Source organism: Talpa occidentalis, unplaced genomic scaffold (assembly GCF_014898055.3).
Source record: "Talpa occidentalis isolate TD23 unplaced genomic scaffold, MPIMG_talOcc4v2.1 talOcc4.8, whole genome shotgun sequence".
NCBI classification, from domain to species: domain Eukaryota; kingdom Metazoa; phylum Chordata; class Mammalia; order Eulipotyphla; family Talpidae; genus Talpa; species Talpa occidentalis.
Genome location: NW_023605194.1, coordinates 62,706,184 through 62,850,362, shown reverse-complemented (window position 1 = coordinate 62,850,362; position 144,179 = coordinate 62,706,184). Strand labels below are relative to the sequence as shown.

At 41.0% G+C, this 144,179-nt stretch overlaps 2 protein-coding genes and 1 pseudogene across 5 annotated transcripts; 1 reads left to right on the top strand and 2 right to left on the bottom strand.

The window, feature by feature from the left end:
• Window positions 1-6,948: 6,948 nt before the first annotated feature.
• Window positions 6,949-12,112, bottom strand: LOC119234660 (protein SET-like; annotated as a pseudogene).
• Window positions 12,113-26,536: 14,424 nt separating this feature from the next.
• On the top strand, window positions 26,537-108,361 carry SLC16A12 (solute carrier family 16 member 12). Of its 4 annotated transcripts, none has more exons than XM_037496626.2 (8): window positions 26,537-26,655; window positions 80,701-80,781; window positions 85,488-85,736; window positions 95,309-95,412; window positions 97,800-97,943; window positions 101,031-101,610; window positions 103,472-103,731; window positions 106,370-108,361. In XM_037496626.2, exons 3-8 carry the CDS (start codon window positions 85,627-85,629, stop codon window positions 106,630-106,632), a joined length of 1,461 nt encoding a protein of 486 aa, XP_037352523.1. In that variant the 5' UTR covers window positions 26,537-26,655; window positions 80,701-80,781; window positions 85,488-85,626; the 3' UTR covers window positions 106,633-108,361. The 4 variants fall into 4 exon arrangements, with proteins under 4 accessions (XP_037352523.1, XP_037352521.1, XP_054546261.1 ...); XM_054690287.1 differs by lacking the exon at window positions 26,537-26,655 and adding an exon at window positions 78,768-78,799; XM_037496624.2 differs by lacking the exon at window positions 80,701-80,781 and having other exon boundaries at window positions 26,537-26,611.
• Window positions 108,362-124,230: 15,869 nt separating this feature from the next.
• On the bottom strand, window positions 124,231-139,029 carry LOC119233458 (interferon-induced protein with tetratricopeptide repeats 5). The gene is made up of 2 exons (XM_037495833.1): window positions 138,953-139,029; window positions 124,231-125,829 (listed from the first exon to the last, which is right to left on the bottom strand). The coding sequence occupies exons 1-2, from the start codon at window positions 138,955-138,957 to the stop codon at window positions 124,386-124,388; spliced, it is 1,449 nt and encodes a 482-aa protein (XP_037351730.1). The 5' UTR covers window positions 138,958-139,029; the 3' UTR covers window positions 124,231-124,385.
• Window positions 139,030-144,179: the final 5,150 nt, after the last annotated feature.

Here is a 144,179-nt window from a genome sequence, read left to right as displayed (position 1 = left end):
CTGGTTCACAGCACCTTTGTTCTGGTTAGGTAAAGACCTGTTGGGACAGATGGAGTCCTGTGGGCCTGTAATTTGGCAAACTGAGTGGTGACTGGATTTCTGTCCTTAAGCTCCTTTGGGCAGCAAACTTATACAATGACACACAGCAGAATTAATTTTGGAGGCCCTGGGGCTAGCTATTGTCACTAAGAGATGACATGGCAGAGTCTGATGGCCTTCCAGGTTACCATTAACAATGACTTTCTCTACCTTGGTTCCTTGCTTATAAAATGAGACAATATTATTACTCACCTCCCTGGGCTGTTATACAGGCTAAATGAGTGGTTGCATGTAGAACAGTGCATAGCAGATATTTCCCATAAAATGTTAGATATTATTATCAACATTACCCAGTTAATCTATTTCTCAATAACAGACAAGGCAAAATCAGATGTACTAACCCTTTAACAGTCTTGAGGCATGGGACTTAGGATGGTGAGACTTTGAAGGAAAGTTCATCCTCTGAACAAGGCTTCTGAATGAGAACACTATGGCCTAGTGGTCTTGGCTATAGAGAACCATCCAAATTTAGGGGAGTATGGAAGCCCTCCTTATAACTCCATGGTTTTATTCACCATCTCTATTTTAGTGATTTCCACCTAAATGTTCAATACATTTTTATTTGGTGAGTTTATGAAGTAACTGGATATGTCTACAAATCTGCTTTCCATCATACCTGCTGCTGATTTGTTAGGATTGCTGATTTATTCTGAAGTCAAGTGAGGTAGTTTTCTCTCTTCTTCTGGTTATGAGTACATTTTCAAATGCTGCAGCATTCTGAATCATATTCTTTTTTTTTTTCAGTTGAAGATAGAGATTCCTGCACTTTATTATCATCATTGTTATTGTATTTTATTTTTTTAATTTAAATTTTATTTTTATATTCCCCATACAATTACAACCCCCTTGTTTTGACCCCAATCCCTCCTTTCCCGGCCCCCCTCCCCCCATATAGTGTCTCTTGTTCATAGTTGTTTATTTTGATATTTTCTTTCTTATAGTCATTCTTTTTCCTGGTCCCTTATTTAAGTTTTCTAGATTCCTGCTATGAGTGAGACCATCTGGTATTTTTCTTTTTCTTTCTGGCTTATTTCGCTGAGCATGATCCCTTCCAGCTCCATCCATGTTGCTGCAACATGGAATATTACTCAGCAGTGAATCATATTCTTTTTTATAATACATTTTATTTGTTATTAGTAACATTGGTTCATAACATTATTTAAGCTTTAGATATACGGCATTATAATTCAACATCTGTATACTTTATAGATCAAAAGTCTAGGTTCCATCCATCTTTGTACAGCCACATGAAAACTGTTCTGTTCACCCCTTTCACCTATTTTGCCCATCCTGATCTCCTGTTATCTCTTGGATTTACCGGCATGGACACTTTTTGAAAAAATTGGATATATATCTGTTCCCAGAATTACAAGGAATAAAAACAAACATGAATTTTAAGATTTTATCTATTTTGATGGCTGAGTAATATTCCACTGTATAAATATACCACAACTTTTTGATCTATTTGTCTATTTTGGGCATTTGTGTTGTTTCCATATCTTGGCTATTATAGTGTTGCAATAAACATAGGAATGCAGGTTTCCTTTCGAATTAATTTTTTTGTGTCCTTTGAGAAGGTTCCTAAGAGTGAAATTGCTGGGTCATGTAGTAGAACCATCTTTAGTGTTCTGAGGAAACTCCACCAGGTTTCCATAGTGACTGGACCAGTTTACATTCCCACTGTCAATGTAAGAGGGTTCCTTTATTGCCACATCCTCTCCAGCATTTGTTGTTTCTGTTTTTTTTTTTTTTAATGTGGGTCACGCTTACTGGAGTGAGGTGGTATCTCATTGTGGTTTTGATTTACACTCCCCTGATAACTAATGAAGCTGAATACTTTTTTATATGCCTGTTGGCCATTTGCCTTTCTTCTTTGGAGAAATGTCTTTTCATATGCTTATTTGTAATCTGTATATTATCTTTGATGAGGTTCTTTTCAGGTCTTTTTCCATTTAAATATTGGATTCATTTTCTTATTGTTGAATTTCATTTTGATATATTTTTTAAAGATTTATTTATTTATGAATACAAGAACTGGGGTACAGGCCAGTGGTGTGGGGGTGATGGTGAGAGGATCCACCAGAGACAGAATGGGGAGCAGAACAGGTGGATCAACTGAAATACACTGCTGAGGGGAGCAGCGGGTGAGACAGGAGAGGTCTGCTAAGCCATGTGGGTAGCTCCCTGGCTAGGGATCCAACTCATGCTGCAGTGGCTGTGGACAGCCTCATAGGTTGCATCTTAACCCCTTGTGCCACCAGGGAGGCCCAATATTATGATACTTTTAAAGTTGTAGGGATGTTAGTAAATGCAGACAAGCACAAAGGAAGAATTTTAGAACTTCTATAAATACATAGAATAATAAAAACACATTATTTTATACCCATTGGACCTGTTTTCTGTATGTGTATGTTTATATGTATCGTGTATATATGTATATGTATAGTAGTTCTATACAGTATATTTAAAAATCAGGATAACACTCAACAACCACAGAAATGCCAGTGGGTCCTCATGTTCCCTGTAGAGTAAACATTTCTACAAGATCTGTGGGTTTCATTTTCTCATCATCATTTCACTTCACTTCCAGATATTTCCCTGTATTCCTTGTTTCAAGCTATGCCAGCCTTGTCACTATGACTGAATTATTGACAGGCTGACTTCAATCTTTCTTTCTTAAAAACCACAGTGATGTCAAATAATGCAAATATGATACAGAAAGATTTTCTGTATATATCTTACAGATGTTAGTTATTTTTTATTCATTATTCTTTTATTTTATTTTTTCCTTTTGTATATTTTTTACATCATTTTTCATTTTTGCACAATGTATGCATTTTCATCTTAGTTATAGTCCCCATACAATTCCCACCCCCCTTGTTTTCAACCTACTCCCTTCTCCATGCCCCCCCACCCCACCCCATAGTGTGTCTCTGGTTTACAGTTGCTTCTTGATTTTGATTTTTACTTTATTATAATTAGTCTTTTTTCCTGGTCCCTTATTTACGTTTTCTGAATTCCTGCTATGAGTGAGAACATCCAGTATTTTCCTTTTTCTTTCTAGCTTATTTCACTGAGCATGATCCTTTCCAGCTCCATCCATGTTGCTGCAAATGGCATGAGTTTATCTTTTTTGATTGCTGAGTAATATTCCATGGTGTATATGTACCACATCTTCTTGATGCAGTCATCTATTTTGGAGCATTTGAGTTGTTTCCATAGCTTAGCTATTGTAAATAGTGCTGCTATAAACATAGGGGTACAGGTGCCCTTTTGAATAATGTTTCTGTGTCCTTTGGGTAAATACCTAGGAGTGGAATTGCTGGATCATATGGAAGCTCCATCTTTAGCAGGCTGAGGAATCGCCACACAGCTTTCTATAGTGATAGGACCAGATTTGAACTCCCACCAGCAGTGCAGGAGAGTTCCTTTTTCTCCACATCCTCACCAACATTTGTTGTTGCTAGGTTTTTTAATATGTGCCATTCTCACTGGTGTAAGATGGTATCTCATGGTAGTTTTGATTTGCATTTCCCTGATTACAAGTGATGTTGAACATTTTTTCATATGCCTGTTGGCCATTTGCATTTCATCTTTGGAGAAGTTTCTTTTTAGCTCTTCTGCCCATTTTTTTGACTGGATTATTTACTTTGTTTTTATTGAGTCTCATCAGCTCTTTGTAGATTTTTGTGATCAGTCCTTTATCATTAGTGTTGTGTGCAAAACTTTCTCCCAATCCATGGGGTGTCTCTTTGTTTTGGTTACTGTCTCTTTTGCTGTATGGAAGCTCTTTAATTTGATGTAGTCCCAGCTGTTTATCCTTGCCTTCACTATCACTGCTTTGGGTGATGTGTCTTCAAAGACGTTTTTGAGGTGTATGTCATGTAGTGTTTCGCCTATATTTCCTTATATATTTTATGATTTCAGGTCTTATGTCTAGTTCTTTAATCCATTTTGAGTTGGTTTTGTGCATGGTTTAAGGTAGTAGTTAGGCTTCATTTTTTGCATGTAGCGACCAGTTTTCCCAGCACCATTTATTGAACAAACTTTCTTTGCTCCATTGCATATTCTTTGCTCTTGTGTCAGAGATTAGTTGACTGTAATTATCAAAGAATATGGAAAAATGTACAAAAAGCAGTTCCTAACTTACACATGTCTGATTAAAGTTGATGTAGTTTTGGATTAAGATGAATATGAATTCAAATCCTAACTCTGGGTGGTGAAGGGCAATATAATTTTATCATTCTTATATTTAAAGAAGGGAATAATAATATATTATTTGTAGAGTTATTGGTAGACAATGAATAAGGACCAGTGAGGCTAATCTAACCCAGAGCCAGGCACTTAGTAACCTTTCATGGTTGGTAGGAAGTATATTTTATCAGCACACAAGCAAACCCTCCCATCTGGCTTGGCTTTAGTATGAGTGATTACTAATATTATTTATTCATTTGACAAATATTATTGCTCTTGTTTTATTTTATGTCCATACAGGCGTTTTAAACAAACATCTCAAACCCACTCTTTGCTGACCTCCCATAACCCCATTTTTTAAAGTTTATTTTTCTTTTTTGAACAAGATTAGGTAGACATAGACATGTTGGTAAATGCTTTTTTATTTTACTGAGGGTAAAATAAAAAGCTTCTTGTCCTTATAGGGGTATAAGGGAAATGCTCCCATTCCTCTGGGTTCTTCTTGGCTGGTCAAACAAATTATCATCAAACAGATTAGTAGGACAAAAAGGCCAAATTTAATTACCATGCATGGAGGATTTGTATGATTGCAAATTCTGGAATAAACAAGCCGTACTGAGGGTTTATATCCTGTGGTAAGGAGTGGTATGCCTGGGGCATCAAGGAGGGGGGTGCGGGTGTCCCACATGGCCAGGGAAGGGTGGCTTCATATGACAAAACTCTGCCTGTAGATGTTTGCCCTGTATTAAGGTAGGTTTTTTTGATAAAAGGATTATTTCTGGAGATGATCCTAGTTCTGGGTAATCTTCATTCTTTAAGGTTATGGTTCATCCAAGGTCCTCTATTGACTTAAGCTCCAAATGCGAAAGGGACATGTATTGGAAAATGCCCGCCCTGGACATCTTGGAATGTGTTTGTGCATATCTGAATATGTTTGTGGAGGCCAATCCTTTTATCCTCAAGAAGCTTGTTGTCTAGTGGGCAAAGATAAATAAATCACCAGTCAGAATGTAGTGATAGACACTAGACTAGAGTTGTTCATAAGATGTCAAGGTGTTCTAAGGGGATGCTTTCTAATCGGAGTGGGCAGTTTTCCTGAGGAAACCTTGATTAAGCACCACTTAGAGTATTGAGAAGTCAGCTAGATAAACAGAAGAGGGATGGGGGTTGGGGGTGAATGGCTGTACTCTATTTAGAGAAGTGTAAATGTTTATGCTGCCTTGGGCAGTCATGGGAGATGAATCCAAGGGGTGGTTTTAGCAGACATCATCATCTAGAATACAATTTGTCCTTGCTTTGAACTCATCTTATTTTCTGCTGCAATCTCATTGGTCTCCTTGTTTTTCCTCAAATATACCCAACTCACTCCAAACTCAAGGTCTTTTTCTTTGATCCAGATTCACCGAGACTGTTCTCTCCGCAGAGAGCCACAGGCCTCTCCCTTGCCTCCTTAAGTTCCTGCTTAAATGCCACTTCCCAGACCACCCAACTAGTTATTATCACAGAATTTGGAAAAGTGTATCAAAAGCTGCTCCTGGCTTACACTCATCTAATTACAGTTGCTGTAGTTTTGGATTAAGATAAAACTGTTTTTCTCTCCACAGCACTGATCGCAGCTGACACACTGTATTTCACCAGTTTTTCAGTTGCTTATCTTTGTTGCTCTTCCCTGAATGCTGGGGACAGAGCTTGAACTCAGAGTAGGCAACTCACACATGTTTATTTTTAAATTAATGCCCGCATCATTGCTGTTAATTTGAAGTTAATACAACTCACTTTGTTAAATTCTACTTTTGTTTATATTAAATTGTACATTTGTTTTATTTTATACTTGTGTAAGACCTAAGGACATACAGTGTTTATAGCTAACCTTTTTATATGTACTAAAGTAGCAAGAATTTTGATCAAAATAATTTAAGCAGATTCGGAGAGACAGTCATGGAGAAATCTATTAAAATTAAAATTTTTAAATTTATTTTATTTTTTAAAGATTTATTTATTTATACAAGAACTGGGGTACAGGCCAGATTTGCGGGAGGGTGATTGGATTCACCAGAGACAGAGCAGGGAACAGAACAGGCAGACTGACGAAATACACTGCTGAGGGGAGCAGTGGGCGAGACAGGAGAGGTCTGCCGCGCCATGTGGGTATCTCCCTGGCCAGCCGGGAATTGAACCCGCACCGCAGAGGCTGAGGACAGCTCCACAGTGCTGTTCTCAACCCACTCTGCCACCGGGGAGGCCCCCATAGCCCCATTTTTTAAAAAAAATGCAGTAGACATAGACATAGACAATATATATAGAGAGGAGGGAAAGTCTAGTATTCTGTGCATTACCTCATGGGCCAGCACCCTCCAGCTCCCAGCAGAGCTAAGGAAGCACCAGGCTTTTCTTATTTTCCGCAGGGTGTGATTGTTTTGATTCCATAAAGTTTTTGTTGAGACAGGAAGGGAAAGAAATGAATTGGGAACTGAAAGTGTTAAAGATTCTTTTCCACTGCATTCTCCCCCTCCCAATTACATGAGAATCATGGTATAAAGGAGAGAAAAGAGACCTCAAAAACAGGACAACTGAGTGCAAGAAGGGGGAAAAAGACTGCAACTTGTTCCCAGGGATTGGAGGAAATTAAAATGTTTGGAATCCATCAGTCTTGCATTAGTCATCTCCTCCATGCTCATTTCCTCCCGCATTCTCCACCTCTTCATTTTCACATTCATCCTCATCCTCTTCATCATCAACATCTTCCAATCCTTTTCATCACCATCATCATCCACTTTTTCATCATCCATATCAGGAAGCAAGCAGCTCTGTCATGGATGTGGCCAGATACCATCTTTGATCTCACCTAACTCACCTGCACCTGCATCAGGATGGTGTCGACCAGGTAAAGAAGCTGTCTGGGTCCTCATGCTGTCTCTTCCTGCTGGCTTTATGCTGTGTTTCACTTGAATGTTTTGTCAAATCCTTTCCAGATTTCCATTTGGCTTCACTGGACTTCAAAGGTGCAATTGATGAAATTCTTTGTCGAGAACTTTATTTTCAAAGGGTTTTCATCAAAATACTACTGTGTAATACTACCCTGACTTAGCCTCTTCACATTCTGTCACTGCCACCCTTGTCAAATAACATGGCACCTCTTCATCTTCATCCCTTAGCAGTGCAGACACTTGTAGTTGGCTGACAAATGTTGTTACCCCAGAGTTTGGGATTTGAGGGACAAATTCTGACTGCTTATGAAAAAAGTTTGTGGACTTTGTTATGTTTCTCTTCTACTTTAGAAATCTCCTCAGTGGCTTGTCTATTAATTCTATTTAATGACTTAATTATCTATCAAGTCTATTTCATTTTGTACTTAATATGTTCAATTGCTTCTTGCTGTTCTTTTCTCCCTTTAGCTCAACCTGGCAGTTCCATGCCTCCTCTGATCTGGGAGGAGCATGAAGTGTGCACTTCTTCTCTTGAGGCTGGAGTTGAGACTGACATTTGGGAATCATCCTGTGAGGAAAGTCCTAGAATCAGACCCAAGGGAAGATGTACATCTGGAAGAGGCTGAGAACCCAAAAATGTTTTTATTCCTTTCTTTTTTTTTTAAGAAGTGGGGTACAGGCCAAAGTCACTGGGATGTGAGAAGATTCACCAGAGAGAGCGGGGAGCAGAACAGGCAGATGTACCAAAATACACTGCTGAGGGGAGCAGCAGGCGAGACAGGAGAGGTCTGCTGTGCCATGTGGGTAGCTTGCCAGCTGGCCGGGGATCGAACTCGCACTGCAAAGGCCACAGATAGCCTCACAGTGCTGCGCTCAACCTCCTGTGCCACCAGGAAGGCCCATATTCCTTTAAAAGATTCATATATTCCTTATATTTAAATATCAGTTGTAGTATCTTGGGTTGTTTTATCTTTTTTTCCACTTAGTAAAGAATATGGGAATTAAACATTAATTGAACATTTAATTCCACTACTTACTAGCTGTGTGATCTTGTGCAAAATATTTATTTATGCATTACCCCACTGTAGTTTTTGAGAGGATTAAAGGAAATAACTAATGCATGGAAAATGTTTAACAGGGCACCTGGGCGTACATTACCTTGTATGGCAGGAATAAAGCTGAGTCATTCTCAAAGCACCAAATCCTTTCTTCCAAAACTATGACCGCAGTTTGAAATTCTGTATGTACTTGAGTGTTGACTCAGGCTGTGTGCATAGAAAAGTAATGTAAATTCCAATAGTATACACTAGGGGGCAGTATTCTGTCGCCTATCCCCACCTTGGCTCAACCATGACATTTGATCCTTTAGAATGCGTTTTAAAAGCCCAGTCTTCGTCAAGAAAGCGAGTTCTGTATTCCTGTGGGACTCAGGCTTACAGTTTTTGTTTCACCTCTGCCTGGAATATATACCTATTCTTCCTGTAATAAATAAAAATGACGTCTAAAAGCCTGATTTGTATTTCCACCCAGGACATGTTAATAGCGAGTTTAAACAACAGAATATTCAAACCAAAGGAATTTATGCTGGCTATCCCTCTCTAATGGGTAACGTAAAGTATAATGATATTGCAATTAAGATGATTATCCATGCCCTCTTAAACATTCATTTGCTCTGTTAATCATCATGGTCTCTTTCCAAAGGTAATTGCTAACCCTGAATATTTCACTACACAAATATTTACTTAGTGCTTTCTAGGTGCTAGGGACTTTTCTGGGCACTGGGGATTTCAGTGGGAAAGACTTTTGAACCAGTAGAGTCTCTGTCAGGAGAACGGGGGAGGGGTACATCTGCTTGTAAAGGCTCACAGCTTTGAAATATCTTAGAACTATTTAGATTTATTAAGCTAGAAGATTATCTTGTGAAAACTCAAGTGCCTAGAGGGGCCAGAGAGATAATATAAACAAAATAAAATTGGCCAGGAGAGGGCTGCCATTAAATGAAGAGCTAGTGTCCCTCCCAATCAACTCAGGCTAGAATTTTCTTTTTTTTAAATAACAGAAACCAAGACCTGCCCTCCCCTCTCTTTTCCCTCGCTGTGACCCCTTAAACCTCCCCCTACCTCCCCCCCCCCACCCTTCTCCTAAGGTCACCAAAGAAAGAACTGCTCTAAGAACCATGCATTCAGAGAAACAGAAGCGGGTAAGGGGGGAATCTTTTCCTCCACCCCATTCTTTCCCAATCATTAAAAAAAGATCCTCTTCAACCCAAACTGTGATAAATAATGAACAGTGCCCATGAGCATTGACCAAAGGCTATGGCGTAGATGAACTTGCTGCTTTCCTCTTTCCTCAGAGGGTGTTCTAGACCATTAAGAGAGCTTCCCTTTTCCCATCAGGTTCTTCCAAGTCCCCTGTCAGATTTCTTTGGGCACAGGGCATGGGCATAACCACCTTCAGGTGCTATCAGGGGAAAAGTGAGGATGGTCATTTGTGCCTTTCTCCTTGTCATTTGTGAATGTGCGACTGAGGCAGGGAGTGTGAGGCCAAATTTTTCAAGGGAATTAAGACTGATTTCTCTCTCTTTTTTTTTTGAAGATTTATTTATTTATGCATACAAGAACTGAGGTACATGCCAGAGGTGTGTGGTGGGGGGTGGTGGTGAGAGGATTCCCCAGAGACAGAATGGGGAACAGAACAGGCAGATCTACTGAAATACACTGCTGAGGGGAGCAGCGGACGAAGCAGGAGAGGTCTGGTGTGCCATGTGGGTATCTCCCTGGCCGGGGATTGAACTCACACTGCAGTGGCTGCGGATGGCTTCACAGATTGTATCTTAACCCCTTGCCCAAGACTTTGATGTCTTTTTAAAAAAATTTTTAATTTTTAAAGATTTATTTATTTTTATACAAGAGCTGGGGTACAGGCCAGAGGCACCGAAGGGTGAGAGGATTCACCAGAGACAAAGTGGGGAGCAGAACAGGCAGACGACTGAAATACACCGCTGAGGGGAGCGGCGGGCGGAACAGGAGAGGTCTGCCGTGCCATGTGGGATTCTCCTTGGCCGGCCAGAGGTTGCGTGCAGACAGCTTCACAGTGCTGCGCTCAACATGCTGCACCACCAGGGAGGCCCCCAAGACTTTGATTTCTAAAGAGAAGCTGGAAATGTAGGGTTTCATGGGAAATCTCCCAATTTTAGAAGGTTACCAACAAATGAGAATTTAGACAATGTTGTAAGCACCAAGTTTTTCTGAAAGCTGACTTTGTCCCATTTTCCAGCAGTATAACCTCTAACCTAATTTAATTCTCTAATTTTACAAAGGAAATAATAGCTTCGAGAAGCTAATAACTTGCTCAGCATTACCACATAATCAGTATTCTTTCCATTACTCATAGGATAACAGAAGAAAGTGGAGGAAATGCCTGACAGCCAGTGATACAGTTATTGTCAACTTTAGTGAAATGAGGATTGAAATGAGCCCTTCTACTTGGCAGTGTTGGTGCTGATATTATTTGAAGTGTGATTTATAATGACAGTGAATGCCTAATGTAGAAAACGATGATTCTAACAGAGGGGCTACTGGGAAACAAAATATGCACTACTCTGGCTGTCTTGGGCTACAAATAGGCACCATCATGGTGCTATCAAATGTGAAGCTGGAACACAGCAATGTATTGGAAAACAGTTGCAGGATAACATATTAAGAAATTATAGGCAAGTCAGACATACTATTGTATTGTAAATCTAATAAAGAAAGTGCATATGGCTTTTACAATTAAATTTAGAAAAAAATGACTTGGTATCATACAGGAAGCACAATAAATACATGGACACAGTGGTGGAACTCCAATGAGGGGAGGATAAAGGAGCATTTAACTGAAGGGAGTAGGGCTTCCGTTTCTGGGGCCTTTCCAAATGCATCCGACAGTCATTTCAGAGAACTAAATATATTTTGGTAACATTCAAGAAAGTGCAATTTCTTTGATCACTTCATGTGGCCAATTCTTGTGTCAAGCTCATATTCTGAGAAGAGAGCCAAGTGCTGACGTCACCAGCTGGTTTTGCGAAGCCTTGTTCACCTTCCATTTACTAGATTACTAGATTCTGGTAGGATAGAGTGAGTGTCTGAATTGTTAACTGCCAAGTTCCCAGTGCAGTCCTTGGAACTGAGAAGGTGCTCGATAATAATTTGGTTGGGTTGAATTGGATTAGCTGGAAGGGGCCTGAGAGCTGGTTCTCATCATCCACACCCATTTCCACCCCTGCTAATGTGACACCTCCCCTTCCGTCATGTGTTGACTTTCATGAGAGATGGGAAATACCACACACTGTTTTGCTATAGTTGGCAAGTGGCTAAATCTAATTCAGTAGCTCCTAGACCTTCTCCAGACGATCCTTAACATTGTCATAATGTTCTTGATCAAAGCCTAAACTTTTAAGATGAGGTTACATGGGGGTCATATGAGTTTTAATATAACATAATTAAGTTAATAATGCATGCTTGGCATTTCCTCCCAAAGAGCTCACACTCTTTTCTTACTTTTTGCTGTGGTATCTTTGTGCTTATAGGTGAACAGGAACAAAGCAACTGTTAGCTTCATAAAAGTTTCTCAACAACAATGTGATCTGTTTACACTAGTTGGGAGAATAATGGGTTTAGGAATTTTAGATCATCTTATCAATATAACTCTAGAATGGAATTTAATTTTAGAATGCACAACCTCACCTCATTCTAAATGGCAGATTTGAACTTGTATATATCAGCAACTTCCACACCTTGACAACTTTGGATCTTTCATTCATTTACCCAATAATTGAGTTCCTGATATATGCCAGGCACTGAATTTGTCAAGTATCTATTGGTGCAGGGGACAATGGTGAACACACTGGACATGGTTCCTATTCTCATTGTGCTTTTTGGTTTAGAGTCAAACAAAATGAAAGCAAACAGAAACTTCTAGTTGCAATGAAGACTATGAAGGAAACGAAAGGTGATAAGATGGAGAATAATGGAGAGAGGGACAATGAGTTTAAATGGAATGGTCTTGGAAGACCTCTGGGGAGCAGACACTTAAGCTGAGGTTTTTGCAAAAAAGATGAAAAGCTATCTTGGCAGGAGGAAGAGCAAATGCAAAGATCTTTTCCTCTTCCACTTGACGCTGATAAAAACCTCTAGAGTATTACAGTTATAGCAAGACATGAGGCATGAGCAAGAAATGATGGGCGATGGGCGGGGCATGGCATACTTATAGACCATAATCAGGGGAGCCTGGATTTTAGTGCTTTGGGAGCCACTGAAAAATTTTAAGCTGAGAGACAATGTGATCTAATATAAGTTTTGAGAAAAAACATTCTTGGTTTTCTAATGAGGATGGATTGGAGGAGGCAAAGAACAGAAATAAAGAGATGCATTAGGAAGATATTGCAGGAAGAGGCAAGAGAAGATGGCAGAGTATCAGGGCACTGGCAGTGCAGATGGGAAAAAAGGAGGCAGATTTTGAAACATGTTTTGATGAGATAACTGACAGGACTTGCTGGTGGATTGATGTGGGAGGTAAAGGATGTCTCCTATATTTCTGACTTGATGACTGGAATGGATGGAGGCCCAATTTAAGAAACCCTCTGCATAGGCGCTGCTCTACTGAAAGTAATAAAGAGAAAGGGGTGGGGGAAGGTCTGAGTTGTCTCTGGACACTTTCCTCCTTCCCAGTTGACCTTGGGTCTCTCTAGAATACCTAGGTCATGGTTCTCAAAGTTTAGGATTTTGAGACCCTGGGAAAACTTGTTAAAATACTGGTTCTTCTGCATAGTATCTGGAGCAGAGCACTGGGAGTAGATACACACCAGAATGGTAAATGTCGATATGGCTGGTGACTGTTGAACTATATAGATCCAGAGCTTTCATTTAACCTGCAAATTGGTTGGAAATATCCTAAATTAATTGGCAAGTAGTTAGCTGTCAGACTTATGACTTATACACTTAAAGATAACAAGGTAGCTTTTGTATTTAACTTTATGCTTTTCCATTGTTTATACCCCATTGAAAAAAAATAACCAATGGCTATTATTTTTATTGCTAGGAACTCTTTAATTGGTTCTTCCTGTGACTGAGATTAATTGTACTTTCTTAATGATGTTATCATGGCATCATCTATAACCAGGAGAACTAATTAACATGGGTGAGTATGTCTTTAAAAGATACAATTAAAACAGTGCCTTGTATGTGCAATTGGTGTAACACATAAGATGCACTTACAGTGTAGCAACTAAAAGGGGATTTGGCCAACATTTGTTTATTTACCTTCATGCTTTATTTATTTGGATTGGCTTTACCCTCAAATACTATCTTTAATTTGCACTTCCTGACTTTATCAACATGAATAAAGTTGAGGTAGAAACTTGCTAATTAATTCATTAAGAAGACCAACACAGAGAGTTAAAAAGGGTGAATCAGTCCCAGAGAAAGCTGGCACATTTCTTTTTCCAAATAATCAGCCTTGGGTTTCTGTTACTGGCAGCTGAGTTGTCCAGTAAGAACCACCCATCGCTTCCAAAGTCTTACAAGAACCATCTACTCCTGCTGTGAGCTCATTATCACTTATTTCTTGAAAGGGAATGTTTCCGCTCTGCCAGTGCACACCTCTCTCCCTTCTCTGAATGATTAACACACTTAAGTGGTGTTAGCTACATCCTGCTAAGCCGTCAGCTGGGCATCTTTTTTTATCTCCCCTACTAGACATTGCCGGCATTCTCCAGAGTCCAGTCCTTGCCTTCTGCTCTGGCTTCGTCTCTCTTGCATGGGAGATTTTCAAACCATATCTCTAGTTTTGACTTTTCCTGTAAACCCTGACCTGAATTTCCAATACCCTGCTGGGAATTTCATGCCCACCTCAAACTCCACGTGTTCAATATTGAATAGTTCACCAGCTTCTTCCTCTTAACTTCTCTCTCTGTTAATGATCTCCCTGGCTGGTGACACACGTTTCTCCTGTCTCTTAAACTCCATTTGCCAGTCACTTTGTCTAATTGATTTTCCTCTGTTCTTATCAAAACGAGCTATTTACTCACTGCCAGAGACATCTTGCATTTTCCCACCACTAATATTATTACTTGCAGTTTCTCCTATCAAGAGTGCCTTCCTACCAGCTTACTGAAATGTTCCAAGAAGGCATTCCAGACTCACCTATAAAGTAGATCTTTGATTTGGCAGCTTCTCCCTCAATCATTTTACTTGTCTGAATTCTGTGAGCAAGTTTTGACCCTTTAACTAAAAGGATCATGCCCATTATTTTTTTAAATGTAAGGTTGTAGTGAAAGTGTTTGTAAGGGCAGGATGGGCACGGAGCAGGTTTTCTGATTCTATGCAGATGGGGTAAAGGAGGAGAGCGTTCTAGAACCCTTGGTGGCTTTTGCAGGCTTTTATTGGGATTACCAGGTACGTGGCAGGCAGGGATGCTGGGGGACCGGGAGGCTGACAGGCCTCCCAGCGCCCCCTCTGTCTGGGTTTTCTGGCCTTCTCTGGTGGTCTCTGCTTCTCTTCTCTTCCATTTGTTCTGCTTCTCTGCTTCTGCTGGCGTCCCCGTGACGCTGCTCTTAAAAGCCCAGTCTTAGCCCAGGTGAATCCCATCTACCTATGCCCACACCCCACTCCAGGTGCCCGCCATCAGGCATGCATTCAGGACAAGGATCCATCATCTATCCTGATGGCGGAAGGGCAGAAAAGCCTGACATTTTCTTTACCCTACACTCTGTATACAGTGCCTCTTAGACTAGACATTCCCAAATACTGGTAGATTTGTTTGTGCTGGATTTGTTTGATGATAGAAACTAAGGAGAGATGTGTACTGCAGTTCCGCTTACAATTTAGTCACACATTAAATTGGCCCACTAACCTCAAATAATTTCTTTTCTAGTGCATTTTTCACAACATGTTCTTCTCTTTTGAGTACAGAAAAGAACATAACAGTGTGACTGTTATGGGGAAAAAAGACTTCTGATAACTGTGTTTGCAAAAACCTCTCTTTATGTGGTTGTAAGGTACATCCAAAATCTGCAGGGAGTGTGAACTTATGTTAGTTACCTCGTGGTTAAGTGATGCCTCATGGCAAACAACCACAACCCTGCAAATGTGCAGATAGGCTGGGCATGTCTGCAGATCCAAGCTGGTCTTGGGGGGCTCATTCCTACATCTGAGCCTGCTGTGTTGTTAGTAGACAGCTTGACTGATTATTTTCTTTTTTATATTTAAAATTTTTTATTTTTTTAATGAAGTACTATTGTTTTACATCCTTGTTATTCTTTCTTCACACTATAGGATTTCTCCCCTCTGGTGTGGTCATAGTAACTCTCCCACCAACAGAAGAACACTTAAAAATATAATTATAGCTTTTCTAGTTTTAAAAAGTCTGCTTTATTCCTTAAATCACTTAACTAGATAGCTCATAAAACACCTATGGTAAAAACACGAAGAGAAATCCAATTTTATACATTTCCAGGAATCCCTAGACAAGTGTGTCACAATGTAGAAATATGGCTATCACTGCTTATTTTACATAAAATTAAAGCAAAATATCAACAAACTCCAGAAAATAGTCAGTTCACCTACCCCTTAAAATATGCATAATTGCATAATTGTTGCAAAACCATAGTAAATGGTTCACAAAATGTATTTGTTTTATGCTACTCTGCTGTTACATAGGGTACAACAATTTCACAAGTCTTTTCTTTTTTTTAGCACTGCAGTCAATGATTACTAACCTACAATAGTTGTCTAACTCTAAAGAACATTCACTAGACAAAGTGGACACTCTCTTACATGAGCACAGATCTGCCTGGAAAATTACTACAGTTTCAGACTTGGACTTGCAGGTTTTAATTTAGTTTCCCCTTCTATTGTACTGAGAAATGACATATACTTTAGTTTTCCAAAAGCAGCGCTTGTATTCTGGCAACCACATGCTACTTCTGTTACACAATAACATGAATACCAGAACTACACAGGCAGGAGGTGGGATGTGTACATGCATTTTTATCAGCATGGGAAGTTGTCAACCAAAACAGTAGCAAAGGGTGAGTAGGAAACTCCCTGTTGTCAGAGAAACAAGACATCCATCATGTACGATACAGGGGGCATTTCAGTGTGTTATACCCAACCCAGAAATGTCAGTGCTTTTCCATTCAGTCTAATAATTCTGGATTCCTACTAAAAAAGAATACATTAAGAGCATGGAAAAGTTGCTTATTGAAAGAAAATCTCTGAAGAAGAGTTAACAAGGGAATTTAGAAATTAAGAAGTTCTACCTATGTAGAACATTCTTTAAGTGTAATAACTAGATTTTCATATCATTATAGTAATACAAAACACATTAACTTCCAGTTTTGCTTCTCTTGGCTGGGCTTCCTGGTGTCTGGGACCTTGGCTGGGGTCACTGGGTGATAGCTGACAGCACTCAGACCCCTGTGCTCTGTCATTTTCCAGTAGGTTAGCCCAGGCTTCTTCTCATAGTGATGCAAGTTTCTGTGAGACAGCCAGATGGGGGATGGCGCCTTCAGCTCTAGATTCAGAAAGAACTGACCCACCATTGTGTTTTTTCCCTACTGGCTAAGACAATCACTGGGCTAGCCCTTATCCAAAGGCGGGGGGCGGGGGGTGGGGGGCGGTGGGGGGTTGGGGGGGGATCAATCTCTTGATGGGAGGAGTTACAAAGTCACTTTGCAAAGCATGCAGAAACCTGGGGAGAGAACCCCAGTTGTTTTTGCAATCATTTCACTTCAGAATTACACCTTATTTTATATCCCTTGTACTTTCTCAACATTGGGCAGTTCATGTAATCACATTGAGCCTCTGTCCCTCAGTTGGAAAACAGATACAATGAGGATCAGATGAAATGTAATCACAAGCCTGGGCCATCATAGGGACTCAACAAATATCACTGAATTCCTCATAACTCTTCCTCCAGCAGTTCAGAGATGAGAAAGAGGGAGGCATACACCAGTTGTTAATGTTATGGAAATTGAGTTACTTGTGAAAGAAAACACGGATACAAGGCTTGGGCAAGAAAAGAGGCAGAGGCAACCAGGCAGATGAAACATCTGTTGTCAAGAACCCTGCCATCGCCCCATGGTCACCCTGCCACGTGACCTGCCCTTTGCAAGCCTGAAACCCCCCTCCCATACCCTCGGAGTGACCTGCAGACACTAGACCAAACAGGCATCTCCTTATGGTAAAGTCTTCTATCTCCTAAATTCTTGTCTTCAGCACACACAAATTGCATAGCAGAAACAATGAGTTTAAGGTATGGGTGTTACCCTATCTGGGAAGTTAACATATGCCTGCCAAAAATTAATTATTTTGTTTCTGCCAAGTGTTTGTCCCAGATGTAATCCCTTGTTTTGTTTTGTTTTGTTTTCTGAAGGAAACTCAGCCTATCTTAACATTTTATATAACTAAATCCTATCTGTTGGAGGGTGAAGAAGCCCCTGGCTGACCCCTCTTTCCCACCAGTCTCTTCTGATTTCAAATCCTCACTTTGATTAATAAACTTCTTAACTATCATTGAGACTTTTATACCAGTTAACATACTTTATTTCAATTGACTTTGGAGAAATAAAATGCTGAAACCAAGCATATTCTCCGGGGGGAAAAAATGACAAAAATGTTTGAGGAATAATTAGAAATATCTAAATAAATTAACAAGCAAATAAAGCCCACAGTTGTTAAAATCAGTAGAACTCTGCACTGATTTGGTGAAATCAAGAGAGAGTAAGTCAGACCATAGGGAATTTCTCGCCTCCTTTTCTTCATATTCCACAGCTAGTTGGGTGACGATACCAGGAGCTTCTCTCTCTTTCCTATCCTCCATGTAAACATGCATTTCTAGCCCACAAGTCTTCTCAGAAGCTTAGCTTGGTCAGTGCACTCTCAAACCGTACAGAGGCTCTGGCTAGGGAGACTGACTTCAGGGGTAAATTATGGGGAAGGTGGCAGCTCTAATGGTTCTGCCTGTGGTGGCTGATGGTTCAGAGTAGATGCTTCATAAATACTAAGTGAAGGAATCTACGAGAAAAGGAACAACAGAGGCAAAGAACAAAGATGATACGTAACTACAATGTATTCATTCGAAAAGATGTATTGAAGTCCCTCCTCTGTTGGCACCTGGGGAATAAAAAGACATCGCTGACATCAAAGAACTCATGTTCTCTGTGGTCAAGGGATTTCTGTTCTATTTTCAGTTAACTTTTATTTCTTTTTGCTCAAGATTTATTGAGGGATAATTAATAAAAATTGTATATACTATGTATATCTTATATGAATAAAAACTGTATGTTTTAGGTGTACAACGTAGTGATTTGATATACATTGTGAAATGAATACCACAATCAAGCTGATGAATACCTCCATCACCTCGCATATTTTTCTTTTGTGTGTGTGTGTGTGGTGAGAACACTTAAAATCTAGTCTCTTAACAATTTTCAGTATACAACACAGCATTATTAACTATAGTCTCCATGCTGTACATTAGATCCCCAGAACTCATTCATTTTGTGATGCAAAGTTTGTATCTTTTTACAAATATTCCCCATTTCCCTTACCCTATCCCCTGGCAACCACCACTCCATTATATAGTTCTGCTAATTGGACAAGTTTATTTATTTATTTAAAAATTTTATTTTTGTGTAGAAGAACTGGAGTGGAGGTCAGAAGTGCAGGGTTGGGGTGGGGAATGGTGGTGAAGGGAAGTGAGAGGATTCACCAGAGACAGAGTAGGGAGCCTAACAGTCAGATCTACTGAAATACAGTGCTGAGGGGAGCAGCGGGTGAGACAGGAGAGGTCTGCTGTACCATATGTGGGTTAGCTCCCTTGGCCAGGTATTGAACTTAGGCAGTAGGGGTGAAAGCACTGAGACTTAACCCCTAGGACACCAGGGAGGCCCTAATTCAACATTTTTAGATTCCATATATGAGCGAAATCATACAGTGTTTGTCTTTCTTTGTCTGATTTATTTCACTTAGGATAAGGTCTTCCAGGTTCATCCATCTTATTGCAAATGGTATGATTTCCTTCTCTATTTCATGGTTAAATAATATTCCACTGTGTGAATACACACACACACACACACACACACTCATACATATACATATAAATTTATAAGTATATATATTAAACATTGAAGGTATTTGTAAATATATATTATATTCAGTCCTGATGTAATTGCCATATGTTCTGAGAAATGTGTTATTAGATGATTTTGTTGTTGTGTGGATATCACAATGGAACTATACGAACCTATATTATATAGTCTACAGGGACCACTATCATATATGCAGTCTGTCATTAACAGAAACATCAATAAGACATGATTCACTGTATATGTTTAATAGGATCACACTTTCTTCACCCACTCATCCATTGACAGACACCTCATTTCCATGTCTTGACTACTGAGAATAATTTAACTAATATTTATTAAGCACTTACTATGAATTAACTACTGTGCTAAGCACTTTATATATCTCATTTAGCTCTCACAATAGTCCTACAAGGAAGGGGTTGTTATTATGCTCATTTCATAAATGAAGAAACTGAAGTTTTGAGTTGTTATGTAACTTGTGCAAGGTCACCTAACTAGCCAGCAAGGGAGGGTCCCACAGGGCGCGCAGACCTCTCCTGCCGCCCGCTGCTTCCCTCAGCAGTGTATTTTGTCAGTCTGCCTGTTCTGTTCCTGCTCTGGCTCTGGTGAATTCTCTCACCCTCCTGCGCTTCTGACTGTACCCAGTGCTTGTATAAATAAATAAATCTTAAAAAAAAATCAAAGATCGTAAAGCAAGGAGTGAAGTGATGAAAAGTAACCCAGGAAGACAATGGGGGAAAAAAAAGGGATCCAGAAGCTACCCAGAGGATGTGATCTTATGAAAATAGTTAGAACAGGAGTTTTAGAAGAAGATTATTTGGAAAGTTATGTTGTTTAATGTACAGGTAGGAGTTTCACCATCTATTATAAAGTTCCATCTGTATAACTGACAGCGTCATTTTTAGTCATGAAAATAAGCTTTCATTTTGACTTATCTTTTATCTTTTTTAATAACATTTGAAAATAAACTTTTAAATTCTATTTAGCAAAATCCTCAAGGTTCCATCCTCAACGCCCAATCTGCTGGCAGCTATCACACTCCAAATATTACTTATCTGGAGACAGTGTTCCTTTCTCTCTGCTGAGTGCACACATCCTTGTTTGACCAAATAACAGGAACAAACAATTCCTTCCATAGTGGATGTACACTAAGGTGTCATGCTTCTGAGAATTTGAAAATTGATACCCCTGAAGCATGGTGCAATAGGTTTTAGTTAACACGCTTGTTTTTTACTGGGTAGAAATGGTAGGAATTTAACCAAGTATGCTATGCCTCCAGGCCAGACTAGTACAGGTAGTGCCAGGCTCTGTGGGATTGGAAGATGCACTCCCTGGAAGAGGGAAGGGGTTGGGGCACAGCCATAAAAGGAAATTGAGGTCCCAGAGCAGCTGACCCCATCAGAGAAAGGTTATTTGACTAATAATGTTGCAAGTGTCTTGCTATGTTCTCCCAACTTTTTCAAAAATGTAAAATAGCTATTGATACTAAACAGTTAATTTTTGGGGTGCATTTATTATGTGCAAGGCACATATGGATGGTCTCATTTGGCTCTGACTAGAACTCAGTGAGTTAGATTTCACCATCATTCCTCCATCCCCCCTTAGGAAAGATGAAGTTCTGACTGGGATTTGGAAAAGCTGGAATATCTGGGCTTCCTCACCATGATTCTGGTCTGTAGGCACTGACCGCCGATAGAAATTTCTGTGATGAAGGAATATTTTATCAGCTATTCAGTATGGCAGATATTAGCCACTTGTTGCTATGGAGCACTTGAAATGCGGTGAGTGCAATAGCTCAGCAATAAAAAACAAATACACAAAAATGGGGGCTTACATTTTAATTGATATAAATGTAAGTCACCACATTTCATAGCAATGTTGGACTGCTCAAATAAAGAACATTCCTATTACTGCAGAAAATTCCATTGGATAAGTGCTGCATTTTTCCTTTTCTTCTTGGTTGGGTTTTAGGGCAAGAGGACTTTCTCCTCTTCCTCCTAGCTCCTCTAGCCCTCTAACCTCAGAGATAGGAAATTCCTTTCCTTTCCCCCCCTTCCCCTACTCCATCTCCATACTACCCGCCCCCCAGGATATCAGCATGGTGGAAGCCCCAAAGGGGAGGGCAGATAGAAACGACCTTCCTATGTCAAGCACTGCCTATGAACATTAGCTCATCATCATTATCGACAATCTGCAATTGCTCAGCTCTCAAAAGATGAAAATTATTTTGCCAGAGAGAGAATCAGGAGAATGAAATCAGAACATGCTAAGAATCAGAAAGCCAAACAAACAAATGCAAAACCCAAACACACAGCATTTAAGGAAATAAACAATATGATTGCCTTGGGACTTACCAGAGCTGGTAAAACTAGTGGCTTAGAAAGTAGCTTTTGAATTAACTTCCCTCCCTCCCTCCCTTTCTTCCTTTCTCCATCCCCCTGTAGGGTAAATGGTTTTCGGGGTTTTTCTGCCCTCCTACCATTAGGATTGCCCTGCCTGGTGGGGCACCTGCAGTTGTGTTGTTTTCTTCTGTAGGCCATGACTGCAGTATTGAGATATTCACCAAGAGAAGCAGAGGCAGGAGAGAGAAGGAGAGGAAAGAAGGCCAGAGAAGCCCAGAGGGAAGTCTTGCTGGGGGCGAGGAGGCCTGCTGGCCTCCTGGCCCCGGCACCCCTGCCTGCCATGTACCTGGTTGCTGTGCTACCTGTAAAAGCTCAATAAAAGAGCTCAATAAAAGCCCGAGAAAGCCACCCAGGGCTCCCGGACTCCTCCTTTACCCCTGTCTGCTTGAATCATAAAGAACCTGCTCAGTGCTTGGACCAGTTTGCACTCCCACCAACAGTGCAGGAGAGTTCCTTAAATAAGGGACCAGGACAAAGAATAACTATAAGAAAGAAAATATCAAAATCAACAAACAACTATGAACCAGAGACATTCTATGGGGAGGTGGTGGGGGGCGGGGAAGGGAGGGATTGGGTCAAAATAAGGGGTTGTAATTGTATGGGGAATATAAAAATAAAATTTATTTATTTATTTATTTATTATTATTATTATTTTAAGATTTATTTTATTTTATTTTATTTTATTTATTTATACAAGCACTGGGTACAGTCAGAAGCGTGGGAGGGTGAGAGAATTCACCAGAGCCAGAGTGGGGAGCAGAGCAGGCAGAAGGACCAAGTACACTGCTGAGGGGAGCAGCGGGCGGCAGGAGAGGTCTGCGCGCCATGTGGGACCCTCCTCTGGTGGCCGGGGAGCAGCCGGGGATCGAACTGGCACTGCAGAGGCTATGGGCAGCTTCGCAACCCTGCGCTCAACCGCTGCGCCACCGGGGAGGCCCCTAAAAATAAAATTTAAATAAATAAAAAAAAAAAAGAACATGCTCAGTGGCCCATCCTGCCCCAACACACCTCTTTTTCTTTCATTCTGAAATTTCTTTCTTTCAAGACCATGATTGTTTTAATTATGCATGCCTGGTGTCAGGATCAGACAACAGAGATAAAATACAAAGAAAGGAAAACACATCTCAGTTCCCAACACCCCACAGACAATCCCTGTTAAAAAGCTGATCTACATCTTTTAATGCACCTACTCCTAGAAACATTTATAAACTTTGGTAAATTGAATCATATCATCCAAGCTATTTTGCAACCTGCTTTTTCACTTATATCAAATACGTTTTGATAAAACAAATACAATCTCAAGCTCCTCAGGAAATGTATTATTCCATGGAATCTTCATACAAATCCTCTAAGTTGCTGAATGAAGCATTCTTTTATATAGTGAATTTTTGCCTCCTCCTCAGAAATCCACCAGGTTATAATTATTATTTTTTTTAGAGTGAGTGTATGTGTGTCGTGTTTTATTTACCAGGTTTGCTTTAAAAAGACTTCGTCTGTATGTAAGAACAAACCTTTGCCATTAGTCAGCATTCTGGGGCTAAGCAAGTGTTCACAGCACCGCTGGGCTGAAAAACCAGAGTATCCGGAGCTTTTGGTATAGATTCTGGATTTCTTCCTCCTGTCTGGGACCGAAGACCCTGACCTCTGATCTCAGTTGAATTTCACTAAGGAGTGAAGTGAGAATGAGTCACTGGCTAAAGGTTTCATAAGCAAATGGCAGACATGAGCAGAGCCGGAGGAAGCAAGGTGGGGAAAGGCCTTGCTAAGATGGGTGCAGCCAAGGGAGCACCCACATCCCACCCCTTTGCCAAATGCCTCCAGCAGATCCCAGCACCCCTGTGCATCTGCAGGATGTAGTTACACTTCTTGCTATGACACCCTTTGGATCTTGTGTCCTTGTTTTCAGATGAGGCTTGGTGTGGAGCTGCCGTGATCACACGTGAGTACAGTGGGTGTTCAATAGGCATCAGTGTAAGTATATTCAAGCTGTGGGTCTCCTTCCCTGTTCAGGGCACCCTTCTCTGAGCCACAAGGCTTTCATTCTGTAGATTATGATGAGATGGTCATTTCAGAACAAGAGACAGAGAGGGAGCAAAGATGAGAGTCCATGAGACAACACACAGTCCTTACCCCCAACAAATCTAAAGTCCAGTAAAAGCCAGATCTTAAGCCAGGGCCGCCAGCCCCCTACCTACAGAGGAAACATCAGCATCACCACAAACCCGAGCCTCAGAGCAGACACAGCTGACATGGTGATTGAGGGGGCAACAGATGAGCCTGGCCCACAGCATGTAACTGAACAAGCCACCCAGTGAGGGCTGGGAAGGTTTCAAACTTGTGTATCTTATTTCTCCAGGAGAAACTGGGGATCAAGATAAAGTCTAATTAGGGCCTCCTGGTGGTGCAGTAGGTTGAGCACAGCACTAGTGAAGCTGTCCGCAGCCTCTGCAGCGCAGGTTTGATTCCTGGCTGGCCAGGGAGAAACCCCCATGGTGTGGCAGACCTCTCCTGTCGCGTCTGCTGCTCTCCTCAGCAGTGCTTTTGGTCTGTCTGCCTGTTCCATTCCTCACTCTGTCTCTGGTGAATCCTCTCACCCTCCCGTGCTTCTGGCCTGTACCCCAGCTATTGTATAAATAAAAAAATAAATCTTTAAAAAAAAGAGAAAGTCTAACATTCTCATTTCGCCTGGTTTGGAATACAGACACCATGTAGCCCTGCATGTTTACAGAAGACAATGCAGTAGACCTTCAAATCAAGGGGGCGGGGGCTACAGGAGGGCCATAATGTACTTCTCACCTTTAGAAGAGGCCAGTAGTCTTGGATCCATGTGAACAAATGCTTGTTATATTCTGTTAATTCTGTCTGAGTCCACGAAGGGCAGAGCGGGGAACGCCTGCTGGCATCTCAAGTTTTATTAAAGTTATTTCCCCAGAAGTCTCCTCTAACCACATATAAAGCACTTAGTCCTGTTCTTGGGTGGTGGTAAGTGATCATTAAAAAAAAAAACAAAAACAAAAAACAAAACTAAGAGGTGCGGCAGCAGCAAGGATAACGATGAGCCAAGAACACTAATTTATTTTGCTGGAAACCGGGCTCAGCGCAGAACTGTGTTCTCTCAATTGAAGGAGTCTTTTCCCAGGAGCCCGCCCTCCCTATTCCTTCAGAGCCTGAGACTTCACCCTTCTGTTTCCAGGCTTCCCAGTTCTTCAGCTGAACTTGGACTGGCGCTCTTCAATGTCTCGTGTGCCCCGGGTAACAGAGCTATCCCCGCTGAAGTTTCTATTCTCCAAAATACTTTTAAAGAACTGGTGGTCCCACATTATTTAAACGGAGAATGGGCTTATTTGCCACCTCAAAGTTTGAATAAGAAGTATTTTTCTGAAATGCAAAGGAAAGCAAGCTTATAACCCAAAGACCTTCACAGATGAGGGCTCCAGGCTCTTCACTGCCTCTGTTTGTTAGTCCATTCTCAAGGATAATGAATTCTTTTACACCCTGTATTTGCTATTATGTGCATTTTAGACATAGATTCAATAACCTTTACGTACAAGTAACCTTGAGTTCTTTTGCAAGTGAAAATTGGACTTAAGTTCTGATTTATAGTTAAAGGGCAGAAAATAGGGGGAGGGGAAGAGACAAAATAACTAGAGGGCAAACTGAGAAAGGACTTTGTTAGCCTCTTTAAACACTACTCCAAGATAGTGTCTGGCTAGTATTTTCTCCTACTGCTCAGTAACTTCCTGATCCCTTCTCAAATTTTCCACAGTGGAACTCAATTTATAACTCTTCATAACTGATGTACAACAGACCAAATCACCTAAGGACTCCTGTTGGATGCAAATTATGATTTCAGGGGTTGGGCCTGAGATTCCCATTTCTAGCAAGTTCCCAGATGATGTGGTTGCTGTTGAGTGGCAAGGATATAACCCCAGGCAGCTGGAATCAGACCTGGAGACCTTGCTTCTGACAGAGAGTAATTTACAGAAAGGGCAGCTCTTTCTTCAGGCTAGCGAGCAGCAGACCTCCAGCCTGCTTGGAGAGTTAGGCAAACCTTAGCACCGTAACAGCGGTAATGCTTCCTGCTTCCTGCGGACCTGCTACCGACCCGGTGCCTACATCTTACTCATTTTGTCCTCTCAGCAACCAGATGGAGTGCTATTATTCTAGGTTTAGGGGTAAAGAAACGGAGGCTCAGAAAACTAAATAGCTAGCCCAAGGTCACTAGCTTTTCTGGGGAGTTGAATCCAGGTTCATTTGACTCCAAGAGACAATACTTTCAAATAACCCCTTGGGGCCTCAGTTTCCCTCGCTGTGAACTGGAAAGGACTGGTTGACAGAGAGCGACCCCTACCCATAAAAGAAGTCACTTACTCCTCCAGATCTGTTCTTTGACCCTGCAGGGAAAAAGTTCTTTTTAAGAACACCCAGGCCCCCTGCCTGCCTAGTTCAAGGGACACGCAAGCAAGGCTGTTCTCAAGGAGGGTCAGGCGGTCCTGGCGCGAGCTGGCTCGGACTCAGCGGGCCAATCCGTTACATAACCGCGAGGCGTCCCTGGTCTCTCGCGCCCCCCACCCCTCGCCAAGCCGCACAGGGTACAGCAGATCCAGTGACACCTTCCCTTTGCCCGCGGGGCAGAGAGTCCACAGCTGAGCTGACCGGGCTGAACTTGACAGTGCATTTCGGGGGCCTAGTCCTGGGCTTTCCCTCGCGACGCTCCCTTCCTCCGGTTTTGCGCGCGGGGGCCTGGCTAGCGCCTCCGCCGCGTCCGCTCCCCGCCCCTTGCAAGCGTGGATCGCTGCGCCTGCAGCCCGGGAAGGGGCCACCACTCCAGGACCCGGCACCTTGGGTGCGTCCCAGGGGTATGTCCACGCGCCGCCGCCGGGGTTGGAGCGGTCCCCATGAGGTGAGGACGCGGCGGGGCCGGGCATGGTAGGGATCAGGCGGAAAGAGCTGGGCGCCCCGGACCAGTCCTCAGCGGGCGGCTCCCGCTCCAGGATCGCCCCGCGAGGGCCGGGGAGTTCCCTTGGCTCACCCGCTTTCCACACCCGGCTCCGCAGTGCAGAGGGCTCGGTGGCTTGGACGACCCAGGAGCTCTCGGAAGCAGGGCTGCGGGGCGCTGGGTAGACTGGGTGGAAGTGGCGCAGGGCGCGCCGTGGGCGCTCCGCTTCCCCAGCGCCCGGCTGCGCGCCGTGGGCTCCAGCCGGGTGGCGCTGGACACCTGTGGGCTGGAGAGGGACACGTGCCGCTTGCCTTGTCGTCTTTAGACCAGCGCTCTGGCAGTTTCTGGGCAGATGGCTGGAGAAGCGGCCTTTTGCTCCATCTCCCACGGTTTCCAAATGCAATAGACACCGCTTTTCTTTTGGATTCTGTTTTCAGTGTGTATTTTTTTTTTCTTCCGTTTAAGTCTCCTCTCTGCTTCCGATAATAATATTTATTTCTCGTGTGTGGTCTTCTAAAGATATACCAACCTTCAAAACCTTTTGTTGATTGAACTCTTTCTCCTTCCTTGCTTCTTGTTCTAAAAGAAGAGCAGTGGTAAGGTCTGGGGTGGGAAGCCATGGGGGTGAGTGTTTGCAGCAAAATTGTTGAGCACAATTTCAGAAAGATTCTTGGGGCTAATAGGTTGGCATTCCGTTTCCAGAACTCAGCATTCTAAACCTCTTTTACTTTTTTTTTTCTTCAAATGTTGAGTCAGATGAGAGTTTCCTGGTCGCTGGTTAAACTTTTCCGTTTTGAAGGGACTTTAATTAGTTCTTCCAACTCGTTTCTTGCTGAGAGCTGCACGCACGTTACAGTGGCACAGCCAGGAGGAAAGTTCTAAGGTTGCCACATTCAGAAACACAGTCTCCACAGGTATCCCAGATGACTGACTTTCAAAACCCTCAATTGCTTCTGCTTTATGTGTCTCCTCTCTTCCCCCCTTGAAGTGTCTTGCCAAACTAGGCAAAAGGTGTCTGCCTCTCTGGAGGAATCCAGCAGACTATGGAAGAAATCAAGACCTTATGTAAAGATGTTAGTTTGAGTGACTTTAGAAGGCTCTTTAGAATCATAGGATCTAGGAAATTTTAAAATTGGAAAGGGTTTTAAAGATCATCTATTCAAACCCTTCCTTCCTTTTTGTTCATTTGATTTTTTTTTTTAAATTTTTGAGTTGCTAGATTTCTTCTATAGTCTGAATTATATTTCCTTATTAAGCCTTTTTGATAAATGATGCAATGATAACTGAATATTCATATACAAAAGAGAAAGGTTACATACCTACCTCACACCATATACAAAAATTAACTCAAAATGAACCAAAGGGCTAAATGTAATAACTATAACTGAAATCCTTCCTTTTAAAATGGTTGTGTGGAGACTTAGACCAGTTGGCAAGGATTGGCTGAGCTCAAGCCCAGAGTCCAGGCTTCTCCTTCCCATTTCCTCCAGGTTCAAGGCTGTTGCCTCCAGGTATTTTGAACAAAAATGAGGTGGCTGGAATCACCTAATCATGTCATTTTCCTGCTCTTATTTTTAATTTATCTATCTTGAAAAAAAAAACTGGTGAAATTCAGAAATAGAAGAGAGAGCTTGGTTTTTGGTTTTAAAACCAGCTTTGTGGCACAATTTAAAAAACAGAAACCTTTAAATACTATTTTCCATTGTTCTTATATGAAGATGAACATGCAGATATATCCCAGGTGAACCTCAGATGAAGAAATGTAATTTAAACAGATGGAGCTACCTCTACCTCTCCTTAGAGGATTTTCTGACTGGTGGTTGCCTATAGTGATGATTGGTTAGTTAGAGGCATGGTTTATGACTTTGGAGCCACCTTGAAAAAAGTGATTTTTATGATGATCATTTATTTGTTGTGAGTCATGCCATGCCCTGTGACAGAACTGAGGGAGGGATTTTAATCAGACTTATTTAGTGTTTTAGCATTGTCCATATCACCATGTTTTTCACTTTAATTAAATTAAACATATATTTATTGAGTGCTTACTAGGTGTCTGTAACTTTCTGGACATTTGGAGTATGTCAAAAACCAAACAAAACACTTTGGAGCTTAAATTACAATTCATGCATTAGAATTTTCCCAGGAGTTTGCTTGACAGATAGAAAAGAACATCAGTTTTGCAGAAAGCAGGGAAGTGAACATGTATGTTTGCAGCTATGTGCCTTCCAATCTCATGATTCTGCTGATTTTATAATCACAAAAAACAGCAGACAAGCAAATTCAGATGAAGTTATTTTGTCTTTCATGAATTGAACTTCTGCTGCATGTGAACGGTAGTTCCCACCTTTGGGTATTTTATGTATGTTTACTTGGAGTCCCTGAGATTGCATTTCCTTTAATTTTTTTTTTTAAAGATTTATTTTTTTTTTTTAATGCATCCAAGAACTGGATTACGGGCCAGAGGTGCGGGAGGTGAGAGGATTCACCGGAGATAGAGTGGGGAGCAGAACAGACGGAATGACTGAAATACACTGCTGAGGGGAGCAGTGGGCGAGGCAGGAGAGGTCTGCTGAGCCATGTGGGTTGCTCCCTGGCTGGTGGGGGATAGAAAACATGCTGAAGAGGCTGCTAGCTTCACAGTGCTGTGCTTAGCCCCTTGCACCACCAGGGAGGCGCAGATTGCATTTCCTTTAGTAAAGACACTTCATGAAGCAAGGGAAGGTTTGTTTCCTTAATAGTCCCAGCGCCCCCATGTTAGTATTGTGGACAGTGACTGTGTTTGTTTATGAGATGGGGCATCTTATTTATTTATGAAGATGATGTTGTGCTTTTACTTTGTCTCACTTTACATTTGTCACCCATTGTTCTCCCTAGTCATAGGTGACACAGTGTTGTAACTTGTTGGTAAATTCATTACCATGGAAGTTTTTCTATTTAATTAGACATTCTAGCGTGAAGCATTTTCTAATTCTCTGAAATGCTTTTTTCTTCAAAACAGCATGGATTGCAAGCTCAGGCATGTTTATTGTTTTTAACAAAAGCTTATCAAAATGAACTTGGCAGTTTTTCAGTCATATACAGCCAAAAACAGTATTCAGTGCAGCTTTTGGGTTGTTTATGCATTCCTTACTTAACCAATTGCTTTGTTTTTAAAAATTGCCAATTTGCAAGTAATTTCTTTATGAGTAGCTTTCTAGTATATCTAAAAACTCACCCATTAAAGTGATATAATAATTTAATTGAGAAAAAACAAATCCACCCTTGAAGACAGGGAGGTTTGAATACAAAGATTTTCTGGCTCTGTTTCTAATTTGTTCTACATCAAAGGACAACAAGAAGTGTCATTGTCTAACTGTGTCCTATTTGAAAGTGGTCTGTTAAATACAGGAGCGTCACCAGTTTTGATGGCTGCTAGGTACCCAGAATAGCTGATTTTCTTCACTTGCCACCATTTCTCCCATCAGATACTCACTTTCTTTCTTGATGAATGGGGTGAGTTGCTTGAGCCAGGTAGGAAGTTGTATGCCATTCATTACTTAATTAATGGTTCATTCATTGTTTACTTAATACATTTATTTTTTGACTTCTACTCCTTATTAGAGATTTGTGTAAAGACTGTGTTTTGGCCTCTCTTTTCCTGTGCGGGTGGCTGTGCCTCAGAGGCCACTTAGAGTCTGGTATGGAAGAAAAGATACTACACGGCCACCTATGGTGCCAGGTAGAACCACCACCACAGGAGATAGATAAGGACTTCAGAGACTAAATGGAAGGAGAGGGGGCATGCTGAGACTGTGACCTGTCAAGGCCTAGGAAGACCGTCTGGAGAGCTGCTCCTTGAAAGACGGGTAGGATGGTAAAGCTATTAATATATATATTTTTAGAGATTTATTTATTTATACAAGAACTGGGGTACAGGCCAGAGATGCAGGAGGGTGAGAGGATTCACCAGAGACAGAGCGGTGAGCAGAATAGGCAGACAGACTGAAAACACTACGAGACAGGAGAGGTCTGCCATGCCATGTAGGTTTCTCACTGGCTGGCTGGAAATTGAACCTGTGCTGCAGAAGCTTCGGACAGCTTCACAGCGCTGGGCTCAACCTGCTGTGCCACCGGGGAGACCCCGGGATGGTAAAGCTTTTATAGAAGAGAAATTTTATTTCTCTTTTGGGGACGCATGCTTCTTTTTGAAGACATAAAAGACTTCCTTTTGGGAACCAACTGAGGCTGGGTTGACTTGTATAACAGACACTTACCACCTGCATACTCCGCAAGCATCCACCTCCATTCTGGGTAGGGAATACTGATTAGCACAGAAATGACTCACTGAGGTCATAGTGCTGTTCTTTCCCTCCGAAACCCATGCTGGATGTTGCTTAGAGCACAGAGACCACTATGGAAAATGGCCAGCGCTCTTTACTTTCACTTGCCCAGTGCATGCTTACAGGGGTGTTTGGTCATAGTACTGCTTATCCCAGTAGTTTTTGCTATTTTCATTTTGCAATTTAATTAAACATTGCATAGACCGATGTATATGAACATTAAACAAAGATTGTTATTTCTGTGACAATTAAGCTGATTGCCATCTAGGCCTAGGAAAACCAGGCCTACACTGGTTTTCACTACAACGTGAACCATGAAACTAGGATGCTAAGTGAAAGAAGCCAGACATTAAAAGCAATGTGTTGTAAGCTTCCATTTATTTGAAATGTCCATAGTAGACAAATCCATAGAGACAAGAAGTAGATTAGTGGTTGCCTGGGTATGAGAGTAGTGGGATTTGATTGACAGTAGATACAGGATTTCTCTTTTGGTCCATGGCGATATTTTGAAATAGTGAGTTTTGTAGCAATGAAAAAAGGCATTAAAAAAGCAACATCTGACCTCCTTAGTGGCACAAGGGGTTAAGTACCACACTATGAAGCAACCTGTAGCCTCTGCAGCATGAGTTCGATTCCTGTCTGGCCGGGGAGCAACCCACATGGCGCAGCAGACCTCTCCTGTCTCACCTGCTGCTTCCCTCAGCAGTGTATGTCAGTCAGTCTGCCTGTCTGTTCTCCACTCTGTCTCTGGTGAATCCTTTCAACCCCCTCATCTCTGGCCTGTACCCTTGCTCTCCCCAGTCTGTCTCTGGTGAATCCTCTCACCCTCTGTATCTCTGGCCTACACTCCAGTTCTTGTATGCATAACTAAATAAAAATAAATCTTTAATAAAAGAAAAGTGGTTTGTTCAGGCTGATGTGATCAGTTGATTAAAGACTTTATCAGTGGTTCTCAACTCTGACTACACATTAGAGATATGAGAAAGGAAAAAAAAAATATTGGAGCCAGGACCCATCCTCAAAAATTTTGATTTAGTCGATCTGGGATAGGGTCAAGGCATCCTTAGTTTTTTTTTTTAAATAATAAATTTTATTTTTATATTCCCCATACAATTGCAACCCCCCCATTCTGACCCCAATCCTTCCCTTCCCACCCCCCAACCCCAAAAAGTGTCTCTGGTTCATAGTTTTTTGTTGATTTTGATTTTCACTTTCTTTCTTTCTTTCTTTATTTATTTATTTTTAAATAATAAATTTTATTTTTATATTCCCCATACAATTGCAACCCCCATTTTGACCCCAATCCCTCCCCTCCCACCCCCCACCCCCCAAAAAGTGTCTCTGGTTCATAGTTTTTTGTTGATTTTGATTTTCACTTTCTTATAGTTATTCATTTTCCTGGTCCCTTATTTAAGTTTTCTAGATTCCTGCTATGAGTGAGACCATCCGGTATTTTTCTTTTTCTTTCTGGCTTATTTCGCTGAGCATGATCCCTTCCAGCGCCATCCATGTTGCTGCAAATTGCGTGTGTTTATCTTTTTTGAATGCTAAATAATATTCCATGGTGTATTTGTACCACATCTTCTTGATCCAGTCATCTATTTTTGGGCATTTGGGCTGTTTCCAAAGCTTAGCTATTGTAAACAGTGCTGCTATAAACATAGGGGTGCAGGTGTTCTTTGGAATTGATGTTTCTGTGTCCTTTGGGTAAATACCTAGGAGTGGAATTGCTGGATCATATGGAAGCTCTATGTTTAGTAGGTCCAGAAATCTCCACACAGCTCTCCATAGTGGTTAGACCAGTTTGCACTCCCACCAGCAGTGCAGGAGAGTTCCTTTTTCTCCACAACCTCACCAACATTTGTTGTTGTCAGTTTTTTTAATATGTGCCATTCTCACTGGTGTAAGATGGTATCTCATTGTAGTTTTCATTTGCATCTCCCTGATTACAAGTGATGTTGAACATTTTTTCATATGCCTGTTGGCCATTTGCATTTCCTCTTCAGAGAAGTTTCTTTTTAGCTCTTCTGCCCATTTTTTGACTGGATTATTTTCTTTGTTTTTGTTGAGTCTCATCAGCTCTTTGCAGATTTTTGTGATCAGTCCTTTATCATTAGTGCTGTGTGCAAAAATGTTCTCCCAGTTGGTGGGGTTTCTCTTTGTGTTTGTTATTGTCTCCTTTGCTGTGCAGAAGCTTTTTAATTTGATGTAGTCCCAGCTGTTTATCTTTGCCTTCACTATCATTGCTTTGGGTGATGTGTCTGTAAAGATGTCGTGGATGTGAATATCACATAGTGTTTCACCTATATTTCCTTCTATGTATTTTATGGTTTCAGGTCTTATGTCTAGTTCTTTAATCATTTTGAGTTGATTTTTGTGTATGATGTGAGGTAGTGGTCAAGCTTCATTCTTTTGCATGTAGTGACCTAGTTTTCCCAGCACCATTTATTGAACAAACTTTCTTTGCTCCAATGCATAATCTTTGCTCCTTTGTCAAAGATTAGTTGACCATATATCTGCGGGTTTATTTCTGGATTTTCTATTCGATTCCATTGGTCTGTATGTCTGTTCTTGTTCCAATACCATGCAGTTTTGATGATTATGGCTTTGTAGTATAGTTTGAAGTCTGGGAGTGTGATAAGGCATCCTTAGTTTTTAAATCTCCTCTAGTGAATCAAGCCACAAATGTATATAAAACTTAATCACTTTATGCTTTTTCAGAACAAATTTTATTGAAACAAATAGTTGTTATATCATCTTCACATAGCCTGTGGCGGGGGTCGGGGGGGTGGAACACATGATATTTTTTTCTCCTTTTAATTGTTTTTACACATTCTCTAAACAGTGTCTACTTTTTATATGGGATGCTTTCCCAAAGGTTGAGAGAATAAATTGGAAAAATTTTTGGAGATTTGCAACAATTTGAAAAAACTCTCAGAGAGCCACACAGCCTGGAAATATAAAAAAATATTAGGTATATCATTATGCATAAAATATATGTAATCATCTATTTTATCATTTATGTCAAATCAACCAAATTAGTATCATTGTAGATAACTAAACAATTAGTTGGTCAATTTATTTCATGCATTTTGGTGATAATGGTGTCTTATTGGTATATTTCTTTTGGACAATAATTTGACCTTTTCCTCTACAGTGATCTGTTTTTTCTATACTAACTTGCGGACGGTGTCTTTACTATTATATATTTCTTTTTTTTTTTTTTTAAAGATTTATTTATTTATTTATACAAGCACTGGGTACAGTCAGAAGCGCGGGAGGGTGAGAGAATTCACCCGAGCCAGAGCGGGGAGGAGAACAGGCAGACTGATGAAGTACACTGCTGAGGGGAGCAGCTGGCGGCAGGAGAGGTCTGCGCGCCATGTGGGACCCTCGCCATTGGCCAGGGATGGAACCGGCGCTGCAGAGGCTGCGGGCAGCTTTGCAGCCCAGCGCTCAACCACTGCGCCACCAGGGAGCCCCTATATATTTCTTGAGGTGACTGAGTTGTCAATTTTAACATTCAAACATGTCCCTGGGTAGTTTTCCTTTTATTTAATTGTATCAAAATAGATTTTGAAAATATAGAACTTTTATATAAGAAATATATTACAGTTGACCCTTGAACAACATAAGGCTTAAGGGTCCGAACCCCCATGCAGTTCAAAATCTATACCTAACTTTTGACTTCTAAAACCATAACTACTATCGTTGGCTGTTGACTGGGGCCTTGCTGATAGCACAATAGTCAATTAACATTATTTTGTATGTTCTAATGGTCAGGTTTATATACTAAACATGATGAAAAATAACCAAAAACTTCTGCAGATCAGTTTTTACTGAAAACTGCTCACATGGAGATTATTGAATTCACTGTAATAGCAGCAGGCGGTGGCTGCAAAATTATCACAGAATGAGCTATAATTGATTTTATGCAATTATGATTTAAAGCTGCACCTTTCCATTTACTTACGTTTCTTTTGACTATCAATGGTACCATGTGTTTGTGTGCTTAAGTTTTGATAAATTTTAACTTTTATAGTAGATTTGTGTATATTTTATGGTCATAAATGATAAAATAGGCTATTATCCACATATATTTTATGTGTTAATGGAATACCTAATATTTTTGATATTTCTAGGCTAAGTGGAGTGGCTCTCAGAGAGTTTATTCAAATTGTTGCAAATCTCCAAATATTTTTTTTCCATTTATTTATTGAAAAAAAAATCCATGTATAAATGAACCCATGCAGTTCAAACCTGGCTTGTTCAAATGCTAACTATTTACAGTACTCAGATAAGAAAGCTAGAAGTTTAAACCTTGTCATATAGGATTTAAACAAAATATCACTAATTTGAGGTTTTCCCGTGTCATTGGGATTTACTGTCTTTGAGAAATTTTTGTAAGGTGAGTGACATGCGATTTCAAAACTGATTTGTTCTTATTTTATTTTCAGTACTCATGAAAATTCTTACCCATTGTTACCAGTTAGCTTCCCCCTCTTGTGTTTTGATTTTTGTGTTAAAAATAACCTCAGACTCTGTCATGGAAATTCAGGGAAGAGGGGGGTCATTGAAAAGAGAGCACCAGATGCTTGAGAGGACAGTTATTAAGGACAGCAAAGTCACCTCTGGGAATTAGGAAGCAGTCGTTTGTGATAATGTCCAAACAGCCGGGGTGGTGTATAAGGGAGGAAGTAGACAAATTCCATTCCATTGAGGTAGGAATGAGGAAAGGAATGAGGAGATAGTGTGGACAGATCCTTAAGAGGCTGAGTTTGTAAAGGGAAGAAAGTACTTGGTGACAGCTAGGAAGGGTGGTAAGGCTGGAGGAGTTTTCTCCTCTTTTCTTCCTTTCTCTTCTGTATTCTTCACTCTCATATTAAGTAAATTTATAGGTTAAAAAGGATATAATGTAAAGGTTGAGTTCAAAGTGTAGATAAGAGGAGAGAAAAGGGGATATGAAATGGAGAAATTAAGTCTATGAGGACCATCTGTCCTTGAGAAAGGAAGAGACCAGGGTGTTTGTGTATTGAAAACACTGAAAGCATTAGCTGAAGGAAAGGACTTAGAGAAAAATCTTATCCAGTGCCCCAAAGCTACTACTTAAAAAAGTAGTAGTAGTAGCTAATATGTTATGGACAGTTTATGTTCTAAGCTTTGTTAAAACATTTTACATGAATAAACTCCTTCATTTCTTGCTACAACTCTGGAAAAATGAATGCAATAGTTTTACAAATGACACATCTCAAGCATTGAGGGGTTGAAATTGTCTGAGGTTATGAAACTGCCAAGAGGCATAACCAAGACAAAAGGCTCCGTCATTCTCTACGGCTGGATCTGAGGGTACTTGGAATTCTTAAGATTTTGGCATGGCGCTAGAAGGAATTATGCTCAGTGAAATAAGTCAGAAGGAAAAAGAAAAATATCACATGGTTTCACTTATAGCAGGAATATAGGGGAACCAAATAAGACATCAGTGTAAAAAAATAAAAAACAGTACAAAACACAACAAGGCAAAAGCAGACGATTATAAATCAGAGACATCCTGCAGGGAGGTGGGAGAGGGATCAGAGGGAGGGAGGGAGGAGCACAGGGGACTGAGGTGATGGTGCACGGGTGCATTGGGGAAGGAAACTCTATGGGGACTACACCTGAGGGGGTGGGGGGGAGCAAATATTGTTTAAAAATGAACAATGATGTAAAAAATATATAAATAAAATGAAAATTTAAAAAAAAAGCATGCAAATACATTTTATTTTTTTTTTAATAACCCCAAGCAGGAGGAAGTAAAGCTACTCCTTCCATTTGCATAACTTCTTTTTTTTTTTTAAAAAAAATATTTTATTTTGCATAGAAGAGCTGGGGTATAGGCCAGAGGTGTGGGGGTGAAGGATTCACCAGAGACAGAGTGGGGAGCAGAACAGGTGGATCAATTGAAATACACTGCTGAGGGGAGCAGCAGGTGAGACAGGATAGGCCTGCTGCGCCATGTGGGTAGCCCTGGCCGGGGATCAAACTGAGGCCCTGGCAGTGATAGCACTGAGACTTAACCTCTAGGCCACCAGGGAGGCCCCTGTATAACTTGTAACTTATTTTTTCTTTTCATTGCATCTTTATGCGTGTGCTCTCTTTTGGTGCTATCAAGGTAGAAAGGCAAGAAATGTATAAATCCATGTGGAGGAGCTCCTGTATCTATGATAACAGGTCCCCTCCTAAAACTGCATTGGATAGCACAGAATAGTGTAGGTATTTTGACTTAAATGATCATTGCCTCTCTCCTAATTGATCTGTGCTATTTATTTCTATAGGGTTCATTTAAATTCATCCAATATTCTCAGTGAGTGTGCCCTGGCCTCACAGAAATGATAATCCAGGGTTGCTTCATACCCATGCGATAGGCACTGGGTCTGGAAGAAAGAAAGTGGTAAAAGATATTTTTTATTCTTTCTGTTTTTTTTTTTTAATATTTATTTATTTATTTATAAAAGAACTGGGGTACAGGCCAGATGTGCGGGATGGTGAGAGGATTCACCAGAGACAAAGCGGGGAGCAGAACAGGCAGACTGACGAAATACACTGCTGAGGGGAGCAGCGGGAGCGACAGGAGAGGTCTGCAGCACCATGTGGGACCCTTGCCCGCCGGCCAGCCAGGATCAAACTGGCGCTGAAGGGGCTGTGGGCAGCTTCACAGTACGGTGCTCAACCGCCTGCGCCACCAGGGGAGGCCCTCTTTTTGTTTTTTTATAAACTGGTACTAAAGGGTGAATCCCAGGCTCACCCTTACATGAAAAAACATGTAAGTAAGGAATTGGGTTATTGGTTACACTCTTTAGCCACTTTTCCAAAGTGCCATTTGTATGACTATAAAATAATTTCAATTCTAGAGGGGAAAAAAAGACTCCTCTTAATTTTGTGGTAAAATGAATGTATCTTGAGAAAGCTTCAAAAAAAATATTTTGAATAACCAATGTGCGTATGAAACAAGTAAAATATATTGTTGCTGAGTCATTCCAAGTGCTTAGTTTGTGTTGGAAATCCTAATTGTGTTGTGCCTTTCATCACAGGTTTGACAGAGTTCCTCTAGCAAAACTTGCCTTACCAGTTATATGAGTGGAAATGTTTAGACTGATGTGGGTAGGGGGGTTTGCTGGCTTTGAAGGAGATGGGGTGCCAGCAAGAGAGCAATTGAAGATGGATCATGTTCTCAAGCTCCTAAGGGGAAGGACAAGTTGATGGAATGAAAGAAAATGGAGAATCAAGAGACCTGAGGGCTCAGGAGGTTGAAAACCAGGAGCAAAGGGACTTGGATGATGGTGGAGGATAAAGAGTTAGAGTTAGAGAGGGATACTTAATTCTCACAACCTTAGATTTCAGCAGTAAGAGTTGGCACGGGTGGCTTTGGGGGTATGTGGCTGGAGTGGAATGGAATGGAGGTGAATCTTGTGGGACACGATGAGGTCAAGGTGAGATCAGCAGAGATGTTAGGTGGGGGTTGACGACCCTCCGTCTCTCATTGGAGGATGGTGCCCAGTGACCCTAAAAACCACTCTGAACTTTAGAAAGCTACAACACAGGAATGTTATGGTTAGAGGGAAAGAGCCAAAAGATTAGCTGGGATGTGGCATGTAATAAAAATCTCTTAATGGTCTCAATAGAACATTGTCAAAGAACAATTGATTAGCTTGTATTTTACACTATAGTTTTTGAAAAAATCTTGAAGTATCAGTTGACAAAACTACACATTTCACGAGTAACTTTAGCCAGAGTGTTGTTATTACCCATTACCATGGCAGGAGAGTGCTCTGATGAAGTCTCTTCCTCTTCCTTTCCCCTCCTCTTTCTCGTCTCCTGGTAGTACTCAGGACACCACTGTCTGGGCAGAGAAAGGCAGCTGAAGATCATTAAGCTTCCAGATATAGAGCCTGTTGTGATGTGTGGGGGTAGGGGCCAAGGGAGAGAGGCCGGAAACTTCAGTGGGAATCAGTATAGTGTCCCCTGCTTCTATAGTTAGCCCTGGGATGGGAACTGGCAATATCTGTTTCCTTTGTACAGCTGTGCATACTACAGTCTCCTCGTCTTTTCTGCCTATGAAGGATTTCCGGAAATCAAAATTAGGTCTGACGTAAGCTTAGAGAGCCTCATGAGTGAAGATCTGGAGCTACTGTATAGGGCTAGTGTGCACTGGGTCTGATATATAGGTGGTATGGATAGATAATGGCTCACGTGGCATGTTTTGGGATATAAGGCACAAAAACTCTAACTTGGACTGGCCTCATGAGAAAAGGACTCATGTGTGTTACAGAGAGTCCAGGAGCAGAAGGTCTGGGCTCTGGCTCTGCTTCTTTGCGAGTCTCTTGGCTCTGTCCTTGTCCTGTGTTGGTCTTATTCTCAACTCGATTCCCATCATGGTCCCAAGGGACCATGAAGGGTCCCAAGAAGGGTCACGTAGAGAGAGGAATCACCCAGTGGAAGGGGAGAAACCACGTCTTCACGTCTCCTCAGTAGTGAGGAAACCTGTCCCAGAGCTCTCAGCGACTTCCATGAGTCATTAGCTAGGACTGGGTCACTGCCCTTTCATGTTCATGACCGGCAGGGGTACAGGGCTGCCATAATTATTGATAAACTGTCTTGGGAGTGGACATGTTGGAAATCATGTCCATGGAAGGAGAAAGCTAAAGGCCATTATTATGAGATCCCAGCCTTGTCAAGGGGAAGAAACCTTGGATGGTGGTCAAGTCCCCAATGCCAGCATTTGCCACGGTATGAACTTGGACAAATCATCAGCTTCTGTGAGCTTCTGTGTAAGTTGAAACCACTTTATATAAACTTTAAGGAGCTCTACAAATGCTAATTGTTCATTTAATAATGATGATGATTTTTTTTTAAAGATTTATTTATTTATACAAGAACTGCGGTACAGGCCAGAGGTGTGGGAGGGTGAGAGGATTCACCAGAGACAGAGCGGGGAGCAGAACAGGCAGACAGATCGAAGATACTGCTGAGGGGAGCAGCAGGTGAGACAGGAGAGGTCTGCCAGGTCATGTGGATTTCTCCCTGGCAGGCCGGGAATTGAACCGGCGCTGCAGAGGATGCGGACAGCTTCACAGCGCTGCGCTCAACCCGCTGCGCCACCAGCAGAGGCCCATAATAATGATGATGAATTGATGGTGATGGTGACACCTACTAGCTTCTGCCTACTTACATGATCCAGGCACTTGCAACCACCTTAAATGCATTCTCTGCGTGACTCACTGACATATCAAGCAACCGTCAAAGTCAAGGCACAATCTACTAAACGCTTAATTTCTCAGTTAAGCTGAGATCTGGAACATTTGGGGCAGAGAACAGTTCCACTTTCACTGAGGCTTCACTATTTTTGGTGTGTGTGATGGAGGGGGGGCAGCTGGCTCTGGGACCCCTCGACCTGTGCCCAATTATCTGCCACTGATTGTTTTTAGATAAATAGTTCAGGGTTCACTGTGCAGGGGATTTGAAAAGACACTTTTAAAACATTTGATGCCTTTCTTTCTACTGTTACTTTACTTTCTACTGTTGAATTTCTCAAATTCAAGCTTTTATCTAATTATGCTTTTAAAATATAGTTGACATATGAATTGGCCCTTAGTCCACAGTTTTTTGAGTAATGAAAATGACTCATGTCTAATGTTCTTTGGGGAGCATGCATTTTCCCATTCTTTCATGTTTTATATGCATAGAATCATGAAATATTTCCGGAAGATCTGAACTGTTCCAAGATCATGCAACTTACTTTCTAACAGGCTGTCCTCATAATTATAACAAAAATGGCTGTTTTTGTGGCCTAGTTTATAGTAGATTCTGTAGAATTCAGTCATGCCCATTTCTCCCCATTAATTGCTCAAATCCTGGGGAGAAACTAAATTGGACATCTTAAGTCATCCATCCCTTCGTGTGAGTTTACTTCTCATATGGCTTCTTAGTCTATGGGCAAATGGACTCCCTGAGACCTATCTTTCAGACACATCTGCTTTTGATTCATGATTCTGGCCCTTGTGCTTCAACTTCTGTTATACTCTAAACAATCTGCAAGGTAAATTGGTTGGAAAAACAGATACTGTGCTTTTGCTGATACATTGTGAATACAAAATACTTGTTTGGGGATATTGTGGGGGGAGTAGAAAGACTTCCATTCATGTGACTCAACTTCCCATTTAAATCTTTCAGCAATTCCTGACATTCTTCCTAACTCTTCCTCTCTGTACATGACATGTGGATGAATGAAGCTACACAGTAATAGATTTGTAAGATGTCATAGTTCTGATGTGATATAAATCATATTTACCTTTTATTTTCTGCCTTTCCATTTCCCCAGGTCATTTTAAACATTAATGAGTCAGGTGTGATGATAGGAAAAAAACAAAAGTAGGACCAACCTTTACCTGGCGGGGCCTGACAAACTAATGATACAGTGTGACCAGGTTGGTGGTGGTGGGGGAAGAAGGGGTGCTGTGGAAGCAACTGAATTGTAAGGGGGCAGCAAGTATGGGGGTGGGGAAGAACATCTGGTGAAGTGATAGGAAATAGAGGCCCAGGAGGCCACTTGTAGCAGGCCGTGCAGCAAGTCAATGGCAAGGCCTGGATTTCAACCCAAATTTTTATAAATCCAAACCACGTATTCTTTTTTTAAAATTGCTTATTTTGGTTTCTTTTTTGAGATTTGAACCTCTAAAATTGCCCCTAAAATAATTCAGGCTTTACAGATGGAATTAGAGGCATATTGCTTCCCCCACACTTCACAACAGCTGGCAGTTAGGCAGGTGTGCTCGCAGGCCGCCTTCTCGCACACAAAAATCACCTCAGGAGACCAGGTACGCCTGACTCCAGCAAGCCAGAGTAACTGTGCATGCAACACTGGGGGTCAGAAATGTGCTGTCCTTTCTCTCTGGGAACTTCTTGAGTGAGGATGGTGGCAGCTGGGCTCTGAACCAGGACATTCCCAGGTTTAGTAGCAAAAGTGTCCCAGCAGCCAACACTTTTGGGGGAAGGGGAGCTGTTTGTGTGGCTTTGGCTTTCTGCCTTGCACTGTTCTGCTTGGCCCAAGCAGAGAGCAGAACCTGTAGCTCATGTTTTTCCAGTGCCTGCATCTGTTGGTGCTCAGGTCCTGCTGCACGAGGGCAATGGACATGCCCTAGCTCTAGGCCTGCAGGTCAATCATTTGGTGACTTTGGGTCAGTCCCTTCAAGATTAGAGGAGAGTAGTTTCAGTTTCTCCAAGTCTGAGGGGCACTATTTTTCCTCATCGATTTAAAAGTTTTTGAAATAAGACACGGTTGACATTAGATGTATATATTTAAAATAGTATTTTGTATTTTTTTCCCTCTTCTTGAAGCTGTTGATGATGTCAGTGGGGGTAACTTACAATTTATGTTATTTTAGGAATGTGGGAACATGGCAATCAGTCCCTTGAGTTGTTTGGAGAATGGATAATGCCTGATAACTCTCCTGGTGAACAGTAAAGTGCTAAAGAAATATAAAAGACCGGAAAATTGCCCAGATGCCTACGTGGTTATTTCTCAGAGATATACAGACAGGAAGTTCTTTTTTTTTTTTAAATATTTTATTTTTTTATAATTCTTACATCATTTTTCATCTTTGTACAATGTATGCATTTTCATTTTGGTTATGTTCCCCGTACAATTGCACCCCCCCTCTTATTTTGACTCTAGTTCTTCCTCTCCCCACCCCTACTTAATCCCCCCCTCACCCCCGTAGTGTGTCTCTGGTTTATAGTTGCTTGTTGATTTTGATTATTACTTTGCATTGATTAGTCTTTTTCCTGGTCTCTTATTTAGGTTTTCTAAATTCTTGCTATGAGTGAGACCATCCAGTATTTTTCTTTTTCTTTCTGACTTATTTCGCTGAGCATGATCCCTTCTAGCTCCATCCATGTTTCTGCAAACTGCATGTGTTTATCTTTTTTGATTGCTGAGTAATATTCCATTGTGTATATGTACCCCATCTTCTTGATCCAGTCATCTATTTTTGGGCATTCGGGTTGTTTCCATATCTTAGCTATTGTAAACAGTGCTGCTATAAACATAGGCATGCAGGTGCCCTTTGGAATTACTGTTTCTGTGTCATTTGGGTAAATACCTAGGAGTGGAATTGCTGCATCATATGGAAGCTCTACGTTTAGTAGGTCAAGAAATCTCCACACAGCTCTCCATAGTGGTTAGACCAGTTTGCACTCCCACCAGCAGTGCAGGAGAGTTCCTTTTTCTCCACAACCTCACCAACATTTGTTGTTGTCAGTTTTTTTAATATGTGCCATTCTCACTGGTGTAAGATGGTATCTCATTGTAGTTTTGATTTTCATCTCCCTGATTACAAGTGATGTTGAACATTTTTTCATATGCCTGTTGGCCATTTGCATTTCCTCTTCAGAGAAGGTTCTTTTTAGCTCTTCTGTCCATTTTTTGACTGGATTATTTTCTTTGTGTTTGTTGAGTCTCATCAGCTCTTTGTAGATTTTTGTGATCGGTCCTTTATCATTAGTGTTGTGTGCAAAAATGTTCTCCCAGTCGGTGGGGTTTCTCTTTGTGTTTGTTATTGTCTCTTTTGCTGTGCAGAAGCTCTTTAATTTGATGTAGTCCCAGCTGTTTATCTTTGCCTTCACTATCATTGCTTTGAGTGATGTGTCTGTAAAGATGTCTTTGATGTGCGTGTCATGTAGTGTTTCGCCTATATTTCCTTCTATGTATTTTATAGTTTCAGGTCTTATGTCTAGTTCTTTAATCCATTTTGAGTTGGTTTTTGTGCATGGTGTGAGGTAGTAGTCGAGCTTCATTCTTTTGCATGTAGCGACCCAGTTTTCCCAGCACCATTTATTGAAGAAACTTTCTTTGCTCCAGTGCATATTCTTTGCTCCTTTGTCAAAGACTAGTTGACCATAAATCTGTGGGTTTATTTCTGGATTTTCTATTCGATTCCATTGGTCTGTGTGTCTGTTCTTGTTCCAATACCAGGCAGTTTTGATGATTATGGCTTTGTAGTATAGTTTGAAGTCTGGGAGTGTGATGCCTCTATTCCCTTCTTTTTTTTTTCAGGAGCGCTTTGGCTATTCGGAGTTTTTGGTGATTCCCTATGAATTTCATCAATAATTGTTCTATTTCTTTGGAGAATGTCATTGAAATTTTTATTGGAATAGCATTGAATCTGTATATTGCTTTTGGTAGGATGGCCATTTTAATAATGTTAATTCTTCCAATCCATGAGCAGGGGATGTCTTTCCATTTCTTTGTATCTTCTTCTATTTCTTTTAACAGTGTTTTATAGGTTTTTTTTTTTTGTATAGATCCTTTACCTCTTTTGTTAGATTTATTCCCAAGTATTTGATTTTTTTCGTTTCGATAATAAAAGGGATGGTTTTTTTTTTAATTCTTCTTCTTTGGATTTATTGTTTGTGTATAGGAAGGCTACTGATTTTTGCATGTTGATTTTGTATCCTGCCACTTTACTAAACTGATTGATTAGTTGAATTAGTTTTTCTGTGGAGTTTTTGGGGTTCTCTATGTATGTTATCATATCATCTGCAAATAGTGATAGTTTGACTTCTTCCTTTCCTATTTGGATTTCTTATATGTCTTTTTCTTGTCTTATTGCTCTGGCTAGGACTGCCAGTATTACATTGAAAAGCAGTGGTGAGAGGGCCTCCCCTGGTGGCGTAATGGTTGAGCGCTGGGTTGCGAGGCTGCCCGCAGCCTCTGCAGCACCAGTTTGATCCCCGGCTACCAGCGAGGGTACCACAAAAAAAAAAAAAAAAAAAAAAAAAGAAAGAAAAAAAGCAGTGGTGCAGTGGTGAGAGTGGACATCCTAGACAGGAAGTTCTTGATTACAAAAGGATTGACAGGCTTCCACTCAATAAAATCAGTGTTCCAGGTTATAAGAACATACATTTCTAATCTGCCCTTGCCCCAATAGGACCTAATAAGCTATTTTTCTGTGATTAAAAAAAACAAAAAACAAAAAACAAAGCACAAACAACCACAACTCTTAAGCATTTGAGTTTTTCTTGAATAAGGCCTTGCAAGAACTATTTACCTTCCAAGAATATAGTGGATTCTTGGCCCTCACTGAAAATATCAGGTTAGCCACAAAACTCTTGTAACTTGAAAACAGAATATTAATTCGAATCAAATAGAAAATTAAAGTGCCACCAAATGCCTATGATATATCATGTAATATGTGGGATTAAAACAACTAGTCTGTTTCTGTCTAGGTGGTGTTCAGTTTGGAGAAAGCAAATGGCGAAAGCTATGCATTGAGCTAAAATTCCCTTTTCTAGCTCAGTTGAACCAGTTTGCCCTAACAAAGGTCTGACATTTACAGTCTAGTTTGAAGCAAGGTGGACATTTACTTGGCCAGGTGAAGACAAGGTACTACAAATAATCAGTGGAAACAAGATCACAGAAAGATATTCCTATAAGAAATGATGTCAGTAACTTAGAGATAAAAGTAAATGGTCTGTCCTAGTACTTAAACCAGGGCTTGCAAGACAAACAATTTTTTTGGAAAGTAGCCCAATTGTTAACAAAATAGGGACAGATGGGCAGTAGCCAAACTGAAAACACGTAAAGGTTCATTTTCTCATCATTAAGTTCTGGTTTTGGTGCCAGGGATTTAACAGTGAACAAAATTGGCAAAATCCCTGCCCTCCTGGAGTTTACATTCTAATTTGTTGCTGCCTAAAAACACTTAACTAAGCCAGTAAGAATGAACTCTAAAGAAAAAGTAAATGAGTCAGACACATTGGTGTTTTCTTGTGAATTAGTTGCTTAGATTTCAATTTTGTTAGCTTTTAGGTCATTGTTCACATAGCTGATATTTCTGGAGATGCAAGAGTACTGTAATTATAATGTGAGTAGAGGTATTTTTAGCATTCTGCTTGGTCTGTTTTCTTAATTTGCCAAATTACCATAAATATAAAATGTTATTTGACTCTACAGCACGATATTTAATTCACTTTTGCTGTTTAACTGAACACAAAACATTGTAAACAATCCCATCCATATTTGTACTGGTTGTGATGACAGTAAGGTAAATTAATGAGGGACAGTTGGAGGATTCCATGACTTGGGCCAGGGAGCTGTGACCTGACTGGAGCCCCCAGGGAACCCTCAGGAAAGGAGTGGGGCTCTTGAAGGCCTGGGTTTCTGCCTAGAGGCTGGAGCAAGGTTTCTGTGATATCGCTGATGACTCACTAGAGTAACAAGCCTAGGAGCTTGGACCTAGAAAACTTTGTGCCTTTTCTTTGAGCTTCCTGTGGAAAAATGGGCATAAGAACATTTGTGACTGTGCTTATCTTAATGTTGACAGGTGAACTTCTGGTGCCCAGCAAAGTGAGGCACAATTGATAGTTGTGGAGAGAGAAAAGGCAGGCACGTTGAAGTCTTCTTTGACCTTCTGATTCTGACTGTTCTGTTCAGTCTTGAATGACCTGGGTGGCTGTTTTAAACAAATTAACAGATATTAAAGATGTGAATGTTTTTGGCTCAGATTCCTGTTTTCAAAGCTTTTCTTCATATATGTCTAAGAGCTCCTGCTTCTTTTGGCTGGGGGAGTGGAGAAATTCTGCTAAGTCAGGGCCTCAGTAGTCCCAATTTATAGGATTTTCAGACGCAGGGAATAGAGTCCTACAGGCCTTAAGCTTTTCAGGAGTGGTGTAGGTTGTTATGTTGAATTTCGTATCCTCAAGTAATCACATCATACACTGAAGTTGCCACCAAGTACCTAATGGGCACCTTTACATCTATATGAAGTCTAATGAGTGCTATTAGGGACTGACTGTGTGTTGAAGCTATAGGAGTGGAGAGGAAATTTCCACCTACCTCCCTGTTTCTTCTATAACTGGTCAAACAATCAAGTTAATCTCAGACAGATTAAGAGGAAAAAAGAACAAATTTAATTATAGGGAGAATCTACGTGGATGCAGATTCTAAAGCCAATGTAGCAAAATGAATGTATTTTGAGTAAAATGAATTAAGGAATGGGGTAGGGGCCTGGAACTTCATGGAGGAGGAGGACTCACATGAAAGGGAAAGAGACGTACATGACAAAAACTAGATGCTCTGTGACTTGATATTTGTCTGCCTTATTGACAAATCTCTAGCTAGACTCACAAAGTGAAAATGGGAGAAAACGCTAATAAATAGAATCAGAAACAAAAGGAGAAGTTACAACAGACACCTCAGAAATACAGATGATCCTAAGAGACTACTGTGAACAGCTTTATTACAACAGATTGGAAAATCTGGAAGAAATGGACAAAATCTTAGAAACATACAGCATTCTAACACTGAATCAGGAAGAAACAGAAAACCTGAACAGACTAGTTTCAAGCAAGGAAATTGAAACAGTAATCAAAAGTCTCCCAAAACACAAAAGCCCACGATGATTTTACTAGTAAGTTCAAATGAAACCTTCAAAGAGGAATTAATACCTGTCCTCTCCAAACTCTTCCAAAAAGTTGAGAAAGAAAGAATGCTCCTAAGCACATTTTATGAGACCAATATTACTCTGATCCCAAAAGCAGACAAGGATATCACATACCCAGAAAAAAAAAATACTGTAGACCAATATACAAAACCAATTAAGCCAGATACAAAAATCCTTAACAATCCTTAACAAAATAATAGGAAATTAAATTCAAGAATACATTAAAAGGATCATACATCATGACCAAGTGGGATTTATTTTAGGGATTAAAGTGTACAGTTTAACATATGCAAATCAATGTATTTCACCATATCAGTAAAGGAAAGACAGAAATCATATGGTTATATCAATAGATGTAGAGAAAGCAATTGACCAGATTCACATTCCATTTATGATAAAACCTCTCAGTAACATAACTCATATAATAAAGGCCATATATGCCAAGCCCACAGCTATCATCATACTCTATGATGAGAAGCTGAAAGCTTTTCCTTTAAGATCAGGTACATGGCAGGGATGTCCACTCTCACCTGTTCAGCATAGTATTGAAAGTCCTAGCTATAACAATTAGTCAAAAGAAAGGTATAAAAGCAATCCAAATTGGAAAAAAGAGGTAAATTTATCACTATCTGCAGATAACATGATAATATACATAGGGAATCCTAAGGAATCCACTAAAAAACTATTAGAAACAGTAAGTCAGTAAGGTGGCACAGTACAAAATCAATATACAAAAGTCTGTTGTATTCCTAATATGCAAGTAATAAACTAAAATATAAATCAAGAAAACCAATCCCATGTACAGCAACATAAAATATTAAATACCTAGGAATAAACCTAATGAAGGAAGTAAAAGTCTTAGTCAACAAAAATTATAAGACATTGTTGAAAGAAGACAATGCAATATAGTATAATAGCAGATACAAGAAAATGGAAAGATATTCCATGCTTGTGGATTGGAAGAATTAATCTTGTTAAAATGTCCATCTTGCACATAGCAATATATAAATTCAATGCAATCCCTGTTAAGTTTTGATGGAATGCTTTAAAGAAATAGAGCAAACATTACTGAAATTTACATGAAATCACAAAAGGCCCTGAATAGCCAAAGCAATCTTGACAAAAAGAAGTAGAATGGAGGTGTTATGCTCTCAGATTTTAAACTATAGCGCAAAGCTGTAATAATAAAGATAGTATGGTATTGGACTAAAAATAGACACAAAGACCAGTGGAATATAATTGAGAGCCCAGAAATAAACCCACATTTATTTGTATAGTTAATCTACAACGAAGGAGCCAAAAGTATAGAACAGTGAAAGGAAAGTCTCTTCAACGAATAATGCTGAAAAGATTGGACAGTCACGTTCAGAAAAATGAAGCTAGACCATTATCACATACCATACACAAAAATTAACTCAAGATATATTAAGGAATTGGATGTAAGACTGGAAACCATAAAACACATTGAAGAAAATATAGACAAAGCACTCCAAAATATTGGCTGTAGTGGGCCTCCCTGGTGTCGCAGGCAGTTGAACGGAGTGCTGTGAAACTGTCCGCAGCCTCTGCAGTGCTGGTTCGATCCCTGCTGGCCTCGGAGCAACCAACATGGTGTTGCAGACCTCTCCTGTCTTACCTGCTGCTCCCCTCAGCAGTGTATTTCATCAGTCTGTCTTCTGTTTCCTGCTCTGTCTCTGGTGAATCTTCTTACCCTCCTGCGCATCTGGCCTGTACCCCGAATCTTGTATAAATAAAATAAATCTTAAAAAAAAATATTGGCTTCAGTGATGACTTTGGAGACTCAACTCCAACAGCAAGTAAAACAAAAACAAAAATAAACAAATACAATGACATCAAACTAAAAAGCCTTGGTCAGCAAAAGAAGCTATCATTAAAACAAATGACATCCTACTGAATGGAAGAAAATATTAGCACTTCATACATCTGATAAGGGACTAATATCCAAGATCTACAAAGAACTCATACAGCTCAACAAAAGGAAACAAAGAAACCCAATCAAAAAATGGGCAGAAGAGCTAACTAGATACTTCTCCATAAAAAACACACAGATGGCCAAGAGCCACATGAAAAAATGTTCAACATTACTTATCATCAGGGAAATAGAAATCCAAAACATTGTGATAATGGCCAATAGTGGGAAAAAAAACCCCCAAAACCAGAAACAACAAATATTTTTGAGGTTGTAGAGAAAAAGAAACTCTTTTATACCATTGGTGGGAGTATAGACTGATCCATCCCTATGAAAAACAGTGTGGATGCTCCTCAAAATAGATCCACCATATGCTCCAGCATACAGTCATAGGGATCTACCCCTCAAAATGCAAAAACAATAATTTGAAGGGATTGATGTCCTCTTGAGTCCATTGCAGCACTATTTACAATAGCCAAGTTATGGAAACAACCTAAGTTCCCAGTAACAGAGAGGTGGAGTAAGAAGATGTGGGGTGTGTGTGTGTGTGTGTGTGTGTGTGTGTGTGTGATGGAATACTACTCAAGCAAACAAAAAAGATTAATGCCTTCCATTTGTGACAAATTGGTGGAACCAGAGGGGATTATGCTAAATAAATCAGAAGGAAAATGAGACAAATAGTGGATGATTTCACTCATATGTGTAATACAGAGAAATGAAACAAAGGAAATGACAAAACTGAACCAAAACAAACCCTAGAAACACCACTGCAGAACTGAGGCTAGTGGAGGGAGCAGGGAAGGGAGAGGTGGGACCTATGGGAGAGAGGGCCCAGTGGTTGGTGTGTGCTTTGTGGTGGGTTTAGTGTGGTGACAAACATCTGAGGCAGTGTGAACCTTATATCCCTAGATCATATATAGTGTTGTAAACCAATGCTAACTCAATAAAAATAAATAAAAAGCAAAAATAAAAGTAAAAAAAAATCAAAAGAATGTAGTATGACCCAATATGTGACATGATTGAATCATATAATATCTTTTTGGGAGACAGGAATGAGAGGGAGCCTACCAACCCAACTGATGAAATGAGTTGGTGGCGCAGTGGTTAAAGACAGCATTGTGAAGCTCTCACCAGCCACTACAGCATGAGTTCAATCCCCCACTGGCCCTGGGAGCAACCCACTTGGTGCAGCAGACCTCTCCTGTCTCCTCACTGTTCCCCTCAGCAGTGTATTTCAGTTGATCCACCTGTTCTGCTCCCCACTCTGTCTCTGGTGAATCCTCTCACATCCCCATGCCTCTGGCCTATACCCCAGTTCTTGTATGCATAAATAAATAACATGTAAAAAAAAACTAAAAAACTTAAAAAAATCAATTACAGTACATTCATATAATCAAATACTTTGTACCCATTAGAATGATTAGAATATATTTATTATATTTATATTTTATTATATTTATTTATTATATTATTTATTATATTTATATTTATATTATATTTATAATATAATATATTTATTAGAATATATTTATTAGAATATATTTATTGACATTTATAGTATGAAGGGAAAAGAGAAAATTACAGATAGAATGATTGAGTTTTTTTTGTTCTGGTAAAACATATAATGTAAAATTTACTGCTTGACCATTTTTAATGGCATATTTCTCTGACATTAGCTACATTGACATTGTGCTGCAGCTATTACCACTATTCATCTCTATAACTTTCATACCTATTAAGTATTAATTTCCCATCCTCCCTTCCTGCAGCTATACCATTTTACATTCCTACCAATATTTCACAAGGGTTCTGATTTCTCCACATCCTTGCTAACACATGTTCTTTATTTTTTTTAAAAGATTTATTTATTTATGCATACAAGAACTGGGGTACAGGCCAGAGGTGTGTATGGGGTGAGAGGATTCACCAGAGACAGAGTGGGGAACAGAACAGGCAGATTGACTGAAATACACTGCTGAGGGGAGCAGTGGGCAAGTCAGGAGAGGTCTGCTGTGCCATGTGGGTCACCTCCCTGGCCAGGGATCGAACTCGTGCTGCAGTGGCTGTGGATAGCGTCACAGTGCTGCGTCTTAGCCCCTTGCACCACCAGGGAGGCCCCTGTTCTTTCTTTATTTTTTTTTATAATAACCATTGTAATAGGTATGAAGTCTCTGTATTGTTTTTTAAAGATGTATTCACATAATATATATTATATTGAAAAAAATCTCCAAAGAATTTACTCCAAATATAGACAGTACCTAGTGGGTGATAAGATGTAGACAATTTTTGTCAATGTCTTTTTGCTATAGTCTCTCTTTTTTTTTAATTGAGCACGTATAATGAGGAATTAAAAATGCTTAAAACTTAGTCAAGCTTTCTCAGTTCAGAGGTTGAGGGTGCCTCCCTGGCTGTGCAACCTTCATGTGGGTTCTCAGGCTTGTTGATTGTGGACGTGGTATGGCTCCTGTCATGTTGCCATACTCCAAGTTGAGGCTCCAGGACTGCAGGCCTGGCTGCCACACTTTCCCTCTGCCCAGTGAAGCAGAACCAGGGTTCTTGGCAGTGGATTAAACTACAGAAACCACAGAAACTAACCAGGTCTCAGCATGTGGCTCTCTGCTGCCCTGGTCCACTTTCCTCCCCTGTTTCATTTTTCAGCACACGGATATCTCCTTTTCAGGTTACGTTTATCCACGGAGGTTTTGACCAGTCGTCTTACTTGATTACAAAGAAAGAGAAGGGCATTTTCTTCCTCTTCTGTGAAATGATACATATGGCAATTTCCCAAAAGGTTTTAAGGCTCATAACAAGTGTCTATGCCTGTTTAGAAAGAAGTAGTGATTTTTTTTCTCAATTTTTATTTTATTTATGTATTTATTTATTTGATTTATCACTTTATTTTCTTACATTATTGTTCATTTTTGTACAATATTTGATTTCTCCACTCAGGTGTAGTCCCCATGGTTCTCCCACCACCACAGTATCTGTGATCCATCACCACAGTCCCCTGTGTTCTTCCTTGACCCCCCCTCCCCGCTTCTCCTCCCCTGCTCTGGCTTGTCTGCTAGTTTTTATGTCTATTGAAAAAGCAGTAATGATCCCATATGTACCCATTCAGAAAGAGCTGAAAGAAATCCTTTGGTCGACCAAGCTCTTACTATGAAAATAAGGGCTGTCCAGTTTACAATAATGTAAGTTATTCTTTTCATTTCTTAGTTACTATATAGGACCATGTGGAGGTGAAAGGGTGGGTTACAAAATATATTTGCTTTCATGGAGACAATGATGAACCGGCTGATAGGTGATGAGAAGAGATAATTAGTTAAATGCCCTTGCACATGATTGATTGATTTAATCAACTCTCTGTGACCTTTGGTTGGAGCATTTTTTGGCTTTGTTTTCTTTAAACATGATGATTCTGGCTAGTTTGAGGGCAAAGTCATAGAGACTTTTGGAACAGTTCAGTTTGGACATGATAAAGAGGGATAAGATCTGATGAGTTAAGTTTGGGCCCTCACAGACATAGGAGGTGAAGCTGAGCACAGCTGTGTCTTGGGGAGGCACAAGAATACTTGTTTCTTAATCATGTCAGGTCTGGAAAAGACATTGCCATTCATTTCCCTTGAACATTTCTTCCTGCTCATCACTTCCAGGCTTGATTATCCCACGGCCACTGCTGAGGTCTGCTGCTCCTTTCCATCACTGAAGACCCAACCTAGCACAGAACTTAGGGGCCCAGATTGGATTGGGGACAATTGCAAATTCCCACAAGCTGTTTTTCCCAGTCACTCAGTCTGACTGTGGGCTCTGTCTTCAGGTACTCTTAACACAATGGGGCCTCCGCACTTACCTGACCCCTGGTCTTCTCAAGCCTCTGCTTATGACTCTCCTGCTTGTGTTTCTTCTTTCTTTGGGCACATCTGGAAAGCTGGAAGTCCACTTTTTGGATTTTCTCTTCCCTGTCTGCCCCAAAGGTGTGAAATCATTTCATCTTTCTTATACTTTATCACTCTGCTCATCCTCTCAGGTGAGTAGGGTTTACAGGGACCTTCTGTAGTTCTAAGTGGGGCTGGGATAGCAACTGAGGACGAGAGGGCATTACATTAGGTGTTCTTTCTTTGCCAAAGTGACTCTCATCCTTGTTTTTCAGTAAGGTTATGTTCACAAAATGAGGTTGATCAAGGACCTATCACTTTTGTAAGGCATTTTTAATACCAAAGGAAAGCAATGTTAAAAAAAATGTAGAAGCCAGTTGAATGTGAAATAAATAATTTTGATATATTTATAACTGATAAGACTTGTTATGTAAAGAAGAGAGTGTTATTTTACCTTCTTTAATGCCTGTTGTTTTGAATGACATGGGGCTGCTTTAGAGAATATTCACTGAAGAAGCGTGAACTAAGTGCTTGTGTGTTTTGACAAGGTCCTTGTTACCAAACAGGAAGCCCCTGACCCTGACCCCAGACTGGTGTTTTGACTGTGCTTGGAGCACGCACATACCTAATGAGCTTCCCCTTCATTGTTCCCTCTATCTTTTCAGTCTTTGACGGAGAGATAAGAGAAAGCTAATTGCTGACTACTTCGGACAGAGGGAGACCTCATTCTTGTGCAGTTGGAGAATTTCTGATCTTCTACCAAGTTAAGATTTCTAAGTGCCGTGTCGTACCAGTGTGTGGCAGCCAATGTGGCTTGGCAGCTGGGAACTTAAGTGCATGCTCCTTATGGAAGGGATACTGACTCTATGGATGCCTGGCAAATGTACAATCAAGATGACTGATGTTTATTGGCTTCTCTAATCCCAAGAGCTCAAGGCACTTGACACATTTTTGGTAGCCCTCCAGTGCATGCCTCCAAAATGCTACAAACTCCTGGGCACATTGCTAATTTGCTCAGGGGCATTCATTGCCCAGCAGCTGGCGAGCACATGCAGGATCTAGTTCTCAGTTGTGCAGGAGTATTTCATGGCGTCACGGTTGCCTGAGTTCTAACATGCGCGGTGGTTATGTAGGCTGTCTGCTCCCTGCACTCCCCTGAGGGAGGTAAGGCTTTTCGCAGTTGTGAATTGGACTGTGTGAGTTCCAACTGAGACAGACGAAATTAAAAACGACACGGTAAGATCACTGTCATCAACTCATGAGGGAATTAATTTTTCAATTTTAATATATTCTTACTGGAGACTGCTATTGAACCAGTGATGTAGAGATGTGGGTGGTTGGGCCAAGCGGCTTTTATGTGGCTCTCTCTGTGCAGCTGTGAAAACAATTTTCTATTGATGGGGAAGGAGAGAAGTAAAATAGGCTCCTCAAAATGTCCTTAGCCGTGAGATTGTGTATTTACCATCACAGAGGTGAGACTCAATCAGAAATGTTCTTTAATGTTGTGGCAGTGATGGGGTTAACAGTTGAATTTTACATGATTTTGGTTTGAGAACCCTTTTTTCTTTGAATTGGACTGATCATACCCCAAGGTTCCGGCACACCATCAACAGGGCCTCTGCTCTGTTTTTTTATTGTGCTTTATTTTTTATCATTTCATTTCTTTTGCCCATTGACCCATCCTCATCTTTTCCCTGTATGTACATTTTTTCTTTCAAATATCTTAATACCACCATTCATGTTAAAGACAGTTCCTAAATTTTTTTCTTTTAATCCTATTAAAATTTTAAATCCTTACTGTCATATTTTTCATTCCAAGGGTTCTTTTTCAGTTCCTGAGTGTTTCTTTTTCATTCCTCTTTGTTTCAGTATGCACTGTCTTTCCTTATGTCTCTGAAGACACTGGCTACAGTGGGTCATTTTCTGAAAATTCTTTCGCCCTGACTTGTTTCTTTTCTCTGAGTTCCTTCTCCCTATGCCCGTATCCCAGCTTTTATACTAGAGGCTTTTTTTAAAAAAAGATTTTATTTTATTTTTATGCATACAAGATGGGGTACAGGCCAGAGGTGTGGGGGTGAGAGGATGCACCAGAGACAGAGTGGGGAACAGAACAGGCAGACTGACCAAAATGCACTGCTGAGGAGAGCAGAGGGCGAGCCAGGAGAGGTCTGCTGTGCTATGGTGGTTGCTCCCTGGCTGGAGAACGAACTTGTGCTGCAGTGGTTTCATAGGTTGTGTCTTGACCCCTTGCGCCACCAGAGAGGCCCTATACTAGTGGCTTTTAATGATCTGGTGATCTTTTGTTGTTCATTCTTTTAGAATGATTTGCTGCAAAGCTGATCACATGGAGGGGTTTGTGAATGGGCAGATTGCGATGTGAATCAGCAGCTCTGCAGCCTACAGTTTGGTGGGTTTAGTTCCCGTGACTTGAAAGCATCGGAGAATTTCCTCTCATTTTGGTCAGTTACCCCAAAGGTATAGCTCAGTCTTTTGCCTGAAGCTTAAAGCCTGGCAGCTGGTGTTCTGGGGATAAAATGCGGCTAGGGTTTGGGGACAAGGTGTTTTACCATTTGGTGTGATTTTCACTTAATCTTCCCCTTTCACCCCCTCCCCCCACCCAGTGTTCACCTGGTGTCTCACCTTACTCACCTTACCCCTGTTTTCCTCATTGTATGAACAATACAGTATATAGCCCACAGAGTAATAAGTTTTCTTCCAGAGAAGGAAAGATTAATTGGGAGGGGGTGGTGGTGTTGGCAAGAACAAGATCCTGGCCTTTTTATTTACAGAGAAAAGGGTGGGTCAAATTGAAAACTGAATTTAGGGCTTCAGGGAGGGGGAGTCTGCTGATATACTCCCGACCCCCACCCAAGGCGCTAGTCTTATTAACAAGGTGTGACAATGATCAGTCCTTGGGCGCAAAAGTACATCAGTCAATGGCCTCCTGTGCTCTCCCGGTCCTATCTCAAGATGTACACCCATTGCCCCAGGGCATCAGTGTCCTGCTCTCCTCTAACTTGAAAGGAACCTTTCAAGTTAGACAAGAGCATCTGTCCCCTGAGTATTGATTGATGAATTTCTTTGTGGAGATGAAAACACTCAGTCTAATAATCTCAGCTGACTTTTCTATGAGGTAACGGTGAAAACCTCAGTTCTAAACATGACTGTATTATAGTTCTTCATGGAAAAAATTAAGTGTGTGAGTGATTACATTAGTTTATCAACAGGGATGGAGCCAATGCAATGACTTGGGTATTCTTGATTTCTACTGTCTTCTTGTGGCTCATAATAATTTAGTTTCATAGACTTCCAGAACTTCTAGCATTTGAGGAAAGAGTGACTGATTTGGTCATAATCTCTTTGACAAATTAGTGAGAACCCTTCATTTATCTGCTTCATTTTACCAACTTACTTTCCTGACCACCACCTCCACCCCTGCCACCCCCGACCCCGGCCGTCTCTGATATGGCTCCTGGTCCACCTGATTATTTGAGTGTTTGTGTACTAAGAGGTAAAATAGGTTTGTTAGAGCCTGTAAGGTACTGATGGCAATACTATGAGGGACAGACAGCCAAGCTGAGGAACTGGGGAGAGCCACAGACGGGGAGCTTTACAAGTCGAGTTTGCCTGCTGGCTCAACCAATATTACTGCATGAACTTGGACTATCATATAAGCTCTGTGCCTTATTTAGAAGATAAGAATAACAATATTTAAAAAAAAAAAGTTAGGACTTTTGCAAGAGACAAACTAGTCTCAGCGTGACTCAAAACAAACTCATTTACTTAACAGAAACCCCCAGAGTAGAAGTTAGAGATAGCTGAATTCAGATGTTTAAACAATTTCAGAAATATATATTTCTCTACCCCTCACTCTCCTTTCCTGGGTTGACTTGGTTTTAGACAGGGCCTCTCCACGTGGAGGCAAATAAAGGTCACCAGCTAGCTGTACACTTCCATTCTCTAATGGAATCTCATGCAAAGAAAGCACATCTTCCCAGCTGTCCCAGCAAGCATCCCAGGACTGATGCTTGCTGGTCTAGTTTGATTCCTAAATCTCGGAATTGCAACAGGGTGGTCCCCAGGAAAAGGGGAAGTTCCAGGATCCCTGCCCCACCCAAAGGAGCTGAGCAGAGAAGAGAAGAAGTTGGAAAAGAGACTGAGGAAAGAAGGAAGCAGGATGGAGTCAGAAGGGACCTGGAGGAGGCACCTGGAGCAGAGAGACTGTGAAGAATCTGCACTTGCCTTTTGGTCGTAGACTGGGTAAAACAGATGTGGGTGAGAGACCGGCGGGGGGGGATGACAATGGCAACTTTTATCTTGATTTTGATTTTGCTCTTTTCATCCCAGACTTGTCTGGTTGTTTCTGATCCTTTTCTGTAGGTCCCTCCCCGAAGTTGCTTTAGACTTGTGGCAGGCTTTTGGGCCTTGCTCTGGGCCAATCCCATTTGGGTGGACTTTTACCCACGAGGGGATGGATAACTGTGGGTGCTTGGTTTAGAAACTATATTCTTTGTCTTTTCTTTATTGTTCCCTAATTGTATTAAAGTTCCTTTCCATTAAAGGTCTTATATGTTTTGTGTTGATGTGGCAGATGGCAGAACCTATTTAGAGCAGGCAGTTTTGGAGGCTGTGAGGTGTCCCTCTCCCTGCCCTGTAACAGAATGAGTCATTGTATTTTTCATTGGGCAGGGCTCTTTGGGAGAAAGTGTCAGTGGGCAGAATGAAGGGCACCCCAAGACCCCCTAAGCTTGCAACCTCTAAATGGGTTCTGCCATCCTCCACATACATAAAGAAAAAACAAACTCAGTGCATAATGCCTTCAATAGAAAAGAACTTTAATAGAATTAGTGTGCAATAGAAGGAAGAGAAGAAAATAGTTTCCAATGAAACACCCAAAGTTACCCATCCCCTTGTGGATAAATGTCCAGCCAAACAGGGTTGGCCCAAAGTGTGGCCCAAAAATGTGCTACAAGTCTAAGGCACCTTCTGGAGGGGAAAAGGCAGAAGGGGCCAGGCAATTCTGCAAATCAAGGTAATGGCTGCCATTTTCAGCTTCCTCATGGGTCTCTCATCCACATTTCTTTTCAAGTGTCTCCTGCTATGTCCCCTAAGTCCCTGGTGCAAGTCCAAGGCCTAGAAGCAGACACAGATTCTTCTTCATGTCTCCTTGTTCCATGTGTCTCCTCAAGTCTTCTCTCTGTACTCTTCCAAGAATCCTCTTTTGCTTCTTCTCACTGCTCAGCTCCACCCTTCATTAGGTGGGGCAGGGAACATGTAATCTCCCCTTATTTGTTACACTCTTGTAGTATCTTGACAAATGGTTAAGCCAGTTGGGATATGCGCAGCTTGAAAACATTGAACTTGATCTTTTGTTTGTGTGTAAGTATGACAGTTTAAACAAATGAAGCCAGTGGGTCCACATCTGTGTATCACAACCCCAGAGTGTGCCAGAGACTGGTATTATCTCTGGAGTGGAATGCCATCAACTGCAACTTTATTTTTCACCTCCTATTTTCCTTTTACCATTTGTTCATTGGAGAATAGCTTCCTCTCTGCCTGAAATATTGGGCAGGTCAGAAACTTTCTGTTCATTCTAGGGTAACAGACAATCCTATTGTTGCAAGTCACAAACCCGGTCTCAACTTAGAAATCAGAGTGTTTAATCCATACAAATAATGAAACTTAGATTTAATCTAAGTCAGTGCACACCTTCTCCCACAGGCAGAAGGAGGCATGAGCCTTATCTCTTTTCCAGTTTACTGTTTCTTCTTTCCCAGCTTGTTATCATTTCTTCAAACTCCTCTAGGATCTGGCTCAATGCAGGTGGGATGAGGAGAATAGGGCTCAATCTTAGGTGGGATGTACATTTGTTGAATCCTTGCTTAGTGAGTGACTTTGTTTTTTAATTTGTTTCTACTTTTTTGCTTGTCCCTTCTAAGCACACCCGTGAGGCGTAGATATTTCTCCACTGACTGGTTGCATCTCAGGTCTGGGTTCTCAGGGCTGATGGACTCTTGCTATTAGGAGGCCTTTTGGGGTGAGACTGTAAAGCCTTCAAGGAGCTCTTTCCTCAGCAAGGCCTGTAGCCTGTCCCTGGGAAACTCTTGAGTCACCGAGGAAAGGGGGTAGGGGTGCAGGGTTACTTTTCATGGGCAGATGCCTGGGTAACTGCCATTTTCCAGCCTCTCTTCTGATTTTTTTTTCCTTTCTTCCCTTTTGTCTTTTTTAAAATATTTTATTTTATGTATTTCTTACGTCATTTTTCATTTTTGCGCAATGTATGCATTTTCATCTTGGTTATATTCCCCATACAATTGCACCCCCCTTATTTTGACCCCAATCCCTCCACTCCCTGCCGGACTCGAAGGGATGCTCAGTGAAATAAGTCAGAAAAAAAAAAAAAAAGAAAAATACCGGATGGTCTCACTCATAGCAGGAATTTAGAAAACCTAAATGAGGGACCAGGAAAAAGACTAATTATAAGAAAGTAAAAATCAAAATCAACAAGCAACTCTCTTCTGATATTTAAGGCATCATTTGATGGGAGAACTGTCATGCTTGTCAGCTTCTGCTGCCCCTGCTATTGATGTCATTTTTTTGGAGTGCGGGGTCCTTGGGTTCACCCTGGGAAAGGTTTCACCAGAGCTCCCCTTTCAGTGGCACGTGGCGAGTTTCCCAGGCGAGTTTCTCCACGCGGCAGAGCTGTTAGTTATATTTAAAGAACAGGTTTATTAGGGAAAGGGATGGAGGCGTAAAAGACACAATGGACCATAAGTAGCCAGTAATCCATTCGGACTCCCTACCAGCAGACCAGATGTTTCCTGTCTGCGAGTCCTCTCTTACTCTCTTTCCCTCCCAACTGTATCCCCATCTTTTAAGTGCCTTCCTATGTCACTGGTACTTTTGATGGAGGATAAAAATAGAAAAACTGGAAAGGTGAGGGTGGAAGGGATTAGTGTAAGCCGTCAACCCAGTTATAGAAACCAAGACCCTTAGGCATCAATGCCCGGATCAGGAGGCGCAACACCCAGAAACTATCAGACTACTCTAGGGGCACAGACCATCCACCCACAAAGATGAGCCCCTCCCTGAAGATGATAAAACCTAACGCAGCCCCCACAACAGGACAACACTCTGCCCATCTGTGACTATGCAGGTGCTTCCTTTCACCAACTCTCTCCCTCTGCAGGGCAGCAGCTTCCTGCCTGCCTGTGACCTGTACCTGCCAGGACTTCTCTTCACTGACCTCCCTCAGCGGAGGCAGCTCTCCCAAGGCCACCCGCCTGCAACCATGCAGGCCTCTCTCAGCAAACCTGTCCCTTTCGGGGCAGCTCTTCCTGCCCGCTGGTGTCTATTTAAGTGTCTTTTGCTCTCCTGCCTCTTTCCCTAATAAATCTGTTCTTTAAATATAATTAACATCTCTGTCTTGTGGAGAAACTCACCTGGGAAACTCACTGTGTGCCGCTGAAAGGGGAGCTCTGGTGGAAACCTTTCTCAGAGTGAACCCAAGGACCCCGCACTCCAAACTCCAAAAACCCCATCATTATCATAGGCAGAGACGTTGCGGTAAGCCAACTAATGCAAACTATTTATTTATTCATTTTTTAAGTTTTTTTTTTTTTAATTTATTTTTGAGTAGGAGAACTGGGTGTAGGCCAGAGGTGCGGGGGTGAGAGGATTCATCAGAGACACAGTGGGTAGCAGAACAGGCAGATCCACTGCAATACACTGCTAAGGGAAGCAGCAGGTGAGACAGGAGAGATGTGCTGAGCCATGTGGGTAGCTCCCTGGTTGGGCTCGAACTTAGGTTGCTTTGTGGCAGGAGGGCCGTCATGGTGGTAGCGCTGAAACTTAACCCCTAGGCCACCAGGGAGACCCTAAACTAGTTTATTTATTTTTATTTTTTTAAATTTTCCTTTTATTTATATATTGTTTACATCATTGTTCATTTTTAAGCAACATTTGCTTCCCCCCCTCCTCAGGTGCAGTCCCCACAGAATTTCCTTCTAGTTTATTTTAAAGCCTCATTGAACCTCTTGCACATCCCATCCATTTAAGAGTCGAGGGGTGGGTTCTCAAGCATTAACACTTCTATAGGCATGGAATTAATTCAGAGAGGAATGTGAAATTCCGCTATGTAAAATGTGATCCCCTCCCCGATGATGAAGGGGATGTACCCAGATCTCCTGAGTGGCTGTAATGCACACAGGTGCCTGAGCACAGTGCCTGGCCTGCAGATGAGTGTTTAGAAAATAATAACTCCTGCTATTATGATGATATTGATCTATGAAATACAAATGTTGAGTTGTCTTTTTGACACACCATTCTTTGCGTTTCTTTCAAACACCCAATTTGCCAGTGAGATATTACTGCCCTTTAGAGAAGCTTGTTGCCTTTTGCCATTGGCCATGCTCATTCAGATGAATCTGGCCCTTTGTACAGATCCCACAGAGTCTGTTTCCTTCTTCTTAGTCTTGGTGACAGGGTGTCCCAGTGGCTGTCCATCAGCCCCTGAACCACTGGCCCTTGGCATCAGGAGGGTATGCATTTCACCCTATAGTTCCAAATTTCATCATGAGTGACTTTTGACCCCCAGGGGTCTAGTCAGTACAAGAAGTCACTGGCCTCTTCTCTGGAATGCTGTGTATCTGTTGTTTGCTGATCTAGGACTTATGGCCTACAAAAACAGAAACAACCTTGTTACAGAGTCTTATCATCATATGAGAAAGCAAAGGAGGGAAAAGGAAGTAAGCTATGGAGGACACCCGGTTTCCATACTACCTAATTTGTTTTTATTGTTTCTAGACTTAGTTCTGACAGATCACAGTCATTGACTTGCGTATTCACATGCTTGAGCTTTTTATTTTTCCCCAGAAAGATTTAACAATACTCATTAGATGATGCTCATCCTGCTGGCCTCAGCCAGGCAAGCTCTCTGCTGCTTCTTCAAGCTGCTGCTTTGCCTTACTCATGTTTCCCTCTCACTCGCACTGCCCTTCACTCCCCCTCTGTCCCGTCTCATCTCTACCTCTGTGCTTTGCGTATACGGGTCCCTGTGCCTGAGCCCTTCTCCTCCAAGCCCGTCTTGGTCTCCGGTTGCGGGTGACATAAACTCACTGAACGATTGTCAGGAAAAGAGGAACTTTAGTGGGATGATGGACGAACAGGAAGAATGTGTGAGATGAAGGGCTGCTGTGGAGCCTGGGAACCAGGAAGAGTTGCTACAAGGGCTATCTGAGGAGCTGCAGTCAGGACCTGGGGAGCCATCGGAACCAAAGTGGTGTCACTTGGTTGTTTGCTCAACAGCAGGTTTTCCCAGCCTTGTCATGATTGATATTTTGGGCCCATGGTTTGATATTTCTTCCCCTGCCCCACGCCCCCAGGCTGCTCTGTGTGCTGTACAATGATTAGCAGTACCCCACTACATGCCAACACAGGCCCCCTGGCTGGTACAACAAAATACGTCTCTGGACATTGCCCACTGGAGAGTCAAATTGTCCTGTGTTGCCAACCACAGGTCACATGGTGCTGCCTCCTCCTCGCCTCACTCTCAGCTCCTCTGTATAAATCTGTGGTGAAGAATGGCTCCCCACCCCTGGCTCCCAGCACCTCCCAGTCCCAGCCTAATGCCAGGCTCCACTTCCCAATTTCCAGCTCAGAGTTACATTCAGCATGTGGATGACTGTGTGAGATCGGGTGTGGTCTTCTGGTCAGATCCCAGGGGCCAGGGAGGTGCTGCTGCAGGCCACTCCCCCACTCCTCCCCCTACCTGTTAGTCATTCTGTGGCACTCAATCCCCTTGTAGCTGAGCCTGTGCTCCACGAAGCTCCTAATATCTCCAATCTTAAATGGACAAACCTTCTAAAAATATTTTATAAATAAAAACATCACTTTTTTAAAAATTTTATTTTATATGTATTTCTCATCATTTTTTATTTTTGCACAATGTATGCATTTTCAACTTGGTTATAGTCCCCATGCAATTCCCATCCCCCTTGTTTTGACCCTAATCCCTCCTCTTCCCCACCCCCCTGTAGTGTGTCTCTGGTTTATAGTTGCTTGTTGATTTTGATTTTTACTTTATTATAATTAGTCTTTTTCTTGGTCCCTTATTTAGGTTTTCTAAATTCCACTCCTAGGTATTTACCCAAAGGACACAAACATTAATTCAAAAGGGCACCTGCACCCCTATGTTTATAGCAGCACTATTTACAATAGCTAAGCTATGGAAACAACCCAAATGCCCCAAAATAGATGACTGGATCAAGAAGATGTGGTACATATACACAATGGAATATTACTCAGCAATCAAAAAGATAAACTCATGCAATTTGCAGCAACATGGATGGAGCTGGAAGGGATCATGCTCAGCGAAAAACACTGCTTTTTTAAGACATGGAACGTTCAGTGTTGTAACTTGTGGAGATGGTGCAGTGCAATGGTTGAGAGCACAGCCTCTGGCTCCAGACTGGGGCCACCTTCCTCTGTGCGGGGTGCTGGTGGGACCTTGGACGGGCTGTTTGATTTCTCTGTTTCCTCCTGTACAGAACGGCGGTAATAATAACGATGCCAACAACAGTAGTAGTCACTGCTTGTGTGTGACTTATATGTGCCAGGCATTTTTCGAAGTGTGTTAGTTAATTTAACTTAATTCTACAATGACTGTGACTGAAACCTTTCTGGAAATCTTTAGTACTGGGTGTGTTTGTTATTGTGGGTAGAGAGTGTATTTGTAACCCTCCAACAGGGGCTCTGTAATCAACAAGTGATTCTGCAAGAAAACAAGAATATTCCACTAAGACAGATAAACTGTAAGTGATTACTCTTGCTGGAAAATGTGCACATTGCCAGTATATGGAAGAGTTTTGGCTTTCTGAACTTTTAGGCATTGTACATTTGTATTATTTATTAATTTAATTTATTTATCCACCTCCATCTTTAATACCCTTTGGGTCCTTTCTCCCTCCTGCCTCCCTCTGAACTTCAGAAAACTCACTTTGTTTTTTAGCAAGCACTAGTTTTCACAGGGATGTTGCTTTGTCAAATATCTGCAATGTAAATGTCCACTATTGGCTATCATTCTGACTTCCTGTGCTGCACATAATTCCCTTAAACTCTTTCCATTTTTGCTGTAAATAACATTTCATCTTTCCTTATAGTTGTATTTCAAGACATCAAAAAATATAGACAAAGGTCATTTAAAGTTTGACTTTCCTCACACAATTATTTTCTGTTCCTGAATTTCGATCTTATTTTGTCCCTGTTCATATTTTCTGCAGTTGTACTCATCACATATATTTTGTGTTCTGATTATGGTTTAGTCCGGCTCAGGCATTTTTGTGCTGCAATAGTCCTCATGGCTGTCATAGTAAAGGCTTCTAATGACCCAGGGGTTGGACATCTGTGTCCAACTTGGGAAGAATCATTAAAGTTGTGGAAACAGCTATACGGAGACTGGCCTGGGAGAATCTCAGTGTGCAGTGCAAAAGCAAGAACCGAGTAAACACTGTCAGGAAGTGGAAATTAGTCCAGCTGTTCAAGGGACATAGTATTGCTTTGGCTTATTGCTTTCCCTCTCATTTTCTCTCTGCCATTCTCCCTCATTCAACCGTTTAACTCTACTGTTATAAAGAAAAATTGAGGGCCTTCCTGGTGGCCTAGGGTTTAAGTCTCAGCGCTGTCATCACCACCTCGTGAGTTCAATCCCCAGCCAGGGAGTTTAGCCACATGGCACAGCAGACCTCTCCTGTCTCACCCGCTGCTAGAGCAGCATATTGCAGTGGATCTGCCTGTTCTCCCCACTCTGTCTCTGGTGAATCCTCTCACCCCCACACCTCAGGCATACACCCCAGTTCTCCTGCGCAAAAATAAATAAAAATTAAAAAAAAAGACTTATTTAAAAAAAAAGACGGGGCCTCCTTGGTGGCGCAACGGGTTGGGAGCAGAGGGTTGAATGCAGAGGGGTGAGCGCAGTGGGTTGAGCCAAGCGCTGTGAAGCTGCCTGCAGCCTCTGCAGCGCTGGTTAAATTCCCAGCCTTCCAGGGAGATTCCCACATGGTGCAGCCGACCTCTCCTGTCTCGCCCGCTGCTCCCCTCAGCAGTATATTTCAGTCCTTCGGCCTGTTCTGCTCCCTGCTGTCTCTGGTGAATCCTCTCATCCTTCTGTGCCTCCGGCCTGTACACCAGTGCTTGTATAAATAAATAAATCTTAAAAAATAAAAAAAAAATAAAAAGAAAATTGACATATAAAGAAGAAGCTGCTGGGCCTCCCCTTGACTTTTGATTTTTTCTTTTGATTCACTATAAAAAGAAATTGTGTGCTTTCAGTTATGATTAGGATATTTATTTAGTAAAATAGTTTGCTATTCATGTATTCCTGGAACTAGTAAATGGTATAAGTTTAACTTAAAACATTTCTTGAGTGCTTGCTGTATGCTACTGTATCGCTATCAGTGTGTACAATTGTCTTATTTTTTAATTTGGAAAGCTGAAAGGGAAAATGAAGATGGGTATTGCAGGGAAGGAAATTAATATTTGTTAATATGCGAATGTTAGGTATTACATGCTTGTATGTGTCTTTCCCCTTTAATTCTTTTAAAATCCCTATTGGGCCTCCCCTGGTGGCGCAGAGGTTGAGCGCCGGGCTGCAAAGCTGCCCCCAGCCTTGGCAGCTCCGGTTTGATCTCTGGCCACCTGCGAGGGTTCCACATGGCGCGCAGACCTCTCCTGCCGCCCGCTGCACCCCTCAGTAGTGTATTTCTCATCAGTCTGCCTGTTCTGTTCCCCACTCTAGCTCTGGTGAATTCTCTCACCTTCCCGTGCTTCTGACTGTACCCAGTGCGTGTATAAATAAATAAATAAATCTTTAAAAAAATAGGGATTTTATTTTATTTTTTTAAGATTTATTTATTTATTTATACAAACACTGGGTACAGTCAGAAGCACGGTAGGGTGAGAGAATTCACTAGAGCTACAGCGGGGAACAGAACAGGCAGACTGACAAAACACACTGCTGAGGGGAGCAGTGGGCACAGCTGGAGAGATCTGCACGCCATGTGGGACCCTCACCGGAGGAAGCTGGGGATCGAACTTGTGCTACAGAGGCTGCGGGCAGCTTTGCAGCCCAGCGCTCAACCACTGCACCACCGAGGAGGCCCCTAAAATCCCTATTAAGGAGAAACTATTAACCCTGACATACACAGCAAATACTGGGAATTAGAATGTGAAGTACATGTTCAAGGTCATAGAGTTATAATTCTCAGAGCTTGGTTCCAAAGCCAAATACCTGATCCCATGACAAGTGCACTGTTCTATGTGCTTAAAATGCAATGCAGTATTCATATTTGTAGCACAGTTTTAAAAGCTTCAAAGTTCAGTAGTATAAGTACTCTGTAAAAGTAGAGTGCAAAGTCTAGTGTATCAGTGCTCTGGAATTCTTTAGAGAGGGGTGTCTTGTTAAAAGAATGTGGGTTTCATTTTTCTTAGTTTTTTTTTCTGAGTTATGTTATTATTTATAGTGTACCATAGCCTGAGGGCCTCTTTTAAGCTTCCTTCTCAGAGAAATGCTCTTTTAAAACATTTCTCATTCTCAGCCTCAGAACCAATGTGAAGTCTTTGTAGAGGGAATGGTGATAGATCTTTTTTTGCTGTTTATGAAATTCTACTTGATGTAACTATCATTCCTCATACTGTCTTGATGTAAAAAAATTATAATAATTATAGTATATTAAAATTTTAACTTCTTTCTACTTTTCATAAAGCTCATGCATGTAATCTGTAGTAACAGCAGCAACAACAGTGATATTAACTAATATTTTATTTGAATGTTTACAATGGGCAGGTTTTTGCTTTGTGATATAGTGGATCACCTCATTTCTTTTTCTGAACAATTTCATGATGTGGGAATTGAGATTTGAAATGATCAATAAAAAATACTTAATCTCCCTAATTTCAAACTAATTTAGTGGTAGAAACAGGTATCAAACAGTTGATGATCAAAATGTCACTGTAAATTCAAATAGTATTGTTCATTAGGGAAGCTTAGAGTTACCAGCCAATGGTGGGAATCCAAACTGGTCCAACCATTATGGAAAGCTGATGGAACTTCCATACGTGCAGCAATTCCACTCCTAGGTATCTACCCAAAGGACACAAAAAATTAATTCAAAAGGACACCTGCACCCCTATGTTTATTACAGCACTATTTACACTAGGTAAGCTATGGAAACAACAGTATTATTGCCCAAAAGTAGATGACTGGATCAAAAAGATGTGGTACATATACACAATGGAATATTATTCAGCAATCAAAATAGATAAACTCAAGCCATTCACAGCAACATGAATGGAGCTGGAAAGGATCATGCTCAGTGAAATAAGCTAGAAAGAAAAAAGAAAAATACTGGATGGTTTCACTTATAGGAGGAATGTAGAGGGTCCAAATAAGGGATCAGGAAAATAAAATAATTATAATAAAGTAAAAATCAAAATCAACAGGCAACTATAAGCAAGAGACATTCTGCAGTGGGGGAGAAGGGACTAGGATCTAAACAGGGGTGGGAAGAGCACAAGGGACTATGGTGATAGTTCAAGGATGAATTGGTGGTGGGAATTTCACAGGGACTATAACCGAATTGGGAAAGCATGCATTGTACAAAAATGAAGAATGATGTAAAAAAAAAAAAAAAAAAGTTACCAGCCAAGCAGGGCTGCAGTGCTGCAGTGCTTGCTCCATATTAAAGTCAGATGAGCCCGGTTGCAATCCTGGAGCCCCAAAACAATCACATGAGCAGGCTCCGACATGGAAGGACTGAGAAGGATGAGTGCTGTCTACTAACAGGCTGATTACAGAGAAAAGAAGGGGAGAGAAGCATGAGAGCTGAGAATGTGCAACTGTTTCTCTTAAACCTTCCAGTCCCTCCCCTATGGAAAAAAGTGAGGAGGAAAGACCTAGCAAGTTAACTCTAATTCTGTGTTCCTGCCACCTGGAATCATGGAGCAAAAATGATCCACACTTGGAGGTATTACTCATCGACCCACCCTGCAGGTGAGGAAGCTGAGGCACCAAGTGAGGGCTCACCAAGTAAGTTAGTAAATGGTGAAAGGTTGACCCAGTTCACCTGTAAGAAGCAGTCAGACTTAAATCTGCCTGGTTAGGACAGTGCTGAGTAAGTTCAGGTGCGAGGTGATGGGAAATCATAAAGGAAGGGCGAGCGGGAAAGGGAAGCAAGCAGAAGTGTTAAGAGTTGGACTCGTTATGCGAATTGGGGAGGAGTGACAGGTCTCCAAGTGTTCTAGCATGCCTACTTGGAAAATGGTGAAAGCATTAAAAACAAGCAAACAAAAAAAAACATGTTTCCAAGAGAGAACAGTCAGTGTGCTTTCTGGATGTGTGAGTTTTGAGGTACCTTATAGTCTGTTGGGATTTGAGTCTGGTTGGGAGCAGGATTGACAGCAGAAATACAGATTTGGGAGCTGTTTATTTAGAAGTGATCGGTGGCCCTTGCTTCCACACAGTACAACTGGAAAGATACAGAAGATGACACAGCCTGGAACAGGCTGACACACACAGGTGTGAAGCATTCCATCTAGACAAAAAAGCAGATGTGTTTCCCTCAAAATACATTTTTTATATATGGGTATTCTCTGAATCCATCTGATACGGAGCAAGAAATGAAAATAAAAGCTTCTCATTCAACGAGCAGATGCATGGACCATGAACATGCATTTCTTGAAACACTTATCATTTCCTGGAGTCCTGTAACCTTCCCTGACATCAGTGAAAATTTTCAGTTTTGTTCTCTGATATAAATGTATCATGGTTACCTCTAATAGAAATGGAGGTGTTCCGAGGAACACAATCAGTTAAGAATCTTGCCAAGTGAATCAAAAAAGATGAACTCATGCAATTTGTAGCAACATGGATGGAGCTGGAAGGGATCATGCTTAGCAAAATAAGCCAGAAAGAAAAAGAAAAGTACCGGATAGTCTCACTCATAGCAGGAATTTAGAAAACCTAAATGAGGGACCAGGAAAAAGACTAATTGCAATAAAGTAAAAATCAAGATCAACAAGCAGCTATAAACCAGAGACCCACTATGGTGGGGGGTGGGGGGCAGGGAAGAGGGATTAGGGTCAGAAAAAGGGGGTGCAATTGTATGGGGAATATAACCAAAATGAAAATGTATACATTGTGCAAAAATGAAAAATGATGTAAGAATTCTATAAATAAAATAATTCATAAAAAATAAATAAAATAATTTACATACTAAAAAAAAAAAAAAAGAATCTTGCCAAGCGCCTCATTTGGATAATTTCTAGTAGGTTTTGAGGCTGGTGGGTTCAGAGTCCTAACATCCCGAGTCTCTAATCTTTGATCATATTTTGTGAAGGGATAATGCTTGAAGAGAACTACTTTCTGCAGATGTATTTATCAAATACCAATGTTCCCAGCAGAGTGATTTGAGATGGGGATTACCTGTCACTGGGATTGAACCACAAGGATTATCTTAATTTGAAGAAAGTAACAAGCTTCATTCTTTTTAATAAATTCCTGATATTGAATAAAACACACACACACACACACACACACAGTGATCATGGCCTGAAACTAAGGGAGTCCTTAAGTATGGGAGCTAAGAAGAGGCTGGTTTCAAAGTTGAGTTTTGTATATGAAAACAAGTGAATTTTGTATGTGTACATGAAAAAGGTTTGAGTTGGTAACCCGGAAGACTTAATCTAGTTGAAAGGCCAGGCTAAGCGCTGGCTCAGAAAGTGCTCTCATCTTTTAGCCACAGTTTTAGTGCATGTCAGAGCCAGCAGACAGCTTATGCTGGCATGTGGGACAGTTTCTATTTGCCCCTCCAGGCTCGCTGTCCATCCATTGCTATCCTGTCCTCTGCCCTCTTGAGGCTGCACTGACTCCATTTCTCTTGAGATCTGCTACTGCGGGGACTTGAAGGCAGGAAGAATGTGAGTTTGGTGTTTGTATCCCCTTAGCTCTTTTACTCTCAGAGTCTTTTTTTTTTTTTTTTAAACATTTATTTATTTATTTCTACAAGCACTGGGTACAGTCAGAAGCGCGGGAGGGTGAGAGAATTCACCAGAGCCAGTGCAGGGAACAGAACAGGCAGAAGGACCGAAGTACACTGCTGAGGGGAGCAGCGGGCACGGCAGGAGAGGTCTGTCGCGCCATGTGGGGCCCTCACCCGGCGGCCAGGGATCGAACCGGCGCTGCAGAGGCTATGGGGCAGCTTCACAGCTCAGCGCTCAAACTGCTGAGCCACCGGGGAGGCACTACTGTCAGATTCTTGTGGACTGACTGCTTCCCTGTATCCAAGGCTTTTTATAGTAGCTCCAGAAGGTTTCAATAACTGTCCTCTCCCATTATCCTAGGCAGATGGCAGTGACCACCCACTGTCATTAGCCCCAGGTGGCTCTACCAGCTTAGCTAGATGTTGTGAACACAGCTCGCACCATCATATATGATGGCATTGCTGAAGTCTCCTCAATCTCTTAGCTCCTACTGGGATTTGAATGAATAGTATACCTACTAAACCAGAAGGGATTTATGCTCTCCAGGATGTGCCTTCATAAACAGAGAGGGGCTTCTAATCTGGGAATCTGGGACCTGGAAGAAATAAGTTCAGAGTGTGAAAATCCATGTGTCCATGCAGTGGACAGAATAATATTTTACCCAGTTATCATGATTTTTCAAATGTTTACAAGTGCCTTGGGAACTCATAAAAAAACTTTATTTGAAATGCTGTGAAATTCATCTTAACTATTGCCTTTATATATAATATATATGTGTATATATATAGCACATGACATATATTAAATATATAACTTTTGCCATGTTTGCTGAGGAAATATTTAAAAGTGTATAGCATATACTCACATACAGAAAGGTCATTATTGTTCAAAATTCACCAAAATTGACTCCAAAACAAGAAGGCAAAAATGAACTGATTTGTCCTATTTCTGTCAGGATAGAGACAAAAGGTAACCACCCTTGTCTTGAAAGGATTTTTGTAAATCATTTTTTTTTTTTAAGATTTATTTATTTTTATACAAGAAGCAGGGTACAGGCCAGATGCATGGGAGGGTGAGAGGATTCATCGGGGACAGAGTAGGGAACAGAACAGGCAGACTGAAGAAATACACTGCTGAGGGGAGCAGCGGGCAAGACAGGAGAGGTCTGATTTGCCATGTGGGATTCTTGTCGGCTGGTATAGAACCCGCGCTGCCGAGGCTGCGGACAGCTTCACAGCACGGCGCTCAACCACCTGCGCCACCAGGGACGCCCTGTAAAATAATTTCTAACTCATTAATTCTTAGGAAGAAATTTGGGTTCTTGGTCTTGCACTAAAGAGTACATCACATTCTCAGCCTTTGCAACACCTTGTCCTTTGAGTGACCTGCCATGGCTCAAGCAGTGAACAGAGTCTACAGAGAACAAAAATAAATATCTCTAAGGGCCTGTGGAATGTGATGGCCTCTGCGGCGTGCGGCATACGTGGGCCGGATGCCAGGCTCTGTAGGTGAGCTTCCCAGCAACCCACCCTTGGATTTAGCCACTCTCAGAAGGGAGAAGAGAGAGATGGCCAATCTGGTTCCAGGTTGGGCCTGGTCTGGGGTCAAGGCCTGCACTTGTCCTGTGGACTCAGTGAGGTATTTTCCTGCGGGCTCTGTTACCAAATGCTGGGAAGGCTGCTTAAGTCAGGTTGAAAGTGGATCAAAAGAACAAAGAAAGAATGGGTAATTTCTTTTTTCTTTCCCTTTTTAAATAATTAGTTTATTTTCACATATTGGAAAAAGTTTTTTAATTAAAAATTTATTTTATTTTTTCTCTCTATATAATATATATTACATCATTGTTCATTTTTGTACAGTTGGCTTTCTCCTCTCAGGTGTAGATCCCATAAAATCCCCACCACCAACTCACCATGAACTATCACCATATTCTCTTGTGCTCTTCCTGCTCCTGTTTTAATCCTTTTCCCTCTCCCTCCTCTGCTGAGTGTCTCCTATTTATAGTTACCTGCTAGTTTTGTCTCCACCCCCCCCATGCCTTATTTGGTACTTCTATATTCCTCCTAAGTGATACCATCCAATATTTTTCTTTTTGGCTTATTTTGCTGAGCATAATCCCTTCCAGCTTATTTTGCTGAGCATAAAATAACCTTCTGGCTTATTTTGATGAGCATAATCCCTTCCAGCTCCATCCATGTTGCTGCAAATGGCATGAGTTTATCTTTTTTTGATTGATGAGTAGTATTCTATTGTGTATATATACCACATCTTTTTGATCCAGTCATCTGTTTTTGGACATTTAGGTTGTTTCCATATTTTAGCTATTGTGAATAGTGCTGCAATAAACATAGGAGTGCAAGTTTCCTTTTGAACTAATGTTTTTGGGTCCTTTGGGTAAATTCCTAGGAGTGGAATTGCTGGGTCATATGGTAGATCCATTTTTAGTAATTTGAGGGTCCCCCATACATTTTTCCATTGTTTGTTTTTGCCAGATTTTTTAATATGTGCCATTCTTACTGGTGTGAGGTAGTATCTCATTGTGGGGTTGACTTGAATTTCCCTGATTATAGGGATGTTGAGCATTAAATTTTTTTTTTTTAAGTTGAACTAACCTTGGGTTACACCACTATATATGTTTTAGGAGTACAGGTTCATACTTCTTCAACTCTATGTTTGAAGCACCAAAGTACTTCTAACAGGATGGCCAATTTCTTACCGCCATTCCTCAAGCTTTCATCTTGTGATTTTGAGAAAATGTCTGGATGTAAGGAATTGGGGCTGTTCAGTCACTAAGTATTTATTGTGTGCTGGTTTTGAGGGGTGAGTGGTCCAAGGACCCTCCTCTCAGACTCACACTCTCAGTCAGACCTGTGCTCCTCTGCCTACACCCCCACCCTCAACAACATGGCAGTAGCAATGATTACAGACAGAAACAAATGTGCGGGTATAGACAGGCAGTGCTTATAAAAGGCTTTCAGTGGACTATGAAAAGACTCTGAAATTATCCCAAACCCCAAGATTGTCCTCTGTAGTCAAGAAGGTGCTCATATAACTTAATCTGATCGAAATAATTCCATGTATTGAAAGAGTGTGAGATAAAGAGTGCAACACCACTGAGTCAGGCAAAAAATGTATTTGTTGAACCAAACAGATATTAGCAGCAGTTTTATGTGGACCCTGTGCTAGGCACTGGGGAACAGGACTGCTTGCTGATTATATGTTATCATGGAGGGCCACAGCTCAGGACTATCACTTCTTTTATGTGTATTTCCAATAGGAGAGAAAAGAACTCTATTATGGCAGAAAATGGTAACTGGGGAGCAAGCTCCTGGCTATGAATTGTGCTGTCAATAAACTAGTAGGCTCAGAATTAAACATTTTTCTCATGTTATCTGGCATCAGCGACTCTGTGGATTAAGTGCTGACAGGGTGGGAGAAAACCTTGCTTTCTACTCTGCCTGTTATGTGAATCATGAGTGGCTTTCTCTGCCTTTCTGGAGACCAAATACCATATTAGTCATTCTGTTTACTCTCCGTCTTACATAAAGTAGTCCTATCCCCAAAATTGTCACATGCATTGTAGAAGCTTTGGTAACTTCTTTAGCAAAGGTCAGTGTTTTAGTTTAGTACCCAAAGGTTTCTGACAGGCATCCCCGTATTTCTGGTTGAGGTTGATAATTATTTACTACCCTGTTACTAGGATCCTTTTGAGGACTAAGCAGAGAGAAGCAGAATGGAAAAAAGGAAAAAAAGCAAATCTCTAGTCTTTGTGTATCTAAGTACAATTTTTTTTCTCTTGGCATTTCTAAGTAATGGTATTTCTTAGCTTGTGAAATATCACTGAGCAACAAAAATAAATAAATCCACATGTATTAGATGGTATTATCTCTAAAGTCCAGAGACTCCAAGTGGAAGAAAACAGTTGGGTTCGTGGGGCAGAGATTATGCTAATCCAAGTAGAGAGGAAAGGGGTTTCTTTAACTTTCCTCCGAGGTAAGTCCTTTTCAGAACTTGAGTTCTGAAGACTTCCCACTTCCCACTGTTGCTATTAGGCTCCTGGCTGGAAAACTGCTCCACTGCTATAAAGACTTTGCATAAAGTGTTGCAATTCTCTCAGAACCACTTGGAAGGTTGCCCTTTAGTGCACATGGCATCCTCTGTGATTCCCAGCCACAGGCCAGAGTGACCAGTGGTGTCTCAAAAACAGGGGTGGGGGGTGGGGGGTAGGGTTGAACCAGGCATTTAATCTTTGGTTAGAAAGAGTAATAAGGCACTCTTCCACAAGAAGCTTCTGTGTGACTACACTATTTAGCAAATATACATTTAAGGCCCTGGGACACAAGATGGAACACGACAGTAATGGCTTCCACTTTCCACCGTGATGGAGCCTAGAGGCCAGCGGAGATCAACCAGATGTAGCAGTAAGTCCAAAGCCTTGAAGAGAGGCTGAAGTTGAATCTTGGATTACTTTATCTATAGAATGGAAATTATAATACCTCCTTCATGGGTTTGGGATGAAGATACAATGAGGTCATGTGTTTAGTAGCAAATAGAGAGCCTGGTGGATTAAGTGCCATTAAATAACAACTTTTGTTACAATTATTATTTTGTGACTTATTCTGGCCCAGGAGCTAGAGACTTAGCTCCAAGTACTGGCTGGTATCCCTGTGGCAAGAACGCTTCACCCCTTGGGTGTGGTATTTAAAGAGAAGCTGGCTCTGCTAAATTTACTCTTCATATTCTAGTTGTAATGCTGATTTCCTTGCTTTATGTCTGAAGATTAGACTTGTCTGATGAAGAGAAAGTGCTTTTCATGTTTCTTTCCATTGAACTGCTATTTAAAAAGTAGTGACTGCTATTTCTCTGTGGTGAATGCAGAACTTATTTTTTTCATTTGTTAGACACTCTTCTGTATCAGGCCACAAGGTGTGTGTGCATGGCACTGGTGTGTGGGGTGGTGGGGGAAATTGGGGAGAGATAGAAGGGTGACTTAGTAGTTTTTATTCTGTTCTGTGGAGTTAAACAGTATTGGGGGTGGGAGAAAGGGGGGAGAGGAGAGAGGGAGAGAGAGAGAGAGAGAGAGAGAGAGAGAGAGAGAGAGAGAAAGACACAGTAGTGAATTTGATAAGCGTCAGGCCAGGCATGTGCAGACAGCTCCAAGATTCTGTAAAAGAGAGATAAGTACTTGGAAGAATGGGGCCTGGGTGGAGGCAGTTGAAGCAGAAAAAATAGGTAAATCAGGTGGGGAAGTGAATAAGGAAGGAAGGAAGGAAGGAATTTGAAGGTAAAGGAAATAGCATGTAAGAAGTAAAGTCTGAATTTTTTTTTTTTTTTTAGCAAGTATCAAGAGGTTTATAATCTCATAGGATAGGTGGGAGTGGTATGATGGGCTGGGAATGTGGCTGATATTTGGCTGAGGAGATGGTCTTATATATGGGCTGATTATAGGACCAGGCAGACCTTAGCCAAACAGATTGTGGCTGAGGACACTGAGTTTCCATTATCAGAAACAGTATCTCTGTTGCTATAGAGACCAGAGTGAGTGTCTGGATAACAGAGCTTCAGATAGGACACCCCAAGGGCTACCCATGGTGTACCCTGAAGGAGACTTCCCACTGCAGAGGCAATAGTAGAGTGCACTTGGAAATTTTCTCTAGTAAGTTATTAGAGGTTATAATCTTGCTCATATAACGATGTAGATGTGAAAAAGTATTACAGTGTCTTTGTTGCTATAATAAATCTAAACTTTTTCATATGCTTCTATGAAAGTAAGAATGGGGAAATCATTTTGCTTTTTATGTTCTGTCTAAAAAAAACAATGCCTGTCCTCAAATTATGAAGATTTTCTGCAATGTTTTCTTCTAGGTTTTGGTTTTTGCTTTTATGTCCAGATCTGTTCTCCATTTTGAGTTAGGTTTTTATATTGTGTAAGACTTGAGATTTATTTTTTTTTCCATGTGAATAAATGTGTGGGTCTATTTCTAGACTCTGTTCAGCTCCACTAATATGCCAATATCATACAGTCATGGTTACTTTGGTTTTAAAATTTTGATAATCAATTAGTATACATCTTCAAATCTTGTTCTTTCTTTTAAAATTTATTCTGGATTTTGTGGGTTCTTTTGCAGTTACATATGAATACTAGAAACAGATGTTAATTTCAATTAGAAAAGACTTCTGGAATTTTGTTGAAACTATCAATCAGGGCCTCCCCTGGTGGCACAGGCGGTTGAGCGCCGTGCTATGAAACTGTCCGCAGCTTCTGCTGCACAGGTTCAACCCCGGCTTGCCGTCGAGGGTCCCACATTGCGCAACAGACCTCTCCTGTTTCGCCCGCTGCTCCCCTCAGCAGTGTATTCCGTCAGTCTGCCTGTTCTGTTCCTCGTTCTGTCTCTGGTGAATCCTCTCACCCACCTGCGGATCTGGCCTGTACCCCGGTTCATGTATAAATAAATGAATCTTTAAAAAAGAAAAAGAAACTATCAATCAACTGGGGTTATAGCTTTAAGTCTCCCTTGGAATGAAGGTGGTCTCTCCTTCCTTCCTTCCCTTTTTTCCCCACCTCTTCCTCTTTTTTTCTCTCTCTGTCCCTCCTTCCTTCTTTTCTCTTAGCACAGCTTTGTAGTTTTTAGTGTAAAATCATGCAAATATTATGTTAAAATTATTTCTAAGAATGTCATAGTTTTGATACTACTGTAAAGTAGTATTTTAAAATTTCTGTTTTTATTTGCCACAAATATATAGAAATATAATTGATTATAAAAGAAAAAAACAGTAAATTCAAGTTCATTAAAATTAATAGCTTCTGCCCTTCAAAAATGTACCATGGAAAAATGAATGGACAAACCACAGAATGGGAGAAAACATTTGCAATACCTGTATCTACAAAGGACTTGTGTTTAAAACCTACAAAGAATTCTTATATTTCAATATAAGAAGACTAACTACCCAGTTAAAAATGGGCATGATTTTTGAACAAAGACTCCACAAAAGAAGGCATATTAATAGTTAATAATTTCATGATTTATGTTAATTTAAAATGCTGAACATGGGCCTCCCCTGGTGGCGCAGGTGGTTGAACACTGTGCTGTGAAGCTGTCCGCAGCCTCTACAGCACTGGCGAGGGTCCCACATGGCGAGCAGATCTCTCCTGTCTCGCCTGCTGCTCCCCTCAGCAGTGTATTTCTTCAGTCTGCCTGTTCTGTTTCCCGCTCTGTCTCTGGTAAATCCTCTCACCCTCCTGTGCATCTGGCCTGTACCCCGGTTCTTGTACAAATAAATAAAAATAAATCTTTAAAAAATAAATAAAATGCTGAACATCATTAATTAGCAGGGAAGTATAAATTGAAACTACAGTGGAATCCACTGTAGAGTAGAGCAACTGGAACTCTCATTTGTAATATCATACAGCTATCCTGAAAACCAGTTTTGTATTTTCTTCTCAAGTAAATGCTAAACACTTAAAATATGACCAACAATTTCATTTCTAGGTATTTACTCAAGAGAACAGAAACACATGCCCACAAAAAGAATTACATAGATCCTCAATGAAATTTTATTCATAATGATCTAAAATTCGAAACAACCCTATTGTCAATCAACAGATGAATAAATAAACAAATTATAGTAAGTTCACAGTTCAGATTATATCTCAGCAATGAAAAGGAATCAACTACAGATATATGCTACCACCTGGAGTCAACTCAAAACAGAATTTTGAAAAGAAGGAGGATTAAATGAAATAAGAATATATCCCAACCTGTATTATTAGGGAATAATCTTAGAGGAACACCTTAAGATAGGGCCTCTCTTGTTTCAAACTTTTTTTCTCCCTGAAACGTGAGTGAGATGCAGAAGGTAATTATATTTTAGTGGCAGGATGTCAAAATGAAATTGGAGGCTGCTTAAAATAAACAATTACATGATGGCTACATGCTTCCTTTGCTCCTAGTTTTGGGTAGACTGTGAACTCAGACTTTCCATTATATTTGTACAACATCAGGTGGGTTAATTATTTACCAAAACGCTGGGGCTAATATTCCAGGGAAGCTGCAAACTGCAGCAGTCTCTAGGAGACTAGGTTAACCTTGTCTAACCTGGGCATTTTTTCTGAGTGTGTCCAAATCTAGTAATTGACCTGCTTTGAAAGAAAAGCACAGGAGGTTTGTGAGCAGCTATAGGCCTTCACGTTAACCTGTGGGTACCCGCCTCTCTTAGTGGCGATCACCCACACCAAGGAGTGCTTCAGCTTTACCATTGCGTGGATGCCTGTTGATAGAGACGCCCAATAACAATCTTGAAATCTGGAAGGCAGATGGGCAAGTGCACTGTCCAAAATCTGCCAGAGTCACTCGTTTCCCTTTGGATTCAGATGCAGCTTTGTCACGCGAGTCCCTTCACTTCAGCTTCATCATCGTGAAAGTGGGGGGGAATAGCACCCATTTCTGAGGCCAGAGAAGCTCACGGCGACTACGGGTGAGAAATTATTAATAATTGTCTCGTGTAGCAGCGCTCTTGGAGAAGTCACTTCCCGCCCCCGGAGCGCTGTGAGGCAGCCCCTGTTCTGTCGTTTTTACCTGGGGCCACTCTCACTACACAGACCGCAGTTTATTATGATTTGACCCTTAGATTTCTAATTTGAATTTATGTAATTGTATTTTTCAAAAGGACCTCACAAATCAGTTCTTACAAAATGTGGCAATGTCGAAGGCAGATCACTCAAGTAAAACAAATGAAAATGGAGTCCTCTGGTGGGAGCAAAGGAAAAATTAATGTTGCTTCATATTTTTGTAAAGACCTAGAACATTTTATTTTGTCAGGGGCTTATTATCTACAGTGTGTCTTCTGCAGAGTCATCACCTAATTTTTAATGTGCAGTGTCAATAAACGATGCCGGCATATTTAGTCCTTGAGGAACCAGCAAAATATTTACTCTGCTCATATTTACACTGCCAGAGTAGACCTGAAAAATCTGTTTATGGGAATTATATATGAAAAGATATTGAATACAGTTTTCAAAATGAGTTATAACTTAATTATACCCACCCCATTAGATTTGGTTTTTGCTTATTCTTTCCATTTTTTTGGTGACAACTGCAAGTATACAACTTTACAGAAGTTTTACGTAGCTTCCCTCACAATGTACACAGAAATGTAGTTTTCCTTTTGCTTTAACATTGCATCGTAAATATTTTCCCATATTACAAAATGATCTTTTAAAAATGATTTTAAAGGATAATATATTAGTCCATTTGTTTAATGTATCATAAGTATCTAAACACTCCCCAGCGGTTGAGCATTTAGGTTGTTTCTGTTTCTTATGTTATTTGTAACAGGGCTATTATATTATTTGCCTGTAGTGCTCAATGTCTCTAAAATGTTTTCTTAGGATAACTTTCCAGAGATGGGGTTACTTTTTTTTTTTCTTCCTGCCATCATGTCTTTTAATTTTTTTAGTGTGAAAGATTTTCTTAAAATTAAATTTATTTATTTTCTTACATTCTTGTTAATTTTGGGGCAGTATTTGATTTCTCCCCTGACATGCAGTCCATCTACTTCTCCCACCACCACAGCACCCACGATCCATCACCACAGTCTCTGGTGCTCTTCCTTCCCCTGTTTTGATCACTCTCCCTCCCTCTTCCCTACTGTATGCCTCAGATTTATGGTCAGCTTGCACGTTTTGTCTTCTTCCTGGGGACAACTTTTTAAGGACTATGAGGGACTTTCAAATTCTTGATCCATTGTACTATATTGCTTTCGACCGGGCTGTTGCCCAGCCCTGCCTGCTTCAGTGCTCTTTAACAGCAGTATGTGAGGATGGTCTTATGCTGGACAGTTATTGGTAGGTGGATTTTCCACCTTAAGTTGGAAAACAGTTTAACCTTGGGGCTATTTTCAGGGAAAAACTTATGAAGAGGATAGGACTATATACCAAGGCAGAGGTTTCTAAGCTTTGGCATATGTGTACAATCAATTCTATAATTTCTTGGCACTTAATCACTCAATTGTGTATCATTCGTGAGTTATTACATTGTGTATGTTTATATGTACGTGTCGCTGAAATCTGGAGTGCCAGTCTTACTGAGATTGTCAGAGAAAGCATGAGACACAAAGCATCCCATATCTGTGACTCACTTGTGGCTGTTCAAGAAACTTTGATTTATGGAAATATGCTGTAGGCAGAAGATGAAAATCTTATTGCATCCAGGGGCAGGTGTTGTATGTGAAAGGAACAGCAACTGAGTCGGACAACACAGATCTTTCAAGGGAATTTGGAACTCAGATTTTTAAATATCTTAGTCTGTTCAGGATGCTACAACAAAAATATAAAATGGCTGACTGAAACAACAAACCTTTATTTCTCATAACTCTAGAAGCTGGGAAGCCCAAGATCAAGGTGCTGGCAGATGCTGTGACTGTCTTCTCGTTGGCAGAAGGAACAAAGAAGCTCTCAGGTCACTTTTATAAAGGCACTAATTCCTTTCTATGAGGGCAGAGTCCTCATGATGTAATAACCCCAAAGGTCCCATGTCTAAATGCCATTGCTTTGGGAAGAAGGTTTTAGCATTTGGGGAAACACATTCATTCTATGACATTAGGTAAATATCATAGTTACATGTGGCAACTAATACAACCATTTTAGAAAGACTGTAGAACAAAAGTGTTCTAAAGTTTGATTTGTTCCTGACCATTAGCCTGTGCCTGCTCTCATCTGAATCTAACTATAATCCCATGAAGCAGGAGGGGGTGGGGTGATGAGAGTGGGGGTGGTGAAACAAATGAGCAAGCTAAAGCTCAGGAATTAACATTCAACAGTTGACTGACTGCCTGTCCCACTGGGATGTAAGGTTCTTGAAGGCAGGGCCATTGTTTGTTTTGCTCACTGCTCTAAGCCCTGCTCCTAGAATAGCTCTGGTGCATACTGGATACTCAATAAATATTTATTGCATTGAGAAGTGATGGATAAATGAAGCAGGTTAAGTCATCTGACAAATAACATCTTTGTTTTTGTACCAGATACTCATGTTTCATCTAATTTTAATTGCACAACTTTCTGTGAGAATAATACTACTGCCGTTTTATCAACATAAATGAGTTAACTGAGGCTTAGAGAGGCTTAGAGCTGCCATAAAATAGTCAGGACCAGGAAGGACCCAGATCGTTCTTTGATTGCCGATTCTTTCAACTGTTCTACACTACCACCCTGCCACCATAGTCATCGATATTGATCATCTCCCTCTCAGTCTCCTAAAGCAGCAATTTTAGAACAATGCCTCACATCTCCCTGGAAAAGGGGTCTGCATTCATCCTCTGTAAAGGAGAGGCAGTAGATACTTCAGGCTTTGCTAGCCACGTGTTCTTTGGCATCATTTGCTGTTGCAGCACAAAAGCAAAGACCAAATGCATGCAAATGGCTGTGTGTATGTTTCAGTGAAATTTTATTTACTAAGAGCATCAGCAGCCAAGTTTTGCTTGGGGGCTATAGTTTTCAGACTCTTGCCCAATAAGACAAATTATCTGTATATACAAGTGTGGTAGATTTTTAAAATTAATTTTCTTTGAGTGTTTCATTTTGGGGAAGAAAATAGTTGACTAAAACAGTATTTATCCATGACACAAAGTTAGATTTGGGAGGGGTTAATCCTGAAGTTGAGTGTGATGATTCTTTTGGAAGTTTGGTTTTGCTTTGAAAGCAAAGATAACTTCATGGCTGATCAAGGCAGTGACCTACAAAAATGTTTCAGGGAAATACCTATGGCACCACTTAAAGAACTGCATTTCTAACTGCATCAGCTAAACTGCAGTTAATGCTATTCTACTGATGCCACCCCAAGAATTATAGGTGTATGATTAGACAAAAATACCAATGAATTTTATCAAACATTAAGGCAATGCAGTGGAAGCAATGAGGGCATGTGTTAAGACAAGAAGTCTTGCAACAAGGGCCTCCCTGGTGGCACAGGAGTTAAAGACACAGCACAATCAATCTGTCGCCAGCCACTGCAGCAGGAGTTCGATACCCAGCCATGGAGCAACCCACATGGTGCAGCAGACCTCTCCTGACTTGCCCTGCTGCTCCCTTCAGTAGTTTTTCAGTAGATCTGCCTGTTCTGGTCCCCACTCTGTCTCTGGTGAATCCTCTCACCCCCCACACCTCTGGCTTACACCCAGTTCTTGCATGCATAAATAAATAAATCTTTAAAAAAAAAAAAAACTTGTAACAAGACCCAGGCTTATATTCCATTTCTGCTGCTTAGTAACTAAAAATAATTGGGAAAATTACTCTCTCTAGCCTGAGTTTCTATATCTGTAAACTAGGGGTTAGTCATACCTACTTTCTATGGTTGTCAGGAGGGTTAAATGAGGCACTACTTCAGTTGTTCACCCTGTGTCCTTTGTCAGTCTCCCCACATTCACAGGCAGAGACCCAACAGACCCAAGAGGGAGACCCATGCTTGAAAGTGAGCAACCTAAATGGTCCATGTGAGAATCACTCTTGTTGCTTTGGTCTCACTGTCTTTCTTTGCTGTGTATTTGCTCTAACTCACAGGTGCCCAGTTTGTTCCTGTGGCTTCAGAGAGGCACACTCACAAGACGCCAGTCTGGTTTTTATTATCTATTTATTTATTTTTTTAAAGATTTATTTATTTATTTATTTATTTATTTATTTATTTATTTATACAAGCACTGGGTACAGTCAGAAGCGTGGGAGGGTGAGAGAATTCACCAGAGCCAGAGCAGGGAACAGAACAGGCAGACTGATGAAATACCCTGCTGAGGGGAGCAGCAGGCACGGCAGGAGAGGTCTTTCGCGCCATGTGGGACCCTTGCAGGCAGCCGGGGATCGAACGGCACTGCAGAGGCTGTGGGCAGCTTCTCAGCCCAGTGCTCAACCACTGCGCCACCAGGGGAGGCCCCACTCTGGTTTTTAAAGCAAATTAAAAAAAGAGTCAGATTGGTTTGACAAAACTTACCAGGTGGTACATAGCCTATGTTGTCTAAATAACACATGTTTTCTCATATTTGAAATGTGTTTCACTTAATCAATATAAATTAATTAATCAATATAAATTAATTAATATTGGTTTCTTCTGGTGAGCATAATAAAATTATACCAACAACTGGGTGGTTTGCTCAATCCAATGGGAAAAGCATCTGTCAAAGCTCTTGTTTAGTTCCTTAAAAATTCATCCCTAACTATAATAATGAAGCCTATTTGATATCAAAGAATACTTTAAGGAACACTTTATGGTGTCTGTGGGGCTAGAATACAGGCACAGTTTAGTTGGGTCCTCAGCTCAGGGTCTCACGGGCTGCAATCAAAGTCTTGGCCAGGTTGTGCTCTTCATTGGAGGCTGGACTAAGGAAAAAAATCTGCTTCCAAGCTTACCTGGGATGTTGGTAAGTCCATTTTCTTTGTGCTAAGGGATGGAGCAATTTAGCTTGTTGCTGTTGCCTGGAGACTGTCCTCAGCACCCATGGGCTTCCACATTTCCCTACCTCATGGCCCAGCCACTCCATAGGCAGGTGTGACACGGCTACTTGCTTCTTTCAGGCCTGAGGGAGAATAAGAGGAGGCTGCTAGTGAGGCTAAACACTTACAGAGCGTGATGTAGCAGTGGGATGACATGTGGACAAGAGCAAGAGAAGGCTGGCCCCAGGGGGTGACCTAGAGCCAGTCCAGCAGCAGGAGCCATGCGATTCGGCTGCCATGGAATCCCCAGTGCCCAGACACAGTGTGTGATGCATGGTAGACATGCACACGTTGTGGTAGCTGAACAAATGAATGTTACAGGCATTACTTCTTTAAATCAAGTATTTTTAAATTTTTTTCCCCCAACTCTACAGTTTTCCTTTTGGTTTTATTACATGTTTGATGTATAGGAATATTAAAAATTAATTTAGATGCTTCAACAAAATTTTAGTTTCTTCCATTACTTTATTTATTATTTTGTTTTATTTTTTTGAGAATTATTTATTTATTTATACAACCACTGAGTACAGTCAGAAGCGCAGGAAGGTGAGAGAATTCACCAGAGCCAGAGCAGGAAACAGAACAGGCAGACTGACGATATACACTGCTGAGGGGAGCAGCGGGCGCGGCAGGAGAGGTCTGTTGCGCCATGTGGGACCCTTGCCAGCAGCTGGGGATTGAACTGGTGCTGCAGAGGTTTCAGGCAGCTTTGCAGTCCAGCGCTCAACCGCTGCGCCACCAAGGGAGGCCCTCTTCCATTACTTTAGATCTCAGGAATCCTCCTGTCTAGAGATCAGATGTGTGCTTGCCTGTATTTCTACTTTTTTGCCTATATTTTCACTTTGATTTTTAATTACTGCTTTTGTGTATGTGTTTGACGCTAATCTATCAATAGAAGGTTAACAACTAAATGGAGAGTTGTAATTTGACAGAGAGAGCAATCTTTTCTTCTTCACCCATCTTTGCCTCCTTGTAAGTTTTATTGAGTTACTTTGTATCAGCTTGTGAGCTTTCTTGGTTTCATTTATTTCTCATTCTCTTCTTGTTTCAATTGCACACTTTAAAAATCATAGCATTCTTAATCAGAAATATCCAAGAGGTTATTGTCAGAATCATTCAGTATAATAATAAGAATATGATCTATTCCATTGAAATAGAGAGTTCAAAATACAGAGGCTCAAATAAAATTGAAAAACTTGTACTAGTGAGAGATGTATCAAGTCCTGATTCCATTGGGTCATTTGGAGAACTCACTCATTCTGTCCTGTGGCTCTTCCAAGCCCCAGGGTAATGTCCTGGTTGGTGTAAAGTGTCTCATCTCTACCTCCATGTCTGTGGGTAAGGGGGTGGTGGAAGTCCTGTGAACATACCTGTGCCTTTGAGCTGATGAATCAAAAGTGGCATGTATTACTTTTCTCTCTTCCTTTTCATTAAATGAAACCATGTTGCCACATTCACCTTCAAGAAAGGCTAGGGAAATGATATCAAGGTGTGTGCATGTGGAGTTAGCTAAAACTTGAGAAAATCTGTTATTTTAAGAAAGGAGAATTGGCCTCAGTCCAGTTTTATAATTATAAATAATCATATTGAACAGGTAAACAGTAGTATTTATCATTTTAACCATGCAAAAAGTCAACCATTGAATATGGCAATAAAATACAAATATGTCCCGATTTTTCATTTTAGATGGCCAGTAATCCATACACCAGGTAGCATTCTATGCTAATCTCGAAGACCAACAGGAAGTCACTGGACAGCTAATTATTCCAAGATCATAACTGGGTTGTTGGAGTGATTTGGAAAATAAGAAAAAAGAATTGAAGCCATGGCAAAAGTAAATAGAGCTCGGTCTACCTCCCCTCCAGATGGAGGCTGGGGCTGGATGATCGTGGCTGGCTGTTTCCTGGTCACCATCTGCACTCGGGCAGTAACCAGGTATGTGGGATTTTATTCTTGATTTTGAAAGATGATCTGGCTTGTATTATTTTTTAAAATCTGCTTCATTCTATTTCTGAGCCTGATATTGTGAAAATAGATGTGTATATTATATATTATAGGTTTTGAGTGTGTGTGTGTGTATTTCCTTTGAGTGCTCATATTCCTCTTTCTTTGCAATGTGGAATGTGATTTCCTGACACTTAAAAGTCTTGGAGAGGGTCTCTTCTGTAATATCTGACACATAAACATGGAGTGTTAGGATATTTTTAGACTAAATTTATGGCTATTCCAGCCACATGTTTTCTTAAGCAGCTCATCCCAGAGAGGAAAAAAAAAAATAAAGTCAAAATAGTCCTTGCAGACTTCTTGGCTCACCAGATACTGAATCCTTGTACTAAAACCTAGAATTTAAATTATTTTGCTTCATTTTGCATTTGGTTCTAATGGTGGAGGCTGAGTTCTAGGTGGAAGGGGAGTGACAGTATAATTACTTGGAGTCTTTTCTTGCTTGCTTATTCAGGTCTCCTCTGTTTCCCTTTTATCCAAGGGTGTAGGGTTGAATATACTTAAGGGGAGGAGTGTTCCTTGAGGTTAATTTGTCATTTATATTTTAAATAAATACTTGAAATCCACACATGCTAACTCTTTTTGCTCCAGGTGCTTCCATTCAAATCAAAAGCTGTGCAGCTCTTCTCTGGTAACATACCCTTGGCAGCAAAGGGAAACACTTTGCATGAATAACTTTATTTGATAGCCTCATCAATAAAAGCATTTATGTTCCCTCTCTTAGCAAATATGCAATGCAGAAAAGAAGCAGGATGTTTGTTTTTTGCTGTAATAGGGTTGGTTGACTTTTTTTTTTTTAAGATTTATTTATGCATACAAGAGCTGGGGCACAGGCCAGAGGTGTGGGGGGTTGGGAGGACTCATCAGAGACAGAGTGGGGAACAGAACAGGCAAATTGACTGAAATACACTGATGAGGGGAGCAGTGGGCGAGTCAGGAGAGGTCTGCTGCACCATGTCGGTTGCTCCCTGGCCAGCTGGGGATCAAACTCATGCTGCAGAGGTTGCTGACAGCTTCATAGTTTGTTCTTAACCCCTTGTGCCACCAGGGAGGCCCCAGGGTTGGCTGACTACTAACAATAGATTTGTAATTAGTGTGATTGGCATTGAATCTGATTTTCCTCCCCTTTACATCATGGATCTTGAGTTCTGGGTGTGAGGAGGTTGTAGAGTTCAAAGGAATCTCTTTCATCTTGGTTCTTAAATGTGGAAGCTTCCATTATTCCCATGCTGGGAAAGTTCTGGAAGTGAGCTCAATGCTTTATAAGAAGGACTGCGAGAAACCAGAAAAGAGGGTTGTAAGTGGCAGCAGAGGTTATTGGGAGGGGCTGGGAAGATGATACTTGAACAATATAAGCTTTGAAGCAAAAAGTGTGAAGTCACAGCTGGCATTGGACTCTAAATGTCATGAACTAGGAAGAAACCAAGAGAATTGGAGACAAGGATGAGGAAAACAGCCTATGGTGTGATTTTTCAATTCTGAGAATTGGTCTATTGAGCAATTAATTCTTTTCTTTTTTCCAGTTTTATTTAGAAATAATTTACATACACCACTATATAAGTTATAGGTGCACATTATGGTTTGATTTACCTATGTTATGAAATAATTATCATAATAGGTTAGCTAATATTGGTCTTCTTTTTAGACACAATAAAAAGAAAAAAAGGAAAAATTTCTTTTCTCCTTGTGGTGAGAACTGTTGGGATTTACTTTCTTAACAACTTCCCCGTATATCATATAGTAGTGTTATAGCTGTCATTATGTTATGTTTTACACCCCTAGTATTTATTTATCTTATAGCCAAAAGTCTGGATCTTTTTACCACTTCGTTCCAATTCCCCCAATTCCCCACCCCCAACCTTTCACATCTGGAAACCACAAGGCTGATGTGTTTCTGTAAGTTTTTTCTTTTTTAGAGTCCACATATAAGTGAGATCATACAGTGTTTATTTTTCCTCTGTGTGATTTATATCACTTAGCATGATACCTTGAAGGCCCATGCATATTGTTGCAAAACAGTAAGATCTCCTTGTTTTTTATGACTGAATACTAGTCATATATCTGCATCTTGTTTGGAAAAATGTCTGTTCAGGTCCTTTGTCAATTTTTAATTGGATCTTTTTAAAAAAATATTGACTTGAAAATTCTTTATTTTTTTCTGTATTAACTGGTTATTGGATATGTGATTTGCAAATATTTTCTCCAGTTCTATAAGCTGTCTTCACTTTATTAATTATTTCTTTGCTGGGCACCATGTGGGTAGCTCTCTGGCTGGGGATCGAACTCATGCTACAGTTGCTGCGGATAACTTCATAGAGTTGTGTCTTAACCCCTTGTGCCACAAGGGAGGCCCAACGTTCTATTTGTAAATGGGCAAATTGAGTTGGAGTTGATGGTTGAAAAGCACCGTTTGATTTAAATGTTTAAAGAAACATGAGTGCCTATATCTGTTTTTCTCTCAGTCTTCTGAGTCCAAATTAACTTAATTGCAATAATTGTCTGGAGTCCTGTGGAACTGTGAATCTCTTTTAACATTAGCTGGATTTCTGTAAATAATTGCCTATGTTAGCTGAGCACATACTCTCTGTTTGTTGGCATTGTTCCAGGCACTTTTCATCAATTAAATCATTTAATCTTCATAATAACACATAGAGGCTGAATAGTGTGTCCAAAGTTATATGATTACTAAGTGGCAGTATTTTAATCACTAAGCTATACTGCCCAGTGGATACTTTACTTAATGGACAACTTCATCAACTAGAAACAAGTCTTTACCAAATGCCAGATATTGGCAGCATCCTGCTGTATGGGAACCAAAGAAAAATTTTATAGTGGGGTCACATGATGGAATAGTAAGCATGTTGGCCCCTTGAAAGAAAGTATCTATGAAACTATTATTTAATAGCAGATAACACTTAGATGATAGTTTGTTTCCACATTCTTAGAGAGGGAGCCTATCAAAAGCTGAAGATGTTAGGAGTTGTTCCTTGCGGTGGCATGATCTAGTCCATTCTGACTGGTACTGCCATGCTTCCCTAAATACTTGCTTAGTAGATGAGGAAGCTGACCCTGAGAGATTAAGACGCTTTATCAAAACTCTCATTTACCTAGTGTGAGAATAAGAGCTCAGAATCCAGTTTTCCTGACATCACAAATATTCTAAAAGATAGCAAAAGTAATGTCTGAAATGAGAAGCAAATGCAATCCCAAAATTTGTTTTCTCCAAGATTCTGTCTGTGTTTAGAAAGCATATATCAGGAAAAGTTACCATTTGAAAAGTGGGGAACAAATGGGAAGTGATATAATAATTCTTGCCCTAGTTCATGAAAGTCACAGTCACTAAATTTTAACCTCTGGCAAGCCTACTCACACGTTTAGAGAAGAATCTCAGGTGTTTTTTGAGTTTTTCACACCAAAGTTTGACTGATATGGCTGGTTTAATCAGTTAAGAAAAGCATCAAGGAGAAAACAAAACAGTAGAAGATAACAAAAAAAGTAACACAAATATTAAATCCTCTACAATGTTGAGTGAAGATTTCAAAATATCCTATCACCCCCTGTCCTTCCATATCTCCAGCTTCAGCATCTCCCCCTAACGAATTCTTTCTCTCAGTGTATAAATGCAGGCTCTTCCCATCTCTACTTTCCCGTATGTAGTCACATGTATCTATGTAGCTTGCATCCAGTTTTCCTCTTCCCTTTCTCATTTGTGTTCTGGAATTTGGCACACAACTATTTAAAATTCTTTTTTTTAATTTTTAAAACTTTATTTATTTATTTATTATTTTTATATTATTTTTTTATTTTTTATATCAGTGTTCATTTTTAAACAATATTTGCTTCCCCGCACCCCCTCAAGTGTAGTCTCCATAGAGTTTCCTTCCCCAGTGCACCCGTGCACCATCACCTCAGTCCCCTGTGCTCCTCCCTCCCTCTGATCCCTCTCCCTCCTCCTCCCCTGCAGGATGTCTCTGGTTTATGATTGTCTGTTTTTGCTTTGTTGTGTTTTGTACTGTTACTATTTTTTACACTGATGTCTTATTTGGTTTCCCTATATTCCTGCTATAAGTGAGACCATCTGATATTTTTCTTTTTCCTTCTGGCTTATTTCACTGAGCATAATTCCTTCTAGCTCCATCCCCATTGCTGCGAATGGCATGAGTTTATCTTTTGGTCCCTCTCTCTCCCCCTCCCCTGTTATATGTCTCTGAATCCAAAATATCTAAATCCCATACTTTTAATGAATGCATGACCTATACATTTAAAGTTCTTTATCTTCCAGTTACTTCTCGACGAACTTTAATCCTTCCCTTCCTTCCCTCTTTCCTTCCTTCCATACCTTGAGCCATGAACAATATTTAATGATCACCCAGTACATTAAAAGTATGGGATTTAGATATTTGGGATTCAGAGACATATAACAGGGGAGGGGGAGGGAGGGGGACCAAAACAGGGGAGGGAAAAGTGCAAGAGACTATGTATGGTAAAGGTTCGCGGGTGACTTGGTGGGAATTTTGTGGTGGGAATTTTATGGGGACTACACCTGCAAGGAAAAATCAACCATTATATAAAAGTGAACAATGATGTAAAAAATATGTATATATTTAAATAAATATATTTAATAAAAATAAGATATTTGGGATTCAGTGTAAGACATGGTCTTTGCTGTCACAGAGCAACAACTAGTAAAGAAATACAAGGGGAATTGCCATACAGTGTGGTAACTGTTCTGCATGTAGTGAAAACACTTAAGGGAGGTTTTATGTCCAGACTGAGGTCATCAGAGAGGCCTTCTTGGAAGAGTTGACTAGTGTCTTGAGATTAAAAGGATGAGAAGATTCAGAGGGCATTCTAAAAAGAAAAAAGATCTATTTTTATTACTTAAATTTATGAAAAAGCACGGGTGGCTTGCTACGAGTAATAGTTCAGTCTGTCTCAAGTGAAGAAAGCAGAGACAATAAGATGGGAAGAAAAGAGAGACAATAAGAAGGGCCAACCCCTGTAGGGTCTAACAAGGGTCTATCAAGTCATGCTAGATAGAGTCTGGAAGATGAGGATCTGATCTATGTTCTAGTAAGGACATTCTAGCCACTGAGTGTAGAATGTACTGAAGATCCAAATGGGATTTCAGTAAAGATCACTCAGGAGGGTTTTGGTTGCAGGAGAGAAGAGAGGTGTTGCAATGAATGATGAATGAAAAGGTGGGTAAAGACACGTGGAGGCTTTTGAGAGATGTGCATAAGGCAGGAGAAGTAGAAGCTGACAACTGATTACATCAGTGCTTCTCAACCAGGCTGATTTCTATTTGCAGGGGAATATTTGGCAGTGTCTGGAGATGTTTTGAGTACAGGCCAGGGATACTGTTACACACCCTAAAATGCACAGGACAGGCCCCACTGCAAGGAATTAATTGGCCCAATATGGCAATAATGCTTCAGTTGAGGAACCCTGGATGAAGGATAACTTAACTATTTTGATGATGAAGCTACATCCAACAAATTAGTCCTCACTTAAATGGAAGGCCTAGTGGTTAGGAAAATATAGCAGACATTTTACTACCAGTCTAGTGATCTTTAGGAGGTTAAGAAACCTCATAAAGTCTTTTTTGTTGTTGCTGAATTAACATCAGATTAAAATTGTTGCAGTTCATTCATGCTATAAAAAAACTTCTGCAATATTTTAATTAAATTTAAATTTACATCATCAGCCAAGTGGTTAATGTTGTCCTTTTTGTATTGTTAGTTGAGATTATGTTTCAGCTAGTTAGTCAGATTACGTTCCAAGCTCTAATCAATTATTCATATAGCATCAGATCTGCTGCAGCTTGTTGTCTGGCTTCTTAAATCAGTGGAGAGAGGACCACTTAGTGAAACTGTTTCGTGCAGTGCTCAGGGTGGGAGACAAGAATGGGACTGAGCTGAACGGGTGGCGGCCAGGTAGGTGCTTTAGCTGCTGGGTGAGTAGCAGCAGACTGGGTGCGGCTGTCAGTGTCCTCAGAGCCCTGTCACCTCCAGAGAGCTGCTGTTCCTACTGCCTTCCAAGGACTGCCGGAGGGGTACACAAAGGCCCCGCCATCTCATTAGGGATCAGTGCAGGATTTGTCAGGCCTGTATCAGTTTCACCTCTCTCTTCCCCTAATCCTGCTTCCATCTCTTTCCTTCTGCAAGTGTAGATTCTTTATACCCTGCATGTCAAGCTCCATCCAGCATCTGCTGGGTTGGGACAACTTAGCACCCCATTCCTTCCCCTTACTCTTTCCTGTCACCAGAAATGGCAACCAGTTGTGGGACCCAGTGCAAAATCAAAGTGCTTGTTCAAAAAGCAAGAAAAAGACACGCTGTTAGGACTAAAATAAAAAGCGTTTCTTTTTTTCAGTAGTGTCTCTTGATTTTTCCTGGTGTTTTTAATTTGCTACTTAGAGTTATTCTCAGTAAAGAAGAATAGAAGTGTTAAATTACTAGCACAAACTTGCCATGCACCTGTATATTACAGGTAAGCCCATCTTTGCTTTTCCTGCCTGTGATGGGCTAGTACAGAGAAGTAACATGAGTAGGAAAGGATGTAATAGGAATTCTTGGCCCTTTGTGTTTCCTAGAATAGCAGCTTCTCCTTTCTGCATTAAAAGCAAGTTTTGATTTGAAAGGAAAGCACGGCCTCTCTTGGGAGGGAAATCCTTCATCCCCCCAGTGCTAACTCAGTCACAGATGACACCCACTTACCTTGTACCTGAGCACCCACTCATCACCTGTCTCCCGTGCTCACAGGACCTCTGTAATGCCACATGTGATGTGCACGCTCTATTGTCTCCTTGCACTTCATGTTCCACTGGGCTTCACTTACAAAACACAATTCAAAGATCAAATTATTAGACATTTTGAGATGGTGACAGTTGAGTTAAACCTTGTTTTAAGCATTTGAATGCCAGCTTCTGGGCAACTGTATAGGTTGCACTCTCATAAAGCTGGTCCTGCCTAACACACCTGTGCTGATTCTCCTCCCTCTATACTTCTTCATCACTTATCTTCAATCCAACAGCAACTGGAGAGGAGAGGGTGAGTAAAATAACAAGCTACTAGGGGCTACTGAAGCTCAATGAATTGTAAGTTAGCCCTCTCTGGACAGACTGATTACCTTCTATCTCATCCCCAAGCCACAGGTGTGATTTCTTCCCCTGCTATGACTTAGTTCTAAAAGCTTCCTGTCTGAGTTAGGACATCACACTAATCTCTATGAGATTTATTCTGAGTTGTATAGTGATGCAAACTGTTGCTTTTGAATCATTTATGCATTGTTTTTCTTAACTAATTAGCTATTTTCAACATAAAAATATCTGTCTCTGTATGCCTCCCTCCATACCTATGTGTATGCATATTATACACACACATAATTCTTGATTGCATAAAAAATATCATGTTCAATGTCAATAATTCAAAATGCAGTATAGAGACAAAAGCCTCACTAGTCACATGTAACGACTAGACACATTTTGGTTTATATGCTTTCATACTTTTCCATTTACATGACCTGTTTTTTTTTTTTTTTAATTTTTGTGTAGAAGAACTGGGGTGTAGGCCAGAGTTGCAGGGAGTAAGAGGATTCACCAAAGAGTGGGAAGCAGAACAAGCATATATTAAAATACACTGCTAAGGGGAGCAGTGGGTGAGACAGGAGAGGTCTGCTGAACCATGTGTGGGTTAGCTCCCTGGGGATGGAACTCAGGCCCCAGTGGTGCTAGTCCCAAGACTTAACCCCTAGGCCGTCAAGAAGAGCCCTTACGTGACCTGTTTATATGGAAACAAAACAAAACAAAACAAAACACTCTCTAAACTATCTTGTAAGTTACTTTTTAACTTAACATTATATTGGGAGTTATTACCCAATCAATAAATACAGATAAAATAATTTTTAATACCTAACATTTCTTGTATTGCTATGCCATAGTTTATTTAAACAGTGTCTTGTTGATGGTCTGCTGGTTGGCTGCAATATTTGGTTCTTATAAGTAATTCTGCAGAATATATCCTTTTATATATTTATCTCATTCTAATCTTCATCCATTTATTAACTTTTATTAAAACCTAGAATTGAAATTACTAGGTGATGTATAACTTGTCAAAGTTTAACTTGTTTAACAACCTCTTAAAAGTTACAGACATTGAAGAATCCATCCATTGATGGGTATTTAGATGGTTTCCATATCTCAGCTATTGCAAGTAATGCTGCAATGAAGACAGGGATGAATGGATAAAGGAGAGGTATTACATACACAATGTAACACTATTCAGTTATGGAGAGCACATGAAGTATTACCATTGTGACAACATGTATGGACCCTGAGCATATTATGCTTAGTGAAGTAAGTTAGATGGAGAAAGACAAATACCATATGATTTTCATTCATAGAAAATAAAATAAACATGAATAAAACAAAACCAAACTCTTAGATACAGAGAACAAATGGGTGGTTACCAGAGAAGAAGTGGAGGAGGGTAAACAGGTAAAGGGGTTGGTTATATGGTGGAGGACAGAAAGTAAACTGTTGGGGGGTGATCATAATGTGGTATTTACTAGTGTTAAAGTATAATGCTGTAAGCTGGAAACTTACAAACTTATGCAGTTATATAAACCAATGTTCCTTCAACAAAAATTTATTTATTTTTTTTAAAGATTTTTTTATTTATTTATACAAGCACTGGATACAGTCAGAAGTGCGGGAGGGTGAGAGAATTCACCAGAGCCAGAGAGGAGAGCAGAGTAGGCAGACTGACGAGGTACACTGCTGAGGGGAGCAGTGGGTGGCAGGAGAGGTCTGCGTGCCATGTAGGATCCTCGCCTGGTGGTGGGGGATCAAATCGGTGCTGCAGAGGCTGCAGGCAGCTTCGCAACCCAGTGCTCAACCGCTGCGCCACCAGGGAGGCCCCAACAAAAATTTAAAAAAGAATTCACATTTTTGATCTGCCCTCTTTTTTTAAAAAAGATTTATTTATTTATGCATACAAGAATTGTGGTACAGGCCAGAGGTGGAGGGGGTGGGTGAGAGGATTCACCAGAGACAGAGTGGGGAACAGAACAGGCGGAACTATTGAAATATACTGCTGATGGGAGCAGCAGGTGAGACAAGAGAGTGTGAGACAAGAGAGGTCTGCTGCACCATGTGGGTAGCTTCCTGGCCCGCTGGGGATCGAGGCTGTGGAGAGCTTCACAGTACTGTGCTGAACCGCTTGTGCCACCTGCCCTCTTTTCCATCAGATCTTCCCCATAGGAATGGTCTTCACATCTGTTTGGCTTCCTCAGCTCCCATAATGGATATACACTTATTCTTATCCTTCATAATAGTCCAATGGTCAGCTTATGAATTCCTACTTATTATGGTCCAGCAGCAAACCACTGAAAATCAGTTAAAACCCAGAGACTTGAATAGCTGATTGAAACAAAATTTTAAACTCTGATTCAAATCCATTCAAGATTTTTTTTGTATAAAATACTTTCACTCTATTTTTCAGATGTATTTCAATTTTTTTTGTGGAGTTCCAAACATACTTTGCTCAGGATTATGCGCAAACAGCTTGGATCCATTCCATTGTAGACTGTGTGACTATGCTCTGTGGTGAGTATTACTTACCAGGGACACACTATTATTGTCTACACTCAAATTGGATCTGACAATGACCTTCTACTGCTTTTGATTACAAGTTTTCTTAAGGAGAGGGCAATGATAAAGAGTGAGTGGTAAAGATTATATATAAAGAAAATGTTGGTCCTACCTTCAGCCAAACCCAACCACACGTTGGTTTCAGCCAATGTCAGACGGAACGGGTAGTTCATACTCTTGAAAAGATATATAGATTTTGTCTTTCCATATAGAGATAAGGTTCTGGGCATCATAGGACTTGTCCAGGTTCTGTAAACAGTTAACTGTACAATATATGTTTGGCTCCTTTCTTCCAAATGCTGTGGTCCTGTAAGTCTCTAGTTATGTAAAAGTCACTGGATACAAAGCGAGCCATTTCTATGTGCTCTCCTTAAAAATATATGTGCTGTGTCAAAAATATGTGTGCTGTGTTCAAGTCTTGTTGTCATTGTATTTCCTTGCCACAGGGTTAAAAAATTGGCTCATGGATCTCATCATTTATCATGCATTAATCTTTATTCTCAGAGAAGTATTGGGAACTGATAGGATGATGCAATCAAAAGAGAAGCACAGCCCCCATGGCTGTTATTCTATCTTGGAAACCTCAAAAGTGCTATTTAGGGTGCACAGAATGTTCTAGAAGTTCCTGCAATCTCTCATTCCATCTTCACAGTAGAGGAAAACTAACCTTGGGGTTTTTCTTTTTATAAATTTCAATCCAAAGTTATTAAATTGGTGTCTTAGTTTCTGAGATTGGGTCAAGTTGAAATGATCTATTTTCAGACTAGACCCATTTAATTATTTCATTGAGCTGAATCCTGAGTATTTTAGAAACCCATCATTCCTCTTTCTTTTTTTAACAGTAAGGCCATCACTTGGTTTTCAGGGTGACATAGTTGGTCACAGCCAACTTTGTATGAGCACCCTGAGAGAGCCATGTCATCTTTCTCAGAGGGTACAGGTGACCCATTTCCGTCACTGTTATCTTTTGGAGGATAATTTTAGAAATAAATGACCTTCAGTGACCGATGTGGTCACAATGACCATGTGAAACACTGAGCTAACGCAGGGTCATGTTAGATAAAACATATTTAAATTCCCTGCAAAGACTGAGACCTGTTGTCCCAGTCACCAGTCACCACTTGCTCACCTGTTGAGCTCAGAGCATGGACAGAGGTCATAGCATCACCCCCAGGACACCCACTGGGGATGAACAGAGAAGTGAATGTTGAGTTTGGTGTAAATTTGTCATTTTCTAATATCTATAGCAGCAACAACATGGATAAATAGATATATTTCAGGAGATTCCTATTCTCCAGACAGGAGATTGCTATTCCCCTAGTCTATAGACTAGATAGGCCACTGTTTTAATGAGACAGGAGACATCAGAATGATGGCTAATTTTATCTTGCACATTTGAGTTGAGTTAGGCCCCAGTTTCAACCCGATCAATACAAAGATTATATACCACAGATACTAAAGAATTGGTTCTGCTGACTTTGTTACCAGGAGTACTGGCATTAGCATGAATTGTTCCTTAGAAAGAAATTCATGGACTTTCCCCACTCATCACCCCTGCAATCAGTCTGGGAGACCCAAGAAGCCACAGTAACAGGGTGAAATAACTCTGCCTTTGGTTTCAGGTGTGTTGAGCTATACTTCTTGGTGATCTTGGGCATATCATATTCCCTTCAATTTCTCCTTGGTCTCTTCCAACTTTAATTAAACTATAAGCCTGGAAGTTGGAATAATTCTGATATTTTAAACTATCCATAAAATGGGGCCAATCATAATGTTGCTGTGGACATCAAGCATTTTCCTAGATTTTCTGGGCACTGATTTCTTATTCACAGGGTTTCCCAAAGCCTGAAAGCAGGGATTTATCTGTGATCTTTCTCTCTAGCCTCTTTCTGTGTAACGCTGCCGGCTCCACATTGCTGCCCTCTTTCCTTTTCCACCATTTTAACGGTCATAATTATTGCTAAGGGTGCCTGACTAATACTATATGAAACATAGAAGGCATAGCAAGTGACATATAACTTAAACAAAGTATCTACCCACTGTTTAAAAAACAGCCCCTAATTTTGGAATCATGACTATACTGAAGTGTCAATGAGGAATGAGCACTGGAGTGCAAATCAGAAGACTTGATCATAACTCCATCTTTGTTACTTACTGTCCATGTAACTGTGCACAAGTTTTTTCCTGTCTATAGTTTTATCTGTAGAATGAGTGGGGTGGGCTTTATGATTTAAAGTTTCATCCATCACTGCTCTGCCTGTGCAACACTGTAGCCTTCTGACAGTGCCCTCAAGCCTTTCTATTTATTATTTAATAATTTCTGTTTATCATTGTTTTTGAAGCACCACTTGGGAGTCTTGTCAGTAACCACTTATCCTGCCAAGTGGGAATCATCCTGGGTGGCTTGCTTGCATCTACTGGTCTCATCCTGGGCTCATTTGCCACCAGCCTGAAGCACCTCTACCTCACTCTTGGCATTCTTACAGGTAAGGGTGCTTTGTACCACTGTGTCACCCTTCCCCATTCAGCAGTTATCACACACATCGACAGAAAAGTAATTCATAAAATATGAATTTTGTTAGATCACAATTTTGCTGACTTAGCTTATGTCTACCTATCTGGCAGTTAAAACTGCTGGAAATGCACTTGATTATACTACTGTAATGAAAAAGCTTCACTCCTTTCATTCAGTTAAATAAGCAAAATGGCAGCTGGCTTTCCCTTTGGCAGCAGAGCATGGCTGAGATTTTGTATTCAGAAAGAACAAGACATTAGCCATGGCCCCTTTCGGCAGCGATAATTTTCCCAATGTCTTTGCCAAGACATTGCAATACTATATGTTGTCGAGCAGAGTCAGTCCTGTTTTGTAGTGAGTATCGTTGTCCACTATATGGGGCTTTACAATTTAGAAAAGAAAGTCCCTTGTGGATATTACTGTACTACATATTCTCTCTCAATGTTCTAGAACTATATTTCAGAGAACCAGAGTGAACTTTGTAGAAGAGAAGCAACATGTCTGCCTTCCATAAGTCCTGCGGGGTTGTTATAGGGCAGCCCCGATATTGAACAGGTTGCCTGGCTGTGGGTCCTCACCCATGTGCTTAAAAGGGACTTATAATACTCCACTACAGGCATACACAAAAGATTAATAAAAGGTTTATTTACAAGGGATTTTAATGCGAGTCCTGCAGACCTAGTGTGCTTTATGGTGACCAACGCAAGAAAAATTACTTTGGGCTTGTCAACCACGGGTGAAGCTTGGAAACCACATTGGGCGCCAGCTGTTATAGGGCAGCCCCGATATTGAACGGGTTGCCTGGCTGTGGGTCCTCACCCATGCGCTTAAAAGGGACTTAATAATACTCCACTACAGACACACACAAAAGGTTAATAAAAGGTTTATTTACAAGGGAAAAGGAAATAAGGAAAATGTACAACTCAGGGAGAAAATAGGGAAATAAAGTCTTTAATGCGTCCTACCTGATCCGCCAACCTGGAAACCCAAAGGCACTCTCAGAGCTGGCCGGACACTGCGAGCTGGCGGAGAGCCAAAATTGGGGAACCCCTTCAAAGCCCACATGTCTGGCTTTATACCAACCTGGCTGCTTAACCCCACCCTCAGGTCCCAGCCACCTTCCCTTTGGTGGTGATGGGATTTGGAGTTCCCAGTGTCTTTGGCTTTGGCCTGGGGTGGGGTGGAGTCCACAAAGCCTATATGGAATTAGCTTTAGGACATCATTTCCCCCCCTAACAGGGTCAAGGTGGAAGTGGTTAATGGAACTGTAATAGCAGTTGCTCCATCTCAGAGAGTGGGAAGAGGAGAATTAACTGCTCTCTGTCATCAGGGTAGCAAGATCAGGCCACAAAAGGATATAATCGCAGACTGAGGCTACATATCTAGCTGTCAGCTAAAAATTGTGTGTGTCCCAGGTAGCCCAAGGGGCCTGACAATGAGTATGTCCTATCATCCCAGTTCGCAGAGCATGTCCTGGTGTTAGCACTGAGAGTCTAACATCTGGGAAACTCTCAGTCCAGCAAATTAGAATCATGTAATTAGAATCAAAATGAGAATCTCTGCAGTTGGGAACAGGAGCTGAAGGCAGTTCACCTTTTTCTTCCTTGATATTTTAGATGCCACCAATTCCAGGTTTTGAGCCCTTCAGATTTTCTTGATTTAAAAAGAATAAGAGGGCCTCCCCAGTGGCGCAGCGGTTGAGCGCTGGGTTGCGAAGCTGCTGGCGACCTCTGCGGCGCCGGTTCGATCCTCGGCTGCTCCCTGGCCATGGGAGGAGGGTCCCACATGGCGTGCAGACCTCTCCTGCCGCCCGCTGCTCCCCTCAGCAGTGTACTTCGGTCCTTCTGCCTGCTCTGCTCCCCGCTCTGGCTCTGGTGAACTCTCTCACCCTCCCGCGCTTCTGACTGTACCCAGTGCATGTATAAACAAAACGAACGAACAAACAAACAAACAAACAAACAAATAAATAAATAAATACATGCCTTAAAAAAAATAAAAAGAATAAGAACTAAAAATCTTTAAAGAGGTTTCCTGCTGACTTTAAGGGGATTTTTCACTTAACTCTGTTCATGTGTAAAATGGGCATGATGTTGCCCAATTATGTGAAATTACTCTGGAACTTTTATAGGGTCATATGTGCTATTTAAACCCTAATTCCAGAGTGGTCCAGATTATCAGAGTTGTGTCTTCAAAGGTAGTGAAAAGTTGAGGTAATTCTCTGGATATTTAAGGTATTGGGGATGATTGTCTGATTTTTTGAAATTAGGTTGTAGAATAGTTTTTAAGTTCCTTATTTCATTTTGTTCAAGAAGTCATATTTCCTTAAGGACTTTCTACCCAAGGAAAAAAGCCATATTTATGCTGTCCTTCTGAATTGTGGATGGCTGGTGAGGGGAAACTCATTTTCAGCTTGCTGTGGAAGACAGATTTAAAAGGGTTTAACAGGACCTCCCTGGTGGTGCACAGGGTTAAGACACAACCTATGAAGCTGTCTGCAGCCACTGCAACGCAAGTTCGATCCTCGGCGAGGGAGCTCCCCACATGGCGCAGCAGACCTCTCCTGACTCACCTGCTGCTCCCCTCGGCAGTGTATTTCAGTCAGTCTGCCTGTTTTTCTTCCCGCTTTGTCTCTGGTGAATCCTCTTACCCCCTGCAACTGTGGTCTATACCCCAGTTCTTGTATGCATAAGTAAATAAATCTTAAAAAAAAAAAAGGGTTTAACAGAAGGCCTGATTCTCTTTAATTCAATTTTATTCTGAAATATTTTCTTCCTACCCTCCTTCCCTCCTTCCCTGCCCTTCCCTGCCCACCTCTCCCCTCCCCCTTCTCTCTTTAAGTTATTTTTCCCCACCACAGTGCACCCACCACCAGCTCGCCCTGCATTGCACCATAGACCACTTCGCCTCCCTCCTCTCTGCTCTTTCTCCTCCATATCCCTCCCCGCTTGGTGTCTCAGTTCTGTAGTCAGCTGTCAAGGGTGAGCTTTTCAGCTGAAGTGTTTTCTTTCCCTGGCTGTTGACCGTGTACCAACGCTCACAGAACCCTCTCCATCCCCAGGTCTTGGATTTGCACTTTGTTACTCTCCAGCTATTGCCATGGTTGGCAAGTATTTCAGAAGACGGAAAGCCCTCGCTTACGGCATCGCCATGTCAGGAAGCGGCATTGGCACTTTCATCCTGGCCCCGGTGGTTCAGCTCCTCATCGAACAGTTTTCCTGGAGGGGAGCATTACTCATCCTCGGGGGCTTTGTTTTGAACCTCTGTGTTTGCGGGGCCCTGATGCGGCCAATTACTCTGAAAGAGGACCGGATAAGTCCAGAGCAGAGTCATGTGTGCCCAGCTACAAAGCAAGACTGTAAGCAGGAGTCTCCCTGTGCAACTTTGACCAAAGCATGGACGCAGACCTGCCCTTGTTGCTCCTTGCAGCAGGAATACAGCTTTTTACTGATGTCAGACTTCGTGGTGTTAGCCATCTCTGTTCTGTTTATGGCTTATGGCTGCAGCCCTCTCTTTGTGTACCTGGTGCCTTACGCTTTGAGTGTCGGAGTGAGTCACCAGCAAGCTGCTTTTCTTATGTCCATGCTTGGGGTGATTGACATTGTTGGCAATATCACGTTTGGATGGCTAACCGACAGGAGGTAAAACCTGCGAAACCACAATAGGTTCCCTGCCAGGGGACGTTAAGCTTTGAGTTTCCCCTCACCTCCTCACCCGATTGGATATTAACAAGTCTTCTTGCTTGAAGGGAGGCAACTCCCTTGCAGGTTCTTCTAGTCAGAGGCTGGCAAAATTTTTCTGCCAAAGGCCAGAGAGTAAACATTTTTGGCTCTGTGGGCACTTTAGGATCACGCGCACCCAACTCTGCTGTTGTGGCACAGAAGCAGCACAGACAGTGAACAGATGCAGGTGGCCACATGCCAATAAGACTTGGACACTGAAATTTGAGTTTCTCATAGAGTCTTTACATGTTGCAAAGTATTGTTCTTTAACTTTTTCCCCAACCATTCAAAAATTGAAAAATCATTCTTAGTTCACAGTTAGTACAAAACCAGGAGGTGGGCTGGATTTTGGCAGTTTGTCAACCCCTGTTCTAGATGGTTTCGCATGGTGGGTATGCCAAAATTGCAGAAGCCTACAGTAACTACAAGTTCTGGTGAGAGATTAATTCCACCCTAAATTAGTTCTCAGGTGAGATGACTTCTGGCTGGGTATTGTGCAGTTTCTTTTGAAACACCCCAGAGACTATCAATGGAAAGAAGAATAGAATCCAGTGAGACAAGAGAATCAGGTGCAATAAAAATGCATTATTTTTAGTTACTTAATAATGCTTGCCAGTGCAAATAGCAAATCATTTCATTATAAGTTTAAGCTTAGAAGCCAAAGTTATAAGAACTGCACTAAGTATTTTCTTCAGCATGTCTGCTTGGGTTGAAGAGAACAAGCCACTCTAATTCTCTTAAATGATGTCCTCATAGCACTTGAGCTGTGATCTGGGACCAGTTGGTTCCTCACATTTTATGTCTTTAGTAATTAATTAGGATCCAACTGCCATTCTTTAGCATAATGAATGCTAAATTTAGGATTAATTCCACATTGCTAATGGCTAAGGAAGAAGGAGGAGAGCAAGGGGTATCTCTACAGTCAAATAACTCAACAAGAACCAGCACAGCATGGGTCTGATACTGGGTTCTCTAGTCTGAAATATACAAAACCTAAGTTTTTGTGCTAACTCTGTCCCTTATTATCTCTGTAATCTAGGAGAAAAAAATCACCTAATCCTCTGATCCTCAAGGGTCTTCATCTGTAAAATGGGCCTGTGTAACAGTTGCCTATTAGTCTTATACCATTTTCTGAGGTTCCAATGGGACAATGGGTGGGAAAATGTTTATAAAGCACAAACTCCTGGTGCTGATGTTATATAGTCTCTGAAATAATTGCTATCACGATGGGTTTGGAGTTACTGAGGGGAAATGCAAAGGAAGTACTGCTGGGGAGGGCTTGACGTTACACTTAGTTCTCTTCCCCTTAGTATGATTCCTTGGGTTACTGAGCATGTCTGATATGCCATGTACAAAGGGATAATGTTTCTGAAGTCATGCAGCATGGAGGACTGCTGGAAACACTAGTCCACTGATGCTCTACATGTTATTTCACAACTCTCCTTAGAGTGACCCTATGAGATAGGTAACACTCCCATTTATAGCTACATATATTGAAGTTAGAGTTAGGCAATTAGTTAGGTGATAAAACTGGATTGAAACTCCTGTATTTCTAATTTTAGAGTATATATTCTTTTCTACCACACTTTGTTTCAGGAGATAAATCCTTGGATTTGCATACACAAATAGAAATAAAGGCAGTCAGACAAGGTGGATAACACACAATAGGGAAGCCACTTCAAGAAGTCACTGCGTTGCTCACTGCTGCATGGGCACAGTTCTGAAGCTGTCCGACAGGTCCTGTGGTTCCTGCACTCATCCTTGTTCTTCAAATCCACAGGTGTCTGAAGAATTACCAGTGCATTTGCTACCTCTTTGCCGTGGGACTAGATGGGCTCTGCTATCTCTGTCTCCCGATGCTTCAGAGTTTCCCCCTGCTTTTGCCTTTCTCTTGTACCTTTGGCTACTTTGACGGTGCCTACGTGACTTTAATCCCAGTAGTGACTGCAGAAATCGTGGGGACCACCTCTTTGTCATCAGCACTGGGTGTGGTGTACTTCCTTCATGCAGTGCCATACTTGGTGAGCCCACCCATCGCAGGTAAGTTTCCAGAGAGAATCCCAGATCTTCTCTTTGTTGCATTGATATGGGAACCCTGAACTCAAGTGAGGTTTGGATGTGACTTGGGAAAGAGTGAAGGAGGTAGCGATGCAAGGCCACCAACACATCATGGTCTCATTTACATCCTTGTTTTATAATCTCCCAATCAAGTGGAGGCCTTAGACCACCTGAAAGAAGAAAGTTCCAAATTGGGTTCTTGATTTCATTCCACACTAAAGATGGGAACAATGGAATGGAACAGCTGTTTAGACTTACGAATAAGTCAGGTACATTCAGAGGGAAGCCTGGTGGGTGTACAGGATTCTGCTGGTGAGTGTGGGCAGTGAGGCTGGCATGACTAAGTACTGGTGTCCCAGTGGAGTGTCTTGAGTGCCAACCAAGGGAGCCGGGGTCCTATATTCTTCAGAGACTATTGATGGTATAGTTTTTATGCACAGAAGTATTGTGGTAAAGGGCATTTAAAAAAAAAAATGTGATCTAGCAATTGATCTGGAACTACAGGGAAAAACAGGATTCCATTTTCATAGTTTAAGAGCAAACTGATAAAGTCTTGAACTAGGGCTGATGCAGCAGAAATGGAAATGACTCTGGGGGCAAGGGACAGTTTTGGGAAAAGTCAACTGAATTTAGCATCTGGAGGTGATTGAGGGAAAGAAGTCAGAGATAACTCAGAAAAGAATGGCCTGGTTGAAAGAAAAAGGGAAGTTGGTGAAAGTATCTTTGCCAGAAAAAGTAATGACTTCAATGTTTTGACATACTCAAATATCTGAACTACCCACTGAAATGCTCAATAGAGCTGTTTAAAGATGAAATCTAAGCTTTAGAGGAAGGTCAGATTTGGGAATCATCACATAAAGCATCTAGAATGTCTTATAAACTGTAAAATGCATTCAAAATGTAAAGCATGATTAAACAAGTAATTCAACAAATATTTATTGCTTGTGTACATCAACATGGTGTCTGGCTTTGTGAGCATAGCAGTAGACAGGTCAGAACTGGTTCCTCCTTCCAGAGTATGTGGTCTAGAACAGTGTCTCTCAGAATGAGGTGGTGGAACTACTTGCATCAGGCCTCAGAACCCCCTCGGGCCCTTGTTAAAATGCACATTACTTGCCCTTCCTACTGTGATCTGAATCTAGTGGTGTGTGTACAGTCTCACTCCATTTTCTGGTGATGCCCGTGTATAGACTGAACAGCTGGTCCAGATGATTCCTTCCTAAATTAAAGCTGAGTGAATGAAGGTCTCTGATGAAAGGCAAAAGAGAAATAAGCTACACATTTGAGTAGAAGGAAGAAAGGGATTTTTTTTTTAAGAAGGCAGGATTTCGGCTTCAGTTGCTGTTGTGAATAGTTTACAGTAATTTCCAAATTCCAGCACTTGCTAAAGCAAAAAACTAGGGGACACTGCCACTTGAATGTTGCAGATGGACTTCCCTGAGCAGTTAAAACTCCCCAGAATAGAACTATATGTTTAGTGCTTTATTTTTGAAAACTGCACTTGAAATGTAGTCATCCTCTCCCTCTATAGTCAATTATTGTCGTTACCAACTTTCAGGAGCCATATAATTCTGTTAAAAAAGTCACAATACATAAATGGGATTGGGATTCCCAGGATCCTTTTCTCAGTCCTCCGCTTTTGTTTGGCAAATCAGATATTATACTCATTACCAGGTATTAGAGGACTAGGAGGTGCATTCTTATTGAAATGTTGCCTTTAGCTAGCTACCTTTAAAACAAAAACTCTCAGTCTCTTCTGTTTGATGCTACAGGAACACATAAGGAAATCATACAATAACTGAAATTAACTACTGAGAGTAGTTTGGATTGCTGGAAACTTCGTGAGGCTTATCACAATGTCTGCCTGCCATTTTTTAATCAATGGAACTGAAGTGGGTAGGGGAGAAGCCACACGCTTCTCTGATGAATTTTTCTGGGCATTATGTAAAGTTTGGATGAATTTTTAAGAACTTTTAAATCACAAAATAATTGCTTGTCGAGGTCTAATTTTATCTCATTTGACTCTCTCTCTGATCATTGTGGCACATGTCTTACATAGCATATGCCCTGGAGTGCCTCAAAATTTAGACCTTGAATAGATACTGAGATTAATTTGTTGCAACGAGAGATGTAATAGCAGGATTATGTCTTCTGAAGTCCACACCTGCAATTTCTAAAATGTTTTGAAGTTTCTATTTTCAAGTCGGATGGGGTACAGTGGCTGGATCCAAATGAATATTTGTATTCCACTTCGCCCAGAAGCATGTGGTGTTACAGTAGTGCGCACAGACGTTGGGAATACTACTAGGATTCCGTATGATTGTATTCTCTCAACACCCTGCTAACTGGTCCCAACAGCAATCATTTGAATGATGCTATTTTTATCTTTTCTGTCACATCTTATGGAATTAACAATACTAATTAACTGTTATCATGTGCTTATTAAGAATATGACACTTTTCTGATAATTTAGCATAATAACAACAATCCATTTTAGAAGTCAACATTGTAATGGCGGTGTTAGCAATCCATTGTGCTTACCTTGCAATTGTCAGATCTGAGAGAGGTAAATAATTGAATTTTTGACTCAACAATATAACTCCACTGTTACTTATTCCAGGATGGCTGGTGGACACGACTGGCAGCTACACTGCAGCATTTCTTCTCTGTGGATTTTCGATGATATTTAGTTCTGTGTTGCTTGGCTTTGCTAGACTTGTAAAGAAGATGAAAAAACCCCAGCTGCGGTTTGTTGCCAAAGAATCTGATTCCAAGCTGCAGCCATGGACCAATGGGTCGGTGGCTTATTCTGTGGCGAGAGAATTAGATCAGAAAAATGGGGCCTCTGTGGCTGCGCCAGTGCCTGGCTACAACCCCATATGACCATGGCCGTGAGCCTGGGAATGAATCTTCAGGGCTGAGAGAGGTGGGACCATGTGCCTGAACACATTTGTATGTTTCCAAGCATTTTATTTTGGCTGAAACATTGCCTTTCAAGAAAATTATTATTTTGTTAACATGCCTATAGGTGAAAATAGCAAATGACAAAGCAAGTTTGACTCGCTCAGAGTTTTCTCATTTGGGACTTGGACTCAAAATTCAACTCACACCTTTTGGACAATGAGCTGCACCTCATGGACGACATGAGGATGTAACTGCTGTGGGCAGTGATCATTAGACACTGCTTCAAGACATGACTGAAGTAGATGACCCTGGTCCGCAGTTTTGTCCCAAACTTTCTGCCCCTCCATTGTCCCTGTACCATTAGGAGGTGAAAGGAAATGCTAACATACAGGTTTGCTACTTTATTATGCTGTTCGCAGAAGGAGAGTCAAGCTGTGGTGCTGGAAGGAGAAGCTGTCAAAATCTTTCCATAGGGGAGTTTCTCAGTAATGACTGTTAATTTTTTCTTTTCCACCTTGTTTTTCTTTCTTTTCCCTCTTATTCTTCCAGCCAGCCTTTCCTCTGCCAATGGGTAGATACCACTTTGAGAATCCAAAGAATCATGGACTGTCATGGCTGAAAGAGGTCTTAAGGGGTGGCTGGTTAGATCTTTTTAAAGTTGTCCACTGGAAACTAAAAACTTATTTCCTAAGACTATGCCCCAGGCATTAACTTTTGTTACCATCTCCTATAGTACTTACTCTAAATTAAGGCAAAAGTAGCAAGTCACAAGGGCAATTTCTCACCCTTACCTGCAATGTTAACACCAACACTTTCCATTTTTTTTTTTTTTTCATTAGAAATAAAACTCTGATTTAAATTGCAGACACATTCCTGTTAGGAACAGAAAAACGTTGGCAATATTCCACCTGGGCAGGAATTCAGTTCTTGAAACAGGTTTCTGGTGTTTTCTTTTCAGATCAGACATTTAGGTTCATCATTAGCTAAAAAAGACGTGTGTGGTTTTGCCTGAAGAAATATACTTCTAGAGATTCCTTTCTGTTTGTGTTAATTATGGTTCCAATGTCCACTGGTCTTCATCTTTTTTTGTAGATAATCACTGAAAATTTGGTGGACTTTTTCAGCTGAATGAGAAGTTTTAGGGGTTAGCCTCCATGTCCTAAGCCCTCTCGTTAAGTAGAGCTTTGGTCAGGGATTGCTCTCACATACTCATCGGATTAGAATAGTTTTCTCCTATTCTAAGTGCTCTACTTTTCTAGTTTGGGGATATGTTTTTGTCACAGGGTGCGGAGACAGAAGAGAAAGGACGAACCCCCAGTATGTTTCCAACCATTTTAAGTCCACAGAATTGTAAATCTAAATCCCAAGTCTTGTCACACCCATGAATGGAGGCTTGTGATACAATTGAATGGGGACTTTAATTGTTCAAAGGTTTAAAGTCTGCACCTCAAGGAAATATTTGGACCCTAAAGACCATTGACTCCTCTGTCTCCTGAGAAGCCTCACAAACGCCCTCGTAACTGCCAGGGGCACCCTGAGGAAAGACATAACTGGGAAGAAGAGCCTGGGCTGACTGAACATGTTTAACTAGAGTTTTTGCCTGTAACTGGACTATTTCATGAAATTACACATTAATACATTGCTCTCAGAATGAAACGCTGACTCGATTTTGAGTATTTCACAGTTGTTTCCTAAAAAGAAATTTGAATGCTCCTTATTTTTCTCTTTTACTTAGTTTGAGAATTTAGTTTTGAATCTATGTACTTTGTCATTTACAATTTAAAAATAAAGTTTGAAAATATTTGTAAAAAGTCAAAGTTAAAATGAAGTTATATATGTTCGGAGTAACGCTTTAATGTCATTCATTTTTTCAGCACTGTCAGTAACATTTAAATGTCAATTCTTGAATCTTAGAGTCCAAAGAGTTTTTGAACATGACTAGTTATAAATACTATACATACTTTTTCCTAGTGATGATCACAGTAAAATTTTATGTATGTGTTTCTGCAGTTTAAGTTCTCTGAAGTATCATAAGTATTCATGAATAATGAACATAGAGATAAGAGCTTTTAACAATTTGTATAAGCTATTTGGGATATTTTTACTTCATACTGGCATAAATTTATATTTTTTACTTTCCTTTTGGGAGCAGGACTAATAGGAAGGAAAATGTAAATCTTTGAGTCTACCATTGTCATCTACATAAAATTCTACTGTTAAGGTTCCATGTGCTTGTACTGTTTATTTAAAAATGGAGGGATATATGAGAATGATGTGTTTCATGAAATTAAGAACAAAATTGTAGTGGGATGATTCTACATCTTAAATTTAAATTTAAATTTAAATTTCTTTAAATTTATCTTCATATTGCTGCTTTGAATAGAAAAGCAAAAGAAACTAACTTCCGTAAAAACACTGTACCATCAAGCCTTTCTCTCCCCTGCCAGATTGTAGTTTCTCTAGTGGATCAGATACTTACTATTTTCTTATTTCAAAAGCATAATAAAATGAATTTGTAGTCGTGTTTGGAAAACCCTTTTTTCCTATTGCACAAGGGATTTTGATTGGATGGTGTGTGGACCTGTCTGGGTTATGTCAGGTTGTAGTTGTCTTATAAAGATGCAATAAGCGGGCCTCCCCAGTGGCACAGCGGTTGAGCGCTGGGTTGTGAAGCTGCCCGCAGCCTCTGCTGCGCCAGTTCAATCCCCGGCTGTTCCCCGGCCGCTCCCCAGCCACCGGAGGAGGGTCCCACATGGCGCGCAGACCTCTCCTGCCGCCCGCTGCTCCCCTCAGCAGTGTACTTCGGTCCTTCTGCCTGCTCTGCTCCCCACTCTGGCTCTGGTGAATTCTCTCACCCTCCCGCACTTCTGACTGTACCCAGTGCTTGAATAAATAAATAAATAAAATCTTAAAAAAAAAAAATAAAGATGCAATAAGCAATCACATAATTTACAAAACCCAGCCATTTATGGAGGGCTTCTAATGTGTTAGCTGCTGTGTGTGCACTTCCTATGCATTGCTGCATTCAAGCTCCATAATAACCTATATTACATTACCTATCATTTCATACATGTGGAAACTGAGGCACCAGGTCCCACAGCACATGACTTAGTGGTCATTGCACTTGAGTGCCTCTAGTGAATCCTGTGGAACTAGGAAGCTGTTTGCGGGGGCCCATCTCTTTCCTTTTGTGGCTACTCCGAGCCTCTTCCAGAAGCCACTTAGAAACAGGCCCTCTTGGGCTGTTAAAATACTTTAGATTATGCTTCAATCTTCCAATTAGTACAGGTGGGAAGACTCTAGATTGGAAATTTCTAAGAATCTTCCCAAGAGTTTGATTCTAGAAAGGTCACTACTTGCAGGCTTAGGGGTTTAATTTCCTATCTGTTGATCCAAGCTTCTCTTGGGGAGTATTTGTGTGTGTGTGTGTGTGTGTGTGTGTGTGTTGGGGAATGCCCTTTGTCCCAAAGGTGACTTCCACTTTTCTCATACCAAAGTCTACTTTCTTAATAGGACTTGAGTTCTTTCTGAAGTGTCTGCGCTATTGGCCAGTAGTGATGATGATAGGAATGTCTGTTTGGCATTTACTTTCCTGTTCCCTATGGGTATAGTTCTGAAATTGCTTCTTGAAATGAAATAATAGAAACTCAAGGTAAGGATATGAGTTTCTGTTCTCGTACTTCAGAGTTGGAGTCTTGTTTGTGTGTGCGTGTGTGTGTGTTTGTGTCTTTCCACCAATAGATTCATTTTTCCCCTGTATTTTTCTGTTGCCAGAGCTGCTCTCAGTGATAAATAACTGGGATTTGCTCCATAACACAGAAAAATATTTGGTGCAGGGAACAGGAAAATATTAAAATGATTAAAGGCTGACATTTAAAACAAAACTCTTTATTATGGAACTTTCCAAACAGATTCAAAAGTAGAAAGAAAGATAAAATAAGCTTGTACCCACCCACCAGCAACTACAATATACACATTACCCTCCCCTGGATGAAGCTATTTGAAGTATGTTGACAGGACTTGTCTTCTTATAGCTGTCAAGGAACAATTGACCTTGACAAGAAGAATTTGTTCGTGTTACTGAGGATATGGGCGATTGGTGTTGCCTGCTAATGGGCCACACTGTTATCACAAAGTGATTGGGCCCCTTTCTTGCTTTGGGCTTTGGATGTCTGAATTGCAGGTTAAAACTCTTCCTCCTTCTTCCCCCAACCCCCATGCATCTGCCTATTTGAAATTTAAGGATGTATCAAATAAATGAAAAGTGATTTTAAATTCTGGGTGATAGCCGTCATTAATTACTGTTAATTATTTACGTGTCAGAAGCCTCTTTGAGGGGTCTGGGAATTAGTGTTTGGCTAAAATCAAATAAAAAGCACTAGATTTTTGGGGTGGTTAATGTTTGGTCCACTTAAGATTTGATTGGTATTAAAAGGTACTAAATGTGGTATTTTAAAGTTCAGTCCTTTTTTTTTTTTTTTTTTTTAAAAAGAGTAATTTTTTTTTTAAGATTTATTTATTTATTTATACAAGCACTGGGTACATTCAGAAGCGCGGGAGGGTGAGAGAATTCACCAGAGCCAGAGCGGGGAGCAGAGCAGGCAGAAGGACCGAAGCACACTGCTGAGGGGAGCAGCGGGCGGCAGGAGAGGTCTGCGCGCCATGCGGGACCCTCCTCCAGTGGCCGGGGAGCAGCCGGGAATCGAACCGGCACGGCAGAGGCTGCGGGCAGCTTCGCAACCCAGCGCTCAACCGCTGCGCCACCAGGGAGGCCCTAAAGTTCAGTCCTTTTTAAAAGTTTTCCCATAAATTGTTTTGTGATGGCAGGTGTGCCCTTTTCCACTGACAGGTAGAGGTTCTCAGTTTAGGAAAGTGGATACCAATTCTCATTCCCAGAGAGTTGTTTTTGTAACTGGGCCCAGAACAGAGTCTGGGTGTGGTTCAGGGTGGTGAAGAAGTTGGGAAGGGGATGTGTGGTTACCTGGAGCTCTAGTAGGCACCTCAGGCCTCTGGGTTCAAAGTTTGCTACTCTGCCCCAGCAGAGGTGGAAGAATTTGGGCATCTGGCAACAGTTTGAAGGGGAAAGGGGAAAGCCTTTTTCAGCATCACAAAAGTTTCAGGTCTGGCTGACGTTCAGGACACACACTGGAATATGGCTTACGAGGTGGTCCAGGGCACACCTCCTGCTGAAATGAACTTGCTCATTCTACCGAGAAGCCTTGTTCTGTCAGCTCCCCTGGGCATTTTGCACTTGTTGGTCCCTAGGTATAAGAGCTTTTCACCTCTTGAGCCACAGTATAAATGTCATTTCCCTAAGAGTCCTTCTTAAACCACTGCCAAAATCTAAATTACACACCTCACCATTGCACCCAGGATTCCTTGCTCTCATAGCACCCTGGGCTTTTACTTTGAACAACATACTTTAATTATAATGACATAGTCATTGTGCATTTATTGTAAAATGTTATCTCCTTCACAAAACCACTAGCTTTCTGAGGATTGTGGTCATGGTCATATGGACATACACAACTGAGTCTAGCGCTTAACACATAGTAGGGATTCAACAAATACATGGTGAATGGATAAATGAATGAAAAGAACAAAAGAACAAATAAATGAATGAAAAAAGAATGAGTGAATAAATTGTAGAGAAGAATTGTAACACAGCAAGGATGGAGCTGATGGAAGGGCTGGGCTTGCTGGAAATTTCACGCCCAGAATGAACAGGTTATGTTAGAGGTTCCCACTTCAGTGAGTGTCAAGAGGACCCCAAAAGGAGGTGTCATGTGAACAGCAAGCAGGTGCTACAGAGTACTGAATAGCATGGGGCAGGTTTGGGGGGAGTTGGGGGTGGGATGAGGGTGGCAAAGAGCAGACTTAGTAGAAATAAATAAAACTTGATTTTGAGGACTAAATATAAAAATGGTAATGACTTCAACACAGACAGCTGTGTTGTACTCAAATGGAGCACAAGGCCTGCAGATGGGATTCCTGCTCACACAGGGGAGCCCTGGACATAGGAAAAGGTGGAGCTCATGTGTCTCATGCTTGAAAAGATACCATTTCATTTGCAGGCACCATGCAGGCTGCTTTACTTTAAAAGTAAAAGTCTATACCAGGAGTGGAAGTCACTGAAAGCAGAATCTTTTGCCTTGCCTGTGACTGGCCCCTAACTAACAGGGCTTTACTAAAAATGAGGCAGCATGTTGGCAAACACTTTGAAGAGCTGGTAAGAGAGCTCTTACCAGCTCTTATCAGGAGGGAACAGTTAATCAACCAACAACTATTTATTAAGAGCTCATCAGAAAATGGCACCATGTTATATATAATGGGGAATTAAAAATAGTACCTCCCACCCCTATTTGAAGTTTACTGCCTATTGGCAAATTGCAACTTACGCAGGTGAGACCACCATCAAGTTATTAAATGCTGACTGAGGCTAAGGATGCTGCATCCTCTGGAGGTTGGGAGGAGAAGAATTCTTTATGGGCTGGGGACATTTGAGGTAATTCTGAGGAACCCAGGTATGGGATTAAAAGGGTTGGAATCAGTTTCTAGTTTTTCAGGGGAAGAAGCCAGCCATGGGGACGGGATGTGGGGCAGCTGCTTTGGGTGGCTCTCTGAGGCCCCAGAGGACACCAAGGCCAACGCAGAAACCAACTGACTCTGATGTTCAACTTGCTCTGGTGCAGGTATCCACAGGGGTGTCTGGGCCTTTGGGGGTTGTAAGGATCTTGTTTTGAATTTGGCTTCTTTAAAATGAAAACCAGAAGTTTCAGGGCATGCAGTTCTACTTCTGTATTCACTTTTCAACTCTAGGAAGGACTCATTTGTACACTTTTCCTTTTTGAAGGGTCCAGAACACCACGAACTTATTTTAATCGCTGTGTTATGCAGCACTGCCATCTGCTGGAACAAGTGAGACTCCCGCTCCAAGGCTGTAGCGCCTCTAGTTTGAGTGCCCGGGGCAAGGCCCACCTTAGAACAAGCATTAGATTGTCACTGTTTCCTTCTTTTTATGGCCCCTGCCCTTGCTTATCACCCAGCCCACATTTAGTCTCTTCTCTCTCTCTCTTTTTTAAAGGATTTATTTTTATTTATTTATGCATACAAGAGCTAGGGTATAGGCCAGAGGTGCGGGGTGGAGGGGAGGATGAGAGGATTCACCAGAGACAGAGCGGGGTGCATAATAGGCAGATCTACTGAAATACACTGCTGAGGGGAGCAGCGGTCAAGTCAGGAGAGGTCTGCTGCACCACGTGGGTAGCTCCCTGGCTGGGGATCGAACTCAAGCTGCAGTGATGCAGATAGCTTCACAGGCTGCGTCTTAACCCCTTGTGCCACCAGGGAGGCCCGATTTTTGGTATTTTCTTAAGATGCAAATTTTTATGTCAAAAGATCTTAGTATGCCTACCACAATGCCCTGCAACTTCTGTATCAAAATATGCCCCTGGGAAGGCTGCATCTTTTTTTTTTTTTTTAAATAAGTCTTTTTTAAAAAAATTTTATTTATTTTTGCGTAGGAGAACTGGGGTGTAGGCCAGAGGTGTGGGGGTGAGAGGATGCACCAGAGACAGAGTTGGGAACAGAACAGGCAGATTGACTGAAATACACTGCTGAGGGGAGTCCAGGCGAGACAGGAGAGGTCTGCTGCGCCAAGTGGGTTGCTGGGGGGAGGGGGACCATACGGGGAGATGGGGGATCCAACTTCAGGGAGGCCCTAGTGTCTTCTTCTTACAAGTATCCACACAGTGTAAAGATGCTGTGTTGTTTTTCAGCGTTTTGATTGTGTAGGTCAGTTTTGGAGTATCAGAGTTAGTATGAATGATGATTGTGATAGGTTTAAGTAGGGAACCACTGATAAAATTTAATGTAAATAGTTTTTTTGGGGGGGCATCTCTTCCTTGGGAATCCAGTTTGTCATCCGGGGTCCCTCTCTTAGTTCCCTACTGATGTATTATTGATTTGATATGAGTTCATGAAGTTTTAAGTTAAAGTGTGAGACAGAATCTCAAACATATATTAGAGGTCAGATTTTGAGGACTACTGAAGCCAAATGATAAAGGTGAGTATATGCTGTGTTAATTTGGAAACGGAAAACAAACTTACTATACTAGATGCAAATTATGACAGATTTAGTGACTGAATTTACTTTAAAATGTGTAATTCCTGAGAGATTGTGAAGGGGATACTACATACAACAATAATTGCATTGATGAGATTATATCACGTTAAAAATCAAAGATTCTTTGTTGAACTAAGAAACTGGATGAACGTGGTTATGCCTGAGTGGGTCTGTGGTTGACTGTGAGGTTAACAGGGAGGACTGAGCTGCTCTGTTTAAGGAAAATGGAGGCATTGGGTCTTATTTCAGAGGGAGAATAGTGGAGACTGGAAAGAAGTAAGACTGGAATCATGGGAAGAGGTAGGAATAGCAAGAAATGGTTGAGGGATTTCCCTTCCTGCTCCCTCCATCCCTTGATCTCTCTCTCTCTCTCTCTCTCTCTCTCCCCCCCCACACACAACTCCCTTCCTTTCCCCTCCTCTCTGCCTCTCTCCCTCTTCCTTTTATTAAAAAAAATGAGGAAACAGGGCTTATCTAATATGAAGTTTTCGGTTGTAGGTTTTCTCTCCTGAAGCCTTCTCTGGAAGGACTTTTACACACAAATGACCTTTAAGTAGTTTTTATTTATTTATTTTTCTCTTGTCTTTTTAATTATTATTATTTTTATTTTATATATTTTTTACATCGTTTTTCATTTTTGCACACTGTATGCATTTTCATCTTGGTTGTATTCCCCATACAATTCCCACCCCACTTGTTTTGATCCTACACCCTCCTCCCCCTGCCTGTAGTGTGTCTCTGTTTTATAGTTGCTTGTTGATTTTGATTTTTACTTTATTATAATTAGTGTTTTTCCTGGTCCCTCATTTAGGCTTTCTAAATTCCTGCTATGAGTGAGACTATCTGGTATTTTTCTTTTTCTTTCTGGCTTATTTCGCTGAGCATGATCCCGTCCAGCTCCATCCATGTTGCTGCAAATTGCATGAGTTTATCTTTTTTGATTGCTGAGTAATATTCCATTGTGTATATGGTTAGCACTCTGGACTCTGAATCCAGTTTTTATTTTTGATTCCAATTTTAGGTTTGTTGCTTCTGTTAGTTTTGGTGAGATTGAGGACAAGATAGCTGGAGTTAATGTGCTATGTAAAAGGGAAGGCAATGAAGACAGATGAAGCTACTCTTAAACTAAATTGACATTCTATGGAATCAGGGGCTCAGAGCCACTTTCCAGAGCCCAAGCGAAGCCCGGGGACATGTGGGAGGAGAGTCTGGCCTACCTCTGCTTTTTAGCTGTGTCACAGCGCTCGCCCTGCGGCCCTTCCTGTGCTGCTCTTCACGCCTGGCAAAGGCTCCAGTGTTGGTTGGTGTGTGCATGGTTTTTCCCAAAGACAAAAACTGGGTGGCCTGGTTTTTAGTTGTTTACTGGTCTTCAGTCCTCCAAAAATAGGTTTACTTCCTTTTTTGGAGGAATTTATTCCACGGCTCTGATTTCCAACATCCAACACTTGACACAAGTCCTCCCCTTGGATTGAGTCTCTCAATTTCTCTTTTCATTTTCCCCAGAGGTTTCAGAGCAGCTTTTGATCACAGCACCAATGTCCTGCATTCCTAATGTTAACGCTAGTTAGAAAATACTTAAATGGTGAAGTACTAGATTCTAGAGCCAGACATCCAGGTTTTGAATCCTTCTCCCATCTCTTATCAGCTATGTGATCTTGGGCTTACTTAATCCCTAAATTTCATGTAAAAGTAAAATGTAAAAAAGTCTATAGGAACTCTGAGGATTTTATGCTTAATACAATGCACTTCAAACAGTACCTGGTACATATTACACACTATGTAAAGGAAAGGTAGCTGTGATTTTTCATGTGTCACTAGAGTCAATAGATGTGGCGAAAGCAGCACTCCCTTAGGGCTTTGCTTCAGTGTGACCGTGAGTTGGAGACACGTATAGAGGAACTGGTCTATAGGCTCACTTCTGAACCTTGTGCCTGCCTTCTCTCTCTCTCTCTCTCTTTCTCTCTCTCTCTCTCTCTCTCTCTCATACACACACACATACACACACACACACACACACAGCACCTGTATATCCTGTCTTCTCTAAAGCTTTTTTCTAAAGTCCCTCTGCTTGCTGGTATTACATTGTTATATTTTAGACATTAATATAAACTCTACAGCTTTTATTTCCCTTTATACTAAACATTTTAAATTATAAACTATATCAAATTATATTAAATAACTATAACCTTGATAGATTGGTTTATTGTGTGGCTTAAACATTATAATGGGGCCACACCTTATTGAGGATTAAATTCTATACTTGGTGACTGGAAAGCACAGCTCATGCAAAGCCTCTCTCTTCCCCTCCCCCCACCTCAATGTAGGAACAGAAGAAACTTAGACAGAAAGGGCTATTTCTCAGGACTTTGTGCTCCATGTCCTCAGTGTTCAGACCCAAATCCAATCTGTTCTGAATTTATCAGGGGGACCAGTGTGCCCCTGTGAGGGATGGCTTCCCCAATGCCAAAACATCTCACCATCATTTTGTTGCTTACCCTGCCTAGGAGCCATCATGAAAGGAATCACTGGGAATTCTAGTCCATCATGTATGAAGGAATCCTAGGTTCAGAACAGATGTACCTGCCATTTCTGTGAAACTTTCTAGTAATTAGATGCTGTTTTAAGATTTACTAGGTTAAGAAAGATTTGTGTTCTGTTTTTTTTTTAAGGTTTATTTATTTATATATAAAAGAACTGGGGTACAGACCAAAGGCGTGGGGGGTGAGAGGATTCACCAGAGACAGAGTGAGGAACAGAACAAGCAGATTGATTGAAATACACTGCTGAGGTGCGCAGCGGGTGAGCCAGGAGAGGTCTGCTGTGCCACGTGGGTAGTGAAGCTCCCTGGTTGGGAATTGAACTCATCCTGTGGTGGCTGCGGATAGCTTCATAGTGCTGCAACTTAACCCTTGGCGCCACCAGGGAGGCCCTAATTAATTTATTTCTAAATGGGATTTATTCTTGGAATGAAAGTTCAATTTAGCATTTGCAAACCACAAACCAGGTGATTCCTGAACAACTTGGTTAAGATTCCACTTCTGGGACAGCCCAAAACTATCATTAAGTCTCAATTTGGTGACCTGGGGCTTAGCAGAAGTGACTCACTTGGGCCTGACGTCTTCCTTTTTTCTTTTCAGAAAACTTTGTGACTTTTATTTTTTAATTATTTTTACTGTTATTGATTTATTTATAAAAAGGGTTTTTCTCAGCTTTTGTGAGGTATGAAGCATAGCGTTAGTGCTGAACAAAATTGGTTCCGAAGGTACCTTTGAAATTTGGGAAAGAGCCCTTTTTCTCTTCCTGAAGGGTCAAATAATACTGAGGGGCAATCACAACCACGGCACATTTTCTGGCTTGTCATATAGGCAAGGAAAAGAACTTGGGCCTGGTATCATTGGACTTCATCAGGCCTAGAGGATGAGTTTATCTAGTAAAATTTGGACCTAGTACTTCAGAGATTTTGAGTCAACTGGCAAGGTCAGCTCTCAAGTAGCTTTAACTAGGTAGCTTTAACAAGTTCTGTTGAGAGATTCAAGTACTAATCAGGTATTTGAGGAATTTAGGATCTCCTGGCTTGAGGCTACTATCTTGATTGGCTTTATTCTCAGCTTATGTTTTCCATATTGCAGACCAGTGGCTCTCAAGCATTGTTGCACAGTAGTATCACCCGGGAAATTTCAAAATCATGAGACCTGGTCTTCACTCCATGCCAATTAAACTGGTCTCTGCGATGGAACCTCACGACAGTGTTTGAGTTTTTAACTTCTCAGGTGACTCAATGTATGGCCAAGTCTGTGGAGCAATTTTGTAGAACCACGCTACTCACGATGCAGTCAGCAGAACAGCAATGCCATTGTTATCTGGGAGCTTATTTAAAGTGCAGAATCTGAGGCTCTTGGTGAATCTACAGAGTCAGACTCTGTCTTTTAACAAGATTCCCAAGTGATTTGCATGTACATTAAGTTTGAGAAGTGCTGTGGTAAGCAGTTTACCAAAGAAAACCTGCTTAAGGTAGCTCTGTCTGCTGATTTCTCAAAGCAAGTTAGTCGAAGGTGCAATCTTTTCTGTGACTCACGCTCTGAATGACCCTGAATTTGAGAGTTTTCTGAATTATGCAGCAAATATTGGAGTTATCTATGTACTTTAAGGTAAAAGTTCAGACAGCTGCCTACAATTCATGTAAAGTCACCAGAGAAAGACCATGGTGTAGGGTAAAGAAAATGTCAGGCTTTTCTGCCCTTCAGCCATCAGGATAGATGATGGATCCTTGTCCTGAATGCATGCCTGATGGCGGGCACCTGGAATAGGGTGTGGGCATAGGTAGATGGGATTCAGCTGAGCTAAGACTGCTTTTAAGGGCGGCGTCATGGGGACGCCAGCAGAAGCAGTAGCAGCAGCAGCACCAGTAGCAGCAGTAGAAGCCGAAGCAGAAGCCGAAAGAGAAGCCGACAAGCAGCAGAACGAACTCTAGAGAGTCCAGATAGAGTGAAGACTTGCTGGGGACTGGGAGACCTGCCAGCCTCCCAGCCCCCAGCCAGCACCCCTGCCTGCCACGTACCCGCTGAACCCCAATAAAAAACCTGCAAAACCACTGAGGACTCTGACTTCTCCTTCACCCGGTCTGCATGGGATCAGAAAACCTGCACCGTGTCCAGTCCTGCCCTTACACATGGGAAGGGGAAGTAAGAGAGGGAACTGAACCTGAAAATCCAATTTCACAATGTAAAGGGCAAAGGTATGTGTAGGGTAAGGTAAAAAGTGTCAGGCTTTTCTGTCCTCCCACCATTAGGATAGATGACGGAGCCCTGGGGTCCTGAATGCATGCCTCATGGCGGCTACCTGGAGTGTGAGCATAGGTAGATGGGATTCACCTGGGCTAAGACTGGGCTTTTAAGGGTGGCATCACGGGGATGCCAGCGGAAGCTGAGAAAGTAGAAGCAGAGAAGGCTGGAAAGCCCAGAAAGAGTAAAGACTTGCTGGGAGTGCTGGGAGGCTGGCAGGCCTCCCAGCCCCCACCCCAACTTGCCATGTACCCGGTAAATCCCCATAAAAGCCTGAAAACCCACCGAGGGCTCCAGGACTCCTCCTTTACCCGGTCTGCTGGATCAGAAAACCTGCACTGTGTCCATTCCTGCCATTACAGTATGTTGCGTTTGTGCTGTGTCAAGAGATATTAATATATTCTTTGTAGTGGGCAACTCTGGTGGATTTTGAGGAGACACTTCATATAATTGGTGAAGTAGAATTTGGGGAAGAGATTTGTGGTAATCCTGGATTATCCCATATACTGTTAGTTAATGAGGCTCCAGAGTTGTTAGTTGGCCTGACATTTTGAGCTAAGATCCTCCTCAAACCTTGGATTCTCCATTATTCTTGTTTTTCTTTATTTCTCTTTACCTTTTTATTCAGAGAGCTTCCATATAACAGGGTGACTGTGTCTAAATTTGGACTGTTGCGCACTTTTACTTACACATGCTTTCCCTTAGCATTTCTCTAAAAAGGAACACGTAGGGGGGAACTGGCAATGTACCCCACTGCAGGGATTATAGGTTGCAAGTCATTTCCTTATTTGACTGATCCTCAGAATCACTGCACGGCAGGAAGGCCACAGAGCAGGTTTTCTATGATTGGGCAGATGGGGAAAGGAGTTCTGGAGCCCTCAGTGGCTTTTTCAGGCTTTTATTGGGATAATAGTCTGGCTTAGTTGCTGATTTCCAGATCATCCCATGCCTACTGTTACCATCCACCTTGGAATTTGGACTAGAACTATTCAAGGCCTGTAGACCTCACAGCAGCTGGTGAGTAAGACAGTGGTGGTGTCTTCAGGGTCTGTTGCTCAGCTTTACAGGATAGAGGTCATTATTTTAGTCAACACAGCTGTCTTTGGTAGGGCAGATTCACATTAGCAGGCCACAATGCCTCTGATTGTTCTAGTTTCTGAAGTTGTCTAAATTATAGCTGGTAGCATTTGCTACAATGTGAATGTAACTTTCCCCCTTGCTCTAGCTTCCTCCACCCTTAGGACACCCTTCCCCCCCCCCCCCCCCCAGCAGGCTGCTCCCTCTCGGTGATGCTGAGGTGGAGAGCAATCTGAAGGCATAAAGGAGTAAGAGAACCAAGCTGAGGAGACACAGAACCTGAAATCCCAGCAGAATAAGTTTTCTCGGGGTTTCGTGTTAAGAATGATTCAAGCTCCTTGTAGACCTGTTACAGAGAAATATATGGAGTGGATGAAGAAAGCACTGATTTGAGTCTACATACCCTTGGTGTTTTGGGTTGTCAGTATCTACCACCAATTTTCTTGATAATTCTACCTCTGAATCTTGCAGGCCATATGCTGCCATGTGAGTCAACTTTCTCCTCCTTCCTGGCTTTCAGAGCCAGCTGTGTGGCTCATGCCCAACTAATGAGCATACCTTCCTCCCTGAGCATGACTGACTTGAGATTGGCCTTGTAGTCGAAGATGGTCCTATCAGACTGCAAACCTGAACTTCACTTTTTAGATGGTTGGAGGGGATATGTTCTTTTTGACCACATAGGGATAAGAGTGCATGTGGCAGTCGTCTTAGAAAGGCACAAAGGAAGAGCTTTCTCAGAATGGAGCCAAATTGGAAAAATTTGAGCTAACAAGCAGAGAGAAATTGTGTCTTGGTCACACTGCTTAAACAAGATTAAGTCTTACTTCAAAATAAGACTTACTTTTGTAAGTGTTTTAAAGACACTTTAATTTGGGTTTTCTATTATCCTGTTATTTTCAGGGGCTTTCCCTAAACAACTTCTTCAGGAGGTATGGTTTATTGGGATTAAGTGAATGCTACCAGGTGACATAAAACACTTTTAAAAGCCAAATGCGCAAGTATGTAAAAAAATGCCTTAAATGGGCATGTGTGGAAAAACACACGCATGAATATATACCAGATGAATCATTTGATTTTGGCTACATTAACAGAAGTATAGTTCTTAGAAAAAAGAAGAGACCATTTTGCCATAGTCTTAAAAACCTTACTTTGGGTATGAAGATGAATTCCACATAAACCATTAGCAAAGACTTAAGACAATTTAGAGAGAATTCAAATTGTCCATATTGGGGAGGGGCTTCAACATGTCTTGTGGGGTGGGGTGAAAGATAGTGGTGTTTAACTTAAAGCAGTCTTAGGGGACAGATAAAGGGCAACTGTTCTTAAACACTTTGAGACATACATAGGACTTTAAGATACTTGGTTTTCAGCATCACTTGACTTTCAGTAAGAGCCACTAGTCTGCATTCGGTGACTGATGTCTTCAAATTTACCTGAAACTAGTACTGCCCTGGACTATTAAATCACGTCAGCTATTCCCATTTTTGCTTAGGTCAGTTACAGCAGATTTTCTTTGTCATTTGCAATAGGAGTCAACTGATACAAAAAGGATTATTACATCTTTAGGGCTTCGAGAGACAGACCAAAACCATAGGCCAGTTCAGGATAATGGAAGGAACAAAATTTGAATAAATACTTTAGGGAGATGAAGTTTTCATTTAAGAAGCTAATTCAAGCTTCAAGTTTTGATAGTTGATAAAGGTGAAGTCTGTGGTTTTTTAAACCCGAGTCTATGAAATTCTCTAAATAGTTAAATTTTAGGAAGGCAAGCACAGTTGTGAACAAAATTTAAGGTTATTATATTCATTTCAGTTCAATATTTAATAGTTGTATTTTTTTCATACACTGATTTTACATTTGTTAGTATGTTATGTCTTATACATTTTGGTATTTTAAATATACAGTCAATGTTAAAGTCATTTAATGAACTTTAAGCTCAAATATTTAAATATGAGGCTTTCAGTAGTATCTTAATTTTGATATTGTAACTGTATTTTATTTCATGTTAAGTCTGTACTTGATAATAGAACCTTCATTACTGTGTTATTCCCAGTGGGGGAGAATGGCTTGCTGCAAAGTAAAATATTTGCTCCAAAAATAGAAAAATGCTTCAGTACCTCAGTCCTGAATCTACTCAAATAAATGCTTACATACAGATCATTTTCTTCCTTGTTCTTTCTTTTTGAATAAAAAAAAATGAGCAAAATAAATAAAAACAGCAGGAACTTACATAAAACAAACATTTAAAGAACTTTAATTAATGAGCTACATTGCTGTACACATATGTATGTTTGAATATGCATAGAAAAAAAAAGCTGGCAGGGTACATAACTAATTGTTAATAGTTTACCATGGGGGTGTGGAATTGGTAGAGTGAGGGGACTGCTCTTAGTTTTAAATTCAAACACTTCAGTATTGTTTGGAATTTTACAATGAAAATTTGTTACTTTTATCAAAACTGCAATAGAAATTTACAATAAAAATAGTAACAAAAGGTAAAAAAAATTATACCCTAATTTTAATAGCTACAGTGGAGGTATGGAGAATTAAATCACATGGTACACTTTTCCACTAATACTGTGTTGGTAAACATAATTATGTAACCTATAATCAAAGAAACATTAGAGAAACCATGTTAGCAGCATCCCAATTTATTCAAGGTGAATATTAAAAGTGAAAGCAGACCTTAAGTCTTCTTGGAGGATCTATAGGAAAAACATGTCACTCTGAAAACTTCAGACTAAAGAAAATGCTTCACTGAAGTGACTTTGTAATACTAAAACAGTTATAAGGGACAGAAACTAGGAGATACGAGAACTCTACCCAGTCCAGATGCCAAAATTAAATTACTGAATCTTGGTAATCTAGGGATGTAGGTTACGGACATCTACTGTACTCATCTGTTTATTACTTCTCACAATTTCTCAGTAGGTCTGCTTTCTATATAAACCTAAAAATACTTTAATTCTAATTGGAAGGAATAAAGTTAATTCCATCTAGATTCACTTTAGATTCATTCATTTAGATTCATTCTAGTTAAAAGAACCAGAGAAACTTGAGACTAATATCTTCCATTATTCATTTTTCCCCCCCTCATGACTGTTTCTAGCTACTTAACGAATATCTTGGGAGGTAATACTTTGATTTCCTCAGGGGTCCCTAAAGTTCTATATTTGAAGACATTGCCCCCCTCATGTTCTCTTTTTATTGAAGTCATCAGAGATGACAAATGTTTAATTATAATGGACCTTTCCTTCTAGCAAAGAAGAATCTTTAAGTCACATCAGGCTGATGGTTAAAGATCCTCATCAAAGTCAGAGCAATTTTAATTTGTAGCTTTCCCAAACTACATAGTTAAAAATTTAATTGATATAATTTTGCACTTCTAAGTGCTCCTACCATCGGTTGTCATAGGCTTATGTAGGATTATATTCATTTCATAAATGATTATTATGGGAATTTAATCAGAAAATTATAAACAGCAGAGATAAAGGACACAAAGTCATATGGTCATGTCATTTTTAAAAGTTGCAACAGCTGAAATGTTCCTGTTTCTCAATGGATTATAGTATTTTAATTAAAAAAAAGGGAAAACATCAAAAATTGTATATGAAATAGTATGATGCCTGGTATACAATAACCATTCAATAAAAATTGATTCTATAATGACAATGGATTGAAACAATAAACAAAATCATAGAACCCAAAACGGATGGGAAAGCTTAGTACTAATTTCCTAGAGTGTGTTTTTAAATAGAAATTCGAAGCTCACGGAGAGCCGTGTGGATTTCTGCACTTTCTGGATCTATCTTTTGGGCCCTCTCATAGTACTCAGCAGCTTGCCTCTTCTCTCCCTCCAGTTTATAAACAAACCCAAGGGCAATTAAACTCTGCCTATCTGAGCCACTGTGACTAAGTCTCTTGGAAGCCAATTTCTTCAGCGAACTTGTCAGTTTGGTGCGTAGGGATGACCTGTCTTTGACCTTCAGAGCTTCTAAATAATGATGGATGGCAGTATTTTCTGATTTACGGTGAAATTCCTGGAAGCGGCCATAGTGGTAGTGGATCTGATGTTTGTGATCATCAGTTATGTTCTCTAGACGCAGGGCTTTCTGGAAAATGTCTTCAGCGTTCCTGTACTGCCCGCCCTCAGCATACATGTTGGCCAGGTCCGTGTAGGCAAATGCAAACATAGAGTCTCGTTCCACAGCTGCTTTAAAATGAAATATAGCTGATGTAATCAGCTCATCCACCTTTAGCTTGTCCTTTCCTTTAGGTTTGTTGCGAGTGGCCTTCTTGATTTGGATCATTTGTGCCCTATAGCAAAGTCCCATTTGGTGATGCAGGAAAGAAGAGGTTGGTGTTACTTCCAAGGCCTTTTTCAAAAGTTCAAGAGCTTTGTCCCAGGAATTTTTTCTCCTGTAGAATTTGGCTGCATAACGAAGGACATAAGGTTGGGATGCTATCTGGTCCAGGATTTCTTCAATATACTTCTCCCCTTCAGCTTCTGCATGTACATCTTGAAGCTTCAGTGCCAGAAAAACCTTAATGTAGGTGTTATCTGGGTTCAGGGTAACAGCCTTCCTTAGAGGGCCTAGAGAAAAGCTCTTTACAGAGCCTTCCCTGTCAGAATCATCTAGCCGATACACCGTGATGGCGTAGCCGATATTAAATTCAGGATTGTCAGGTTCCACTTCCAGAGCCTTCTCAAAAGCCACCTTAGCCTTTTGATAATACTTTCCTCCAAATTTCAAGAGTGCCCACCCTTTCTCACAGTCAATCTCAGGACGTTCCAACTTGTAGTGAGAAGGACTGGACAGTTTCTTGCAGGTGTTCCCCACCATGTCTACATACTTCTGAGATTCTTCAAAGTGACCCATGTGGAAATACACCCAGGCATAGTTTCCCCAAGTAACCAAACTTTGTACTTCTTCTTTGTCTGAGTGTTCTCGCTGGATTATTTCTTCTGCTTGTTCTAAGCACTCTAGGGCATCTTTATTTTGGCCTTTTAGGTGTTTCACATAAGCCAGTAGGTTATAAAGAGTAAGTCTGGATTTTGTGGTAAGAAATTCAAGTTGTTGCCCAATTGTATCTTCTACATCAAACAGATCGATGTCTTCCTTCAATAAATTCCATGTAAAGTGACATTCTAATTCCAACAGAATGGTCTTCAAGGAATCCTGAGGAATTTCACTGTCAAAGACAAAACCTTTTTTTAATTTTGAAGAAAAATAGGAAGTAACTAATTTTCAAAACTTAGTGTTCTTTGCATAATAACCAATTCTGTTATTTGACCTTAAAGTTAAACTAGGCTCCTATAACTTTATACTAATTTCCTCCATATCCCAGGAACAATCATTAAATTCTCATTACTTATTAAAAAACCAGTTCTGTGGGTTGCTACATGCAAAGGAATGAAGCTTGACTACCACCTCACACCATACACAAAAACTAACTCAAAATGGATTAAAGAACTAGACATAAGACCTGAAACCATAAAATACATAGAAGGAAATATAGGTGAAACACTACATGATATGCACATCAAAGACATCTTTACTGACACATCACCCAAAGCAGTGATAGTGAAGGCAAAGATAAACAGCTGGGACTAGATCAAATTAAAGAGCTTCTGCACAGCAAAAGAGACAATAACAAAAACAACGAGAAACCCCAGCAACTGGGAGAACATTTTTGCACACAACACTAATGATAAAGGACTGATCACAAAAATCTACAAAGAGCTGATGAAACTCAACAAAAACAAAGATAATCAGTCAAAAAATGGGCAGAAGAGCTAAAAAGAACCTTCTCTGAAGAGGAAATGCAAATGGCCAACAGGCATATGAAAAAATGTTCAACATCACTTGTAATCAGGGAAATGCAAATCAAAACTACCATGAGATACCATCTTACACGAGTGAGAATGGCACATATTAAAAAAACTAGCAACAACAAATGTTGGCGAGGGTGTGGAGAAAAAGGAATTCTCCTGCACTGTTGGTGGGAGTGCAAACTGGTCCAACCACTATGGACAGCTGTGTGGAGATTTCTGGACCTACTAAACATAGAGCTTCCATATGATCCAGCAATTCCACTCCTAGGTATTTACCCAAAGGACACAGAAACATCAATTCCAAAGAGCACCTGCACCTCTATGTTTATAGCAGCACTATTTACAATAGCTAAGCTTTGGAAACAACCCAAATGCTCAAAAATAGATGACTGGATCAAGAAGATGTGGTACATATACAATGGAATATTACTCAGCATTCAAAAAAAAATAAACACATGCAATTTGCAGCAACATGGATGGCGCTGGAAGGGATCATGCTCAGCGAAATAAGCCAGAAAAAAAAAGAAAAATACCGGATGGTCTCACTCATAGCAGGAATCTAGAAAACTTAAATAAGAGACCAGGAAAAAGAATAACTATAAGAAAGTGAAAATCAAAATCAATCAAAACTATGAACCAAAGACACTCTATGGGGGGCGGGGGGTGGGGAAAGAAGGGATTGGGATCAAAATAAGGGGGTTGCAGTTGTATAGGGAATATAAAAATAAAATTAAAATTAAAAAAAGAAACAGTTCTGGAGAGATGACAGGGTTTTCAAAGTTACAGAGTATCCATTTCTGTTGGCAGTTGGTAACCCATGGAACCACCTATTTTCAGAGAGGGGAATTAAAAACGTTTTCTTTACAAACATTGAAAATTAAGAATAATAAATATATACACAGTTAATAATTAACATAAAACTCTACTTCCATGGTATGAATAGTATAGTAAGACAGAAGGTGAGAAACAAGAAAAATAAGCACATTGAAGGAGACAGAGAAGCCACAGGAATTTATTTTTGGTGTAAAGAAAGGAAGGGAAGAAGAGAGGAAGGCAGAAAACCCAGTGAGAAAAAGCACAGAAACAGACAGGAGCAGATATACCAAGAGATGGGGAGTAGCTTAAGCTGAGGTGGATAAAAGGAGGGTAGCCAATTTAGAGAAAGACGAGGAACAGGCAAAAGGAGGCTTACTAGGCTTTGTAAGTGCCCATCCTGACCACTGGGGCTGTGGGTCACCACAAAGGTGGACACCTGTTACTGACATATCATTGCCCTTAATATTCACTGCACTTCAAAAAATATGTGTTGGGTTCCCCTGTATGAGGCATAGTACAATCTCTGAGGGGCCACTGGAAGCGCTGTCTTTGAACTAGAAAGATGAAGGGGAAAGGGGAACAGGAAAGATTTAATCTTCCTGAGAGCCTTTCATGTGCAGGAGCTTCTGAATCAGCCCGGGGTTTGTGAACAAGACACAGCCTTGCTTATAAGGTGCTTATAAGGAACAGTCAATGACAAATCAACATTCCAATAAAGTTTCACCAATTGACCCGGGATGGGTATATTGTCCAAGGCTGTGGACTTCTGTGGCTTTCACTCGGTCAGGATCCCTGTGTTCAGTTTTCCTTTGTGGAACAAGCTCTCTCCATCATCTCAAATCATCTCATTTGTGATGGGCTTGTCCACCCTTCCCACTCCAGTTTGTGGGAAGCATAAGATTTTCCAGCCATTCCCTGGGCTCACGGATTTTTTTCAGAGATAGTCCAGGCTTGGAGTTGCTGATGGTCATCCTCCCAGACTCTTGGGGAGAGTCTGCCCGAGCAAAACTCTAACAGAGAGGGAAGCAGAGACAGGAAGGGAGACTGGGAGAGAGAGAGTTGACTAAATACCTAGATCCAATCCAGAACCTACCTGGTTCACCTTGATCACCCCTAGACCTAAGCAAATACTCTTTCTCTCCCCCCTCTCTCTCCTCTCTCTTCTCTCTCCCTCTCTTTCTCTCTCTCTCACCTTAAGCCAGTTTGAAATGGATTTTCGCTGTCTATAACTGACAATGTTGTACTTAATATACCTACTTTTATTTATTCATTTGTTTTGCTGAGGGGGGTGGTGAGGCAGTCAGGAAAGACTTTCTCAATCTGCCATTGGTCATAATTAAGGTTCACAACAAATGTACAGAAAATTTTTTTAAGGCACCTCTCAAAGAGGGAAATGCTCTGATTATGAGGTGAAGAGTGTCCTTATGCATGTGTCTTTCCCTCTCTGCTGTACTCAGAACCCCCCTTTGTGTGTATACTCTAAGTACATACTTGTAAAATGTTTGAGAATTAGGTACTTATATAGTACTTATTATCAATAAATATTTATTGATCACCTTATGCCATACTCTCAAGCAATATTCTAGTTGCAAAGGAAGGAGTAGTGAACAAGATAGAAAAAGGTCCTTTCTGTGATGCTAATTCTATTCTGAGAGAGGGGGAGCAAATGGAATTGACAGAAAATAAGCAGTAAACAAATCAATGGACAACATAATTTCAGACAGTAAATAGTGTTAAGAAGAAAAACTAATCAGTAATAGGATTAAGTGGTTCTGTGTGGGTATTTGTGTGTACTTACTGTCGAGGAGAAATTTTTGTAGAAAGGGGCTATTGAAGTAAAGATCTCAACGAGAAGGATGGAGTCATAAGAGATCTGAGGACAGCATGGCCGAAGCCGGTGCTTCTCAATCAGGGTTGCCAGCCCACTCCCAGACATCTGGTAATGGTTGAAGACAAGTTGGTTTGTCACCACTGAAGGGATACTACTGGCATTTACTGGGTCAAGGTCAGGGATGTTGCTAAATATGATACAATGCACAGGCCAGTAATAAAGAATTATCTGGGCCAAAATGTCAATAATGCCAAGGCTGAGGAGCCTTGGTTTTTTTTTGAAGGGATCAGCAAGTATGAAAGTCCTGACATGGAACACTTGGACTGTACGGGGGACAGAAGATAAATGTTGCTGAAAAGTTTTAAACAAAAAGGTGAGTTAGGGCCTCCCCTGGTGGCGCAGGCGGTTGAGCGCAGCTCTGTGAAGCTGTCTGCAGCCTTTGCAGCGCCATTAGATCCCCACCAGCCGGTGAGGGTCCCCCATGGTGCGGCAGACCTCTTTTGTTGCGGCCACTGCTCTCTTCAGCAGTGTATTTCGTCAGTCTGTCCTGTTCCCTGCTCTGTCTCTGGTGAATCCTCTTACCCTCCCGCGCATCTGGCCTGACCGCGGTTCTTGTATAAATAAATAAATAATTTTTTTTTTTTTTTTAAAAGGAGAGTTAGCAGGAGAGGAGGCATGATAGCGGGTAGGGACAGATGATGTAGGCAGGCCTGCTAGGCCATGATAAGGAAAATTTATTTTACTGTAGCTACAATTAGAGGGGGAAATTTTAAATAAGGAAATGATTTAGGCTTCAAAACATCCCTCTGCTGCTCTGTGACCAATGGATGCCAGGCAGTCACGAAGGGAAATTGGTGGGGAAGCTGTTTATTTAACAGATATTTCTGGAGAGTCTACCATTGCAAGGCACTAACCATAGGGGATACAGCAGTGAACAAAGAAAAACAGCCTGACTTCATGTCTTCATGTAGTGCACACTGTAATGGGGGGTGGGGTAGGGGGAGGGACAGGGTGTGCTATAAAAAGTCCAAAAAATAAGAAAAATGAAAATATAGAGTATGTGAGATGGAAATAAATGCTAAGGACAAAAATAAAGCAGGAAAAGGGAACTGGGAGGCTGGCAGAGGGTCTAAGAGGTAGTTAAGTCTAAACAGCACGCAGTGGACTGTGGCGGTGGTTTCTGGGTGTTTTTGTGGTGGCAGGGGTGTGGTGACACACATCTAAAGAGGTGAGAACCTATTCTCCTAAATCATACACAGTGTTGTAAAATAATGTTATGTAAAAAAAGTTACTTTTTTTTTTTTTTAAATAGTATGGCTAGAGCAAGTCTCCTAAGAAAGACAAAAGGGCAGTTTGAAGGAACCCAAGGAGAGATGATGCAACTTGTTGGCTGTCGAGGGTTAGTGAGGATTTGATAGTTATATTCTGGAGGCAGAACTAAGGGGTCTTTCTGGTGGATTACTGGGTGTGGGGAGGGCCATGAGGGAAAGAGAATTAAGGATAGTTCTTATGATTTCAAGGATAGTTCCTTTTGATTTCAAGAACTGAGTGGATAAATCAAGAGGCCTGTTTAGAAATGTCAATTCTGAGATGCCTATTAGACATTAGAGTGAAGATGTCAAGTATGAAGCTGGACATTAATGAAGAAAATTCTGGAGATGAGGAGGAGAGAAATAAGAACTAATGACATAAAACTGGAAGTCATCAACATTCAGGCAAAGTCTGACTACACAAGGTATAGAATGAAATTACTTAAGGACTGAGCCTAGACAGAGAAGAAGGTAAAAAAACAAGTTGTAACCACAAAAACAAAAAGGTGGGGCCTCCCCTGGTGGCGCAGCGGTTGAGCGCTGGGCTGTGAAGCTGCCCACAGCCTCTGCAGTGCCAGTTCGATCCCTGGCCACCAGCAAGGGTCCCACATGGCGCGACAGACCTCTCCTGCTCTGACTGCTGCTCCCCTCAGCAGTGTATTTCGTCAGTCTGCCTGTTCTGTTACCTGCTATGGCTCTGATGAATTCTCTCACCCTCCCGCGCTTCTGACTGTACCCAGTGCTTGTATAAATAAATAAATAAATCTTTAAAAAATAATAATAAAATATATTAAAAAAAACCCAAAAAGGTGGCTACAAGCTAGCAGAAGATATTTTTATATTACATGTCTGGTTAGGGGTTAGTTTTAAAAATATATAAAGTGTTTACAATAGCTAAGCTTTGGAAACAACCCAAATGCCCAAAAATAGATGACTGGATCAAGAAGATGTGGTACATATACACCATGGAATATTACTCAGCATTCAAAAAAGATAAACACATGCAATTTGCAGCAACATGGATGGCGCTGGAAGGGATCATGCTCAGCGAAATAAGCCAAAAAGAAAAAAAAAATACCGGATGGTCTCACTCATAGCAGGAATCTAGAAAACTTAAATAAGGGACCAGGAAAATGAATAACTATAAGAAAGTGAAAATCAAAATCAACAAAAAACTATGAACCAGAGACACTTTTTTGGGGGGCGGGGGCGGGAGGGGAGGGATTGGGGTCAGAATGGGGGGGCTGCAATTGTATGGGGAATATAACAATAAAATTTATTATTAAAAAAAAAAATAAAAATATATAAAGAACTCATATAACTCAACAACAAAAACCCAATCAAAAAATAGCCCAAGTGGATCAAGCCAAAGTATATCAAGATGTAATATACACATATACACAATAGAATACTATTTAGCAATCAAGAAGGATAAACTCATGCCATTTGTAGCAACATGGATGGAGCTGGGAGTGATTATGCTAAACTAAATAAGCCAAAAGGAGAAAGATAAATACCAGATGGTGTCACTTATTTATGGAATATAGAGAAAGCAAACAAAGGGTCAGAAAAAAATTAAAGCCAACCCTAGAAAGCTGACCACAGAGCTGAGGCATCCAGAGGGAGAGGTGGAGGGGTGGGAAGGAGAGGGAAAGGGAGAGAGATAAATGGACTATGGTAGAATTCTATGGGAATGCTGTGGTTCCTACATCTGAGGGGGTAAATCCTATATAGTTAAAATACTAACAAGGATATAAAACAATGGTACTTCAATTAAGAAAAAATTAAAATAGGCCAAGACCTGAAATAGGCACTTCTCCAAGACATCCAGATGGTCTACAGACACATGGAAAAAAACTCAACATCACTTATTACAAGTGAAATGCAAATCAAAACTATAAGATATCACTTCACCCTGTGAGAATGGCCTATACAGAAAACAAATGCTAGTGAGGATGTGGAGAAAAGGGTACACTCATCCACTATTGGTGGGAATGAAACTTGGAGCGGCCTCTATGGAAAATGATATGGAGATTTCTCAAAAAACTAAAAAAGGGAATACCATATGATCCAGCAGTACCACTGATAGGTATTTACCCAAAGAATATGAAAACACTGATACAAAAAGATTTATGCACTCCATTATTCACCATAGCCAAGATGTGGAATCAACCTAAATGCCTGCTGACAGTGACTGGATAAAGAATTTATGGGAATATATACTTAATGGATTACTACTCAGCTGTTTTTTTTTTTTTTTAAAGAAAACAAAAACAACTGCCCTTTGGGACAAAATGGATGGAGCTTCATGTGACTATGCTAAAGGAAACAAGTCAGAACATGAGAGAATTACTCCATGGTCTCACTCATTTGTAGAATATACACAACCAAAGAGAGCAAATGGGCAAAACAACAATAATTCTTAGGCCTTATGAAAAATATGGTTCTATGCCATAGAGAATGGGCTTGGGGGCGGAGGCAGAAAGGTATAGAGGCGGAGATGACAGGTTAGTGTCACTGAAACTTTAGTGGAGGGTGAGGTGTGGTCATATATGGAAGTGTGAGGTTGTACTCCCAAAATGATATAGTTGTGGAAACTAGTGGCAAGTCTTTAAAATAAATAATAAAATATTTATAACTTAAAAACAAAACAACTAAGCTGCAAGACATTTCAGTCAAGTAGAGCAGAAAGACTGGGAAAGGAGGCCAAGAAAATTAGTCAGTAAGGGAGCAGGAAAATCAGAAACTCAGTGTCATGAAAACCTAAGGAAGAAAATATCTGTTTCAAGAGAGATAAATATTAAATGTGTAAAATGATTATAAGAGGACAGAGAAAAGATTGCTGCTTTGACAGGAGTAAAGTTGAGGGGGACCTTGTAAATATTTTTCTAGAATGGCAGGGATGAAACCATTGCTGTAGTGGACTGAGGGGACAGTGGGAGGTGAAGATGTGGACAAGGGAACTGCAGGCCACTCTTTTCTTTTTTAAAGATTTATTTATTTATGCATTCAAGAACTGGAGTACAGGCTAGAGGTGAGGGGGGTGAGGGGATTCACCAGAGAGAGAGAGTGGGGAGCAGAACAGGAGGATCTATGGAAATACACTGCTGAGGGGAGCAGCGGGTGAGACAGGAGAGGTCTGCTGCGCCATGTGAGTGACTCCCTGACTGGCAAGGGGTTTGAACTCGTGCTGCAGAGGCTGCGGATAGCTTCACAGTGCTGTGCTTAACCCCTTGCACCACCAGGGAGACCCTACAGGCCACTCTTTAAGGGAGTCTCACTATGAAGGCTATAGAGAAATAAGCTGCAGCTGGAGGGAGGCTGTGGGAGCTGTCAAAAAAATTTTTAATCAGGATATTTATAATAGCAATGTTATATCCAATCTTGAGGGAGAAAATGATGCTTGGGGGTGAGAAGGAGGATAATTGCAAGAAAGATGGAATAAAAAGCAGAAGCAAAGCTGTGCAACATTGCTAATACTCAACTCTTTACCTCCAGCCCCCACTCCTAGCCACGGTTGCTACGCCCTGTATCATCTGGCCCCTGTCTATTTCTCAGTCTCATTTTGGACCACATTCCTCTCACTCACTGCACTTTAGTAATGCACCTGCTTTTTATTTTCTTGCTCTGTAAACTCTTCTTAAGAAAATTCTAGGGCTTATTTATTCTCATAATTATTTTAATTGGCTCAAATGTCCACTCTTCAAAGATCACCTTAGCTAAAGCTGCATCCTCATCTTGCCAGTCATGCTACAGTCTATTACATTTTCCTGTTACTCATTACACATATATCAATATTTGTTGGGAGCTGGGAAGAAGAAAAAGAGTACTTTAGTCAAATGTGATATTTAGGCTTTAAACTGAATTGGACTAAGTCTGTAGGAACTGGAACGAACTGTCCTAATATTCAAAGTAACAAGAAGTTAGAGAGCTGGATTAATTGTACAATTAGTAGTAGTGGCTGAAAAAATAAAACTACTTCCTATTTATAATCTAGTCCAGTAAATGTTTTCCCATTTTTATAAATACTAAACTTACACATAAATCGTTAGCTTAATATTATATTTGGTAGACATTAAAGTTAGTTTATAATTATTAACATCAATTTTTATATTTTTAAATTCTTTGTATAAAAATTATTTATATTCTCTTTCTCTCTTTGTCATTTTGTGTGTATGTATACACACATATATACAGGTGCCAAATTTTTAGTCATTGTAGATTTTAGACCAGAGCTTTCTAGCAGAACTTGCTGTCATGACAGAAATGTTCTTATCTGTACTGTATAATATGGTAGACACACTAGCCATTGCTGATCACTGATCAGTTGAAATGTGGTTAGTGCAAATGAGGAACTTAATTTTAAATTTTATTTGTTTTTAGTTAATTTAAATGGTCACACATGACTAGTGGCTACTGTACTGGGCAGGAGAGTTGGAGACAATGGGTCAACAGGGTTCATGGGTAAAAAGTCTTATGCCCACCAGGTTAAAGCTCTCCTTTAACTGGAAATTTTTGCTATTTTATTCAAGGTGAAGAGTTAAATTAAACAGCAAGCAAGAATATTTTTTGAAAAAACAGCCTTATGCATATGACCTGGCCTCAATGCAGATTCAGTATAAATTTTATACAATTTATATAAACTATCTAGAATTTGGTGGGCATTCCAAAATATTAATAAAACTACCATTCATTGATAGTTTACTACGTGCCAGGCAGTGTGTCAAATATTTTATTCAAATTACATTTAATATTTATAAAAACCTTTCAGCATTTTCATATTTTTATGGATGAGGACTGGGTGACAGACAGTTTAAATTACAAGTCCAAAATTACACAGCAATCAAATGGCTGAGCCAAGAATCAACCCCAGCTTTGCCAGACTCAAAAGCTTATGATTTTCAACCATACCGCTATAATACCTCTTTACTATAAACACTGGAAGTTTATTTTTAAGAATAGCTTGCTTTAAAATATAGGCTATATCTAAGGTATATAAACTTCATTTTGTCTTGGGAGAACCTGATGAGAAAACATGAAGAGATTTTAGAGCAACCTCAAGAGGAAAAAAGAGGTCTGTGTGACTGCCTACTGGAAAGACATGCCAGATATTTAAAGGTCTCAGATTAAGAAAACAATGGCTTCAAATATGACCCTCAATTTCAAGTCACAACATTCTACATTGCTGAAGTTGTTCTGAGATGCAGCTACTTCTTACCAGGACGTGCTGTGCAGAGTGCTTCAGATACAGAGTGACAGAGATTTATTTATTTTGGGGGTGATTAGTGATTCTCTGAAAGAATGAAAGAACTAGGTAAAAATATATTAAAGGATCTGATTTGAAGGAAAGATAAGAATGCTACTTATCAAAGATATAATCATTATTAAGGTAAATGAGTTAAAATATGTTCCCTGCCACAATTTAAAGATTTTCTGATGTTTATAACCTTCCAGTATATTTCCTCTCTCTTGGATCGCTCTTCTGAATTCCAGGTTAATGTAATTGTAGTTTACATCTTTAATTCAATTTCAGTTGGCATTTCAAATAATTATGTCCAATACAGAAATCTGATTTCCTTGAGCCTAGTCTTCCCCACTTTATTTGGTATCTCTTAGTTACAAAAGCCAGGTAACCTAGGAGTAATCTTTGATTTTTTGCCTCTCTACTCCTCATCAAATCCAATATGAAGACCTATTAATGCTATCACCAGATAAATCTCAAATCCAACCCCAATTTTCTCCATTTACACTACAATTTTCCTAATCTAAACCACAATTACCTTTCCTTTGAGTTGCGGGAAAAAAAATCTGGTCTCCTTATATCCACACTTTTGAAAATGTAACCAGGTTATGTTACTCTTTTGGTTAAAATCTCCTAATGACTTCCCAACACCCTTAGGTATTCACCCAAACCTTGCCATGTCCTATATATCCCCAAAGGATCAGTTATCTATTCACCCAACATTTTCTCCTACTAACCTCCTCATTGTTCATTGTATTTTAGACACAATGACCTTCTTCCTATCTTGAGCATACCAAGTTCAAGGACATTTGTACTAATTGAAAGACTAGTTGAAATGCTCTGTTCTAAACTTTTGCATAACTAGTTCTTTCCCATAACTCCGCTCAAATATTCCACACTCAAGAGGCTAGAAGTTATCTAAAATAGCCCCCCATCATTCTGGGTCACCTTCTTAGTACACTTTCATTTTTCTTATAGTTCTTATTATTTTCCAAATAATGATTGTTGGCTAACTTACTATTATTTATTTCCCCTATTTAAATGTAAACCCCATAAGAATAGGGACCTTGTTTTGATTTTGTTTTTCTATCACTGTGTCCTCAGCATTTGTTATTCCAGGAATACCATAAAATCTCAATAAATATTTGTTGAATGAATGCAGTTACAGACTGGTAGCTGTGGCATGTCCAGCCTAGAGGAACAGGGCTGGTAAAAAAAAAAAAGCCCCTGGATTCTAGATGACAGAATTCCTGCTAGTTCTTCCTTTCCTGCTAATGGTTCCAAAATTTCTCATATCAGTCTTCACTGTTCTGTTTGTCTTTCTTTTATACCTTGGCATATATATATATTTTTTTTGCCTGGCTTCATGTTTGGATTTTTTTTTTAATTTTTAAAAAGATTTATTTATTCATGCATACAAGAACTGGGGTACAGGCCAGAGGTGTGGGGGGTGAGAGGATTCACGAGAGACAGAGCAGGGAACAGAACAGGTAGATTGACCAAAATACAGTGCTGAGGGGAGCAGTGGGCATGACAAAAGAGGTCTGCAGCGCCATGTGGGTATCTCCCTGGCTGACTGGGATGGAACCTGCACTGCAGAGGCTGCGGACAGCTTCACAGCGCTGCACTCAACCGCTTGCACCACCAGGGAGGTCCCATGTTTGGATTTTAAAAATAGGTTTTGAATTGTTTCCTAAGGTCTTGACTAGGAATGTGATATGACTGCCCTCGGCAGTTTCTCCTTTCTCTGGTGTAACTGCACCAGAATCATGGGCAACACTTGCTATGCCCGTAACAGCTTGCCCAGATACACAAGTTGGGGGATATCTGTAGAGCAAAATGAACATCTCTTCTGTTCTGCAGGTTTCTGCAGGTTTCTACCTTCAGACAATGAAGGACCATGAAGAATACTATCTCAGGTATTATGAATGTGATCATGAGATCTCAAAGGGGCAATTTGTCAGCCACTGAAGTGCTTTGTCCAAGTTCTGTGGAATTTACACACAACTGGATATATGAGAAATTTTACTTTTTAAATTGTTTCTATTTTATTTTTTAACTTTTGTCTCTGGGAAGTTGGCAGAGAGAAGCTATTGTTTCTGAAGAGGCAAGCTTTATCTTAGGTAATTTTGTTTTCTTTTGCCTGGAACTAGCCTTTCATTACTCCTTGGGATACAGTTCTCAGTGAGGTCCAGCCCTCTCCGACCCTATTTTGCATACAAATATATAATTCATGTTTTGCATTTTCCTCCTGGATTCTCTGACCCCTTTAGGATACCTTCCCCCTTCTTTCTTATATATGTTACAAGTGAGCCACTAATTAAAAATAGTTTTTGGTAATCATCATCATCATCACCACTGTCCACAAATAATATGTGCTAAACTGTCAATTAACCCTTTCTTGGTCCTAAGAGACGGATGCCATCAATTTTTACAGATGGGAGAGTCTCGCAGAGTTTAATAAATTTTGCTTTGGATCACACAACCAGGCGGTGTTCAGCTCAGGATTTAGAAAAAAGGGCTATTTGCATGCGGAGCCCCAGATCTTCATCATTCATTCCTCGACTAATTAAACGGGGGAGAAGGATAGAGCGCTAGCCTCTGGGGGTCCAAAATGGGTGAGCCAAGGACCCACCGCCATAAATTGATAAAGGAGACCGATAAAGAAATCCCACCACACAGCGCTTTGGGTCGAACAATACACATCTGTACGCGACACAAAGGCAGGTCAGGGAAGGTGGAGAACTCGGACCCACAAATCAAAAAGGCAAGATGGCAGTGGAGGGCGTGTGCGACGCCTGCAGCGCTGCGGCGAGCCGCGTCTGCCCACGCAGGGGATGGCAGCTGCAGATTTGGGAAGAAGAGGAGGTGGCAGGCCGAAGGGGACCCGCGCCACGTAGAAGCCGCCCCGAATGGCCCCGGGGGCGGCCGCGAACCCAGCCTGGTGGCCGTCGCGCGGGCGGAGAGGAGCCGCAGGGAGCCGGGCAGCCCGCCCCGCGCGTCGCCGCGCCACCCGCTGACAGTCCCGCTGCGCACGCCGGGGGGGGGGGGGCGCGGACCCCGGCAAGGTCCGCTCCGCCACCTTCCCCCTCGCGCCCGACTTCGGCCAGGAGGACGGGGCTCCAGGGGAGGTTCCCAGAGGCGGACGCCCGGCCGATGCCCGGCGCGAGGGGCTCGGCGCCTTCCAGGGTCACAGCCCCGCGACGAGGACCGCATGAAAGAGGCACCGTGAGAAACAAAGACCCGCGCAGACGTGGGAGGAGAAGCGGGGTCAGCCTTACCTCATGGTGGCGGGCTCTGGGGGCTCCCGGGAGGCGGCGGACCCCTCGCGCTTGCTCCTCCCGACCGCGGATCCCGGGCGGCGGGGCTGGGCGCGCGCGGGCGAGTGCGCGCTTGGCGGGGCGCGCGCTGGGCCCCGGCGACGGCCGCGCAGGGTCGGTGTCCAGGCGTCGGTCTTTGTTAAAGCCGGACCCCCGCGGGAAGGGAAACTAGAAAGTGAATGTGATCCCTGACTAGGCGGAGTCCATCTCCAGGAAACGGAAACTTCTAAAGGAGCCTAGAGTGTGTGTCTGTGTGTGTCGCTAGCTTGGGGGCCCCCCGGGGAGACCATCGCGGAGCGCACGGTCGCTGGGACTTGAGTGGGTAGCTAGACCCCTGGTTTTGGTTTCACCTGCTTCGCTGAGACCGCGTGCCGTTCACTTCTCCTTTATTTATTTATTTTTTAAAGTAAAACGACAGGAGATTGCTCAGCGTTCTTTTTGTTGTAAGGATGGCACGGATACTCTTTCCAGCCTCTGCATCCTGAGCTGAAACAGCAGCTCAATCTGGATTCAATAAACAACGTGGCAGTGATGTGCACTTGTGCTATTACTTCCATTGGGTACATGTAGAGAAAAAATTGGGTGAAAATATACGTAACTTCACTTTAGGATACGAGCCGCTGAATAGCTTTGCAAAGAGAATTACGCGCCCCACCTGCAACCGTATGAGGATGTTTGCCCTCTGCGCAGTTGCCAACCATGCTTTCTGTACTAAGGTCCCAGTTCAGATGGAGGGGGTGCTGAGAATCTAAGCAGAAAATGCCAGACACCCATTCATTAATTTTTTTGTTTCCTTTGTATTCAATCCCTCATTCCTTCAACAGATTTTACTGAACAGCTGTTAAGAGTCAGACATTGTTTAGGACACTATCAATCTAGCAATGAATAAAGCAGACAAGGAACCTCCTTTCATGGAGTGAATTTCTACTGTGGGAGATTAAGAACAAATAAAACATGGGGGGGGGGAAGCATAGAGAAGGTTGCCCCACCCCGGGTGTTTTGCTATTATAAATACGTAGGTGAGGGAAGGTTTCACTTGAGAAAATGGCAACTGAGCAAAGATCTGAAGGAGGTGAAGGAGAGAGAAGTGTGGTTAGGGGGCTGGGAAAGAGCGAGACATAAAGAGACATAAAGAACAGAGGCCTGAAGATGGGAGCATACCTGCTGTGTGGGAATGGAGTGATTGGAGTGGAGACAGCAGGGAAAAGTCGTGGGAAATAAGGTCAGAGAGGTAATGTGGGCATGCTGGGCCAGTAGTTTATTGCAATATTTATCTTAAGTGGGAAGCCACAATTCAGAAAATGTGCTGGTGGATATATTTTGGACTTTCCTCCTTACTATGGAAACATTTAATAGCGCTTCAATGTTTGAAAAATGTTCCAGTGCTTTGACTTTGTTTTTTCTCCTTGTTTCTACTACTTTCCCTTTTTTAAAAAAAAAAAAAATTTTTTTTGCTTGTATCTGTTTCAAGAGATAGCCTTTGCTTGCTATGGTTTAAATGGATAGCAACAAAGCAATCAATAGCAAAAATCAAAGGAAAAAATTCCTGGTTATGTACTTATATTGTTTAGGAATTCAAATTCAGGAAGACAAGAGAAAAAGAGCAGTGGAACTTTCAACATGGTAGCTGATCTAAAACCTGCTTGGGAGACTGAAACTCAAATATAGGGAAGGTACTCCCTCAGGTAGTGTTTCAGATAAACACTCACTTTCAGTAACTCTGCCAGGGACTGGAGGCAAGTCAGAGTTTCTCCACCTTGGTATCGTGGACATTTGGACTGGATTATTTGTGTGGGAAGCGGTTCAGTGCATTGTTGGATGTTTGAGCAGCACCCTTGTGTATGCCCAGTAGATGTCAGTAGCACTTTGCAGTTGTGACAACTAGAATTCTGGCCAAATGCAACTTCTTTTTGTCTCTAGGGACACACTGCTCCTTTTCCTCCCTCTTATCCCCATCCTCTTAAGTTGAGAATCGTTGATGTAAATAGTACCCTTTGTGTGTTTTCCTTTTTTTTTTTTTTTAGTAGCCCTCTCAGCACATCCTGCAAGGGCAAGGAGATGGGTTCCAGGAATACAGATCAAGAGTGTGGGAATGCTTCTGGAGTTCCATTTTCCTAGAGGAGGCCTAAGCAAAAGGGTAGCTGTTGAGGGAATGCCAGAGAATGCGTATTCCCTTCCGCATGTCCTGTCGCAAAGGGACATGTGATCGTGATGAGGGACACAGAAGTCGTAGAGCAGGTTTGCAAGGCAAGACTGCTACTTGAGCAGAAGTTCTCGTGCCGCTTATTGAAAGCAGAGGCTAGTACAGCAGGCTCAAGGGCATCAAGTCTTGATTCTGGAGGACTTCACCGTCAATGGAAAGGGATCCATTCCTGGTGGTGACTGAATCGCTTAACAGCTGGAGCTCTGGAATAGGATTGGTCTTTCCTTGATGCCAGCTCATGATAGGAGTGTACTGCTTTCAGTGGAGCCCAAGGAGGTCCTGTAGGTGATAAAACAGAAACATACCTTCTCCCCCATATTAAAATTTCTATAGGTCCCAGCCAAGTTGGTCCTTACAATGGGTGGCAATACAAAACCCAGGGCCTAGGACTTGGTTCTCAAGGGATAAAATGTTGTTTTCTGCCTTGAGGCCAGAAGAATTATGAATGAAATGTTGTTCAATAGCTGTTCGCCCGGAGGAACTACAATTTAAAAAGTTAAAAGTAAATAAAGCCTTGCATATTTGTTTCTAAGGGGACAAGTTACTTTCTAGAGTCTCCCTTTTTTGATTTAAAAGTTGTGATTTAAGGATTTTTTGTTTCTGCATAACTTTTATCAGATTTTTATAATCGACTAGCTTAAAAATTGTCTTATGTATGCCCTGAAGGAGGAAGATAATCACTTTTTTTGTTTCTATGACCAAGTCTTGGAGTTGTGAACTCCACTGAGATCAGTGTTTGGAATCTACCAGAATATATTAGGTTTTTTTTTTTTTTATTTATACAAGAACTGGGGTACAGGCCAGATGCGCCGGAGGGTGAGAGGATTCACCAGAGGCAGAGCAGGGAACAGAACAGGCAGACTGACGAAATACACTGCTGAGAGGAGCAGTGGGTGAGACAGGAGAGGTCTGCAGCGCCATGTGGGTTGCTCCGAGGCTGGTGGGAATCAAAATGGCACTGCAGAGGCTAACAAACAGCTTCACAGCGCTGCGTTCAACCGCCTGCGCCACCAGGGAGGCCCCAGATATATTTGTTTTAAGAAGCCTTATGTATTTTTACAATACTCCCATTAGTTTACATTTATGTAGAAAAGGTGTAACAATTTTTTATAATAATGTTTTTCATGAGGTATGAATGTACCCAGATTGATCTAAATTGTTTTATACAAGGGAAACATTTTTATTGTCTGTATTAGGAGTCTTTTTAAGATAAAGATTTTAATATTTTAGATTTTTTTTTTTGATGTCAGGGAAGTTGTCTCAGGATTAACCAAACTTACGGATTTTTATAAAATAGTTACTTAGAGTGACAAGGATTTTTAAGAATGGGTCTCAGCAATGGTGATAAGATAAGAATTTTTTTAGGTATCTGAGGGTAAGAGAACACCAAGATTTTTAGATTACCTACACAGTCTTCATTTTGTTGTGGGAAGCTAGTGAAAGCAGCTTTAGTTTTTTGGACTTTTTTTAAAGGTTTGCATTAGATAGATTGATAAAAGCAAGAAACATCAGAGAGATTTAATAGATAATAACTTTTTGTATACTTGTGAGAGATTTAGTTTGGCTGAGTAGCTCATGGCTTTAGATGTCATCTTGAATTTCTTAGCTAGGGGAGGAAAGATGTTAGGGCATCTACTGGGAAAAAAAGTAATTTTTTAAGGGGAAAAGATGAGTGGATTAGTCTTCCTGGAGAGGACTTTATGAAGAGAATTTTGGTATAAACTAAAGGCAACTATATCTTTGTTAGCATAGACCAGGTTAATTACTCTTTTTTTTTTATTAGATAATAAATTTTATTGTTATATTCCCCATACAATTGCAGCGCCCCCATTCTGACCCCAATCCCTCCCCTCCCGCCCCTGCCCCCTAAAAGTGTCTCTGGTTCATAGTTTTTTGTTGATTTTGATTTTCACTTTCTTATAGTTATTCATTTTCCTGGTCCCTTATTTAAGTTTTCTAGATTCCTGCTATGAGTGAGACCATCCGGTATTTTTCTTTTTCTTTCTGGCTTATTTCGCTGAGCATGATCCCTTCCAGCGCCATCCATGTTGCTGCAAATTGCATGTGTTTATCTTTTTTGAATGCTGAGTAATATTCCATGGTATATATGTACCACATCTTCTTGATCCAGTCATCTATTTTTGGGCATTTGGGTTGTTTCCAAAGCTTAGCTATTGTAAACAGTGCTGCTATAAACATAGGGGTGCAGGTGTTCTTTGGAATTGATGTTTCTGTGTCCTTTGGGTAAATACCTAGGAGTGGAATTGCTGGATCATATGGAAGCTCTATGTTTAGTAGGTCCAGAAATCTCCACACAGCTTTCCACAGTGGTTGGACCAGTTTGCACTCCCACCAACAGTGCAGAAGAGTTCCTTTTTCTCCACACCCTCACCAACATTTGTTGTTGCTAGTTTTTTTAATATGTGCCATTCTCACTGGTGTAAGATGGTATCTCATGGTAGTTTTGATTTGCATTTCCCTGATGACGAGTGATGTTGAACATTTTTTCATATGCCTGTTGGCCATTTGCATTTCCTCTTCAGAGAAGTTTCTTTTTAGCTCTTCTGCCCATTTTTTGACTGGATTATTTTCTTTGTTGTTGTTGAGTCTCATCAGCTCTTTGCAGATTTTTGTGATCAGTCCTTTATCATTAGTGTTGGGTGCAAAAATGTTCTCCCAGTTGGTGGGGTTTCTCTTTGTTTTTGTTATTGTCTCTTTTGCTGTGCAGAAGCTCTTTAATTTGATGTAGTCCCAGCTGTTTATCTTCGCCTTCACTATCACTGCTTTGGGTGATGTGTCTGTAAAGATGTCTTTGATGTGCAAATCACGTAGTGTTTCGCCTATATTTCCTTCTATATATTTTATGGTTTCAGGTCTTATGTCTAATTCTTTAATCCATTTTGAGTTGATTTTTGTGTATGGTGTGAGGTAGTGGTCAAGCTTCATTCTTTTGCATGTAGCAACCCAGTTTTCCCAGCACCATTT

Excerpts from the sequence above, each read along its gene's own strand:
- SLC16A12 (XM_037496624.2), top strand. The coding sequence starts at position 85,627 with ATGGCAAAAGTAAATAGAGCTCGGTCTACCTCCCCTCCAGATGGAGGC. Across the intron at positions 85,737-95,308 it reads TGCACTCGGGCAGTAACCAG|ATGTATTTCAATTTTTTTTG; the intron begins GTATGTGGGATT and ends TCTATTTTTCAG. Across the intron at positions 97,944-101,030 it reads CACTCTTGGCATTCTTACAG|GTCTTGGATTTGCACTTTGT; the intron begins GTAAGGGTGCTT and ends CTCCATCCCCAG.